General features: G+C 37.9%; 1 protein-coding gene across 3 annotated transcripts; it reads right to left on the minus strand.

Moving 5' to 3' along the window:
- Positions 1-32,344: 32,344 nt before the first annotated feature.
- On the minus strand, positions 32,345-98,990 carry pcdh17 (protocadherin 17). Of its 3 annotated transcripts, none has more exons than XM_017404426.3 (5): positions 98,199-98,980; positions 94,633-97,427; positions 72,829-72,887; positions 72,382-72,554; positions 32,345-38,442 (listed from the first exon to the last, which is right to left on the minus strand). In XM_017404426.3, the coding sequence occupies exons 2-5, from the start codon at positions 97,126-97,128 to the stop codon at positions 37,745-37,747; spliced, it is 3,426 nt and encodes a 1,141-aa protein (XP_017259915.1). In that variant the 5' UTR covers positions 97,129-97,427; positions 98,199-98,980; the 3' UTR covers positions 32,345-37,744. The 3 variants fall into 3 exon arrangements, with proteins under 3 accessions (XP_017259915.1, XP_017259908.1, XP_017259922.1); XM_017404419.3 differs by having other exon boundaries at positions 98,127-98,980; XM_017404433.3 differs by lacking the exon at positions 32,345-38,442 and adding an exon at positions 52,969-53,166 and having other exon boundaries at positions 98,127-98,990.
- Positions 98,991-144,179: the final 45,189 nt, after the last annotated feature.

The raw sequence follows: 144,179 nt of genomic DNA on the forward strand, positions 1-144,179 counted from the left end.
TTCCAAGAAAAAAGCCTTTGTATTTATTTTAATTTATGTACTAATTCTGACCTGGATTTTGATTCTGCTTCAGTGTGGATAAACAAATGTAAACAAGCTGTAGTTAGTAACCTTGTATTCTAAGGCAGAACCCACAAGTATACAGGTATTTTATAAAACAGCATCTTTAAGCAAGGATGTGCTTCACTAAAATAAGATTTTTGTGTCCTTGTTATAGCCATTTTGGTCAAACCTCAAAATGATGTGCTTTCACATGAAGTACTGTAAGATCTCACAAAATGTGTTTGTGCTTGGAGTATATTATGAGGATGACTATAAGCTACATTTTTGTATTGGCTAAAGTCAGTTAGCTGTGGCAGCCATCTTGAATTAGGTTGACTCCAAATGTTAATGAGTTGTTAAGGAGTTGAGATATTTTCCTAATGCTACAGACAAACAAACACAGCATTATCATCCATCTTTGCTTTTTAGCAATCAGGTGATTTTTTTATACACTGGATATGTATATGCCTGGAGATCTGAGCTACAAGTTGAGGCCTTCAAAGATTTCAGCTGAAAACTATGAGCTCAAATCCACTCAGTGGATTTCTAGTTGGTGCATATTTATTAAAAGGATTTAAAGAAGCATTTTTAACATGATGTGAATAGAAAAACCAAAAAGGGCAGCAAATGTTTGCACCTTTTAACAGTTCACCAAAACGTCCATATTTCTTGTGTGCACATCAAAAAGCTGCAAAAGGAGTTTGTAAAAATCTTCACCTCAGAGTTTAGAGTTTAAAGCGAACAAAAACCCTGCTTGCATGTGAACAAAATGCCACAACTCACAGAAAAGCGGAGTACTGGAAAACATTTAACCTGTAAATAAAGAAGGAAGCCTGCTGTGGTATGGTCCCACATACTGACGTACAGAATTCAAGAGTGCAATGATTGCCCCAACCAGATGGCAACACTGAGCCAGTGATAATTGTTCTAACAATAGTTCTGTGATCAAACCTGTTGTGATTAAGCCCAAGACACAGATGTTTGGCTGCAGCATTTGCTAACAAGTCTAATGTCTTGATTACAGGGTTGTCATTATTTTTTATGTAACAAACCCCTCAACAAAAGGTCCGTGTAGAAAAAAGACTTAAGGAGAAATTGAAAATAAAAGAAATCTTTAACAGAAGGCTCTAAATTTGTAGCATAATATGCAGTAAAACAAAAGCCTTTTTAACATCTGTAGGGGTAAAGTAAAACTGTCATCATTTTGGTCTCAGTCATAGAAAACTCAGATTTTCTAAATATTTCTCAGTTCACTTAAAAACTCAACTGTTCAGAAATGTCTGTTTTTGACAAGCAGGGCCTTTTTGAAATGTTTTAGAGGCTCTGCTGTATCTCTTGAAGCAATATTCCACAGAGATCCATCCTTTCTTGTCATTGAATGACAACAGTTAAAATTTTAATTTCAGTAAAGCAATGTCAGAGATAGAAACCATGTCAGAACATTTTACTTTCCGTCTTCCTCTACAACAAATGGTTGCAAGTGGTATTTTTGTGTACAAGTGTTCTGGTGCTGTCATAGGAAATTAAAATGTAGCCTCAGAGCATGGGGATGAGTAGGAAGTCCTGTTTGATGTTTCTCTTTCAAGAAGAAAAGCAATTGTGTGTTATACAGTGATGTGAATAAATATATTTAAACAGTCATCAGTGATACATTTAAACTCCATGCTGATCTCAGATATGAAACAATACAAGACTATTTATATATAAATAAATTTCCATCTCGCCCTATTTTTGTTCCACATGTTCCACTTTTACTTTAAGCTTGTGTCCTCTTCCAGAGGCCTGGGAGCTTCAGGGTTCAGTATCTTAGCAGTTCTTAGGACTGCGCTCTTCTGGACAGAGATCTCGGAGGTAGTTCCTGGAATCTGCTGGAGCCACTCTTCCAGTTTGGGGGTCACAGCACCGAGTGCTCCGATGACCACTGATCCCACTGAGGCCTTGACTTTCCACAACTCCTCTATTTCCTCTTTCAGGCCTTTGGTATTTCTCCAAGGCCTGAAATATAAACTAAATCTATAATATGAGGTAAACATGAGGAGCACAAGATAAGATAAACATGACAACGGACCATGGAGTAGATGGAGGAAATGAGCAGGTTTTAAAAGCAGAGGGTAATTAGGGGAAGTGGGCACAGGTGAGTGATTACAACTACGAGCAGGTGGAGATGGGAGTGGCAGGTAAACAAGTGACGACAGAGGAAAAGTAAATAATATCAGGAAACAAAGACACAAGGAACAAAGATTGAGCAAAGCCCAGACTAAACAAAAAGGCAACTAAATAACAAAATAAAAGAAACAAAAAACCCAAAATGAACTCGAAGAACAACCCAAAACAAACCCAAATCTTGACAAACTGACCAAAAGTGGCTACAACTCAGTTAATTTAATAGATATTGAGCTAAAATTTGATGTTGTAGTAGCTGAGAGTCAATCACAAAATGTTCTTTGAGCAAGACATCTGGCAACATCATGGAATACCAACAGGCCTTTATTCTTTGTGAGACTGGGATGAATATATTGTGCATAACGCAGACTGCATTTGTCAGATAAATAAGGCAGGTGGTTTTGATTACAGGGCTAACTGGCTGCTAGCAGCTAGTGGAACAGATTTCTGCTGACTGCCTCCATCTACCAAACACCTGTGAAGAAAGTTGTCCAGAGTCTTTATTACTGTATGTATGTATTAGATTAAATTGTGTTTAGCTCTGAGTTTTGTTTTAAAACCTTTTCAGCGCATAAAGCTGAATTTTTTATGTAATTTTTAGTGGCATCCAATTTACAGCACTACTTTACAAGTGCCTGTGTTTGAAGAAAGACACATCAAAAAGACAGATGGAAACATTTTCAGCGACTGCAGCTCAGCAGGGTACAGCTTGAGCACTGGTAAAATCAGACAAAAATAAGCTTTAATGTTTTATTACATTATTGGCGCACAAAGTTGAAGAACTTCAGTAATGGTCCACCCCAACAGCTCCTTATATTCCTTATAAAAGTAAAGGACAATTTTTTATAGGACAGTACAATGAATGTAGGCCAGTTTCAAGTAAAAGATCAGATCTCTGAAGTATTGCCAATAACTGATGAGTTTCCCTCCTTATATCAATCTTACTAAAATCTTTGTATCTAATTTTAATGTTTTGGTATTGAGAACTACCCTATAGATTCATTGTTAAAAGCAGAACCGCATAATTAGGATAGGAGTGGAAGAAATAAAAACGTAACCTAATAAAAATTGGCAATAAAACATTTCCAAGCTTCTATCATAATTGCATGTTTTATATTAATGTGTGAATATTCAGTATATTCTTCTTCTAGGTTTAATTCCAAAGTTTGAGCTTTGTTTTGCTTTCTTCATGGTCCATCCTTGGCATTGGCGGGAGATCAATACAACATGCTTTTCTCCTCACGTGGTGTTCGGAAATCACGTTGGGCTGGAGTGATGAATGGCAGAAGAACAGGCGTAGCAGTGGAGAAAAATGAGCTGGACTGGGAACAGCAGGGCAACCAGGTTAATGATGCTGATCGTGATTATTTGCAGGTATGAATGGTTGGAGGTTAATCGTTTAGGAGCAGAGCTTGAATGACAGAAGAGGAGAAATAGCAGTAATCAAATTGGAAATGTTTGCTCCACAAAACCTCTGCTGTGGAACGACAAGATGAAGGCAGAGCAAATAATACAGTGGTCCACTCTTCTTTTGGTAGGAAAACATTCATTTTAGGAACAAATACTCAGTATTATTGACAGTTATTTTATATAGTTCTGTATATAGTTATTTTATATTAAACGAAGAAATTAAAATTTGCTTGGTATGGTGTAAATTGTTGATTGACAAATTAAGGTTTACATCACCTATGTTTTTGAAAAAAGTCAAATACACAAGATAAACAGCAATCTTCACTTCACTAATGACATTCGGTGACTTAATAATTAGATTATTTTTAATTTTTATGCCACACTGAGGCTCTAAATTGCAAATTATAGAACAACAACATAAACGTAAATAAATCTTGGTTACTTTTTGTGAATTTTGAGAACTTTTTAATGTATTTTTGGTGTGACAAGTGAAGGGAAACACTGTTAAACAATGTCCCAACCCCTAATAAAATCTGCTAACACAAGTTTACAACTGTTTTGGAATGAAAATAGAAGATTAGGCTTGCTAATATTATAATTAGTTAAACTGTAACTTAAGTTATGAAAGGTTAGCATTTACTCTTGGAAAAGACTAATTAGGAAACTGAAGGAAAAATTGAAAAATGCAAAGCAGACCAAGTCAAGATACACGAATTGCATCATGCTTAACAATATAAAGACTTCAACATGCAACAGTATGCGAACAAAGGGGAAACAAAGTGATTCAACACTGTTGTAAAAAGCTCCAATCTGTATCCTCCGATTGCCCGGACTGGTATGAAGAGAGCCATGAAAATGGGATTGTGATATGCTGTTGTTGCAATGCTACTATTTCAAGTAAGCTATCTAGCCTGAGCATTAACAAGTTGGCTAAATGCTATATTTTGTATGTTAGCATTGATTTTTCTTCTCTTTTTTTGCAAGAAACAGCAGGAGCTTCTACACAGCTCAATTTAAACATAATTTATGGAAATTTGATTTCTTACCACATTTATTGTTTGTTCTCCTTCCTCTGACCTTATTGCAGCACTTCAAGTTATAAAACCCAGAGGAAGATGTTTCTCATGCTAACGTACACCATGTGACTGAGACATGTTTTTTGTTTGTTGTGCTGTTTATTAGATAAACAACAATTATTTTTAGCCAGCCAAAACATTCCGTGCTGTTATAATTATTTTGATGTTTTCATGTGTATATAAATGTTTTGTACACACTGATTGTAAGTTGTAAACTGAATATCAGTTAATGTTGGTTTGTCGTAGAGTAGAACAGGAATGTTGACACATTTAATTTGATTCATTTAAAGACGTTTCTTTTAGATTTTAATTTTGTAATCCATTTGTCTTTATTAAACCACTTATTCACAAGTGCATGCTGCACTTTTGGGGAGTAAAATAAAAATCAACTTCCAGTTTTATTCCCGAGTTTGAGCCTCCTCCTTCCACCACTTGGCCAAATCCTACACTTCCCCTGGCTGCAACTTAAAATCTGATTAATTGATCATGCTGCCTTTCCAGATGTAAGTTCTCATCTGTTTTAATGGTCAGGGCCATTAAATGGGTTACAGAATACATTAGAGACTTCATACAAAACTTAACTTTTTTTCTCCCAATAAAGAATTACTTCATGTTTAGGTGCTCCAACAGAAAACACAGAAACAAGCTTGTGTTATATCACTGTATTTTTGACCAGAAAGTTATGGATTATTTTCATTATTATAGAAACTGTTGAAATAAAACCATAAAAACGTATTATATTCTTAGTTCTACTCAGGACCGTCACTGAATAACTTAGAAGCCCAACTGATTTGTCTCTGTTCATTTTTCTTATTTTTTCGTACTTCATTTAAAGGATCCAGAGTCAACCACCTCTTCTTCGCCCTAGTAATTCAAACCACATTTATGTCCCATTTTACCTCATCTTGCCTTGAAAGTGCAAATAAAGAAACAACTTAATGTGTAGTCTTTGGGAAAGTAGTTGAAATATTTGTATTCTCCGGTCAGTAGAGATATATATGTATATGTACGCACATTCACATAGCAGTACTCTTTACACTAACATGTTAGACACGTTGTGCTCAGTCGCCTGACTGGACCAAAGCAGATTACCCTAGGCTCTGACAAGAGGAGATACATATATGTCTTTAAGACACACTTGAGAGCCCCAGAAAGCAGCTGATATAGATTTATTGGCTCGGTTTAAATTGCATCTACACGCACATCTAGACCCAGATGTCTGTGTGATGCAATCAGCAGCCAAGCACTGGGAATACTGCAACAAGGAGAATGAGTGGGTACAGTTCCAGAAGGGTAAACTCTGAGATTAAAGTCGATGGTAAATTTGTGTATCCATAAAAATGTGTGTAAGACTGCACACTCTTGCATTTTTAGCTTTGACAAGACTCAAGATCTGTTTTAAACTCTGAGAGTAAAGACCTGTTTAGAAGGAGTTGAAGGGGTACTGATATTAATTCTTTATAAGGCAGCACTTTCACACCTTGCGTTTATAGTGTTCAATCCAAAATGGAGCAAGCAACAGCAGTAAATGTAGAGTGATTGGAGAAAAAATAATAAATGACAAGAAAACTGGAGACTGAGTGTATGCAAGGACACAGATATGTACAGGATACACACCCACTCAGACATAAAAGCATCAAATATGATGATGGACTATTACCTGGACAAACATGTGTGCACTTCCTATCATACCGCTGTGAATCACATGATAATAGAGCCACCTCTTAGGTTTATTTTACAGCAGAGTTCATAATTTGTGCTGCAAAGCATCAAAAATCAGCAGAAGGTTGCCTTAGCTACATCCTAATTTATATGAATACCGTGATTTGTCCCAAGTAATGCAGATGCTTCATTCTGCAGCATTGAAATGATTGTAATTTAATAATTATGACAAGGTTCCTTTTTCATGAAACAGACATTTAATCACTGTAACAAAAGGCATGATTTTCCTGCCACTCGCCTGTCATTGGCATTGAAGCACACAGCATGAGTCTCGAGCTAATCAATGAAGTGACCTCCCACAGAGCTGTTTATGTCTTACACATCTGACACATAATCAATGAGAAAAAGTGGAATTATGAACTTGAACCAATCACATGTTTCATTCAGTCAATTCTAACATAAGCTGCACGACTGAGCACCGCACTAATGGATAGGAAAATGAATAAGGAACGAAAAGGCAACATGCAGCGTACAGATGAAAGGGTTAAGAGCAGTTGGCTGCACATGTTGATGTTTTGTAAATGCCGCAGAAGATAAAAAGGGACTCAGTGAATACAGAGGTGATGCATACTGTAAATTCTTATCAGATGACAAAAAACTGTTCAAGGTTTGTTCTGAAAACTTGAATGTTTGCAATTCTGTTGATGTCAAACATACCAAGCGCCCTCAATCTGTTCACCCCCCAGTTTTTAAATGTCTCAGATTCCAGCCACATTATGCTTTGGAATGATGAGCTGGAGGACACCAGATCCATAAATGAACCAACCCACAGCTCACAGGTTCCAAGGAGTCTCCAGCTGGTTTCATTTTCCAACAAATAGGAACTGTTTTCTGGCACGAAGTGGATCAACACAGTGACAAGCATGTGGTTTGACTGCTGTGGCTGGGTTGAACAACAAACACAACTTCCTATTAATTACAGAACTTTAGAACTTGAAATCACATGCAGAGATATTTTTTACCTTTGTATAAAATACAACAATCATCATATTAATTGTCTGTCCAAAATATACAGTAATTTTAGATATTAATTTCACTGCATATATATCCTATTATATTTCATATACGTGTTCGGTTCTTACAAATTCATACATGCTCACAGCACCTATCAACTGAAACACATTCCCACAGCTAGTAATAAATGTTCTGGACAATGAAATTCAATTTTTATTTTCCCCGTTTTGCATTTTTGCTTGTCACTGATCAAGACAATTTTTAGTGCGTACTGCGCATGCATCTAATAACTAAATCGCTAAAAAAATATATCATGCATGCAAGCCTCTGTTTTCCTCCTGAAATTCCAAATAGATTTAGTTCTGAAAGCATGAGCTCCCCAAACAGAAAAACATCATCTGTGCACCCACTGGCAGGTCGAGCCTGGAACAATAATCAGAGTTAACAAGTATTCTCGTTAATTTCAGCGCAGGTTGCTTTGAAACACTACATCCTTCAAAGGACCTGAGATGTTTCAGAACTGTACTCAGACAGGGTCACAAGTGTAAAAAAAAACCTTCATAAAATAAGGAATTGCCTTGTTTGAATTTGCAGTTATCCTCAGAATCCTGAGTCTCTGCTGCTCTGAATAATTTGTGAAGGCGGGGACGGACAGATTGTGTCTGCATTGGTTCCAGACGCAGAGGGACAGTTTTCCACTGAGCAAGATTAGGATGAGCACATAATCAGTGGGCGTGGCTGGAGTTGACATCAGCCTCAACCTATAATTCACCTATTTTCATTCCTAATAAAAGCAGGACAGCAGACAGGCTCCTCTGAAGACATTTTTCTCAGTAAAGGCTGATAAATCCTGACTGAATATACTCCAACTTAATTAATGAGCCTGTTAGTGACACGTTTGCTTGTTGTGTTTAAATGACCCAAGGTAAGGCCTCTGCTAATGCATAAAAAAAACTGTTCATTGGCATTAAAAGGCACTACACGCGCTACTACAATAGCCAACTGAACATGCAATCCATCATCACACAAAAATGTGACAGAAAAAAGTTTGAGAATAAAAAGGTTTTGCCGCTGCATGAGACAAAACCACAGTTAAGTTCTTGGAAAACTATAGATTAAAAATGGCATTAATGAGTTTTTACTTCTTGTTTATACAATTAAAAGTATTTACTGCATTGTAAAATCAAACAGAAAAAAGGTTATCCTGAACTAAATCAAATGTCGCAGTTTGAAAAGGTTTACTCCAGGAGTTTCCAGACATATTAATATACTGTAGGTCCACACTTAATGCAAACAAAGCACTTGTAGAAGCTCGAGTCATATATTTGATCTACGTTAGGCTGGCCGTCGACTGTAAGTAAACAAATATGGCAAATCAGACAAGGGTAGAATTTCAGGGGAGACATTTAGATGGAGATATGGGTGAATGTGCTGCTGTACGCAAAAGAAAACAGAAGGGTTGATTAAGACAACTATCAAGAATAAATATTGGGAATGAAGCAGGGCGGTGAAGCGCCGTAAGGACAGAGCTTGACATTCAAACACAAATGCATTTTTCAAAACTACTGTTAGACCTGTAAGTTTAATGTTTAATCTATTTCGAGTCAAGTCAGTTGTTTTTGTAGGTAAACAAAAGCACATGGTTCAGTCTCAAATTCTGCTTACAAATTTTTAATTTACGGTCAAATTATTATTGATCTGAGAAAAATATTGTGCAGATTTTGTTTATTACTGTATGATTTTTTTTTTTGTTCAATCATCATATCTTTGCAACGAGTACCTTTAGAAATAGCTACAAAAGATGCTTATTGTTAAAGTATGAAATACAGTAATTTGTTCTGTCAGTTCAGGGTCATGTCTGTATCAAATTGGTAAAATAAATTGAAAAAAAAATAGTATCATAAAATGCAATCAACAAAATAGCTACATAAGTGTTATAAGTACTATAAAATGTCATCAGCCTTCAGATCCTACACAAAATTAATTACATTGAGAAAATGACTGTATTTTCCATGATTATAATTGTTTTAAATTCTAAGAGATCATTGTACTGATTAGTGGTATAAGATATCCTCCACACACATTATTTCCAAATTAAAGGAGCTGCTGTCGATTAGTAGCACTCGTCCAATCTCTTTATTCACATCTCAACAATGTCCTTGATGTCAAACAATCCAAATAATTTTTGTGTTAATATTTGCCACTGGTTCATGTGTTTAAGAACTCCAGTGCAGAACAAAAACAGTTTTTTTTATGCCGCTGTAATGTGGAAAATAGTGCTTATACTAGTTTAAGATTTATAAGCCTTAATTATAACAAACCATTCTTTGAAATCAGCTGTCATTTTGTTTTGACATCAAACAAACTCAGTAAGTTGAATCTGTTCTTCTCACCATAGTATCATCATTTTGTGAACTTAAACATCATAATGCATGTGGCAAAATTCAAACTCTTTAGCTTTTTATTATTTTAGTAACTATCCATCTCCTAGGCAGCAAGCTTCTGACAATAAGTCAGTAAATCTTAAGCCAACAACCATAAAAACAGTTTCAGCATACACCAGTAAGTACCCGAAAGGTCTACTTTTTATTAATGCTTTTGAACTTTTGGTGTCTAAGACTGAAGGTTATTTTTGCCCACAAATATTTAAGGTTTTCATAGAAATCAAATAGTTTTCATTGCTGACACAATAGAGATAAACATTTTCCTAAAATGCTTATTTAAGGGCTATTAAATGGTTATTAAAAAGGGACAGAAAAAGATTGAAAGTTTGCCAAGACTATCTGTTTTTAGGAAGAGAAAAGTTTCCACATGGATTCAGCCTAATGTTTTGTTTACATTGAATGCATACCCGCATTTCAGATTTGCATTTCAATTTATCTGTAAAACTACTGAAATAAACTATTTTAAAGTGCACCGTCCAATATAGCCTATAACCTTTTTTAAGTTTGATATCATAGTTTGAAATGACTACCTTTAAACTTTAATGAATAAAGTAAAATTTGTTAGGGATGTGAGTTGGAATGCGTTGGAGCTTTTACTGGTCGAGAAGACAATGTCATAAAGAATAAAAGTGTTTTAACCCATTTAATGAGAGAGTGTCCTGGAGTGTCTTAATATTTAAGATTGAGCTTATCTCCTTCAAAGAGCACCTCAGCTGAACTTACACTGAAGCCAGAAGGAGCTTTTACACAGTCTTTGTTTGTAACAAATAATTTAATGTCCATTAGGAGTGTTTTCTGTATGATTGACGATGAAGCTAACAGACTTTTAGAAAGTCAGTCTGAATATGGTTATGGTTCGTAACTGGAAAAAAGGTGGAATGCTCCATCTGGGTCTGGTATGAGTCTCTGCCTCAACCAAAGGAGTTTATGTGATGGTAGGATGGAGCAGGATTGGATTACCAAATGAGGGCATTGCTTTGGTCTGTCATGGTGAAGAAAGGGTTGAGTTGAAAGGGAAGTCTCTTGATTTACTGGTTCAACCTTGTTTCAACTCTCACCTGTGGTCATGACCAAAGGAAGAAGATCCCGAATACAAGCAGGGAAATTAGCTTTCTCTGCAGGATGGCAGACTCAGCAATAGAGATGAGGCAAACGAGGAGTCGCTGCTCCTCTGTATCAAAAAGAGTCAGCTGAGGTGGTTCGGGTCTTCCTCTGGCCTGGGAATGCTTTGTGATCCCCCAAGAGGAGATAGAAAGTGTTGCTGGGGAGAGGAATGTCTGGGTTTCCCTCCTGGATCTGTCACCTCTACAACCCATAGATAAGTGGCAAAACATGGACAATTGGAAGACAACTCTAAAATAAAATATTACTTTAAAACACAGGACGGTATAAAACATACTGATTCAATCCTGTCGGAGTGCCGGTGTTACGGGCAGGCTCGCCTCCCCTCCTCCTCCCCACTCTAACTAATGAAAAGCTGTAAATGAGGAGGTTTGGACAGTGTTTATCTATGTAGCTTTGTGGGGGCCAAGGTGCCCTCACACACAGCAGTGTCTAACGAAGGCGACTGCTGGGCATAATGCTTCACATATCAGCTGCCTCTCACATATGGCCGTCCTCGTCTGGCCCTGGTTCCTGCCCCATCTGCCTCCCCACCTCTGTCGCCGAAGTTTGTTTTTCCAACCAGCGATTGGCTGCCGCTGGGCCCTTATTGTGTTGCCACATCTCTCCCAGAGCCAGACTTTGTGCTTCCATGCCCTCTTTTCGACAGTCATGTGCACATAATAAGTCTGCTCTTCTACATTCAGTACAAGCCCAGCCACCTCACTATCTGCATAACCTTTCTCCTCACGCCTCCCCTGAATCAATGTCCTCATCCTGCCAGGCCTGGCGCAGGGTCACATCTGGAACAGAGAACTGCTGCTGCTCCACACCAGCCCTCCTCTCTTTCTGTTTGCAGATGGCCTGTTGATTTGAAGTTCTCTACTGTACAGTGTTGGCGTGAGGCGGGTGGGTAATGTAGAGAGAAGCCTATCGAGGGCTGAAACATTTAAACAGTTTTTTTCTAATAACAGATGGAAGGATTATTAAATATTTCACACTTTATATTTAAACCAAAGTAATCATGTCATTTGTGATCATGGAAACTGGCCATTGCTTGGCAAGGCCAAACAAACACACAGAAGATTCAAACAAGCCCGGGTTAAGATGAACTGGGCTGAAGAAGCCGAGTATGACCTATTTGATCAGAGGGTGGTGGTAAACCTTATTTATGTATCTTATGTTGCATTTTTCAAAGGTGGAGATTTACTGCTTTGCATTTTCAAATGTGCATTGTGCTCTTTTCTTATTACACTGCTCTGTTCTAAAGCAGCTACTGTTAGATTAAATGTTTTTGTGTGAAAAAGACAAAGGGCCTTTTCACCTGACATCAATCAATTTCTATGTTACTTTGCTTTTAGTATTGATTGCAAAATGTGCATTAAAGGCCTAGCTTTTCTTCAAGGAATTCTTCGAAAAACAAGAGTTTTAAACTAAAATAATCTTATCTTAAGAAATGATGGAACTATGGGAGTTTTGGTTAAATCTCAAAAATCACAATATCTATAATCTCATACAATATTGTGAGATGTTATGGTCAAAATTGACTTTGTTATTGCCATTTTTGTGTTGACAAATGTCGGTTACCTGTGGTGTCTATCTTGGATTGACTCAAAGAGTTAATCAGTTGTAAATTTACAACCAATAATTACTTTATGAGAGTTTCAGTAAACTCTGTCCCGTTGTTCATGAGAAATTTTACCAACAGTCAAACAGAGTTCACTCCTACAGTTAATGGTAACATTTGAAACAAAGAAACAAAGATTTCAACCAATCCTTACAGATTTTAGAATATCTAAAACTGACTGAATTATACCCACTTTTGTGTTTTCTATAGTCAGTTGGCTGTGGTTGCCGTTTTGAATTGGGTTGGCTCCAAAGGTAAGTAGGTTGTAGAACTCCATCCACTGATTATTTCCTGAAAGATTCGGTAAAATCCGTCCAGTGGTTCATGAGATATTTTGTTAACAGACAGACAGAGTTGACCTCAAAGAGTTAATGGTAAAATTTAAAACAAAAAACTCAGAATACGTGTTGAGCATTAGTTTCAACAGAATATATTATATTATTATAATATAATAATAATAATAACAGCTTCACACCAAATTTTAGGTCAGTATTTGTAAAATTGATTGAGTTGCAGCTATTTTTGTCTTTTTTACAGCCACATGGTTGCGGCAACCATCTTGAATCGGTTGACTCCAAACGTTATTCAGTTATAGATTTATATCTAATGATTACTTTGTGTGATCAGAATATTACAATTTTCCAGTTGTTCATGAGATATCTTAGTAACAGACACACACGCAGACATGGGTAAAATCATTATTGCTCCACCTTCACCTTTCAGTGGTGAATAATAATTAAGTTTTAAATGTAAACATGCAATTGTTGTATTCTTATATTATCTCTGCAGTAAAGTGTAGTGGGAGACATGTCATCAAATTATCTTGAGGCTTTTTCTCAGGTGTCTGTTATCTTGTTTTACATTTATTCTGTGTTGAACTTATGTAAATACTATTCTGTTATTTTTGTTATTCTTGCCTTGCTGTTACAACAGCCTGAGGCTGATATTTTCCAACCAATTAATGTATGTGCAGAGGAGTCTTTGAACAGCCGTGAGAAGCTCTTACTTGAGAAAGGTGTTTACACCTGTGAGGTAGTTGGTTTTCAAAGAAAGAAAATAAAAGTTCCAAATAGGCTGAATTTTATTAGTTTTGTGCTTCTTTGATAAGAAATTCAAACAAGCAATGATGAAAAGTTGTTTAATTTAAAATATCTGTTTCTCTCAGACAGGTATTCTAAATTATTTAATTTTTTTTAACTATTAGCTAACACAAAAAATAGCTATGAATCACTCAGGTTTACAGCTATTGAGCTAAACTTTAATGTGGTAGCAGAAAGTCATTCAAAACACACTCTGAGCATGACATTTGTCTATATGTATGTATGTGTGTGTGTGTGGGTGTGGGTGTGGATGTGGATGTTGATGGGGGAGGTCCGCTCCAAAATGTACCTGCACCATATGCTGCTTTACTCCATCCATTGCCAAAACCCCATTACTTTGAAACGTTTTTGCCCAAGAGTTTGGCAAATGCTTCTTGTCAACATCAACAACTCATCTAAAGCCAGAGAAAAGAAAGTAATGCCAAACAATGATTTCCTAATTGTGGCCAGTTTTCTCATCAGTTTGGCTAAAATAACATAAAACGTCTTAGTTTATTTTCACCTAAAAGAACCGAACGGTTTAAAAAAAAAGACATGATCTCAACACCAAGTTAAAACTCTTAAAACTGAACATATTTGGCTCTGAATAATTAACAAAAACTGGACAAAGCAGCTTTTTTCTGTGTTAGGTGCAGACCTAGAACATAAATTGATCTAAATGTAACTTTGATAAAAGAAAAAATGTTTCACATTTTGAAGTCTGCTAGAAAATAGATCTGCTAGACTGATAATTGATCTTTTTATAAACCATACGGTGGTAGGATATGAGGATATGATGCATGCTGTCATGCAATTTGAGATTTTATATATATATATATATATATATATATTAATGTGACTGTGCCAGCTGCTATGATTTCTCCAAGAGCTTTAAAACATTCTTCAGTTACTATTTAAGTTCTGTGTTATAAAGTGCCTTTTTTAACATAATTAGAATATAAAAACACTGAGAAGGTTCATCAACAGAGAAAAACCAACAGATTTACAGGTCAGAATGTTTTTTATGATGTAAAATTAATGTGTGACAAAACTAAATGTACCTTTGTAACAAAAATCTATACATAGATAGTTGCAATGCAGACACTTCAAACATATATATATATACCGTATAATTGATTTTTCTACACATTTTTAAAATAACAAGGCCAGTTTGCATAGATTTATGCAAGAAGAAAGTGAAAAAAGTTCAAGTACCTACCTCCAAACAGGAAAGCACAGGGGGTGCAGTGCAATATTAATAGAGTTGAAAACAAAACATGCCTAATGAAGGAAAATGTTGCTTAAATGAAACACGCTTCTGTGATTGCATTAAGTCTTTGCAACTTGATTTGTCTGCTCGCAGCTTTTTACACACTTTTAAATCCCAACAGTTGGTTTGGTGTAAAATTATTTTTGTCTGAAATCATATTTGGCAATTTTCTCCTAACAGCTGCTTCCTCTCACTGCTCTCTGCAGCACCGGTCTTTCTATATTCACCTCAATGATTATTACATGATTATTTTGAACCATTCAAATTTTAATTTTCCCGTCCTTTCTGATGGCAAGCCTCACTACAACTTGATGCTGTCCTGTCTGGAGAGCCTCTTAGCGTTCTTCCTTGGAGGTGTTGTAAGACCTCGGGGAGCTTTTTACATTCATCCATTTTCTACACTCACTTTATTTTTATTAGAAACACGAGGAGCTAAAATAAAAGAAAGAGCACACTTAAAGGCCCCAGGTGAGTTTCAAACAGGGAATATTCTTGCTGTGATGCAACCGTGCTAACCACCCCACCATCATGCCCCCTGGGCTTTTCACAAAGTGCAAATAGACTACGATTATGTGACAGTTAGATTGCACACAAGTGGACTAAACTGAAAAAAAAATCTATTTTCAACGGGTGGCTTCAGACCACAGTTTAGGGCTTCGAAGTAAAAGGGTGAACCTGTTCATATTTTCTGTTGTTTTCAGTGGCAGTTCTAAAGGGGGGCTGCCGCTGGAAAAAATATCTTATATCCACCCCAGTTGTCACCCTATTTATAGGTTAGTTAAAATATTATATGACATTTTGCACAGTGTTGAAAATCAAGGACATCTCCACAAAACTTCAGTCCCAATCCTAAGTCACTGATTTAGAATTTGCACACAAACCTCTTGAATTTCAAAATGCCCAGAAACCTGGAAATGTCACCAGGAGAAACTTTTAAAGACCTCCCAATCAACAAAGTGTCAATACAACTGTTTGATGAAAACAACTTACCTGGAATCTGAAGAAAAACAAATTTGTTCACAAATAGTAGTAAGTTAAGTGTTTTGGTTTTTGTAGTCAAAGACAAATAACCTGAATAGATGAATTTAGATCCAAGGTAAAACTTTTCCTGCAACAAAGAAACCCTATAAATATTTGGATGTCATGATTGGCCAACTGTTGTCAGGGAAAATCAACTGGTCTGCAAAAAGATAAAGGATATATTGTCATTTCTTTGACGCCTAAGGTCTTTAGGAACAATTAAAGAAGTTTGTGTGTTTTTCAGTCCTATAAAACCACATTGTATAAAAGTCTGCTCATTGCTAAGAAATTAAAATTGTTTCATCTAATTGAAATTTCCTTCAAGATTGGAAACCAAGCAAAAAATCTTTATGAGTCTTTCTAGTGTAATAACATGTTGAGATTGCCTAAAAATATCACCTCAGACCAAAACTATATCCTAAACCATAACTTACAAGGCTTGGCAAAACCATACTCAGAACAGGCAAAGGTTTATGATGTTTATTGTAGCTATAGAGCTTGCAGGAACACTAGTTCTCAGGACGGGACCCTCAGGATGGAATGGAGGGAGCCTCGGAGAAGGTAAGACCACCGAGGGACATGAGTGGGGAAAGGCTAGGTCTTTCAGGAGTGGGTGTAGGCCAGTGGGAGAGTCCGGGGACAGGCGAGAGGTCAGAGGTAAACAGCCAAAACCAGAAGGGTACGAACCAGTAGGCATTGTCCAGAAAGGGGAAGCGAGGTCGGTTACCAGTGAGCTGAGTCCGAGAAAGTGTCCGGCAAGGAGCAGGCGAGGATCGAGGGTCGTGGCACAGGCAAGGGTTCATGAACGAGGCAGGCATAGACTGTGAGAGAACGCTGGACATTTACTTGGCAAAAACCTTTCAATAATCTGGCACTGGATGACTGTGGGGAATAGGTTTAAGTAGTGACATAAACAGGTGGAGATGATGATGTTGATTACAGTGGCATGAGGTCCGGGGGCGTGGAAACTTACTGGGACTGTGGCAAGGGAGCAGGAGTAGCAGGACCAGTGGAGCTACAACAATAACTAGAGATTGTTAGCATCCAGCTGAAGGTACAGGATTCCACAGTTTAAAAAGATTAAACTAAAAAAAGGTTTTTGTTTGTCAGTCCTGAAACTAAACATGGAACATTAATAAAGTTTGAACTCCATCATCTGCTCATCTTTTAATGTGTGAGTCTCTTTGTTTGTTTGTTTGTTTATGGTATTTGAGAAGGATTTTTGGGTGATTGTATATGTTGTAGGTTATGATTGTTGTGTTTAATGTTTGATGTTTTTTTCTCTGTGTTTAGTTTGTCTTTTTGGAAATAAAGTTGTTGTGATGCATTATATTGTTGTATTATTGTGTTAGTACAATCTGCAAATATCACAAAATATATATTTTAAAATTGCAGGTTTTGAGGACAAAAAAAGGGAAAACAAAAACTCTTTTGAAAGCTATTGAAGAAATCTAAAATAGATGATTCAGTGAGTCTTCGTAGCATAATGTCAGTTTTGGTCATGCACTAATGATGTTATTAAAATATCTTTTTTTCAGTTTTTTCTCATTTGGATTGCCAGTTGCCTTTGAGCACAGAAGCAGGAGATAAGTGCTCCTCAGTCTCAGTCGCCCTACAGATGAGGGGCTGTATCTCCTTACTCAAACCAGCTGCTTATTTAATGGAATCCACTGACAGAGATGTCATGTTTGTGGGCACGTTCCCGACCGGCCACAGCCTTGTGGTATGTGACATTATCATGCTATAAAAAAGAGGGATGGACTCTTCATTCTAGTTAAGGAATGCACCAGCATGGCGGTGAAAGCAGAACCCTGCATGGCTGTGGAGTCACCTTGAGTCATGGTCTGTCATGGAAACAACAAGAATTTGTAGGATTTTAAATATATATATAACTGGTCTCCTTATTTCTTAGACCTTTGGGGTAAAAACGGCCCTGTTCCAACTTTTTAACACGTGTCATATTCAGAATTACTTTATTTTTTTATAAAAGTGGTACAATATTTTAGTTTAAGTACTTGATATGTTTTCTTTGTCCCATTGTGAATAAATTATTGATTTATGAAGTTTGCAAATCTGTTTTTATTTACATTTTGCACAACATGCCAACTTTTTCAGAATTGGGGATGCAAAATGTTCTATAGGTTTAGAATATTTTCCGATTGAAGATGTTTAGGTGTGCTGCTGCGTAGCGTTTGCGCTACTTCTGCTGAATTTTTTGAAGCTGATCAAATCCTTTTTTTTTTTGCAGTATGTGAAACGACAGTCAGTTTACAGTATGTTGGTGAAATAATACTGAAAAACAGTGGTGGTAAAACAACCCAAGGACAGACCTCAGGCTGGATTCCTCAGGCATAAGCTCATAAACAGTTTGTAGAATAAAAAAGAAGCCAAGAGAAACATGTTGTTTAAATTAGTTTAATTATCAGCTGGTAAATGTAAAGGAGACACTGTTAAAATGTAGTAATTCGAAGAAGTTCCAGTAATAAACAAGACAGTTTGAAAAGATGCTGCAGTGGAAAAATGAAACAGCAACAGAAAGAACAGAGACAAATAAAAAAAATCTAATTAGAGCAAATGAGATGACAAGTCAGTGCAAATGAATAGATATGTATTTGTGTATTTCAGTGTTAGTTGACATCAGCGGCAGAAATCTAACTTTACTCAGCATCCAGCCTCTAAACAAACTGAAACATATTTTCGAAACAAGCTTTGCTGGTTCGAGAAAAGTGTTTACACTTGACTTCAGGGGTAGTTAGAGAAACAGCATCCTTACTGAGTATTTTTCAGATCCCGTCTGACTAGAAAAATCTAAGTGAACACAACCCTTTTTCAAAGAAAGAAACCCAAAAAAGACTCGCCATCAGAGTGCGGTTCAGCACGGCACCAAACCATCAGCGGTTTCAGGGCTGCTGCGCAGTTAGCCAGAGAGAAAAGGCCAAAATGACTGAGCTAAAGTGAGAGTGCAAAACCCTGAGTGGGTGTTAGACTCTTTAGCTTTTAGATGCCTGTTTTAGCTATTACAAGAACCCATCCAGTTAAGTCAACATCAGAAAATCTGATAAAAATAAGAAAAAAGGACCCTTCTTGAATAACAAGCTGTAACAATGAAAGCATATTTTGTTATTCACAAGATCACCTTGCTTCTTTCTTTCTTGTATTATAGTAAGAATGAAAGAGGATGTGAACTGACTGCTGATTTGCCTTCATTTTGCATTTTGAAAGTCACAGCGATTTCTGTTATTACGGCTCTGTCAGGCTGATGGAGGCGGGATTGATGGGGCCGCTGAGCTTTTGCAGAACACGCGAACAAGAATAGAGGTTACACTCTTTTTCTCATCAACACCTATGACACAGCGATGAGTGGATGCTTGTAGTTTTGACTGACAACTAAATGTGAAGGCTTGCCAGATACTTATATTTGGATAAGAGGCGGCATGTGACTCTAATTTCTGAAAAAAAAAAAATACATTGCAATTCATGGAGCATAGCGAGTTTTAGGGTCGCGGAAGGGGAGAGAGATGGAGAGAAAGATAGAGAACAAAGCAACACAAGATGACTGAAAAGTTGGCAAAAGAGTTTCAGGATTAGACAGGCTGAGACAAATAGTAATGATGAGAGGGAAAAATAGGAAGGGAGGACAACCTTTTGGCATCAGTAGTTTAATGCATCTTTATCAGTTTACTATAGTGTTTAATCTTCCTTACTTTGCACACGAGAAAGAAAATGTCTAGACAGAAGCAAACAAAAACATAACCGGGAAAAGGGAGGACAGAAAAACACTCAGACTTTAGATAACCAATTGACCTCGAGCAAAAGAAAAGGTGAAACAAACAGGTGCCAGAAAATGTTTTTTTTTTTTTCTTTTTTTAAGATCTGAGAAGTGATGACTGGCACAGCGGTGAGCAAACCGGATTGGGAAGATTGGAGTTTTGTGGCACAAAGACTGGATAGATACAGGTTAACATCAAAATATTTTTTTTTTCCATCTTACAGGGAAAAGAGAAAACATCCAATCAACAACTGTGGACATAATTTACAGTAATTTCTACATCTGTTCTTGGCCTTGTTGGTCAGAAAAAGTTGTTGCCAATTTTATAGAGGGGCCAAAGTACCACGGCTTATTTCGATGTCATGTTGTTTGTCTGTTCCAGCATCTGTTCTTGGACAAAACAGCGAGAAAGTGAGAAACAAGAATTAGGACTTGTGAAGCCGACGGGTTGATTATCCGCCCTTTCGCTTTCCCCATCCCTCCAATTTGTTTACATGGTGGGTTTGGGATGACCCCTGTGATTGTGGTACAGTGAGCGGTAAGACCACTTAATCCAACGAAAGAGGCAGAGGTTACACCAAAAGGCAAGACAACATATGGCCAACATGATCCTGTCGCACATCTCGCCTCCCGTTAATCTCCTTGCCTCTCTCTCAGTCGAGTTTCAGTCCTTTTGCATGGGCGCCTCTATCAACTGTGCCTTCTAAAGCCGACTTCAGCGGGTAGTTTATATAACTCCACAGCCCTCCTTCATCACAACAGACCACCAGCTGTCACAGTAGACATCCTTCCAGCCAACACACTGAGAGGAGAAGAGTTCAGTCCAACAGAGCTGCTCGGGTACATCTGCAACACATCAAGCCCTCCTAGGAAGCAGGAAGCAGGAGCAAAGGGAGCTTTCCCTCTCTCCCATGGCTCACACTGTGCAAAGATAGTTATTATCAGCAGAAGGAGGTGAGGGAGCACCTTGTGAGGCAACGAGGTGTCGAATGAATGCATCTCTTTCTTTCATTTCTTTCTTCTTGTTCTTTGTGTCTACCCTTGCTATGCTCCTCTATTCACCTTTCCTCTCCTAATGCCTCCTGCACTGCTCCCATTGCACATGGCTGACACCAACATAGGTAATTCTGACTAATGTGACAAATAAACTCTTCTAATCTCAACAAAGCGGCTGCTGCTTTCTCCTGTGCATTCATCTGTGTTAAATCAAAGGTTTTATGCAAATGCAGGGTTTTTATGAAGCACTTTTCATCCAAGTAACCAGCTACATCAGGTTGTAAGCCGGACAGGTTTGAATTTAGCATGTAAACAAGTGTCAGGTTTCATGCTGAAATGGAAAATTCCCCAACATTTGCCTGTCAAGATGAGAACTTGTTTTCTTGTAACGAAGAAACATCTACTGCAGAGAGGTTTAAGTTTTTTAATCAGGTGCATGATTCACCTTCTTTGCTATTAAAACTGTGACCTTAAACAGCTTAGCACAACATCACAACTTCCTCCATACAGCCTTAGTGTATATGCAAATCTTTGTGCTGTCAGCTGCACAAACTAGATAAATTGTACCTGGAAAGGCTGAAACTTCACACATAAAGATGTCAGATTTGTAGGGCTGTGCAGTCTGATCAGTCACACTCTAATTTTTATCTCTAAAAGTTTCACACATCCTATTTTTCCATTTCAGCATCTCATGCTTGCGGGGAAGTACATTACTGTGTTTTGCATTGGCATGGCAGTAAAAGCATTTAAACATTAACAACAATACATCACAATATATGGGACCTGTCAGGCTGTAGGCTTTGTGTTTGGCTGGGAAGCACGTTGCCAAAGCACAGCTGTCTTGTAAGTGAAGTCAGGTTCAGTGCAGCAGAAAGACAAAGCGTCACTCTGCAGTATTTATGAACAGTTTTTAGGGGGTGGTGCTGAGTGCTCTCCTTTGTACTCACCAGCAAACATATCCTGGCCTACATAACCTCAGTGTGACAACAAGCAGTTGTCTGTTGAGTGCAGTCTGCTCCCCAAGGGAAAATTCTTGTAGTTGGTTTAATGTGCCAAAAAAAAAAAAATCATTGACATACAGGTGCACAATAAAGGCTACAACCAATATCAGTTTACCCTCATTACAAATAAAGATAATTTCTACCTTTTAAATCTAACCATGCAAATATTTAGGGTTGTATGTGCCAAGCTTGGAGATCTCTGCCAGTGAGAATTCTGTTGCCAACACATTACGGGGCAGGTCTGTTGAATGTTGTTGTGCCCAAAGCATTGAGAGTTGCCCCTAAAAAATTTAACAACAGTTGGGCTTCACAGACAGGGTGGATTATTTTAGGTTGCAGGGTGCGTCAATGTGTGTGATTCTGATATAATTGTATGTCTGTCTGCACAGTAACTTCATTGACATGCTGATGTTTACCATAAAACCGTAAAATTAGGAGAAATTGGGTTAAAGGAATACTGCAGTTTTTTGCACGTATGACATTTTGCAGGATTTTTTTTTTTTTAAATTGGTTTACTGTTTTAATTTTCATTGGTATCAAAGCCCCCCTGGTCCTGAATGATGCCATCAGGAATGGATGTGGTCTACATACCACACAGGCCTCGCAGTACCACGCCAGATGCAGCTTTGCCACCCGTGGCACCATCTCAACCTTTGAAATTTAACGGTTCATGTACATCGGGGCTGAACCATCTGGCTCTTTAAAGAGGTTTTGCATGTCAAAATGACTTTGGAGGTGATAAATGTATAATCTGATTAGTGCAAAACATGCAGTGTTTTTCCATGTATATTTTATGATGTTTGATCAATTTTTTAGTGTGTCATTTTGTTGTTATGTGGTCATAACTTGTGTCCTTTTTAAATAAGCTTTAGTTCTTCCAGAATCATATACTGCAGGGACATTTTTTGGCACGAATAATTTCCTTCATATTCTCAGACATCAGTTGCAGTGAGTTGTTAGTAAGACCAGTTTTACCCATGGATTTATTAGCAGCAGCATCAGAGTTTGTATTGTTGTTTTTGCCTCCTTTGTGTTATAAATCTACCTGCTTGTGGTGGTTATGGGCTTTATGGGATAGATCACTTTTGTGGAATTGTTGGAGACAATATGCTTTGGAAACAGACTCAGAATAACAATTCGCTCTTATTGTTCTGGTTTCTCATTTTTAATGAATTTACATGCCTGTCTTTTGTTGATGAAATATTGATGCGTCTCAGTAGCTAATATGTAAAAGGCAACTTGTGAAAATTGTGAAGAAAATAAATCAATAGTTTTTGTCAATAGCGGAATCAGTTGAGCAGTTTATCGGTCAGTAAATTGATGCAGCAGTCAGTTAAGATTTACACATGAATTACAGACACAAAATAAGTCATTTGACTGGAATAAATTGCCTTCCATGTTGAGTGAGACACCTCATTGTAAACTGGTGGCAGGTACATCGTGTTACACGGTGGATCTGAGACGGCAAGTCACCGTCCTTCTGCCACTCAATGGACACTTGAAAGCAGGGAGTTCAGATGTGCAGTGGGCCGTGATCTGAGCTGTAATACTAGCTCAGCTGTGCAGCACATACACAGTTACTCACTCACGTCACGCGCCGATTGTCTGGGTGGTCCGGAGGAAGAGGAAGACAAAGAGAGGCAGAAAGGGAGCTGTATACCTGCAGAATGAAACATTAGAAGGGCATCTCTAATGTTTTCCATTAAGGTAAAGGAGATGTGATGGCAGGGATGTTTGACCAGATAAGAACAGAAGAAGACATAAATGGAAATGTACCGCTGTTTTTTATTTTTTCCTGAATAACCTCGGGCTAGTATGATTTAACTGTGACTTCAAATGCTTATCTTGAGGCAGTGCTTTCAGTGTGAGGTTTGTTTACAACATAAAGATGCATTACTGCCCAAATACAGGCAAAGTATGTGCAGTGAATAATGCATAATGTGTGCCATATCTTGATTTAACGTATACAACTGCAGAATTTTGTCGTGGCACCTCAAACAAAGAAGATGGAACATTGTTGAGCTGAAAAGAAGAACTCTTAAAGGTAATTTCCAAACAGTTGGTTAAGTAAATGCCAGATAACATTCAAACAAATCAAACACCCAAACCGGGGAATCTTTGTGGGATGTGGCGCACATCTCTGGGGAGTGTCTGTTATTTACACCCTCTTATCCCTCCTCGGTTGGTGCCATGTGGAAGCATCACATTCTCACTTTGTTGTAGATCAGCTTTAGACTGCTTTAACTGTCAGCTGCAGCCCTTTAAATCCCTTGAGGCCCACTTTATTTGCCATTGCCATTAGTAGAGGAGAAGACCTCTGTTCGGGACACTACTGTTTTTTTTATCACAACCCTTTTTGTCTTGTTGAGTCATATGATTGTTCAATAGAACAGAATTCCTTTTCACTTGCATTTTATTTGATAGGTTTGCTGGATAGTTGGGGGTGGGTTTAGATCACTAAAAGATGGTTGAACCATATGCAGGTAAGCTGTCAGAAGCTTTAATCGCCTTTGTGAGCCGTGTCTCCAAGTTCAAAGAGGGGCTGACGTCCTCACATGATTCCCATTACTGAGTTCATACTGGAGATCCAAAAACTCTCAAAACAAAGGGAAGAAGGCAGGGGCTCAGAGCTTTGATCTGCTATAAGTTGCCATTGTTTCACATACTATATCATGCAAAAGCCAGCATTTAGACCACAACAAAGTCTTTGAAAAGGTGCCAGCTGACAGTCTTTTGTTGTTTTTTACTGGTCAACTTAATTTTAGTACCAAAGTCTTCAGTCATCAAAGTCTTCTGGTTAGAAACATTCATCATCCAAGTGGACTCTCTTAGAGCATCCCAAAACTTTTTTTTTGGTCATAAATATTATATATACTGCTGCTTGTTTCAATATAGCCAACCATTTTTACAGCATCGGTATCAGCAAATCGTTTAAATCAAACCCACTAATAGATGTTCAGGTAGAAATCTTTCTGTTAACAGCATAAGGTGCATTAATTTACCACAGTGAACACAAGCTCCATGAAAGCAGAAGCACTGTTGATGCTGATGAGAAATACCAGACAGCCATCACCCCAGCACTAAATCACATAATTGCTTGGAAATGTCATTTGTGTTTTTATTATTAAAAAGTAAGCAAATGTGGTAGATAAAAAAGCAAAAGCTATTATGATAAATGTAATAATTTGTTACACTAATTTATTTTTCCCTATCACTGATTTATCATGCAGCTAAAAAGTAATTGGTGAGTGTGAAGGTACAAGTCTGTACGTGTCCCTGTTGCACCTCTCTGTATATAAATATAACTCAGAATATATCTCAATGAACACTGTCAAAATTACATTGTGGTAAAGCTTTTTTAATAATGGCATGGCTAATTGATATTAAAGCAATGGATCAATGGTGCGACTCTACCAAAGCACAACAGCTTTAGTAGTAAGAACTTTGTCCCCAAAGTCATATTCTGTTACTGTAATATTGACCTTCCTGTTCCCTCCTCCCATTCGGTCAAAAGCACATCCTGTTGTTATTGTCCATTAAGCTATCTGTCTTTTCTTTCATCCAGTACATCCTTTCTGTGCTGGCCTTTGTGGTAAGTTAATAACAAGCTTTAAACTGCAAAATCCCTTGTTGTTTTTGTTGTTAAAAAATAATGTATTTATTGTATTTGGGAAACAATTCTTACAGAGCCACACTTTCACAATATACAAATAATATTAAATATGTTAAACATGTTTGTGTGGACTTTGCATGTTTTCTTTGTGCAGGCATCGATTTTCTCCAGGTACTTCCATTTTCTCCCATAGTCAAAAATCATGCATGTGAGGTTATTTGACATCTCGAAATCGTCACTAAGTCTGAATGAGAGAGTGAATGATTGCCTGTCTTGTTTGTCTCTATGTGGCCTGTGATAGACTTATTTATTCTTAGCAGTTCTTTTACTTGCATTTAACTGGAGATTCCCTCTTATATTCCCATTTAATTGTTTTCTCAGAGATTCTACGCTTGTCTGATAACACTTCGCTTATTTACCTGTGCAAACTAAAGCCAGCCTAATGTAGGCCAGTTATTTGACTCAAGCTTCCACGTGGTTTTTGGTGGATTTAGCTGAGTGCTTTGTTTACATTGAGTGTGTACCTGCATTTCTGAATTGCACATCTTGAAAACTACTGGAGTAAACTCTATCAAACTGCACCATTTGATCTAGTTTAGGCTACCTGTTTTATATTTGAGTTCATACCCAGCAGTGCGTACCTTTAAAGTCCCAGCTAATGAGAGTGTAAATAAATACAAAAGATACAACCACCAAGGAAATATTCCAAATAAAGCAGCAGATAATATACTCAGTACACCAAAAGTAAAAAAATAAAAACAAAATAGTTGAATTAAATAGTTCTAAAAGTCTAGGTGGCATTTGGTGAAAGGTCCCCTTAGCACTCAAGTGTCTTACACACAAGACATTGGATATTTATGAATTGATCCGACAGTGTCACTCAGTCCTGCACTTTGCCAGGGGCACTAATCCATGTGATGGAATTCATATGTCTACTTCATATTAAGTTTCCTGTGCTGCTTATTGACCTTTTCATCCAGTATTTTCCCCCTACTGATGTGAACTGGTCCCTTCACAGAAGCTGTCTGGAGCCATTATTTGGTTGCTTTCGATTTAGCTTCAGGTGAAAAACACTTGAACATTTACCACAAAAGGTAAAAAGGGCTTAAACGTAAAAGAAAACTGGCAGTCTGGGACACGGTTTGCAGCTACAAGTTTCTTGCATCTTTAAAAAGGCTAACTTCTTTTCAAACTATCCATATTTTTTTTTCTTCTGGTTTGTTTATTCATTTTTCATTCATTCATTCATTTTTATTCATTTTTAATTGAACTGTACCTCAGATGATGGGAGGCGACACCAGACGGGTACATTTTCACAGTTACATTTATAGGTAATCTGTCAAATGTAACAAGATACTTTAAAAATCACACACTTTATGGTTTGCCTCAGTGTCATAAATTATATATTTGTCCATGATGACAAAAAATAGGAAAATAGTTTTGAAAAGAGCATAAAGTGTTTTTTTTTTGTTTGATGAAAGTGATTCTGTTAAAAACTCATTAAAGCTTTGTTGCCATAGTTACAAACTGTAGTCAGTTTAGATTCTTCCATTTTATTTACATAAATATTACTTAAAAAAATAAAAAGATAAAATAAAACTGATTGTTATTTTGAGGATCTGTGAGTTGAAAAAAAGTCTATTTTTTAAGCTAAAGTGAAAAGTAGAAGGATAATTTCAGTCAAATTTATTAAAAAAAATTAATTTCTATCTTTTTTGTGAGAGTTTATGAAAGGAATATGAACATTTAATATTTTACCTGTTGTAGATGCAGATCTTTGAATAGCTTCAGTTTCGATAAATAGAATAATTCTGACCAGACTGATGAGCTAACAGCTGGTCCATGCAAAGTGTGTGTTACTGCTGCCTTAAAAAAATTATAAAGGCTCATGTGAAAGCTATTTTATAAGTCTTTGCATGTAAATTTTACATAAAATGGTAAAACTATTATATTCCTGCTGAAAGTACTCTAGACAGAACTGGAAGAGCTACAGTTAACTACAGCTACTATTTGTGCTTGCAAAAACCTTTAGAATTCTATGTAAAGGATGTACGTCAAAGAGTTATCTACAACAGGTAAAACATTAACTGTTCATGTTCTTTCCACTGAACCCCACTTCACTCACTTTAACAACAGCATGATCAACCTTATTATGACAATAAATACAGCACTTCTGTTTCTTTTTTATCATAAATACAAACCTTTTCAAACCCTAACTAAAGCATTTTAGCCTGGATGCTGACTGCAGTCTGAATTATGAGTGTCCTGCAGTCTGCACACCCTCCATTCAGCCCAACCACTGGTGGCAGACTCTAATGCAGGTCAATTACGTGTTTGGAAAAGCCTAATTCAAAAAGCAGTTTAGTTAAATTGGAACATAATTTCCAGGAGACAGAGTTTCGTTGCGATACTTACATTCATATTTCCAGTAGATTTCACGTCTCTTTTATGCAGCTTTACACAGACCAGCTCCTGTCACAGTCGTACAGCAGGTATTCTAATTTGCAGTACCTTCCTGCACACTATCACAAATGAAAGGAGGATCCTTGTCCTTTAACAATAGAGTATGATGAATACCTTCCCCTCTTTATGTCGAAATGATCTTCTCTCCATTTGCCCTTTTAGCCAGCTCTATACAGAACACTACTTGATTAAATCCCATCAGCGCAGCTATTTGGATCAAGGACTTTGATTAAAATGCTTAAATATGATTTTCCTACATACCGTTAAGCTTAAATCTGTTTTTCAGTATGCTTGAGACTAAACAACCAAAATGAGGGTAGACTAAGTTGTTTATACTCCAAAACTTCAAGCAAAATTTTGTTTTTCATTAATAAACATGCATACTGTATGCAACGTTGTCATCATAATTACATCAGTTTCTGCTTCGTGTATTCATTGGACTAATGCTCTGAAATGCAAAGTGCAGACAGTATTGGTCACATTGTGCATCTGCGGCTGCTACCTACCATACAGCTCACCACATCATGAATATTTTACACTTTCCTGCAGTTTCCCTAATGAGTTGTGTGATCTATAAAGTTCTTGATTGGAGGTGAAGGACACGCACAAGAAGACAGGCCCTTATTTGCTTGAAGGTATGCTGCGGGTTTCTAAAAACTTTGACCGCCGGCCATAACGAGTCAGCCATGCATAAACCCCCGCTGCAGTCCTAGAAGTGGTGTTTTTATGTGAGAGTGCCTCGGCTATCTTTTTAATTAATATCTGCCTCGAGGCGACTAGTTAGATACAAACAGAAAAAAACCCTCTGGTGCATACCAATAGTCTGTAAAGCTAGCAAGGAGTAAAACATTCTCTCTGTGGTCAAAATAAAAATTAATTTGATGGGGTCTTCTTCAAAAAATAAATTATTCCATGAATAATTTGTCCTGATGTAGTTGAATGAGTTCCTTTGGCTCGGAATTTTTGTACACAAAACGTAATAACTTTACTGTTGCAATCAATTTCAGGGTTATTAAGCAGATTTCAATGCAAATCAGATGGGACAAATACATGTTACATATCACTATGAAATAACAGTTTTTCTTATTTTATATTAATCTCATAAGCACTTACAGGTTTAGGAGAGTGTTTAGAGAGAAAGTAGTCTGAGAAATTATTACGTTAACCATTTAAAATCTGAATATTGTGTCGAATCACAAAAGGAAACAACTATATGTACTTCTAACTAAGCAGAGATGATTAAATAGTTCCCATATGTACTTCCAATGCAAATATGTATCATTATCTTCCATTATGTGCCATTCTGTTACATTAATAAAGTAATTAAAAACCTACTTTAAAGCACCAGCCAGTGCTAAAAGTCTGCCTATCTTTACTGTCAAGAAAGATTTCAGGAAGGTCACACTTCCACTACATTTAAATGTTGAACATCTACCATTTAATAGGCAGAAATTAAGCATTTAAAAAGCCAGATTTGACTGGGGAAATGGGAAGCATATAGTCTATCACTCAATGACTTGAACACTCAAAGCTACATGTTGAAAAGGCTTCAAATTGGCTTCTGAAAGTAAATCTAGCTATGGGGTAGAATGTAAAATCTTATCTGAAAAGCATAAGTGCACATAATTTCAAATGCCAATTTATTTGTCTCTGAGCAATCTGACAGAAAAAAAAAGAAAAAGAGCAATCTTTTGAGGCAAATTTATAAACTAATGTGATTAATGGAGTATCAGTTGCTCAAATCAGTGTGCGTGTGTGTGTGTGTGCGCACGTGCGCATGCACTGGTTGGAAGTGTTTGCCTATGCATGTTTAATTGCAACAGAAAATAATTTGTTATTTCAAAAGAGAGAAAAATCAACAATGCAGTCCTGTGTCACAAACCTATATGGACCATGCAGATGCTTGACAGTAGAAAAATACAACTCCAATTCTGAAAATGCTAAGATGTTAAATAAAATGTAAATACCAACAAAATGCAATCATTTCCAAATATCTAAACTCACATTCTATTCACAATGGAACATAATAAACATCAAATATTAAAAGTATAATTTTTTTAATGACAAGAACACATCTCAGAAAAGTTGGGACAAGTGCAACAAAAGGCTGTAAAAGTAAGCGGCACAGATAAGAAATAACTGGAAGGGCACTTTGTGACAGATTAGGTTAACTGGCAACAGGTGAATAATGAGACAGCATATAAAAAGGAGCATTTTAGAGAGACTGAATCTCTTAGGAATAAAAATGGGTGGAGGTTCACCAGCCTGAATGTCTAAAATTAGTGGAACAGTTGCAGATTTTAGAACAAATGCTCCCCATTTTGCAAAGTACCCAATAAAGAAGACCCAGAACTGTTAAACCGAGTCCACTTGCTTTATAACGGTGCTGTTAATGATCAGAGGAGGGCATGGAGATGGAGTTATTCAGCAGTCAACAATCACATCGGCCATTTTGATAGTGTTTAACTCCAGGTTATTTTCTGTACACCACACTGTCAACTCTAAAACACAGTTCTTGTAGTCTCAGCATCGTTGGTGGTGAGGGCCAGAATTGTGGCGTCATCAGCATATTTCATGAGTGTACAGAAGGGAAGCTGAAGCAAACATCAATGGTGTACAGAGTGAACAGATATGGAGGGAGTACACATCACTGTGGTGCTTCCGTGTTGATGATGATGGGGACAGACAGGTGAGTACCACACCTTACCTGTTGAGAAACTCTGTAATCAGTTTGCAGATGAGGGACCTGAAGTTGCTGCAGTTTAGTCTGCAGATGAAATGGGATGATCATATTGAAGCCCAAACAGTCTAAAAAAGAGATAAGCACTGCAGTTCTTCTTGTTCATGTACTCCTGAAGATAATAAAGGCTGAGATTTATTGTGTCATTCACAGAATGATTTCATCTGTAAGTGAACTGTAAAGGGTCCATCTGATGGTCAGTGGTGATTCTGAGGAAGAACAAAATCAGCTTTTCAAAGCACTTCATGGCTACCAAGAGAAGGAGAACAGGTTGGTAGTCATTTTTAAACTTTCTTTGGCACCACTACAATGACTACTCTTTTCCAGCACCGGGAGACATGATGATATATCCCAAAGAACACAGGAGCTAACTGCGCCCGACAAAACTTCAGAACAGCTGGCGATACTCCATCAGAACCTGCATTAAGTTTGCAGAATATCTTCTCAACAGCTTGAGGTGGCTTATCCGGAAAGGGAAGAGAGACAGGAGGCGGAGGGGGCATAGGCGGAAGGAGGAGATGAGAGGTGTAGTAGAGGAGGAGTCTGGACTGCTACCAGTAGAGATTAGTATTTGACCATGACCTTGGCTGAGTATTGAAGGAGTGGGGATGGTGGAGAGAAGCAGAGAGGATGGGCATTCAAAGAGAAAAGGGTTATCAGACTTGTCAAACCTGTTATAGAACTGATTTAGCTTGACTGTGAGGTTAGGGGGAGGGGCGACAAAGGTCTGTTTGCCTTTGTTGATCAAAATCTTGAGACCCCTCCAAACCTCTGGAGTATCTGGAGGCTGGAGATGTCTCCATCCTAGCTCCAAACTCCTGCTTTGCTGATCTGATGGCCTTCTTTAGTTGTTGTCCTGTGAGCCTGTAAGAGTCCATGTCATCCTCCTTGTGAGCCTACTCTTTAAGTTTCCTCTTCTCTCAACTGTTTGGAGAACCAGGACTCAGGGTTTGCAAATTTAAAGACACTCTTTGTGGGTACACATGTCTGTTCATTGACCACAATGGACACATAGTTGTCCCAGCAGACGTCAGGGTCCCAAAAACAACTTCAGTCAATTGTGTCCCTAATGTACTGCAGCTAATCCTTTGCCTCTAGAATCTACATTTTCAGTACTTTTCTCACTGGTTTGGCCAACCTGAGCTGTTGTCTGTATGAAGCAGTGATCAGAGTCTCCCAGGGGGGCAGAGGGGATGGTGCGATAGGACTTTCATATATTTGAGTTGAAGTGATCTAGCGTTTTCCGTGACGACCGGCACAGTTCACCAGCTGTGTATATTCAGGTAATTCCTGTGTTATTGCAGTTATTGAAGTTGCCCATAACTATTATTACACAGTGTGATGTTTTGTTTTCTATATGTAGAATCTGTTCAGCCAGTAAACTCTGTGCTTGACGTGGGGATGCTTGGGGTAGGATGTACACTCCCGCTTAAATCACTACAGAATTCTCTCAGAGAGTAGAAGGGTCCACATTCCACCATAACAGATTCTAGTCACTCTGAACATGATTTTTGCAACACTGTTCTGTCGTTACACCAGTTAATGTTGATGTAAAAACCCAGCCCTCACCCTCTCTCATCTTTGCAGACCATTGCTGCCATAAAATTCAAATTCAAAATTGCCTTATTCCTTTTGAATATAATTGTATAATTTCTTATAGTTAACATTTGATGTGTTTACAATGTTCCATTAAGAATATGGGTTTATGAGATTTCCAAACCACTGCACAACTTTTTTGAAATTGGGGTTGCAGTATTGAGTGTGCGAAGCCAACTCTTGGTTGAAGTGGATTTATATCAGAACCATGACTAAGCGTTCCTCAAACAACTCAGTCAAGAATACGAGAAAACACCATCAGTTATTTCCTTTTTATTTCATCTTTTGATGTTTTTTTTAAATCTTCAGATAGATCACAATGAACACAGCCTTTAGACAATAGCAGTTGAAATAATCCATACAAAAAAAAAAAGTTTCTGGTCTTTTCACCAGCTGCCCATGGTAGGGTGGAGCCCTATGCTGTCAGTGTGGGCCCGGGGAAGGGAAGGGGGGGGACAACACTGACATCACTGGGTGCTTGTTTTAATCAACCAAAAAAACGCATATTGTCCATATACATGTGTGGGTTTGTGAAGCAGTGACTGTCTGAGTCTGTGTGAGTAATAGACCAGAGGTGGTTAGCCACATTCAACAAGGCCCTTTGCTAATCACTTGGTAAAGCCAAAAAAAAAAAAAATATCACACTCCAGGCTTGAGTAATGCACTGCCAACAGTGTATGATGCCAGTGTGTAATTAGACAATAATGAGAGACCTCACATTATGCTCAATCTCTTAACTTCTGAGGCCAAACTATGTGTTGGCCGAACAGTAGCCTCTGCTCTATTAAACAGCAAATAGCCTGAGAGAAAAGGGGCCATGGCTTCAGAGAATTCCTTCCATTGACTGGGCCCAGCTCGTTTCCTTACCCTCAGTTTGTGAGCGTGCAGACAGTAGCCAGGCCCAGGGAACGCCATTAGAGGGGACAGTACTTTGAACTGTGACAGTGATGGTTTGTGGCAGCCAGGATCGGAGCAAAAACAATGAATTCTGAAATGACCTCTGCACTCTGCTTTAAGTAATGACAAAAAAAAACAGAGAGAGAGAAGCCACAGCAATGGAGGGTTCATTTGAGGTGTAATTAAATTTATAGGTGACAGATTGAGAAGAAAAAAGAAATGCTTTTTGTCAAAGAATGAAAGCATGAAGGGGAATAAAGCCTCTGCGCACATGCACACACACAGAGCATAGCAGAGAGGGCCTATTTTAGCATGAAGACTGAGCAAAATGAGATAAAATAAAATAAAATCCATGAAGACAAATATGGAAGAGCCACATTTGTCTTGGTAATGTTTTGCCCTCTCTTTCAGCCTTTATTTTATTTTCGGAGGTTATGAATTTACATGAAAGGCAGTGTGTTGCTTAAATGCATTGGTGTTTTTCTGAGTGTGTGCAGCAGCATTTCTGTCAGGATCAAAGCTGCAGTGCACACTTTGTGCAGCATATTTTACCTGTTTGTGTGATGTGAATGTGAAACCTTGCTTGAATCATCCAGATATTTTAGATAAAACAAAGCAAAAAAGAAAAAATCTCATTTAAGAAAGAAGCACAAATATTTTCCACTCCGTCAAAGCCTCTAAGCACTGTCTAAAAACAGCCTCTGCATTCTCCCAGAAAAAAAGCGCAAATCTAAACCAAATACTTTCCAGATGAAAGAGAGGAGAAAAAGCAACAGTTACTTTTCCCCTCAGAGGAGAGAAAATAAAAAGCTGAAGTGATGAGATGTAAGCAAATGAATGGCAAAAATGCAAAAAAAAAAATAGTCAAAAAGATATAAAACGAAAGGCGGATAAAATCTCCAAACATACAGCGCAAGTCAAAAGGAAGTAAATACAGAAATACTTGACTGTGATATGACTGCAGAACAAAATGAGTTATATTTGCAGTTTAAATTCTAGTTTAGTTTATTTAGGAGCCACATGAACACAAGTCACTGTTCCCTCTCATGGCTGCAGGTTACTTACAACCCCAATAATAAAAACATTGGGACAGACTGTAAAATGTAAATAAAACGGAATGCAAAGATTTCTAAATCTCATAAACCCATATTTTTTTATTCACAATGAAATATGGTAAACAAATTAAATCCTGAACCTATGAAAATGTACCTTTTTTGGAAAAAGTAATGTAATTTTGAATTTGATGTCAGCAACACATCTCAGAGAAGTTGTTCCAGGTCCATGTTTGACTCATGAAGCATTCACTCTTTTTTTAACCACAGTCTGTAAACATCTAGGACCTGAGGAGACCACCTGCTGAAGGTTTTGGAATGAATCTTGTCCCACATTTGTCTGCTGTAGGATTCTAACAGTCCTGGTCTTTTTTGCTGGAATTTTAATTATTTTTTTGCTAGACAGTTTTTGCATTTATGATGCCTTTCCAAATGTGTAAGATACCTCTGCCAAAAGCACAAATGCACCCATATACCATCAGAGAAGCAAGCTTTTGAACTAAGATTTGATAACAGGCTGGATGGTCCCCCTGCTTTTTAGTACAGAAGATGTTGTGTTTGTGGTTTCCAACATTCTTCTGACCTCAGAACAGTTCTCCTCTTTGGTCCAGAGAAGACGGCAGCGTTTCTGGATGGTGTTCCCATCTGGCTTCTTCTTTGCCTGATAGAGCTTTAAGCAGCATTTGTGGACGGCACGCTGAACTGTGTTTACAGATGATGATCTGTGGAAGTGTTCCTGAACCCATGCAGTGATGTCCAGGGGCCCCTGAGGGCCAAAAGATCATCACCCAATATTGCCTTTCAGTCTCGTCCTTTCAGCTCAGAGATTTCTCCAGATTCTTGAAATACTTTGATGACATTATGAACTGTAGATTATGGGATATTCTTCCCAATTTTTGTTGAAGAACATAATTCTGAAATTGTGCCACTAATTTTTAGACCTCAGCCCATTTTTACTTCAGGGAGGTTCAGCCTCCAAAATGCTCCTTTTATATCTAATCCTCTTACTGACCTGTTGCCAATTAACCTAATTCGTTCCAAAGCTCCTCCAGCTGTTTCTTATTTGTGCCGCTTATTTTTTTTTACAGCTTTTTGTTGCACTTGTCCCAACTTTTTTAAGCTTCATAAATTCAAAATTACTTTTTTTTTCCCCTTCACAGAAATTGTACAATTTATTAGTTTCAACACTTGATGTGTGTATTACATTCCATTGTGAATAAAATATGGGTAGATGAGATTTGCAAATAAATGCATTCTGTTTTTAACATTTTCCACAACATCCCAGCTTTTTCGGATTTGGGGTTTGTAGATTTGGTGATTGTGGTCACATTTTTCAAAACACATCAAGCAGCCTACTGTTCGATGTTTTTTGTATTTATTTTTTCACCACCAGGGATTATTAGAAAAAACACCCCTGCTATTATTTCATAGAGTGGCTGAAATGTGCCAGAATTTTAAAAAATAAATTGTTTGTTTTTTTTTTTTTTTCAATATAAATCCTGAATGCAAAGACACCTGGTTTTATAAACCTTGTCTCTTACCAGCTAAGACATTAAACCCAAAGTAACTTTGAAGAGAATTCCAGATGTCAAGTTGCACTGCAACATATGAGAAGTGAAACATGTTGAGAAGGAGTACATACATAAACAACACTGACTGCTGCAAAAGAACCTCTTTTGGTCCTTTGTAGAAAATGCACATTCTGGTGGACCAGGGCTTCAGAAGCAGTCACAAAGCTCCACAGATATAACAAGCTCTCTGCAGAGACGGTAAGGCAGTTTCATGATCACCAAGGAAACCACTCCACTTTCCATATGGCAGGTTTCTATTCTTTTCTGTTTTATATTTTTTCCTTTTTTGGAAATAGAAACATAATGAACAGAAAATATGCAGACTAGTTATTGTTAAAGAAAATAGCTGCCTTATAAAAATTTGCTCAGTAAAAATAGTCAAACTGTTTCTTTTTTTTTTTTCTTGTGGTTGTTGCTTTTTGTTGTTGGTTTGATTTCTATTATTTTAGATCAGCTGGCTTATTTAAGCTTTTAACAGTTATTGTATGTGATCCAGCTGGATCTCAGGGTAAAAAGAGGCGACATCTTGAAAAGCACTGAAGCCAGCCTGCAAAGATGCTGAACAGAGATGGAAGGGGAAAAAAAACCAAAACACCCAAGATAAACCCAAACTAAAGCAAACTCACAGAGTTCGACAGCTACTAAGGCAACTTTTGCCAAATACAATATAAGCCCATGTATATTGCAACACAACAATATATTAATTTAATAAAATACACAATATAGCTTTTGTACACATAACAATTTGGCTCAAATGCACAGAAATTGCAGAAAAATGAATAAAAAATATGTCAGTTTTTGATGTAAACACATCTAAATTGGATACATATACACATATAATGATATTATGTATAGTGATAATGTGAAGGGACATTTTCTTGTTTATTTATATTTTTGGATATTTGTCTTCAGAACAATGGCAGTGTCCTTTGCAGTTCTTTACTTTTTGATATCCCGCAGCTAACCTTCACTACAGGACACTCTGGTAAAATGCCTCATTTCCTAGTTTTTTTTCTTATAAAATGTATAAATATCTGTTGATATTTGGGCACTATACATGGACTCATGATTCATACATACAGTCATCTATATTAATCATATAGATATTATCTTTTCACAGTTGAGGAAAAATGTCCCTTTTTATACAACTTTTGATTGCCTTAAGGCATAGTCACACACATGAAAATTCACTGTACACAAGGGACTAAAAGCTGATGATGTACATGTAGAAGACAATTCCACAGATGGATAGTTGTGTGTAAGCGTTTTTGTGTTTGATGTGTGTGTGTGTGTGTCGTGTGGCATCAGTGCATGTAAATATGTATGGGCAACGTGTAGTGCACGTGTGTAACATCGGTGTGTGCAACTACACTGCTCAGCAACATGAACATTTAAATAGAGGTGTGAGACAGACACAGCTTACACATGTAGTTACATATGACAGGTGAAACATGGTTACACTGTTAATAATTCTCCTTCAGAAGAGGACTGAAGCAACTCCAGGTCCATAACAACACACCCCCTGATAAAATCTCCACTGGGACAGGTCTGGTCCATCGCACACTACACCTATAGTATATTTAATTCAAAAAAGATAAGGTTTATTGTGTATTTCGGCCTTTGCTGTCCTGAACAGATTAGCCTTTGTTTCTCTTTTTCCGCATCGATTGTCATGTCTGACCATAAATAGTCCTTTTTTTGTTCACTTTCGATGTCCAACACATGGAACAGAAATCCACCTACACACACAAAGATATGTAGGTTTTCACGAGAGACCATGAACAACACACATATGAGCTGGTGGGCACTTAGATAAGAGCTTGCGAGGTGCTAGAGGCAGAGACCCCTGCAGTTTGCTTAACAAAATGTCTATAAATTCAGAAAAAGTCACAAGTCAGTTCTTTTATGTTGGTAGTGGTTTCAGCTCCAAAGCTGGTGCTGCATGTCTGACATATTAAATGTTCGTTCAGTGTTGGTACTTTTCTACAACAAATACAGTGAAAACACCCCCTATCATAGGAGCCAGTTAACATTTGAAATTTGTTTTGGTGACAGTTTTGGCATGATAGTTCTCAGAAAAGCAAAAAGCAAAAAGCCTCCTGCTTTTCTTTATTTCCTTCTGTTTGCAGTCCTTTGTGTTACTTTCTGAGAGTGCCAGTGGCCTCACTTTCTCTGCAATCCTGCAATAGTTTGTCGATGTCTCTCACCACCTGGTCAGCGTCCATTCCATCGCGACTCGAGTCTGGCTCCACCTGCTCCAGGACACACTCCATTTCACCTGCTGCCTCCTGACTGATCCTGGACCGGGCCTCCGCGAGAACCTTGGCCACTGGGTCTGAGGGAGGCAAAGGTGGATAGACCCCTTGGTCTCTGCTTTGTTTGGTTGGTGACAGATACTGACCGTCAGGAGGGCCATAGTGGCCGGAGCAGCTGGCCAGAGGAGGTTTGCCTTCAGCCCCGTCTGCTGGACCTTTGACCGAAGAGCAGGGAGGGATTGTGGAGCAGCCCTTGGTAGGACTGCTTGAGGCTGAGGGCACCTCTTGGAGCAGTGGGCTGAGGGCACGTTTTGCTTTCAAGTAGGGCTTGACGTTGGCAACCAGGATGGTGTGATCGCGCCTCTCTTTGCCAAAAGTACAGAACGTTTTCTTGCCGTTGGGATTGACAGTCTCATAAGTCTCTGTCTCAGGTACCGTCTCCATCCCGGCGGGTACAAACATATTGTTGCGGTAGTCTATGCCCTCCGCCTGGTTTCCACCAGCAGGGAACTGAGGCATCCAGCAGCGGTCAGAATGACCCAGTACTCTGCACTCCTCTGTACAATTCACACAATCCTCATCTGCAGACAGAAACAAAAGGGAAGGGGTGGATGGAGAAGAAAGTAATATTAACCACAGTAGAGTGCCTGAAACACAGTAAAACCACACAGTGAAGGGAAAATTAAATAATCCTGCTATTATAAAGCTGAAGTGAACTGGAGACAGAGTTGGAGGCTTAAGTTAGAGAAGTAGTGCAAAGGATGCCCCATTCGTAGCACACATAGAAACACATGCACTCAAGCACACAGCTTTCCAAGGGGACTGGGGGACACCTGCTTGCATTTTCCAAAGCTCTGATCAAGAGGATGGCAGAGCATACAGAAAGATGGGATGGGAGTGGGAAAAAAACAACAACGGTTGAGGTTTGGCAAAGGCATAGTGCCGTTATCATAAATTCATGTCAGTGGGCTTTGAAGCCCTCCCTAGATAGAGAGGCTGTGCCAAATGGCTTGTGCTTCTTCCCAGTGTGTTTGTGCCTGTTTATTTGTGCGTGCCTTGCTGTTGCCTCGCATGTGCATACGTGTGTATAAAAGTGTGTGTTCTCCTCTTTCATCTCTATTCAGAAGGATGCACACTCTAGCTGATTATGGGAGCGCTCGCGCCTGTGTCAAACGGATCCAGAACTTGGTTAAAAAAAATAAAGATAAAATAGAAATGAGAGATTTCTCTTCTCACTCCTCTTTGGAAGTGAAGTAAGAAATTGTGGGCCAAAAAAGAAAAAAACATCTGTTGTCTGCTGGATATAAAAGAGACAAGCTTCTTACAGACACTATGAAATTACTACAATTAGGTTCTCATTTCTCATTTACACAGTAAACCGTCAGTTATTTATTTTTTAACATATAGGAAATTACTTATTGTTTTTATGTTATATGACTGGTTAAAGGTTTGTTGTGAGTTAGGTTCTAACCTAGGGGTCCCCAAATGGTGGACTTCGGTTTGCATCTGGACCAAATGAAGAGCTACCAACAACCAAGATCAGTTATTAAATTTTACTTGTGCACTTTTTCTCCTATTTATAGAAATTTGTTTTTTTTGCGGCACAGCTTTCAGAGACATTACAGCAGCCGAGAAGTCAATCAGCATTGAGTTAAGATGCTGAGAAAACAATGCCTGGTTGAGGGAAATCAAGATTGTCACTAAAAGATAAAAGTTAAAAGGAAACTAGAAGTTTTTATATTCATTCTTACTGCTGGGAGTTTAAAGCCTGTTTGTCTCATATGTTCAGAGTCGATAGTGATTATTAAAGTCTAGATTTCAATTATTTAAATTCAAAGTATTAAATTTCTCTCTCTTTTTTACTGACTCTCACCTTTACAGTCAACATAAAAATTGTTAATGCAAAGGATCTTAAGAGTGCATAACATAAATTATCACCTGTTTTTTTACCTTTTAGCATTTAAAATAAAATAAAGAGCTTTTGAAATGTATGACAAAATACAGTGTTTGCTTTTACAAAAACAAATAAAATGTTGTGTTTCCTTTTGTCTCATTTTACATGTACACAACACAAATAAAGCCTTGTGTAAATATAATTTTTTTTACAAATACTGTATATATTTGCACAAACATATATTCTGGACCTTTGCTTGAGAAACATTTTTTAAGTGTATTTCTTTGAATTTTATTGAAGACCACTGATCTAAGCCAATGGTTCCCAAAGGTGGGGTCGAGACCCCTCTATGGATCACAAAACATAAAGTTTTGCATCTTGAGATGATTTCCAGGAATACAATCAATTGTAATGGTTGTATGCTTTAACCAAAGACAAATGAGGTCAGAAGCTTAAATGTTCTGGAACCACTAATCTAACCCTGAAAATCTTCTCGGAAACACATCCATATGTCTCTGCTATCATCATTACATCTTGTTGCCACCTTTTTTGCCTCTCTTTTCTAAATGCTGATGATGAATTGTCTTTTTTTTTTTCACCCGAATGCAGCTAAAGCCCATTTGAAATCACATTTTGAAAAAGCTGAAGTTGGGATTTGGAGGAACTCTGTGAACACTAAACTTCAAACTGTTGTCTGCAACTTTGCTAATTAGAGACGTGCACCTCTTCTTCAATTAATCTCAACTAAATGCAGAAGGATAATATCACTGTTAGGGGCTGTAAAGCTGCCCCATCAGTTCCATTATGCAATGCACGGAGCTCTACAGCACAGTGAGAGTGCTGCTTTAAAGACCACAAACCTGGGACTAATACAATCTTTCGTTGATGCGAATGAGCAAGCAGAGTGGATGTGCTTGAGTGCACTTGGCCTGGCTGTCTTTGCCATGTTGTGGGTCAGCAGCCTAGATTCCTGAGAGACTGCCCTCCTAAGCTGTAGAGATGAGCTTAACACTTCACAAATGTTTGAAGAAGCCAAAAAGCGCCGGCAAGGAGAACCTGACATTTCCCGTGTCAAGGCAGTCATCTGAAGAGGAAATAAGGTGAGCTGGAGAGGGGAGGCTGGACCAATATAAAATGGACTACATTTAAATGGTGTGAGGGTGAGTGAATGCATCTCCACACACTGAAAGACATTTGTGTGTTTGTACAAAAGTGATCTGATATTTAAGTAAGAAAATATAAGCAACACGTCAAAGCATGGAGATAGATGATTTACTCGAAAGATCGCGCATAACAAAATACAGACCTGAATACAATATCAACCCAGAGCACACTATTACAGTAATCCATCACTGAGGTTCAAAATACAAAACCGACAGCTAACAATGCATACCGGTTGACAAGCATCGCCTTTCTCACACACACACACACATGGCTAGCACGTTTCCACACACAAACAATTAACTTTGCCCCTGCAACGTCTTCATGCTCTCAGAGGTGATTGTCCGTTCACCATATTAAAGCATAAATAATCCATGCAGACATATTTCTCTCTATTTAGTTGGAAGAAACCTCTGATAGATTATTCATGTCTCTGCTGCACGTACAACCTTGAGGCTTTCTCCTCATATCTATGGCTAACAATATGACATATGAGAGCAGGGGTGACATTCATCTCCCTCTCTCTCTCTTGCTTCTTCACCAAGGCTCCACTGGCTCTCTGGGATGGGCAGCAAAGGCCTCCACCAAGGACATATTTGCCTATGATGATTTAGCTATTGGTGACATGCTTTGTTTCTTGTTCTCTGGTTTCTCTGCTCTGCATATAATGTAAAATAATTTACAATAATAGATAAACTAAAACAGGCAATCATTTGTCAAAACCTGATCCACCTCTCTGTCAATGATCTTGTTTAGTGCAATAATAAATCTGAAAAATTATCTCCAGAACGCTTTCAAATTCACAGCAAAAAGATACGAAATAGAACTCCTTGACTGTCTAAGTATCATTATTTTAAAGTTTAGAATTTTCTTTTGAAAACAGCTAATATAAAATTGTTAAAGGCTAAGTCTTTTGGTCATTTCTCGTTCTCCCCTCTCACACAGAGCCCATCCACTGTCTGGGTAATAAACCGTAAAAACAACACTGTGCATTTGCAAAGAACTCACTCGTGCTGTTCATCTCTGTCTGCCACTGACTGTACCGAGTAACAGCAGAGAGGTGTTTCGCTACATTTATCACAGTGGGGCTTTTTTCTGAAAATGGGGTCTGAAAATACAAAGCCGCTAAGTTGGCAACAACGAGGGGAAGTGAAGCGTGGCGTTCGCCGTCGTGAGAGGGACTTCAATCAGATAAACCAAACTGGTAAATAGCATCAGTGTTTTATTGAAGCTGTATTACTGTGTTGTTTTTAAAGATAGCTTAATTCGGAACATCTCATATATTGATTTTATGCTTTACCTTTCATTGTTTGTTCATTCTAAACTGCAAAATGTTAAAAATGTGTCCTTAAGCTTTAAGCCCCAGAACAACTTTAAAAATGACACCGCATCTTGAAACAACAACAGATACAAGAAACACAAAGAAATCAGCGTATGGTAGGTGGTATCTCACCCGGCTGTGAGAATTTGGTGAATAGCATTCATGAGGGAGTCTCCTGTATGAGATATTCTCCAGAATGTTTTGCGACTTTCACAAGGTTTTTAACTTCCTCATGTGAATGGCAACCCCGTTGCTTAAGTTCAGAACATGTTTAAAAACATCAACAACCACTTTTCTTTCAAAATAGTCACAGAATCTCTAAAGTAATTTCCAACCTGTCGCAAGAGCCCTAGAGCAGTATTTTGCCACCTGCGCCTCTACTTTAACAGAAAAATCATGCCGATGAGAAATAATAATAATTGAAAAACTGGTCCTATGTTCATTTCAACAGTATACTAAAAGGTATTAAATCCTGAATGTGGGAGTGGCTGCCAAGGTGGGTACAAAGCAAGCTCAGGTAAGCAACAAAATAATGTTCATGGCCAGGAATGCAGTTTTGCAAGCCGTGCACACAAAAATGAGCTGTGAATTTCAACAACTGGCACTTTAAAATGCAACTGCATCGACCAATGATCCCTTGGTCATAAACATTCAGAGTTCAAAGAGACCACAACTGAAATTCATGTATCTTCTCATAAGTTTCCTGCAATTTTGAGATTTTTTTTCACCATCAGTCACAGCTCAGTGAGATACTACCTTAAGCTTTTTTTTTTAAAAGTGTCACTAAAACTTTGAAAGGCCTGATCAGAAATCCTGAACTGCTGATGCCTCTACCTTCACAGCTCTTCTGAAGACACTTGACCTGGATCTCTGATTGAAACTAAATATTACACCTCTGGTGTCAACAAAAAGGTTTAATTAAGCTCCATACATTTCTTGGCGCTTGTGGATGCTAAGAAATTACAGCTCTCTTACTACCTTAGGAAGGGTTAATTACCTTGTTTTAGGGCAGATTTTCAGGACTGAACCATACATTACAAGAATAGCTCTGCAGATCGTAGTTTATGCTAAAAGGATATTACACTTTTAAATTATTTTTATATATTTTTTTAATTGCTTGGCTTTTTGCTGTATACATTATGCATAACCTGAATGGGTAATTTTCATGACAAATTTCCATTTCTCAGGTGACTACAGCATCAAAAACCTATTGTATGGCTAATGTCATAACAGCGGAGGGTGGCAGAGAGTAGAATGGCATCTATTGTGCATTGAAACTGCACATGTATTTATATGGATGCATAATTATGACCATGCTCATAAATTCATCTCATGTCCACCAATAAATAGCATCAAAACAACAGACACAACAAAACACTCTACCAGGGAGCTTTACAATTCATCTGTTCTCAGTAAGATGATGGACTTGATCTCAGGGGACTAAAGCAATGAACATTTGTTCCATGTTTATGATGGACTTAAAAAAAAAAAAACCAACAGTACTGGTGTCTTATATCTCAACCTGTTCTAACAACCTTTAAAAAGGCACCAAGCAAACACAAATCAAAAAGAAAACACAGCTTAAAAATTAAAGCTGGGGACACATTTGCAAACCTGAACTCATAATGCTTATTAATAAACATTTTCTCACCATCAAAAGACAGCACATGAAAAATCTTTATCCACCATCTCAGCAAATGCTTTTTACCAAAAAATAATTTACAAAATAACAATTTGTGACTGATCGAGTGACCACATGATTTCAAGTTTGACAGGTCAAGAAAGCCTAACGCAGACTAACAGCCAACAGCTGGTCATATTTATGAAAATTACACGCTGTTTATTTTCCTCCCGTTTCTGATTCCAAGAGGTGAAGGTCTCTGGTATCTGTGAATGTAAACGTGCTCTTGTGTATCAGTGTGTGTCATAAAGCATGGTGTGATTTCCCTAAACAGCTTTTTTCTTTCCCCCCAGACGCCTGCCCCCCCTGGCCCTACAAGCCCATCCCTCCTCGCTTTATTACCCAGGCCTGTGATTAATGTCCCCCTGTCACACGCTGTGGTTCCCGAGGTGGAAGGGATGAACACATGACAGAGCTGTTCTCACCCGCTAATGCTAGCAAACTGAGCAGCGAGCAAAGAGGTGGAGATGTAATATGTTTCATAAGTTTAAAAAAACGAGAAAAAAAAGGTTGCAAACAGTGGTCCTGAATCAATCATTACTATCAGGCACACCCGGGACGTCATTAGACAGCTCCGTGAGCTACTAAAGTCAACTTTGAGACTGGAGAATGATCTCAGATAACGGGAGTGTGTTTCTGCATGCTGAGGTTGTGTTGTGGTGAACATCCCCCAACCACCCGAGGTGGACAGGAGGAGTGGCAGCTGACGAATTGAGCGGGGCATCTGTGACAAACCATGACTGCACCTGTTCACCTGAGGGAGCTCACAGTGTGTGTTTGTGTGTGTGAGCATTATTGTACTTTTAATCTCTGCACCTACTGCTACCCAGCCCAGCTGAACCAGACCCCCATCCCACCCCACCCCATCCCCACTCCTCCAAACATCCTTCTAAGCCAATCAGGTTAACTAAATATTTGAACTGCACAGATGAGAGACTCTCCAGTCTGGCTGAGCCTAATGTTTAACAAATATCTTCTGACATTTTAGGCGGACACTCTTCCGCCTAAACTTTTAGTATTGGTGAAATAAATGAGAATCAAAAATCTCATATTATGGTTAACCAAGGGTTTTAAAATATTATATCCAAAGGTCCAAACCAAATTTCTAAAAAAGGTCAAAGGTCTGGAACAGCTAGGGATAAGCAAATGATTTTATTAAAATTTGCTTACTGCTCAGAACTAAAAGAAACAGTACTGTTTGTCTTAAATTGTTGTTTTTTGTTTTTTGTTTTTTTTTGTGAACCTAAGCTATTTTAACTTTTGACAGTAAAGTGCATTGTAGTAAACACTGTAATAAACAAAATAAATAAACTGAATCTGAAGGCAACAAAAAACAAAAAAGAAAACAAAATAGAACTTTTGCCTTCGAAGAGGTGCCTAATCTTTGGCACAACAGACCCAGTAACTAACTTAAATATTAATCTGTCAGGTGGCCATGATATGAGCTTATTATATCCATTGCAGATAATACTGATTGTCACCAATAATTTGGTGACAACACAAAATGTATATTTCTGTGTTGCCTCATGCTATCTTTATTATCTTTGTCCTTTTAGATAACACCATGATGATGTGACGTTACACCTCCTCTGCTGCTTCAGTTTCTGATAATGACCCCAACAGAGGCCAACGATGCAAATCTGCTTCAAGGCTAACCCACTATTCATCATACAGCACAGGGCAAAGTGACTCGAACAGCTTGTGGATTTAACAGAAGTAACTTTCATTGGTGTTACTGCAGCCTACAATGCACATTTACTGCTAAAAGTCCCATGCATTGTCTTTATCTGTCTGTGCACACTCTTACAGGAGCCCCACCACTGAACACTAGCACAGTAGTAAATATACACTTCATTTTATTTAAATGGAATCCAATATAACATAAGATGGGTCTGGACCAGAGTATGGACTTTGAAAGTAGATGTGCTAAACTTTAAATATATTCAGTGACACACACACATACATAAAAGCAAACAAACAAAAATGTCTTAAATTTGTGGTGATTATTTCACTAGTTTTAAACTAAATTAAGCATTATTTTGAGTTACTTTATTGTCACGTAGAAAGAACATAATAGTTGTTCTCAGTTGAGTTGCACAGTGATGAAGCTGTTCTGGGAAAATCGACTGCTCTCTGCAGTTGGCTGGTCTGCTTTGCCAACATGATTTCAAGAGCTTGCAGTTCAATGATATTTCCATGAAACTACTGTTTGAAGCACTCATTGTAGTTTTTCCTGCAGAACCTGCACTTATTATAGGCTACTGCTCTCCTTGAAACCTGAAAATCAACAGTAAATTAAAGCTGATGTGATTTAAAACAGTAGTTCAGAATAAACTGTAGTTTTAAATACGCTTTTGTTCTCCATCATTATCTATATTCATGTTGATTTGACATATGTGGCATCCGATTCCACAGTCGAAAACAAATACAAACCACTAGTTAGTGTCCAAAAATAAATTTAAATCTCTGCTGCAAGCGTGGATCTGAGATGAGAGAGTGAGTTTGAATTGTTATGTTGAGTAGGTGGCTTAGTAGAATGAAAAAGGATACTTCTCTCTAGTGTAAGAGATTTTATCACAGTTTGAGGCAGGAGTATACCGACGTGTAGCAGGAAATGTTTGGCAGCAGCGGTGAGAAGAACCGTTGGCTGGCAACGCACGATCTGAATCAAGGACACATATCTTAGGATCAAACGTGTCCTCTCTTTAGGCTTTCCCCCCACCAGCTAACTTCAGGACCGGATGTCAGCTAATGCTTGGCTAAGTTGCTCAAAGAATACCCTGAGAAGAAAGTGTTTATGCAGATGAGGGGAGAGGATAAAAAAAAAAAAAAAACACCCCGGAGAAGCAGAAGCTCATATTCAAACAAAAACAAACACACAAAGCCCAATCAATGATGAGCAAGCATGGCTGTGTGCTGTGGGTGGAAGGCGGGGTCTCGGACTTGTAGAGATGAGGGACATCTGGGCAACCAGGCTGATGTTCTCAAACAGCACTTTCCAGTTTGCTCAAGGCATTAACAGGAAACTTTAAAACGCACAAACTGGTCCTTAAAAAGACACATTTATTTGAAAATAAACTGATTACATAAGAACTTGTGCCTTCGGTTGTATGTGTTTGACCATATGTGTCTGAAATGTCTGAATTCATAGTGGACAGTTTTAATTTATTATTATTTAAACTTTATTTTCAAAGGTTGCGTTTCGGCTGTCCACACTAGAACACAATTTCAAAATTTTCTCACTCAGGGACATGGGTTAGGAGCTCCTAAAATGCTAAACATTTTGCATATCTACTAAATGCTATTCCCATGTGGATAGAGCCTAAATGTTAGTAAAGGTCAACCTGGAGACAATGGTGGGAAAAGATCTCATTGCTTTTCTCTTATCTGCTGGCAATCTGACGTGAAACTCTACAAACAGGTTAAACAGAAATGGACAGCCATGAGAACCATTCCAGGGCCAAAAACTGCTGAGTGGAGGCAAACCTATGTTTAACATTAACCACATTTGTGATGTGTAACAACATTCCCACTGCTGTTTGAGCAACTTATTCTGTCAACTTAAGTGGTTTTCTCTGAGGTGTGTTTTCATCATGAAACTTGGGAAAAAAAAAAAACACTGAAGAAAAATAACCACAAAAAAAAAACCTTTTTTAGTGCGTAGAGCAGCTCTGAGTCTTCACCGTTGACAGCAGTAAGAAGCACTCAATAAATATTGCAAGGTCAGTCAAGGAAGATCCTTGCTTCAGCCAATCAAAATACCTGAACTGCTTTTCCAACCTGTGACTTAAGACCTTCTATACTTCACATTTCCTCTAGGTATAGATCGCTCCTTCTTTCACCTCAAAGTGTTTTAATGTTGGAGCATTTGCAGGAGAGCAGCCACAGGCAAGCTATTAGATATAGATGTCTGAGAAAAACAAGCCCTTACATCATTCCTGCTGTGATCAGGCTGTTTATAGCTAGCAAGCACTTAAAAGCTTTAACACTGAAGAAAAAATAATTACCCGTAGTTTAGCTCTATATACATCTATTACTCTATAAATATATCATGTTTTTGACACACCACTATGAAAGCAAACAAAACAGTAGCTTTTTGGCAAGTCTCTTCAGCTCTGTTCACAGACCCAAAAAAATGAAGCATACAAAGAACCAAGTAAGACAAGGATGAGGCTCGGTTCTGTTCTGGCGCTGCTTTGCTGCATCTGGCTCAGGGTGTCTTGAATCTGTGCAGGGGAGACTGAAATCTCAAGACTATCAAGGCAATCTGGAGTGAAATGTGCTGCCCAGTGTCAGAAAACTTGGTCTCAGTCACAGGTCATGTGTCCTCCATCAAGATAATGACCCAAAACACACAACTAAAAAGCATACTGTGAAATGGCTTTCTATGAGTGCAGACCTAAATCATGTTGAAAATATGTGGAAGGAGTTGACAAACCATTCAAACCTGAGACAAAATACCTGTGGGCAGGGGCAGAAGTCTCCTGCAGACTTACAGAGATTTCTTGATTGCAGCGATCGTCTCAAAAGGTTGTGCAACAAATTATTCCGTTAAGTACTATCCTTTTCGCCAAGGCCAGTTTTTTAGCTTCTTTTTAAAAATATTCCCACTGAACCAATTCAAAAGGAATGACTGATTTTCATTAGTTGAATTTTAGTTGCTATTATTATTATGTTTGTCAGTTTCAAGTTATTTCAGTGACTACTCTGTTTTTTTCCGTAATGAAAGGGCACAAACAAATTTATTCCTCTCTTTATATATATATATATATATATATATATATATATATATACACTAAAGATAAAGATCAGTTTCCAAGTTACAGAAGCTATTGTTCATCAGTTACAGTATATGCAAAATATAGCAAAACCCTGGACAAAATGCAACCATGGTACAACCCATAAAAATATTAGGTTTTTGCATAATAAAGCTTTAAAGATTTTCTTTTTCCAAAACAAGACTGCAGATATTTCATTTGTTCCAAGTCTCATGGTGAACTTGTTTCTGTCTTTTCATGTAATCCCACATTGACGTAATGAGACCAGAGCTTTGTAGGGTCCATGGCATCTGTTGCAGGCTTCCTTGCTCTTCCCATTGCTGAAGACTGATCTGTGTGAGTGTGGCACTGATCAGGGTCATTGTATGGCACAGACTTATTTTGGGACCAATTAAATGTCTGCCTAATGGTGTTGCACAGTGGTTATGAATTTAGCCATATAAAGTAACTACAGTTAAACACTGCTTCAAATACAGCAGTTTTGCACTAAGTAAAACATCTTTAATTTTTCCACAAGAGAGAACTTTTGTAAAGAATTTGATTAAATAGTGAAAATATCTGGTAGAAAAGGTGAACTAACAAGTCTGCTGCACAACATCCTACTTAAGAAGGATTTAGTTGTTGCTTTGTGAGACAGACATGATAGCAAAAAGGAACAAAGACAGAAAGTCACAGGTCAATAGCATCTTGCTACTTTTACCTGCAGAGACATGAAGGGTTGCACAAAGGGTGGCGAGGAAACAAGAGCAAGACTTATTAGAAGATGAGGCGAGAAGCGTGGTGAATTGGTGGCTAATCCTCCGTTTCCTCTAAGCCTGTGTAATTAGGACATGGGGGATTGCACCATAACAGGGGATGCTTCTGGACTGGCTTGTTTTTTTCCTTGCTTTTGTTTATTATTTCCCCCTTTAGCCTAGGTTTGTGGCACTTTGTCATCTAAATATAGTACACTTGTGTGTTTCCTGTCCTTATTGTGTGTACATCACAGCTTGTTCACTCATAAGCAACACAAACAGACGCAGCATGCCCGCACCACATTTTACTTCCACTCACTACTATTTACTGCTTACAGATGTGAGAAGGCACTCTTTTTTTTTTTTTTGCTGCTGTGGCCGCTGCATGACATTATTAGATTATGTTTGGTCATATTTGTGGAAATCCGATGGGCTGTTTCCCTCCAACAACACACAAACAAACAAACACATTGCGTTTGAAAGATGCTGAGGTGCCTTAGGAGAAAGAGAGTTCACATCATGTCTGAGACATTAGATCAGAGAACAGGGAGGCTGATCAGCATCCTTCTACCAGTTAATAGCCTTTATCTACATCTTTCCCACAGTAGATGGCAAAGAAAGTTGCCTTGGCCCATTTAGAAAGACAGTGAAATAAAGAAAGCACAAGAAATAAAGTGAGAAAGAGAAGAAAACAGGAATTGGGCAGAGAATTAAAAAAATATTAATAGTAAGCCGAGAGAATCTATGACTCACAAGCTTATTACAGAAATCCTGTTTCTATCCAAGAAGAAAACAGGTTTAAACACCCTATTAAAGACAGAATGAAGGGGGAAACCTATTGTTGCTAATTCAGAAATGGTCGTTGTTTGAAGTGCCTCACTCAACTAAATTTTTACATTTTAACTATGCTACTATAATGATGCCATTTTCATCACCCTGGAACAGAGGGTGCTGTAATTTTATTTTTTAAGACTGATTTTAGCCTTTATAACTAGACTAACTGGACTAAAGCAACGGGGAGAGTAGTGAGCAAGGAGAAAGTGAAGCTTCATGGGTACAACCCATAAAAAAAATAAGATTCGCCATACATTCAATACTGTCACGTTTGCTGAATTAAATTACTCTTTTATTGCCTCCCTTTCTTTGTTTGTTGCTCTGTTTTCAACAAATGGATTTGAGCAACTTAGGGTCTCATGGCTTTGTGCAAGTACTCATTCCCATGTGTGCTGCTTTAGCAGGATTAGGGAAAGTGCTTCTGATTCTCTCCTTCAACAGACCCCTCACTGCACTACAAGGCAGGCACATATATCAGAAGAGTATTGAATGGTCACAATTTGCAAAGGTTTTAGAAAGCAGCATTTACAAGCACACTATTATAGATATAGCTCTTTATAGTTTTTCTATAGTTGTGTACAGATGAGCATTTGAGAACCAATACGAACCTTGATGTTTAAGGTGGTCTCTCACTGAGATGCAACTCGTGGGAGACTAATTGTTGATTCAAGATTGGGAGAAAATATGTAAAACTTTTTGTTTCAGTCTCACTGAATTGTGAGTGTTTGCGACCAATTGACCAATGAGCTGTGGTTGAATTTCGAGACATCAATTTTTGTAAATCATAGCCCGTTTTGTGTGCACGGCTTGCAAAATTGCGTTTCTGGACGTGAACATTATTTTGTTTGCCACCTGGGCTCATTTTGTTCCCACCTCAGCAGCCACCCCCACATTCACATTTTAATCTGCTGGAGTAAACCTTTAAAATGAAGATAGGCAGATTTGGAGCAGTTTTTCAATTATTATTTATTGTCAGAGTAGTTTCTAGGTCTGGGAATTTGTCTCAGATGTTCTCTGTCAGAGGAGAGCTCTTGTGCAAGTGCCAAAATGAAGCCTTAGTGGTCTTAAGATGGGTTGAAGATGCCAACAGTGACTTTGTGACTATTTTAAGAAAAAAGTTGTTGAACCAATATTTTCTGAACATGTTCAAAACTCAAACAACAGAGATACACGCATCTGTGGCTCATGAGGAAGTTAAGAGCCCCACAAACGTCAGGAGACTCCTTCATGAATGATGTTTGCCAACTAGTTGCAGATCAGTAAGAAGCCAAAGACACTTTAACATGTAAAGGGAGTAAGGATTGAATCTCTGAACTTTTTGGTGCATGATGGTCACTCACTGATCCACAGTTGTGACAAATTGCCAATGCATAAATATTAGGATTAAACTATCTTGACCATTTTGAAGCTGAACCAAGCTCAGCTCTGAGAGAAAAGCGATAATGGAGAACTAGGAAAGTTTTATATGCCTAATGCAGGTTCGACAGATTGGCGTCACCACATTCATCTTAGCAGCTGTTTTAAAAGTGGAAACTGAGTTGATAAGGTAGGCAGGGGGATATGTGCTGACAAGCTTGTCAGCACGTATCAATGCAATCCAAAATGGCTAAAAAATAAACAAATTACTTATTGCCAGAGCTCTTCTACAGATCTATAACTTGACATGACACAAAATACACATTTTAAAGTATTTGAATTTTATACTGCAGAAAAGCCTTACCTCAGTTTAATTGCTTATGCTAAAATCCTTGTCTAAATATTATTGAACGATAAGATGCAAGCCACTTATTTACTGTGCTACTTATTTATATTCAGATTCCGTTTTGCAGAGTGGAATACCAACAGAAATGTTATTTCCCAGTGTCATTTGTGAGTTTCTGCTGTGTTCTTCTCATGCATTAATTCAGTTCAACTAACAACCTCTGCAGGCATATTTGTAATTTAAGCACGTAGTCGATATGATACAAATCAGATGTTTTCAAATGGCCTAACCAGAAAGACTTAAGCCTTTGTGCAAATGTTTTCAACATATTTTTTTTTCCATTTTGATTCAACAGAACTTTAAAAAGCAAGGCATTTTCACTGTAAGCAGTATGTGGAATTGCTACTCGTAGGGAAAATTTAGAATTAAATAGTGTTTACATTTATTAATTAAGTAAATAAATGTTTTGGCTAAACATTTTACTATATTAATTCACTTCCCGGTTATTAATTTGTAGTACATTTTAAATTACATTTATACTTGACATATGCCAGAAGAGAAGGTGAGGAGAATGTGGGTTTATCGCAATTAATATCATCATTTTATAATAACATAGCACATTGCAAGTTTATCTATAGTGCAGCTTTAATATTTAAAAAATAAACTTTACAATGTGTTGGAAAAGGAAACTGATGTGAGCACCTCTGCAGTTGCATATCATGCAGCATACCACTGCAACACTCTAAATTCATCCGTTAGAACATGTACTCATGAGACTAATAAGTGCAATGAGAAAAAATGTACACTTTAGCATGAAGGCATTTGATCAATTGTGCCAATGAACAGCAGTGTAACTCCCCTAAGGATATTGGCGGGTGTTGAACAGAGGCTAAGTGGAAAGGTGGAGTGAGGTGGGTTGAGTCGATGGTGTTGGCTTGCTCAGCCCTGGGGCCTAACACACTTAAAGAGCTAACTGACACACTTTGGATGTATTAGCCACGGTGAGCTCTGCCAACCTTTCCTCCATTTCTGCTGCAACACCTCCTTCTGCCATTGCTGTCTTTCTGCTCCTACAATCTCCCTTCCATGCAAAAACTAAAGGACATGCCTTGTGTTTCACCAGCATTGCTTTAGCATTGACGTTCCTCTGTGTCCCAGCCAAATTGGTGTTTGCCGTCTAGACACTGGTTGCCTTTGTCTCTGTATGGATAAATATACACACACACAATAACACTATCACTCATCTGTTTATAAGCATGATTAGATTAAAAGAAACTGACTGTAATGCAATAACAGTTTATTAGTATACCCGTCAGGGAGGATAATAATTTCAAATAGAAATGCATTTTCCATCTCACTATCTAATTTGTACTTTCTTTGCCTCTCCATCCTCTTTACTCCTGAGACTGGTGAGTTATGAGCAAAGGGCTTTAAAATAGACTGGGTTCAACTCCAGGGTCCGCCAATAAAACATAAACAAGTATAAATATAAGGCAATAGGCACACTTTAGCTTGTGAGACAGAAAACCCAAAGGCTAGAGGACCCTAGCTCTCTGTGACAAATGTATGCATTGAATTTGAAGGTGAGAAAAACAACTCTCCTCAATCCACACTGCCCCATTCTATTCAGCGGTTTAAGATTAGGGTCAAAGATTAGAAGGCTTACACAAGATAAGAATGGGATTAAAAGGGCTCAGAGATGTAAAATTACAGATCAGAAAACTGGCGAAAAAACACACCTGAATTGTAAACAAACTCATAACACGTCAGCCACCTGTCCTGCTGGACAGCACCAACATCACGGCGGGGGGACAAAACAATGCGTTCTTGACGAGAAAAAGGAAAGCGAAGCTGCATCCAATATTCCAGTGAGGGATTCGGCACACATCAAAGGCTGCTTCTGCAGTATGTCTGTTAGATTTGGGATTAATGGACTCCAAAGGGGCCTGGACACACACACACACACTCACACACACAAACACATACACACAAAATCCACCACAACTCTGCCTGATAAGATTCACAACCCAGCTAGCAAAGCACCGCAGTGCAGAATGACTATCTATCCTAGTAACTCTCCACAGTGGGCTTTCTACTGCAGTATGATACACTGTAACAACAAGTTATACGTCAGCGAAGGCAGTCGGAGTAAATTCTTAACATTCCAGTAAATTTAGGACAACAATGCTTTAGCTTTTCGGGTAATTTGAGGGCAAGATTTCCATGAATGCAGTGCAGGTTTTTCCAGTCACGTTTATTTGATGGCTTGGACAAGGTTTTGATTTTGCTCGTCGAATTGCAAAGCACATACCGAAACACACAAGCTCGCCTTCATGCACACATGCACACACAACCGTAAGTTCCCTCCAAGCTCCAATGAGTTCATGCAAATTACAAATATGCAAATACGGGTGGGAAGGCTCAGCTGTTCTGTGATGCGTTTTGAAGAAAACACAACAAAAAAAGAGGGAAACACACTATGAATCTATTTCCTTTAATCTCTGCAGACAGAGGGACAGCCTAATCCCAACTCTGACTGCCTTTCCACCCCAGTGCCCAGATTCTTCACATTCTGCCACCCCCTTCTTGCCTCCCCTGCCCTCCGAGTTAAAACCACAGGTGCAGGAAAATGCAAACCACTGGGTGGAAAATGCTCGTTGACAGCATTCTGGTGTGTTTGCGATTGGTCAGTGAACAATAAGGGAGTTTCCTGAACCACTTGTCATGCAGATGAAACAGCTGGACACCAACACCAGACACAGATCAGGGTGGGAAGAGATCATGTGGAACAACAGGGAACTTAAGAATAAAATGAGATTGAGCAAAGCTTAAGCTCACTGTCATTTCGCAAACTGTGAGTGACAGAGGAAAGAAAAACAAAAGAGCGCAAACAAGTCGCAGTTATTTAGCAGGAATTTTGTTTTGGACATGTTTCTTACTACAGATGCTTTTCATAAAACAGGTTGAGGACTAAATGAAATAACTACATATTGTAAACTAATACCACTGACTTTACACCATATTAACTAGTTGGCCACTTTTTTTTTTTTACTTAATACACAACACTTACAGCTCATTCAATTAAACAAAAAAAGCTGAACCCACCAAACAACAAACACAGTCAATTCATATTTTCAGTCAAATGACTTAAAGAGAAAGTTCAGTCAACTTTGAAGTGATGTTCAGTCTCAAGGTTATCAACAAACAGGACCTTATCAGCCATGATAGAGCATGGAAAATTAAGAAAGATGCAAAAATCTTCGTTCAGACTAGGCTAATTGCTAGCCAGACAAGTATTAAATTATTTTGGATGTTTTTTTAAGTCTTATAAAACAACTTTTTTCTCAAAAACATCACATCAGGGGGAAAGAACACTTCATTTGCTAATAGTATACCTCTACTCTTTTGCATTTTACATTACATGCAGTACCAGGTACTGTAGTACTACCAGGTAAAAGTTTGAACACACCAACACATTTATGTTTTAGGGCTTATCCAAAATTTGACAAAAAATGAAAAAAGGTCTAGGTTTTCATTAAAAAATGCATGTCACCAGGCAACTTTTGTGCCAGTGGTTTAAACCAGGGCCTCGAGGGCTGCTGTCCTGGGAGTTTTAGGTTTTTCTGCTCCAACACACCTGATTCAAACAGTTTAATCATCTCCTCACCAAATCATCAAGTTCTCCAGGAGCATGGCAACAAGTCATCTATTTAAACCAGGTGTTTTAAAGCAAGAACACATCTAAAACATGCAGGAGAGCGGCCCCCGAGGAATGGAGTTTGACACCCATGGTTTAAACTAAGATAATGTTTATTGAAAATTAATTGAGTTTTAAAATTTCTGGTCAATGCAATATCTCTAGATATTGTGTGATCTGTAAGTACTTGATTTGGGGATGACTCTGTTACTAACGCATCAAATCTAAGTAGCTAAGTATCTGTAAAATTGAGTTATAGCCATTTTTGTGTTTGCTGAGGTCAGTATCTGTATAACCAGTAATTATTTTTGGAAGGTTTCATTAAAATTTGTCCAGTGGATCATGAGATATTTTGCTAAAAGAAAGACAGATAAACTCGTGCACATACAGGCAATAACAATAGATAAGCCTTGAAGACAAAAAGCAAAAATTCGCTGACATTTATCATATTCTCAAATTCTTAAACCTTTGACATCTACAACCTGCTGTTCTCTTTGCTGTTTAAGTGTGCGGCGTCATCATGACAGAGTCTAAAGATTTCTCTAAGGCCTTTGAAAAAAAAGACTGCAGATGTCAGGGGATTTAAAAAAAAACTGAATTATTTGAAATAAATCATTTCTATGTAAAGAGGATCATCTGCAAGTGGCATAGATTAGAAACAGTTCCCAATTTATGGACTCCTCAACAGGCAAAGCCAAAGTAAAGAGCCTTTTATTAAAAAAGAAGTTTCTAAGAATTCCATCCCAGATTCAGCACTTATCTCCTGATGTTAAAGATGACAGAAAGGAATAATAAACTCAAATAGCATGACAGAATGAATGAACAAACAAAACGATAGACAAAGACTTCAAACGTGAAAACCACGCCTCTTCTAATAATGTGTTCTTTTATCTTTTGCTGTAGAAGCAGACATTCGGTGCAGGTCACAGATGGTTTTCCAGGAGCAGAACCTCATGCCAAGCGTAAAGCATGGAGGAAATGTTCTGGTCTGAGGTTGCTTCACTGCCCCTGGGACTGGGCAGCTTGCAGTTACTGATCCAACTATGAGTTCTGCATCATATCAAAGAGTGCTAGAAGATAATGTGAGGCCATCTGGCCAAAAGTTGAAATTGAACTGGAAGTGGACCTTTCAAGAGGATAATGACTCCTTGCACACCAGCAAATCTACCAAGGAATGACTTAAAGAAGAGGAAATGCAGAGTTATGGAAAGGCCAGGTTACAGCCCAGATTTGAATCCCATTGAAATGTTGCATAAGTAGAAGCAGGTATACTGTTAAACAACTTCTAACTGAATGATTTTTAACAAGAAGATGGGGCAAAACTTTAGTAAGTTGTTGCCAACCTAGATGACAATCAGCTCATTAGATGTAAGGTTTACTGTTTTCTTAATCAAGAAATAGTGCTTATTTGGTCATAGAATGACAAGTACTTTTTCACCTTTATCTCCATCTGATTAGATATTATGCCAACTTTCCCCAAACATCACCCAACATCTTTTTTGTACTTTCACATGCATAGAAATTTGTTATATATTTATTCATTCATTACTGAAGGAGAAATACTCAGCTTAAATTTAAATTTAAATGAACTAATTTAAATACATTTTATCAGCTTAAAGCTGAAAACAGGAAGATGGTGGCAATTATGTGTTGTGATGTTGTAAAATGTTATAAATCCTGCGGTGGTTGCCTGGATATAGCTTCAGCAAGAGTCTATTTTCCATGTGCCTAAGTGTACTATTTCACAAGCTCATCCAGCTATTGTCTGCCTTTTCTCTTTTGAGCACCAACACTCAGACAAGTATATGCAAGCAAAAAACCACAGTCACAAGCACGCCCAGGCCTGCTTGCATCCACAGGATCACCCTGAGCAGTATTATAACAATCTAGGGAACTAGATTATCCTTAGGCTCTAAACTTCATCCTCTTTGATCCGTACTTGGGAGGGGATAAGAGGAGGCACAGGGGACCATTACCCAGATTTCCCACTTGCTAATCAAGGCAGATTTTGATCACCTTCAGGGACAGATGGACAACAGTTTTCAAAACATCCCCACAGAATGAGCACTAAGCCATTACGCAAACTTCTTCCAGGAACAAAAAGCCAAAAATGCTGCTAAGACCCCAAAACACTTTCAAGAATATCTATTTCTATCAAACATCTCAGTATTATGATGCATTTTATGGCATCAACTCGGGGTGTAACGAGACATTATTCCATGGAACGGAATGAGACAAAATAAAACAAGACAATGTTTTAACAATATTTTTAAGAAAAAGGTTTTTGCCACAAACCCAACTGACTGGCCTCTCTCCTGTCTGATTTCTCATGAGTCTTTTCAGACCTTTCAAATTCATTTTCACAAGTGGAAGAAAATAAAACCCTGATCTGCTCCTGATCTGCTATTTTTTAATATTCCATTGATTAAACTGCTGCCACATAAACAATTTAAAGTGGTGGAGACATTTTAAGTGATGATTTTATGAGACAGGGTTTATTTTTTAGTTCACAAAATATTTTTCAACTTGATGAGAAATCTCATGATGTTTTAGTCTTTAGTTTCACGCCATAATGCTATAAGATTTATTAATTATACAATAACACCACCTTGCAGTCATTCTATTTACTGAATGTGAAAAACAAGGCTGGATCAAACACGTAAAAACATGGGCAGGTTAATAAAATTAGTGTTTTGTTACAAAATCTACACATCTGCAATGCATCCATCTGCTTACTTGATAGTGGTCTAATTACAATAAAGTGTGAGAACCAAAAAAGAAAAAAAAAGGAGCCCAAATGCCCAGGCACATTAGATTCATCAGTCTCAGTTGTTTACACTACAAGCCCTTCAAATCTCCATAATAGATCTCTCGCTGTGGTTTGAGGTGGGATGGTGAGGTCAGCTGTTAATTGGCTTCTGGTAATTACAGATGCATCTTAAGCTTGCTGACATCGTCCACTGGGCTTTGCAGACCCTTGCAACTAATTCACTGCAGAAACAACTACAGTGTAAACTCTCATTATTGCAAACTGAAGCAGTGATGCCAAGTGATTTAAAGTCTAATCAAATGTTGGCATTTTTACAAAGCAACTGTAGCAAATTACAGCAAAGGGTTTATATTTTAATAAGTGACTCAGATATATTCGAATCAAATGGTTTTCCACACATTTGAGTTAAGATTACTCTGCATTTACCCTACTCTTCTTCCTTATGTAGTTCATTTGTGCCCATCATAAGCTCTTCTGTCCTTTCCCAGCAGCTATGGGTGTGTTTTCCCCCCTCTGTGGAGCTGCTTCTCACAGAAGGGAGGCAAAACAGGGACAATAGCAGCCACCCAATTAAAGCTGTGTTGGCCTCGCAATTCCTCAAGGTATTGCCATGTGACAGTTTAATTAACCAAGCCTGTTATCTTAATTTAGCAGGATCAAAAAGTAACAAACTGGGGTTATCGGGGAAAAACACTTCAAGTCGCCATTCTCACATATTCACGGAAACACACGTATGTACATGCGTTCAATCTCTCAAGCTTCAGTGTCACACATGAAACAGATATGTGAAATGAAATTCCTTCAGCTAGCATAGACTGGACTTTACTTCAGCTACTTTCCCACTGCATGCAGGTCTTAATGCTCAGTTCAGATGTTTTCCTTAGATCTGATTTTTTTTTGGCCTGGCTGTTCACATTATAATTTAAATGTGACCAAGACTCCAGTCTATGGTCCTGAAGTGACTCACATGTGCAGAAGAAGACGTGATGTCACACACAGCATACTGTGTTTACGGAAGTAAACATGGATGTTACGCATGTTAGCATGTGTGTATCAATTATACAGTTGCTGTGGAATCGGAGACAACAAAATTATTATTTGCCATGCTTGTTTTGTCCAATCTTTACATTTGATCTCGTCACTTCTCATCTACTCAGGGGCAGAATTACACTTTTAGTATTAGAGTTTAGTACTGCAAGTAAAAGACAGAAACAAACTCAAGTATTGATCCCATCACGCTAATATCAATATAATCCAACATCAATGTTAGTGTTAGATTCTTAGTGAACCAGTAATTGGCAAATCTAAAAAGTAAAGATATAAGACGAAGCAACTGGACTTCTATTTTGTAGTTACAGACGTGCCGTGTTCCAGGCTTTAAACTGCATGACGTCATTATCAATAAGATGATGATCCTGATTTCAATGACGTAAAAGTCAGATTAAACACGACACAATTGTTCAGACTGAGGTTGCTTTGAAATACACTGGATATGAATATGATTTAGTATCACTGATGTTAATTATCTGGGTCGGATTTGAAAAATATCAGATTTGTCAAGTTCAGACTGTCAATAAAAGAATCAGATATATGTTGCATATGGGCAAAAAAAAAAAGATTTGCGTTCGATAACTACAAAGCGCTATTTGTAGCACCAATGCTCCAGCAAATATTACATGTTATGTGTAAGAGTTGACATAATGACAGGCGTTTTGACAATGCATGTAGTGTACCCCCAAATGTGACTGGGCTGGCACATGTCTTAGCAGGGAATATGTTTACTTTGTGAGTGTTTTTTCTTTTAGATTTGCATTGGTGGCTTGATGACTGCTGGGTGCCAGACACCATGCTACTTAAGCCTATCACCCATGAAGCCTGCCTGCTGTCCCGCTCATCTCCATCTATCCATCCAAACACCCATGAGCTTTTCTTTCCACATCATTCCACTCTTTTCTCAAGATTTTATACTTTCAAACCACTTTTGAGGTTGGAGGCATTTCACACGTGTAAATCTCAGTGCTACCACTATCTATACTCTTTCAAATGTCTCCATTGTTTCTCTTCTGATCATCCCATCCACTGTCATCTGATAAGCCACATCCCCGTCTCTTTGTTTTAGTGTTTCCTCTTCTTCAAAAACTCCATTATCTATAGCACTGCAGGCAACGGATGAAAGGACATTACTAGTTATGGTTGAAGAAAGAAGAAGTCCTGATGCCTTGGACAGGCCGGGGCCATTTGTCTCTCTGGTTCCTGATGCAGCGTAACATGGGGAAACAACGCCTCGGGGCATCACAAATATATTCACTCACATCAGGCATGAAAACAACCCAGACAGAGAGGCCCTCCGATTGCGTCTTGGCAGTTGAAATTGTGCTAAATTTATTGTCTGGACAAATTTTTTTTAGCAGGCAGTTCATTTTCACATAATCAGAAGCTGAACAGTTTCTCCACTTTGTAACTGACTGCAAGGAATTGATGAAGCAATTTATCTTTTGGTGTTGCCATAATTGATAATGTTAAAGAGTTCAATATGGGATAACTCTGCACGTGATGCAATAAGTCCTACTCCTGGAATAAGCATGTCGTTACTCCAATATAAACTATACACACACACACACACACAGACACACATATATATATATACAGTTTTAATAAATTAATTTAATAGATAACACCTTTAGGCTGGTTTTACAATCCTACTGAGTGGAAATGAGTCTGCAGTCTCAAATGACATCATTATATATCGATTAAAACTGTAAAACTTTCTATGTGCTTCAATTGCTATCATACTTAAAAGGATAGATTTAATCAGATTAGCAATAACATTATAACCACCTAAGGCCTTGTCTGGACAGGAATGCTGTCTATCCACAGCTACTACAATATTATAAAATTAACTCTTAGGTAAGCTTGTGGAAATCTTGAAGTTGCATTATGTCTAAACATAAGTACTAAGTTCCAGTACGTCACTCCAAAAAATACAATCTGTACAGAAAGTCCAAATCTTTTTATATAAAGTGTTTGGAAGCTATAGTGTTTTATTAAATCCTAATGTTTTGAAGCAGTTTTATAAAATTAAGGCATAAATATCAAATTTTCCACGCAGTTTTATACGTATTTTAAAGTGATTCTACTCAACTGAGTTGGCTTCAGTATCTCATTTATCACTAGTTTGTGACTTTATCATGAACCTCTTACTCAGTAAATATACTTTTGTTTTTTTTATGCATGGGAAAATAACATTTGTTTCCCCTTTGGAGATTGTGTTACAGCTGCAGAGGCTGCAGTTTTACACAAGCCTTTTGGATTAAACAGCAAAAATAAAAATAAAAATTTGTCTTAATTCCACCTTCCCATTCTGTGCATGCACCAAGTATTTAACATTACCTGGGGGTATCACAACAGGTCACAGACTCTGACAGGTCACAGAGCTGCTGTAACACCAGTTGTACATTGAGCTGCAGAAAGGTTGATATTAAAAAGGTCTTTAATGAAATGCGAGGGAGTTGTCATTTCCATACGCACTGCAAATTTTGCACTCAGATGAAGAAAATCTAAACTCTGAAACATTTATTCACTCAGCCTATCTTTAAGTGTGACCATGGATTCTAAAAATTACAGAAATTTTACTAATGTCAAAATCTCTTCTAAGTTGCAACTGTTTATAAAACTCCTACGTAGCTTAAAAAATCAAAAAATTAAATAAAAGGCCATGAATAAAAGCACTTTCTGAGAAAAAGGGATGCAAAACTGTAATAAAGATGTAATAATTGTTTATCAATATGTTTTTGCTCAACTGATCATCTCCCAGAAACAGACCGAAAACAATGACTATTTGGATTAGATGCCTAGCAGTTTGGAGATGAGCAAAGCAAGTATCTGCAATAAGAATTAGGTGTTGTCATAAAATAAACAGATACTTTGATCAAATTTGAAAGTAAGCCACAAAAATGAGTGCCGAAAGAGATGAGAATGATTATGTTTATGAGCGAATAACAATAGGGAGGAAGTAAAAAAGGCTATCAAAGCATATGTAAAACAGCATGGTTAATGTCTAGAATTACATCTGACACACACACACACACTTATGTACAAATGCAAAAATGGCTGGCTGTCCATGGACAGAGGACAGATGGCTGCAGAGTGGCTCAGATCCAAGGAGTGACGATGTTCTGTATCATTATAATCTGCTCCGTAGTATCCTCCCTACCGCTGTGCAGGACAACATGTTTCACCCACTGAGAGCATGCACCAGAACAATTCCACTGCTGCTCTCCAACTCCTTCAGAGGTCCAATGACCTCTTGTGTTGTGATTGCTCCTTTTTCACTTTTGTCAAGATGAGGGAAAAATGGTCAATTCTCAGGTGGCAATTCAAAATTTCCTAGTGGTCTTTCTTTTTCCTATGCAGAAAATATCAAGCACTCCAAATGTTCAACCCCAGTTTTGAAAAAGTTGAGATGCTGTGTAAAACATAAATAAAACCCGCTGCTATGATTTTAAAATCTCATAAAAATATTGGAACCACGTCAAATGTTGAAACAATAATTTTGTCAATTGTTTTTAAAATAAGGTCATTATTACAGACACCATGTCGTTTGTACTAAAGAGGAAAGGGGTTATCTGTTGGTTTGGGGTGCAATAGTATCTTTATCTTGAGCAGCTGACACATCTGGAAAGGCACCATAAATGCATAACAGCATATACAGGCGTTAAAACAGCATCTGCTCCAATCAAGCAACAAACGCAGTAAAGACGACCCAGGGTTGTACAGCTAGACTCCTGCAGCAGACAAGAATGGGACAACATTCCCCCACAAAATCTCCGGCAACTGGTGTCTTCAGTTCCCAGACATTTACAGACTGTTGGTAAAAAATGAGTTGATTAGTTTATTATCATCGCATTCTGTTTTATTCATATTAGATATTATTCATATTAGATATAAGATGATTATTACAGATTATTACACAATCTCTCAACTTCTATGGAATCAGGGTTGTTTTTTTTTTAGTGCCATTCAAAAGCTGAAAACCTGCAGCACATTTTCTCCATTCTTTAAATCTATCACGAGAACATGTATTTTTAAAATATCTCCACAATAAAAGTTGTGATAATGTTCTAATTTTTGTTTGTGCTGGCTTCCCGATATTAACAAGGCTTTAGAGTGAGAGGTTAACGCCTGGAAAAACAGAGAAAAAAAAAACAAAAACAGGCTGCAGTGCCATGGGGCTCTGCCACACTAAGTTAATTAATTTCATTTGTAGCGCAGACACTACATCTATGAGGATGTTGATCATGTGATTACAAAGAGAACAGAGAGCAGAAACATGTCTATCATGATGATGACGATAATAAATACACCAGATTGTCTCTGCTCTCGCTCCTTAGAGAGAATAGAGAGAATCTATGTAGAAACAAGTTTTACAGGTTTTTTATTTTTCCATTTTTTACGAGAGAGTTATAACACAGCCTTTGTATGTTAATGTGGGGTACTAGTGTGTTTACAGCAAGCAAGCAAGCCAGTGAGCATGTATAAACTGCAAACACAAAATATGCAAACTAATCAAACCACCTTGGTTCACTTTCTGAGTTCTTGCACACAAATGAGGCATTAAAAACAAACACATTCAAATCTGCCCACTGGGTGAGGCCTCTGATAAGCACAATGGCAAAACGAGTTGGCAGCTAGAGAGCAGCTCAAGAAAGTGTGTTTATTATATGGAAATCTTCTCACTAAAAGGCTGACTGACAAAAAGAAAAATGAACAATAACACTGGGGTTTTACCGGACCTGACAGTGGATGAAGCTTTAACAATATGGTTGAAGAGTGATTACCTTTTAATCTTCATGACTCTGGACTAATCCTCATACTTAGCAGACGTGCATTTTCATTGGGCCCTGAGTACCGTTTCCACTGCGTTATAATGGCTTTATGTGTTTCTTTTTCTCTTTTTTGTGTAAAATGAGTGACTACACACTTAGAATAATACCCTGTCATGTTCTTATTAACACAAGTATGGTGTAAGGACTGAGGATTGCATTTCTGTAAGCATTTAGGGTCAGCATCTCTTCAAGATGTAGAGGAAATGTATTTCCAGTGGGATATTATACAGAATTGTTGTGATCGCCCATGACAGAATGCAAAAGCAGAGCAATAATGTTTTTGTTGTGTCTGTGTGTGTTTGTACAGTTAGCAAAATAACTTATGAATCACTGAACAAATTTAGAAGTAGCTGAGCATTTTCCCCAACACATGTTCTGAATGCAACACATTGCTTAAAACTTTGGCATTAACTGTTAAAGTTAACCCTGTTTGTTAGCAAAATACCTCAAAAAGCACAAGAAGATTTCAATGAAAGTCACAGAAAGTATTCACTTGATGCACATCTACAACTTGTTAACTTTTGGAGTCAACCTAATTGAAGATCACCACCACAGCTAGGCCTTTATTTAATCACATGCTGTTGAAAGGTTATCAGGTCACCTAGAAAGAAGTAAGACACGTTCTTATTCACAGCTCCTATAAACATGTTGTAATTATTCACTACGACTACCAGGGTAAAGGGATAATGTCACAGATTTTACAGCCCAAGTGGTAAGAGTCAAAGATATCCATCAATCCTCTCAAACACCCTCGTGCTACAGTGTTGGAGATCGGCTACACTAGCTGGATGAGGATTGAGGGTGATCCACCGTGCAGGGGAGCAGGGGAGGTTTAGAGGTAGAAATCACACCCAGCAGCCGGATCAACCTGAAATTACATCCACCGAGCACAACGAGAAGGACATGGAAATGGACATTACTCCTCGTGAACCAAAGTCATAACAATAGAGTTTATTAAAACTTTGTGTGGTAAAGAAAATAGAATAATCCCTTTAAATCTTCTATAATGAGAGGGAAGAAATCCTCAGACTGTGATAGTTCCCCTCCCCTCACCCCACAAGATTTTAGGCTTTCCACAGGATTCCACGAGCTTAGCCGCAAATCGCCTCACTGCTGTGCGATACTGCCACATCCTCTAAGAACGGGGTGAGACACACGATTGGGCGCATGTGTACGGGCACAAAAACACTCACAAATCTTATTTGACTTTGACTGATGCATCCTGGCAGACTCCATGGATTGTTGATGGTTTTTATATTCCCCACCAGGAAAGTAAGTTGGTGATGTTGCAATGAATCAGGCTATCAGCCCGACCAGGGACAGGCCATGGAGCGCCGGAGAGATGAGGGGCAGAAAAAAAATGAAAAGTCTCAGAGACAAATCCTCTTTCTGCCCAATGGCTCGCGCAAATGGTAAGAAGACGCATGAGCATCTGGCTGCTGTTTCTAATCTACTCCCCGGACTTTTAGAAGAATTCTTATGTGGCTTCATATTAAATCACAACACTTTATAAGGACTCACTAAAACCAATCCTAAATTTTGCATTAATAATTGCTGATGAAAAGTGCTAACAGGCAAAACAGGAGCCAATCAAGTCGTGCTCATGTTGGAACGAGAAAGCTGACTGGAATGACGCACTTCCATATCTCTGTTGGAACAACGGATGTAAACACACCCTGATGGCCTAAATTAATCATGTTTAAACAGACGGATGTGATGGCATCACATGAAACCATGACTCCTCCATATGCTACCTGTTTAGAGTAATGTTTGAAAACTGACTAATTACAGTGCTCTCTGATGGAGCTTTTCTCCTAGCAGCTGTTTGTCTATTAACCTGCGGAACAATCATGATAAAATGTGAAGTATGCAACAATAACACTGCCCACTCTTTAACGGAGATCAAAAACTCAAAGATTTTGCTTTTTAGGATTGAAAAACTTGCTGTCTACTGTAGCATATAGGTCAGCTTGTTGTATTTTTATTTAAAATTTTGTCAAATTAAGATATTGTTTTTTATTGCGCTCATGTATACAGTGTTGCAATAAAACCTCTTGAGCAAATATCAAAAAGATATGAAAGATTTAAATTTGACATACGATAGTGTCACATATATAGCATAAAATGATCAAAAGTATGAAAGATGTATCAATAGTAATAAGAAACCGGAACTTTTTTTATTATAAACCATCATAGCAGCAGCAACTGGTGCTTTTCAGCTTTTCATCGGATGGGTAAATGTCAAAAAGTCAGCTTTTCTGTCCACATGATATGACTGAGTCACATTCTGGCTCTATCACAACTCCACTTTGGATTCAAAGCTCACTGAAAATGCTTCAGAAGACGTGTCTTCAAGCAGCCTGTCAGATTCAGCATTGCTTTGTTCATTTGTTGTCTTTTTTGGAATTTGCTTGAAAATTGTCCGAACTGTTCTTTTTATTCTCCCAGCCTCTCAGCTTGCTTATATTTTCTAGACTGAACTGATTTTTTTTTTTTTATTAAAACCACAATTTATCTACAAAAAAGGAACCCAGAGAAAACAAATTAGAAAAAATAAGAAGTCACCCATCTCCAAACCGTTTCTGACACATCTCAAATGCAGCAACTGCCATTATATATGCAAATGCATAAGTAGACCATGATGACTGGTGAGCTGTAATGAAAGCAGTTTCTATTTCTATCCAACCATTAATGCAATTCTAAACCCAAACAAGTTAAAATTATATACACATGCAGTTTTAACTGCAGCCACTACTGCTACTAATAAGTCCTAAGTGCACCATTTGGATGAAGAGGGCACATGCCAATAAATAAAAAAGACACATGAAATGATGATTAGGAAGCTTTTTTCATACCAGTTTAGCAGCATTCAAAAAGCAGATGTAGCTACACACTAAGGAAAAAAATAATCTTTCCATGAAATATGAATGAGTTCAGCGGAGTGCACTTTTCAAAAGTCTGATAAAGCTTTATTGAAGACCACAGTGAGTAGGATAGATGTTGCTATGGCTATAAGTGTGAAAAGGGCATCTGATCTGACTTCTGACCAGTCAATTAATCTTGCAACTGCAATTCTTTTTTAATCAAAAGTTCACCTATGATTCAAAATTAATTGCTCTGAATACAAAGACAAAGAAAAAAAAAAGAGTGATACAGTGAGATGTATGAATGGTAAAAGTGATGCTAGAGTCTGCCACAAGGGAAAATGAGTTAATATTTACAATGGAATAGAGTCTGAACATTTAGTTTGTTTAGTTTCAGAGTGAACTAAAGATACAATGTATTATTAAATAATTATAAAGACTTAATATCCTCATAATTTTCCAGATGAAGATGTGTTGTGTCCTCCTTTGGCTCGAAAATGTCATAATGAAATAATATGAACTCTCCTTTTAAACTGTATTGTTCCTGTTATTTTGTGATACTTTAATGAGCTTAAAGGCAAATGATAAAATTAGAAATAGTAAATTGTAAATGGACCTAAAAAAAATCATTCACTTTTTTACACACAAATGTCTGTTCTTATGAAGTACTTAAAAGACAAAATCTTTTTTTTTGTCAGAATGAAATTCATGCTTGATATTATAGTGCATAAATAACAGTTCATACAGTTAGATATTATCCCTGTCCATACAGGAATGCTGGCTTTCTAAAATGAACTTTATTTCTTATAAACACAGGACCAGTTCTACAAATGTTTTTATTCGCACAAACACAGTAAAATGACCCAAATGCTGTAGTAAATATGCCAGGCCTGTGTGTGGCGCTGTAATGCTGCCATGATAATAAACAAGAAACAGTACAAAAGAGGAACAAATGCTACAAACTGTAAACACCACAAAAAGAATTTTGTTTTTGCCACCCTCATCGTTTTCTTGTAGAATTTTATGTCACATTACGTACCGTTGAAGTGAGACTCTGAAATCAATGTTTTCAAAAGGTTGCATTTAGGCTGTCCACACAAAAATGCAGCAGTGATGTTTAAGAATTTTATCACTCTAAACCCCATTTTAAAAAAATAACGTTTCGGGGCTCCTAAGTTGTCATTTCCGTGTGGACACAAGACTGAAACAGTATATAAAGAGGCACACTGTATCAAAAGGTTCAACAAATCATCTTCAGCTTTAAGCTAAACTTCCACTGGTCTATTAAACAAAAAGCTAAATTGAAGACTAAATAGTTGATTCAGAAACATCTCTTTAAAGTTGCATATTTATTATACAATTAAAACCTCAGGTCCATCCTCAGCACCATAAATTTCATAAACTGACAGAGAAAGTGGTCATTGTTTAAATGTATGGTTTCACAAGTACAAACTAAATATGATGCCATTCTTATTTTTTATTTATGAGCTTCACACTGTACATGACCACATGCTCATTTACATCACTGTTAGGATGTATTTGCGTGTGTGAGAACAATTGACCAAGTATGACGTTTCTCTTATTTAAGCTGGTGGAAAAATGTGCGGGTGGGAATTTCTCTAACCGAGCCATAAATAACAGAGAAAACTCAATTTCATCACCTTCTACCGTGCTGTCATAGGAACACATCTCATGCTGTCTCCTCACAGTATCCACACTGTCCTTGTAGTATCACATTATCCTCCCACTCCCAACCCCACACCCACCCCCTCCTCTGCTCCACTCATCCCTGCCTTTTCTAAGACAAAGCAGGAGGCGGTTTGATTATCATAATCCAGTTGCAGGTAATTAGGAGAGGTCAGGTGGTACACTCGAAAGGTGTTCGTCCCACTCCATGCTCTCCCTGCATCGGTTCTCTCTCCCCCTCCATTTGCTCGGACAGCCCTATCAGTGGGTAACATCTCCCTACACCACTGCCGCCTGTCTGTTCGTGATTGTGACTGTGGCAGTCATCTCCACAGAGGCGAGCGATGTGCTGCCAGCCTCTCCGGCTGAGCCAGACGAGACCGTATTAATGTCTGCTGCAGGCGTGTTGGAGCATCAATTAATCGCTGTTTAAAACTGGCAAAAAATGCATTTGATATACTTAAGCTTAATTAATACATTGCTACTAATTTTGCAAGGCTAATTAATCAATTTGTGGGTGATCTGTGGTGCTAAGATATTCAGATTCTGTTGTCTGGAAGGGAACCATACTAAACTACGTTCTTTAGTGGAGTGAGTTCTTTTAACTAAACCAATTGTTGGAGGAGAGCACAAATCCAGGAGGTTTAGAGAAAGATAAATATTACGGAAGGATAATAAAAACTAAAATAATAATAAAGAAAAACACACACTAGTGTATACACAGTAAGTTGCAACTTAGTGACTCTGAAGCTAAGAACTGAGACTGAAGCGAGGATTGATTGGGACTTGAACTACATGCTTTGTGCACTTGTAGTTCTGTTTATACCAAAGCAGTGAAAGAGGCCACAGTGTTCTGGCAGGGAAGCAAAGAGAGCTACAGAGTAATTGGGAAAGCGTTGCTTAGAGGGACAGAGAGGACTTAAGATAGGATAAAAAAGGAAAGGTGGGGGGAAGGGGTGGTGGTGGTAAAGCAAGACCTGTGAACTAGATGCTAAGTGCTGAGATGTAAAGCAAATAAGCCTGTAAGAAAACAACTCCAGGGACATTGACCAGTGACAAGCCTTCTTTGCTGTTCTCTCCTGGGAGTGTTTCCATGGACAGTATTCAGTCCACGTGCACACACAGGCAGCGCTATCCAAACATGGCTAAACGTAGACCAGTGCTTCTGCCATTATTATTGTAGTTTCCTCTGGACGGCTGAGAACTTTCTCCAACTTTATGAAGAAAAAAGTGAAGGCCTTGTTTGTGGCCCTGACAGATTTGTACCTAAGATAGTTTAGACTCTTGGCCCCCTTGCTGAATTTACTAAATCTTCTGAAAGGAATCTTGGTGTAACTTTAGATTTAGATTTTACGTTGGATGCTCGTGTCAATTTTCTGGTTTGCTCTAGTCTTTAATCATCTACGTAACATAGCTAAGTTAACTTCAATTGCGTCACGCTCTGAATTTGAGATTGCAATTCATGCATTTATTTAGTCACGTATGAATTAGTTCAACTCTTTGCTCACCTGCCTTATCAAAGCCTCTTTGGATCGTCTGCAGATTGTTCAGAATGCCTCTGCAAGGCTTCTTACCACATACCCCAAGTATTCATCTGTTACACTTTTGCTATTTCAGTTGCACAGCTTCCTATCAATTTTAGAGTCCACTGTAAGATTCTGGTTTTGACTTTTAGACCTGTACATAGTCAAGGACCAGCATATATGATAGAACTTCTGCCTCCACACATTCCCAGCAGGTCTCCGAGGTTGAGTGAACAGGGCCAGCTTGTTTTGTTGTTAAGCACTTTGTGACATTTATCTTGAACGGTGCTATATAAACACAATTTTGCTTACTTACTCTGATGTTGTTTTTTTTCCAGACCTCATTTATTGGTCATAATACGACTTATTTTTACCTAAACATGAATGAGTCAGCTCAGCCAAAGCAGCGAGGTGACGAAACTCTTGAGAGTATCAGCCAAAAAGCACTGATCTTACGACTCATCTTTAACAGCAGGAGGGGAAAAAACAGCAGACAAATTGTAACTTGAGTGACAGAAGATCACATCATAAATTGTTTCCTCAAGTAAAATCCAATCTCAGGCCTCTGAGCATTTAACTGGTATTTTTGCAAGGTAATAAAGATGCACTGGTACATTGCCAGAATAATGTTCACCAAGCCATCATTGCTACTTTTGCAACGTGTCTTGGCCTACTGCCCCTGTCCTCCCCCACAGCTGAGTGAAACCCTTATGTTATTGGCTAAACACAGCCAGCTGTAGTCAGTTAACTGTCTAATCTCACATCAGTCGATTTCCCCAAACAAGGAGAGGTAGAAAAGTGGAGCAACAGTCATAGAGCAAAGGAAAAAAAAAAAGATTATACTCTCACTGAGCACCATCACCTCTGGACTTGTGTGTGTGTGTCTGTGTGTGGACATTTTTTTTTTGTTTAAGACCTAAATGATAATGCTAGAGGACCACACAGAAAAGTGGTTGTTGTACGGGGCAGTTTTTACCAACTGCTTGCTGCCCGACACACTTGTAAATCCTTTTGTTGTGTGTTTTGTGTGTATAAACGTGAACCTTTTGGTCCCTCATGGACAATTAAATGTGAACATTTCCAAAATGAGAAACATATGGAGCTTTTTAATTGGCTAATTTTTCTTACAAACGTGTGTGGCTTTTTTCATTCTAAAAACCAATGAAAAGGAAAAAAAATTGCTATCTAGTCAGACATGCATATTGCAGCACAGAGTGTTGCACACATTTTCATTGTCCTTCCGTACGGAGTAAAACATCCCTTCTGTTCCCTGGATTAATAGCACCATTACTGAGAATCCATGTTCAGTATACAAGATCATTCTTCAGGATCCTGTCAGTGAGATACGTACTTCTTAGAGTAGATATTTTAGTAAATTTGTGTTTCTCTTGGAACATCTATTATGCTAAGCAGGTAATGGTGCACATCAAAGCGCATCTCCGGTTAAAGCTACGCTAAGAAGTTTACCACGCCTCGCTCCAGACTTTCTTTCCTGCCCTAACCCTACACTTTGTCACGTGAGGTTGCTGGGGGTGACTGCAACAACTCATATCTGGGGAGTTATTGTTCTACACATGTCCTGTGTAATCTGCCCGACCCACAGTGCTAAGAATAATTATTCATATTTAATCACCAAACTACAAGGCTACATCGTCTGCCGCTCGCTAAGTCATTTTCCATGTTCCATTATCAAAGTTTCAGAGACGGGTGCTCAGGGAAGGGGGACTAAATGGAGAAGCAGAAGTAGTTGGGCTTATAAAAACATAATGGGCTTGTCTGCTTTGATAAACTGAAGACGTGTATCGAATGCACATGCAGTAACCCCCCCCAACACACACCCACATTACATTCACTTTAAATGAGAAAAGTGCAAAGAACAAAGTATGAGTATTAGTTCAAACTCAAAGTTGCAAGGCAAATCTGAAAAATTAAATTATTAACACAAATGATCATTTGGTCCAAGACTGTTTTGTTCCCAGGAAGGGCTCACCTTGCTCCAAAGGTGGCGGTTTCACACCTGAAGCCTTTAACTTCAGAGCTTCTTTTGCAGACATATCACAACAGGAGCCTTTGTTTGTGTCCTGGTCGCTGTCAGCCTGGTCGCTGTCGCCATGACCGCTGTCCCTGAGACTCGCTCGCTCTGGGTCTTTGAAAGTTGAACTACTGCATAAAAGAAACCAAACAAACAATAAACTTCTACAAATAAATACATGCAGACTCCTGTGTATTATATTAGACTTTTTGTAATAAAGAAAATAAATTTTGTGACTCCTTTTAGCTGTAATTGAAATGTACACACTCTTTTTTTCTTGCCTTCATTACTTAGTAAATACACATTAAGAACAGTTACTGTTCTTATAGAACTGTGCAGACACTGTTGGAAAATAAACACCAAAGATCCGACATGTGGTTATTGGTTATAGATTCCAACTCTTACCTTTGAACAAACTGTTGTCTGCTGCCCATATAATTAGGCTCAGTGGGGAAATTGTCCGTCTGTGGAGGAGGAATAAGAAAGTATGCAGTAAGCCTTACAGAAACCACGCCTGTTGTAAAAAACAAGAATTCCTAGTGACATGTGATTAACTGTGCAGAACAATGAGGCAGAGGACAGGTTAGAAAAACAAACATAAAAAAGTGCAAGCTCCATATTGCCAAAATTTGAGCAGTTTGCAAACCATATAAAAACAGGCTAATTAGTCATTGGAGAATAAACCACAAAGTTAAACATCAGGTCTAGCAGACATCAGATAATCAATGACTCTAAGGACAACGTCTTGATGAGAATAGAAAACTCTGCGATCGCCATGGCTACACATCTATTAACTAGATTACAGTACAATTTGTACAGAAATTAAAATGCAATAGGCTCCCTGTTCCTGTTTGAAACTGCTAACACTCTGAAAGTCAACACCTTCTTTCCCATTTCCACGCAAACAAACAAATTGTATTGTGAGGAACTGGAGCTTGTGTGAGTTGATCCGTGTGGTGTTCATTCGATACGGGCAACATGATCATGCACAGGAGGCTTTGCCTTACATAGGTCAATGGGTAAATAAAAAATGCAAGAATACTTGTTTAAACATGGATTCATGAAGAATTCATGCTTGCAATGAACCTTAAATATTCCGTACAGCTACATTAAGAAGCATAAATAGCACAAACATAAAATCCTCAAGACTGTACGCATTTCCACCTTAAAGACTGGATCAATCACACTGGCTGTGAAGCACTGTATCTTTCTTTCAATCTATCTCACTCCCTTAGTAATTATCCCAATGTACAGTGTACTGGGGCTTTAAATCATGTTCAAAGAGTTAAAAGGTCACAAAGATTTTAGTGTGTTTACTGGCATTTGCAAAAATACAAGTCCATTACCAGAAAAAGTTGGGTTGTCACACAAGATGTAAATCAAAAAATGCAACAATCTCAAACTTTATTTGGAAAAAAAGAGCTTACATGAACACTATACATAAACCATGTTTTCGGTTCAGATTATAACAGGAATATAATCAATGTCCCTGTTGCGTCGAGGCAGGAATGATTGAAACAAATGTCTTAAAGAGAAACTGCTCTCATGCTGCTGTGGCTGTATTCATCACAACCACACAAATAATTACACAATGTCGTGCACAACTCTCTGTCTTGAATTCAGAGCAGTAAAATGTCATGTTTGGTGAGTAATGTGTTGTTGTGCCAGGCTTTTTCACATGCACAGCTTGACTCACAGTCGATAGAGTATTTCAATGTCATCCATGCACTGCAGTGGCTCAGTATGAAAAAGGGTGCATGAAGGTCAGACAGGCCACCTCAGTACTTTGACCTTCCATGCTTTTGCTAACACCTTTATCTCAACCTAAACACTTTATTCCACTTTAGCCTTCACCAATATTAAAAGAAAACACCCACGGAATATATCAAAGGCAGGAATCTGATCGTAAAAGTAAGAAAAGGAGGAATGTTTGAAATTGTTTGGCAATGAAATGATAACAGATGCTGAAAAGAGATTTTGAAAAGAGAAAAAAAAATGATGAAGAAGGGGAGATGGAATCTTTTTACTGATGTGCCCCAGCTGTACTTTTATGACCAGGGAACCAACCTTGGACAGACTTTTCAATCAACTCTGCTCTATTAGAACTGAATGTGATCACAAGGAAAGGGCATTAAAAGAAAATGGTTTTCTGATTGTTACCTTGCCTAATCTAATTTCTGCACCTGTATACAGCTTATTTTTTTACTACTGACTATAAAATAACGTGAAGTAGAAGAGTTCAACCTCACAGAAGTTAATTGTATAAGTTGCCATGTTAGTGTTAAATGGAAATGCAAAACCTCACACAGTGTTCGTCACACCTAAAGTATTTCTTACCAAAAGGAAAAAAAAAAAACAGCGTCACAGTTAAAGTAGCATGCCTTTCACCCCACAGAAGCCAATAAAAAACACATTAGACCACTTCATGAAAACCTCTTTCCTGCCAATTAAGAGTTCAGGCTGATCTTAAGCCTCCATCTCTTCCTGTCTGACTATACTGCCCAGCCCTTCCACAACAATGGGCCACTTTCCAATTAATGGGTCGATAACGGGCTGCATGAACTGCTCTGTATGGTCAGAGCCCACAATAAATACAGGATAATTTGAGGGAGGGTGATAAACTGTAACCCTGCAGTGCATAAATTCATTTAGAATCCTAAGTAAAGTCTATGATGCGAAGTGGAACCTTTTGAAGTTAAATGAACTAACTTGACCGAAATCAAAATGATCAAAACTTGTTTAAAAATCTTCCTGGCTTGTTGACTGAAAACATAAACCTTTAATCTCGAAATTCTGTCATTTCGCTTTGCGTAGGTATCAGCAAACACTCCTTTGTTGGGAGTGTGGATATATCTTCCAAAAGGCGTGTTGCTGAAGTGCAGTAACTGATGTGTTGTATCTACTTCATGAAGCAAGGCCACAAAGGTCACAGAGGCACTGAATACAGTGAGGCTGAGTAAGTGTAAAAAGCTGCACTCTATTCTGTATTCCCATTGAGGCCTTAAGACTGACCGCTCAGACAGCAGGCCGATTGAGACAAATGGGGTGGGAATATTGGTGTGCTATTCTACTCTCAGGGTATGTTGGTAGATTCTGGGGCACTGTTCATTTCTTTGTGCTTATATTTGTGGATCACTTTCTTTGTATCTGTGTGTCTTACGTAGCAATGGTGAACAAGGACACGCTGCAGCTTCTGTTTCACACACCACTGATGGTTCTCTTTTATTTAGAAAAACAAGTCTCCCTCCATCTCCCCCTTCACCTATTCTGATTGGTATGATGCATGCATTTCTCCTTTACTGGCTTCCAGAAAACTCACTTAATTTTGTTTGTATGGTTGTAAGTGCATGTATTTCCTGAAATCAGTTTGTGTGAGCATTCCTTAATAGACCATTTCCCTTGGCAGCAATCCAAAGAGATATAGACCTTAGTGTGTTAAATTTGAAAAACTATTTTTTTTATTGTGCATTGGTGTGTGAGACAAGAAAGGTGTAGAAAGCTCCAAAAGTAGATCAGCAACAGACGGGGGGGGTCTAAACAAAGAGAAACAGGGTACAGGAAGAAGAATGAACATTGGTGAGAGAATGAGAAAGCTAGAACTAAATGATAACAAAAAGTGGCAAGAGGGTAAAGTGAGAGGATGATAAAAGACATAAGACAAAGGGGTGGAGAAACACGACAATCATAGGATGACATTGTTTATCTGATGGCTAAGGAGCGATTGTAAGTGATCAGATTTAATTAGCATTGAAACATCTTCCTGGAGATAAGAGACTATCAGATCAATGGATTTAAGTGAATTTAAAGCCAATACAATACCTGTAGGGATGCACCAATATAAATACCAGTATCAGTGTGGATGTATTTGTACTCTTACAAATGTTTTGACAACACAGTACCAATTCTGCTTTAGGGCAGCATGACGTTCACCTGTCACTTGAACAATCAGGTGATAGAGGAGGAGCTTTTTTTGTTGTTGTTTTTTTTTTGAGGCGCCTGATCCACACGCCTTATGATGGTGGTGACACAACATAAACTGTTTTGCTAACCGCAAACATCAGAAACAAAATCTGTGGAGGTATTTCAAAGTGACCGAGCAGCAGAAGATGGCCTGGGAATATACATATCTGAGCTTGAGTTTTACAAATCTTGCTGCTCGGTCTCTGGCAAGGGGATGAAGGCCTCCATCATCATCATTCTTGAAGTGAGAAAGGACATCACTGAAAAGCATGAGAGCAGTGTAGGAGTTATTGACCCGGGAAAACCATCCAGCAACAACTCGGCAAGTCAACAGTGAGCCAGTCCGGCAGCCACCATCAATACATACCAGTCTGAGTAACAGGAACGAATTGGGGAGAGTGAATTAGGCCAAAACTGACTGTAATTATCAGAGTCTTCCATCAGGGGTCATTGATGAGCCTGAAAATATGCTTAACGAGCTGCTTAATAAGTAGCAGCTGCTGATACGGTCTTCGAAGAAAGAGTTTAGCTAATGATAGGTTAAAGCTTCAAAACAGTGACTTTTCTGCAATCTCTCCACATGGATGTTCCTAAAGTAATTATATTTTTTATGCTGGACAGTTGTAATACAGGAAAAAAAATCTGTTTGTTGGTGTGCTGCACATAGAATTATGTGTTTTTCTTTTCCAATTAAGACCCACCACTACTGTGTTATTAACATGCCTCCCTCCTTGTACCATGTTAAAAATGATGAAGTCGATCCAAGTAAAACTGTCATCTTATACTTGTGCGGAAAGCAGCTTAAATGTTCATTCAATCATAAAATCAACACCCTCAGTCGCCACCAGATTCACTGAAAACAGAATGTGTAGGAAAGGGGGCTTCAGATTCAGAGACTGGTTGTTGAGAAGATACTTGTCTGAGTCAGCAACTGAGGGAGTCAAATTGCCAACGGCCTTTCAGATGCTTCCTGTTCTTAGGAAGACACTACTGTATTTAAAAGCAAATCTTACTATGTTGCCATTATGCATCTATTATAGCATCTTTGGTCAGTGAAAATTAAGTTTAAGTGGGAGCAACAAAGGCAAAAAATAAAAGGTGTCCTTATGTCATTATTTAAAAAATAAACATATAGTAATTGCTTAATTCATGATAAAATTCCTAATATTTGTGTTTGCACCAAACAACCTGTGCAATGTTCTCTTTGATATTCTCTGCTGGTTTCAATTGTTACATATCAGCAACACTCAAACAACCTGGAGCACATTTCCGAGGTGCCTCGGAAAGCAGCGTTGCTGACAAAGGTCCAAAATAGCACTTAAACTGGTATCTCCCAAGTGTAAACAAGAGCAGCAACGTAAATGACACGAGGCATAGCTAAAATCCAAGCATGCATGCTCAGCAAACCTTTGAGTACAGTTAAGAAAGCACCTGGTCTGCTGGGTTATTCAACAGATATTTTCTAAAAATAAATATTGGTCTGGATGCACTGTAAACCCAGAAAAAAATCATAGCCTGTCCATTTTGTAAAGACATTTATACCAAACTTAATAATTTAAAAACAATTTATGTGGTTTTCTTTTGAAGTCTTAATGAGAACACATCGAAAAGTATTCTTGCCGTGTTACTGACTTCATTATTTTTCTTCTTATATTCAATATGAAACAACCAAGTACTTAGGGTCCACTGTCCAGGAAAACATGGATTGTGGTAAAGAGATAAAGAAGAAAGTTCAGGCGAGATGGAGTGGATGGAGAAAAGTTTTCAAAATAATTTGTGACAAAAGGCTGGCAGCAAAGGTCAAAATAAAGGTTTACAAGCAGCTATGTTGTTTGGTTTGGAGACAAAAAGACAGGAGACAGAACAGGAAGTGTCAGAGCTGAAGATGTTGAGGTTCTCCTTGGGAGGGACGAGGATGGACAGGATTAGGAATGAGGTCATCAGAGGTCCAGCACAGGTTGAAGGACTGGGAGATAAAGTTAGAGAGGACAGACTGAGATGGTTTGCACATGTGCAGAGGAGGTACAGAAGAATGTTAGAGAGACAGAGGACATATATGGATGCAGTTAGAGAGGACATGGAGGTAGTTGGAGTGAGGACAGAGGACACAGAAGACAATACAAGACAGAAGAGTTAGACGGAGGAGGAGGACTCGCTGTGGCGACGCCTGAAAAGGGAACAGATGAAAGAAAATCAATCACTAAATCTGTGATCATAAGAAATGAATGTAATTTATATTTTCAACAGGTGGGACATTTGGCATTATAAAAAAAAAAAAAAAAATCACATTATCCTAAAATGTGAGTAGAGCAAAATAAATAAATAAATAAATAAAATTGGGAAATTACTGTAAGTGCATTTATAAAATATTATTGAAGACTATTGAAAAATGTTGATTATTTGTCCCGAGTCATTTACAGAATGGTTTCAACGGTTTCTCATCTGGTCACCATTTTTAATCTTTGTCAACTCGACTTCAGGACAACAAATGTTATTCAGTTCAAGCTGAATAAAAACGGCATGTTAATTATATGTTAGTGTTGCAGCTGTTTATATCTTTATCTAGATATAGATAACTATCAGTCTTTTTGTAAACTTACTAATTCCCCGGTTATACTCTGAACACCAAATAATCACACAAGATCTGTGTGAAAAAACTTTGCCACTAATTATTAGAATCAACTCTGTCTGTTTGTTAGCAAAATATCTCATGAACCAGTGGACAGATTTCAACAAAACTCTGAGAGTAATCATTGGCTAGATCTAAACTGAGTAACTCTTGGATATTCATTTCTTCCAGAAAATGCTGTAGGTCTTTAATATTTTAAAGTGTTGGAGAATTCAATCAAACTCAAAAATCTTAATCAGCATCTCATAATTCAAAGAAATCAAGATTTTTCCTTGTGCACATGTGATTGTTCATTTGTTAAAAATGGGACATTTTGTTCATTAAATTTGGTTAAGTAGCACTCCGAAGACTTAAAAAAAAAAAAAAAAAAAACGCATAAAGAGCATGACTGTGTCTTTGCTTGTGCGCCATCACAGATTCAATATTCAAAATTAATATGCAACTGATTTCAATGACCACAAAGTGTCATTAAAAGTCCCTATTAGCAGTCTAAAGGACAACATTAAGTAATCTTAGTGGAACAAATTTATTACAATGTGTCTAAAAGGGGAAATACTTCAACTGAAATACAAACAAATTTTTAAAAAAGGAGGAAGATACAAAAGTCGGCTTGTTTTTCTAACTACACTCTTACTTCAAGACTAAATCAATACCAGGTGAAAAGAAAGACAGCCAGTGTGGTTACTGATAATCTAATATTCCATTTGAAGAAGAGCTTGAGCAAGTACGGATATAATATTCTCTTCTGTCTCCAGATGACTGCTTTGGTCTCATCTCTGAGGTAGTTTTCTGCACAACTCCGATGCCAGCATTTGCCTTTAACAGTAACAGCCATGAGAGTCCATCAGTTTTAAGAGCTTTGTTTGTAAAGCACATTCATCCACTGGTAATGTTTTTCATTTAATCTTGAGACTGAATTATTTTTAAAGAACACTTCAACAGACACACTCAGCTTGAGTCTGAGATGGTCAACAAAGCATTTCTCAAATTTGTCTTCAGCTCATCATTATCATCTTGAGAAACGACTCACACAGGACAAAATGCAAACCTCCGGAGATGGTGTATACAGTTGAATTCACACATTTATTCCATACAAATGGCCCTCTAATGCAGGTGCTGGAGAAGTAACAGCCTGGCCTATTTTATACTGCATGAAAATTAAATGAGGTAAACTGAATCCTGTCTCACAAAATGGCTCAGAAGCCTTGATGCAATAAGCATATATTAAAACAAAATAATGCAACTAATTGCAAAAACTTATATGAAAAGGGGTTAAAAATGGATTTTTATATATAATTGATTTATTAATAGGATGATTAAGCAGCTATTGAATGAATCATCCTTACTAAAAATAGCATTACCCATAAATCAAAATGATGACCAGCATCCCCTTGGGTAAAGATTACAATAAGCTGCCACATTGAAAACCCACAGATGATGCACTGCATGCATGGCAAACTGTCAACGTCTCTTTTTGCAAAGTGGAAGCAAATAAAACCATTTTGGTTGTGACACATGTTGTATGAAAGTGAATAAATCAAGTTTAAGAAGAGCCCTTCAGCAAAAATTCATGCATTAGCTTTGCAATGGAATAAAAGATGTTTTTCACAAGTAACCAGATTTTAAAGCACTGATTTGTTTATAGCTAAGTCCTTTTGAGATACAGGACATTCTATTTCATTAATAAAATGGCAACTGTGCAAGCTGGCTTCATTTCTAAATGAGTACCTCAGTAACAGTGCTGGGAAGAGAGGTAGTATCTCACTGGGCTCCAACTGTTGTAGACTAGTTGATGACTCAAAATTGTGAGAAAAAAGGCAACATTTTTGTAGCAGTACCTATGAATTCTAAGTGTTTGTGACCAAACAACTAGCAAGCCATACAGTTGTTTGTTGAGTGAGAAATATTGTGCTAAACCAGAGCTCATTGTCATGTGCACAACTTGCAAAACTGCATTCTTGGTTTTGGTTTTTTCACATTATTTTGTTGCCTGCTTTATACACACCTTGGCAGCTGCCCCGACATTACTGATTTAATCTACTGCAGTACACTTTAGAAGTGAAGATAGGCAGATTTAGACCAATTTTTAATCAATATTATTTGTCACTAGTGTCTCAAAATGCAGCTCCAGCATACCTGAGACTGGTTAGAGAAATCCGTGACAAAATTAAGCTGGGTGCAAGATATGTTCAAAATGCCTCCGCAAACTCAGAGAAAATTTGTTGCACAAATGTTTTGAACATGTTTAAACTCCAGTGTGTTTGCAACTCGATTGAGGAAACTGAGAACCTTCGCAAACGTTTCAAAACATTTTTTGGAGATTTAAGCAGAAATGCTGTTTGCCAACAAGGTGCCAACAGTCGCAGATGAGCCAGTTTTTTGAGAGCCAACTCTTTTTTGGCGAGTTGAGCCATATTATCCAGATCTCAGAAAAGAACTGTAATTCCCATCACTACTGGGTTGCTTCCTTTTTTTTCCAAAAAAAAAAAACAACATTACAGCAGATTTAGGTAAGATGTGGCACAACTGACTCCTTTTCGAGGTGAAGGAGCAGCAGCTCTACTCCAAGCTGCCCCCCGGATGATGGAGCTCCTCACCTTATCTCTAAAGCTGAACTCACACTATGAAGGAAGCTCATTTCAGCAGCTTGGATTCAGTATCTCATTGTTTTGGTCATGATTGAAACCTCATGAAACGTAGATGGACCAGTAAATCCATAGTTTTGCCTTTCGACTCAACTCTTTCATTACCACGACCGATCGAAGTAATGCCCTCATTGCTGAAGACGAGGCCCCGATCCGTCGATTCATCTCCAACTCCATCCTACCATCACTAATAAACAAGACTTGAACTCGTCCACATGAGGCAGAGACTCAATTGCGACCAGGAGGGAGCATTCCACCCATTTCCAGTTGAGACCCATGGCCTCAGACTTAGAGGACCTGACTCTCATCCCAACCGCTTCACACTCAGCTGCGAACCTTCTCCGCATACGCTGAAGGCCATGGCCTGAAAACGCCAACAGAACCACATCATCCACTGAAAGCAGAGATTCAGAGATGACAGAAATGTTTTAAATGCATTCATCAAGGCAGTTTCAGATTCCTGCATATAAGCTGTAACCATGTTGTATTTTCAGAATGTAATACAGATGAAAAGCTTTCAACATCATAAACCTCATTCCTCATTTTGTCATTTTTTTCCTCTGTCTGTACTAAAAACAGCACCACTCACTAAACCAAAGAGTTCTTTTCAAGCATATAAATCTTTTTTTAAGTGTTTTAAGCCAATGATTTACATTTTAAACAAAAGCATCAAGTTAATTCTCTGATTTCTGATTTACATAAAAAAAATCAAGTCTTGAGGATAGAAAATTGCAAAAATGCACAGCCTCACAAGCTGCTGTACATTTGTCTTTAGGCGAGCAGGCTGTGGGATCACCAAAACGACATGTGAGTGGGATATTCAAGCAGAAAAATTAATTCCAGTTTCATCTGGGTGGCATTGGCACAATTCATAGCCTAACAAGCTGCAAACTAAATTCAAATTGAGTGAATTCATATGACTGACCCTGGGGTTTTGGAGCAGAGTGAGAAGTCATAATCCTCTTCTACCAGACCGGGGAATTGGTGTCTACATGTGTGAGGGGAATCTGTACACGCTTGTGTATGAGCGTGCGAGTGTGGGTGTGCGCACACTTCTATTATTCATGTTGTGGGGACAAAAATCTGTTTACACAGTCTTATTGTGAGAGCCCGACATTCTCTGGGAACAAAAAGTAAGTAAACAAAATCGAAATGATTATATTTTAGGGTGAGGAGTTCTTTAAAGGACAGGCCAAGGGCAGCTTTAGGTTAAGAGTAAGGTGCAGGTTAAGATTAGACCTCTGATGTTTTGAGTTGGGGTAGGTTTTGTGCACGTGCTTGTTTATCTGTGCCTCAATGAAAAAAAACACTTAATATTTAATAAGCCAACTGAATCATCTAAAATGATTTTAATGTATTTTGTGATTGGATTTAAATGCAAAATTACACTTTACACAACATTTATTTTCACAGTGCACATGTATATTTTATTGCATACACTTGCAATAGGAACGTACTGATGACTGAGATTAGACTTAAAGAGTACAGAAAATTGAAAAAAAGCTAAATCTGAAAAAATGAAAAGAAGAAATAAGTTCGACTGGAAGACTGTGTGACCCCCATCAGAGAAATAAAAATAAACACTATGTTGAAAAGGGCAAAAAGCATTCCTTACTTAGTTTTTTTTTTTTGCAGAGCCCTTGTTACCTTTGTTATTTTCTTCTATAATATTACTTCTGCATGTCTTAGGTTCTTGCTAACATCACCGCCTATGACTTTTCACAACACTGCCAACAATCTTGCAGCTAAATGAATATTAACTTACATCTTACATCAAAAAACTTTTTTTTTCTGCTTCTAAGGAGGAATGACACGACACGGCATGTTTGTACTCCTATCAGCAGAATACACATCAGTGGCAGTTTAGCCCCAAGAGTAATAGATAAATGTGGCTTTTAGCATAGATATTTATTCATTATTACACAAAGTACGAACACAGCAGTTTGCCTTGGCACTAAAATAACATTACTGTTTTCCCTCACTATTCAAGACAGTTTGAATAGACAGAATTTATCATATCATTTCAGTGGCTTACAGCTGGAACTATATACAGATGGAAATACATTTTTTTGTACACTTTCTTTAAAGAAAGCAAAACCCACATGGGTGGCTGAAATGAAAATCAGAAATTTCCTTAGAATTTTGGTTTAACAGAATTATAGAAGAAAAAAAATAAAACTGGCCTTGACAGAAAGCATGGTACCCTTATATTTTGTTGCACAACTTTTTGAGGCAATCACTGCAATCAAGTGATTTTTGTATCCTTCTCTGAGTCCTCTGCACCTGTCCACAGGTATTCTGGCCCACTCCTTGTGGACAAACTGCTCCAGCTGTTTCAGGTTTGAAGGGTTCCTTCTCCAGATGTTTCAGCAACTTTCACAGATGTTCAATAGGATTTAGATCACAGCTCAGAAGGTCACTTCAGAACAGTCGAGTGTTTGGTTCTGATCCATTCTTGGGTGTTTTTAGCTGTGCGTTTTGGCTCATCTCGTTGAAGGACCCATGACCTGCAACTGAGACTGAGGTTTCTGACACTGGGCAGTATCGTTTTTTTTCTTTATACGTTTCATTTTTGGCTCTGTGAATACAGAGCTAATGGGACTTGTCGCCAAAAAGCTCCAGTTTTGTCTCATCTGTCCAAAGGACATTCTTCCAGAAGCTTTGTGGCTTGTCAGTATGAATTTTGGCAAATTCCAGTCTAGATTTTTATAATTTGGTGTCCTCCTTGGTCATCTTCCAGTAAGTCCAATTTGGCTCAAATGGCAGTGTGTGATCTGAGATTGATGTTCCTTGACTTTGGAGTTCCCCTCTAATCTCTTTGGAAGTTGTTCTAGGCTCTATGGTCAACAATCATATTATCAATCTCCTCAGTTTGTCATCTGTTTTCTTCTTGCAGCCACATCCAGGGAGGTTATCTTTTGAAAAATCTGCACAGCTGTAGTCATAGGAACATCCAGCTATTGTCTTATAGCGTTTATCTTTAACATGCTGCTCAATCATTATCTTTCGAAGTTCCTGAGACAACTCTGTCTTCAGCTTTCTGTACTCCGTGTTCAGTGTGGTAAACGTCATGATACCATCAGGATACAATCGTTTTTGTCAATGCCAGTTTCATTATTTGGCATTTTGAAATAATTCTGTTGAACCACAATTTGAAAGAAATGCCTGATTTTTAATTATTATTATTACTTTTGTTGGTAAGAGCATACACAGGAACTTTCTCCTTCAAAATACATTCTGCTTAGTGAAATATTTGCTTGTTCTCCTTCTGAGAGTTAGTTCAGAAGACTAAAACCACTTCAATATCTGAAACCCTTGGCAAAAAACAAGACTTTGCCCCTCAGAAAGTTGAAGGTAATCCTTTTAACTACAAATTAAAAAAATTTAAACCCACGCATATTGTTTGCAAAGTAGTTGAAGTTTAATTTTATTTCTTAAAAATAATTTCTTACTACCAGCAGGTATTAATCTTAGAACATGTGGGGTGAACCAGAGAAAGGTTTTGTACAAGTCTTCATGCTAAACTAAGCTAAGTTTACCCAACTACTGCATGGAGACTCATACTGGCATTTTAAATTTGACAGAAATGTTTAAAGTAGCTGCCATATTTTCACCTATAGAGGAATGCAATTTTGAAATAACACACTCAACATTTCACTGTCAGCATGTTAGGTTTTTCAGCTATAAGTGGTGTGTTTGAAGTTAATCTGATCAAACTAAACCAAAAAAAGAAAAAAAAGGTTTATTTGACTTACCTAACATCTATGCAAGTTTCTAAATTAATAGATGTTGGGTAAGTAAAAAAAAACAAATGCTCCAGAGACCAAAATCATTTTTGCAACAGGCTGTGATCATCTGTACTTCTGCTAAGATGGTGTTTTATCATGTGGCTTTTAACATGTGGCTTAATTCTGACCGACTTTCTTTTGGTGACAGCTCTAAGAGACTTTACATTGTTACATAGAACAACTGGTTTGGGAACATAGTTGGCATTATGTTTCCTTTCCAAGGTCGTAATGAATCGCAAACTATTTCTTTCCCATCTTCATTAGGGACACAAAGATATTTGTATAATAAAGTATTTAAAAAAAAGAGACAAAATCGTATTCATGTCAGCTCCAGGGGTTATAGCAAATGACTGCCAAAGTACTCATTTTACTTTTCTAATTATATTTTATACAATCAAAATGAGGCAATGATGGAAACTTTAGTAATTTTGGTTTCAGTAAAAATAGTAATTATTATGCAAAATTAAGTTTTGAGAAAAAAGGACTGATTCCTTTGTTTTTCTTTATTGTTTCGCCTTTCAGAAGATGGGGGTTTAAACAAGTAATTAAAATCTACCAAGTAAAATTCACATTATAAAAGAAACTAGAGCACAAGAGGCACCAAGAGACATCTGTATCTTTCAGTGTTTAGATTAATATCTAAATAAGCACGTTGTGAGCTGGTATTTGACTTAAGGATACATTAATTCCATTGTCAAAATTATATTATTAGATACCCTTATTTAATACATTTATCATTTGTTTCTCAAAATAACAAGGGTTTCACAACAAATAGTACATAAATTATGGGCTTCTCTGTGAGTTAACAAAACAAAAGCTAAGAGCCTGTGAAGAAGAAACATTTAAAAACATAATTATTCCATTTGAATTGATTTTGGAGGAGTGAACCACACTGGATGAAAGGGTTTTTAGATATTTCCCCAAAGCCTAGTACCAAGGGCAGATGCAGATAAAACAAAATGAACACACAAATACAGGCGAAGACTGTGTCTAATATAAACACATGCGCAGGTGCACATACACACACCTGGGCTCTACTTTTCTGTCCCTCTTTGAACAAGAAGCACAAAGCAGATTGACCATATTTCATGTCAAGGTGACTTATTATTAGTATATGTCTCAGGTCAATGTGGGTGAGGAATCTTACCAAAGGATGAGCCAGTAAAAGAAGGAATGAAAGAGAGGAAGGAAACACCTGGGTAAAAGCTGACAAACCAGGCTTTAGGCTAATGCTCTATTGTCAAAGTGTTGAACGCCGGTTCCTCTCAGTCTCTTTTAAGTGTCTCTATGGTGCATTAAGGATCTGTCAGAGCAGCTTTAGCATTAATCAGCTAGCCCACAGAAGAAACAATCACACATAATCTCAGCCTGTAAATCCTGCTGACCTTCTCTTCAAATGCATAGATAAACTCCACTTCAAACCTCAATCTTTCAAAGACACACACAGAGAAAAAGACGCAGTGTTGTTGGTTGTTTTCTCCCCACTCTCCCTCCTTTACAGTCCATCTGATTGGTTCTTCCCACAGCAGCATCCATGTCTGTCCACCTCCGAGCACATCGACTCAGCATGTCAACATGACCTCATACAGGAGAGGAAAGGAAAGGAGAAAAAAAAAAACATAAAAAAACAAGAGGAAAGTGTAAAAAGTTCCATCCATCATCTCAGCAGCATTGAGAGTGTATAAATAGCAAGATCTGTTCAAAGTTATCACTGAGCCAACTCTTCCATCGTGGTACTTCATTTATTAGGACTTTGTGCAGATCAATACAGCAGACATATACACCCTGTACTGTTGACAAGATAATCTCATCATTATGAATTTGGCTTGGGTCATCAGGAACATGAGCAATTGCAACGCTTATCTGAGATGACAAGAGCTGAGAGAAAGAAAGGGAGCCCTAAGAAGGAGAGCAAAATACCGGAAGGGCTCTTGATCTTTTTTTCTTATTTATTTATTTTTTTAACTTAACAATGCTCGGAGCACAAGATAATGAAGAACAGTATTTCAGTACCAAACAGAGCAAAAATCAATAAGAAACGAAGCAAACTGGCAATTGATCTGAATGCTAAAGGACCCAAAAAGAGTTCTCTCTAAGACATAAACCCAGCAAGGGGCCAATTGAGTACATCTCTGCAGCACAATGGACAAAGATGAGACTGGTCAAACATACCATTTCCAATATGCCATTAGTACTCAGCATTGTCACTGCTACCACTAAGAACAGACTCAGTCAGCATTTGACAGTAAATCTTGTGTGCCCACCACTTAGTGGGCCTTTTGTTTAGGCAATAACATCGGAGAGTGCCAAAGCACTCACCTCTGTTGCCACAAACACATAACAGCCACTGCAAAACACAGTAGCTGTCAATTCTCCTCAGACACACTCAGGGCTTTAGACATGGGGGTCAGATTTCAAACTGTGCCACAGATATAGGCAGCAACAGACGAGATGGTGGGATCACTTCCATCAGACTCTCTCATGCTCACCATGCACAAACTACAATAGGATTACACACAAACTGCAAAGAAAATCAGATTTTTTTATTTGTAACCTGACAGTAATGTACTCCAGTGATTGTGTGAGAGAGAAGTCATTTTATAACAGCTTGTTTTGACATGTAGTTAGGTGAAATTATAGCAAATGAGATGGTATGCATGATATATGCCTCCAAACAATTAATCACATTACTGATGAAGCTGAAGAAGTGCTGAACTGTAAAAGGCAAGGACAAGGAGAGAGAGAGATTTGGGCAGAGGGGGGATAAATCATTTCTCTTATACTAATGAGATAGAAGGTGAGAACAGATTCACATAACTCATTCTTTGAGCTACGTGTTGTTTCTACAGCACATGCCTAGGGGGCACGGTGAAAGAAGATGTGGCAGAAATAAAAGCTCTCTCAGGTTGGACCGGTGCCAAAACACAGCAGAGCGAGCTCTACTTTGTTTGACTTTGAGAGTGTTTGATTTACAGCAAGGAGACCCAGCTGCTGGCAGTTCAAAGAATACATCATCGTGCCTTGTACACCTAGGCGACCTTTTGTGTGCCATGCATTTGGCTGCACATTAATGTGTGGTCATTCCTATCTATATCAATCTTACGCTTCATTTAAGGCACCCTGCATCTTAAAACGTTAAGTCTAAAGACCCCAGGTGGGATCTCAAGCCCTCAGGGGACAGGCAGCCCTGACAGCGAAGACCATTCCAATCTGAGGAAACCAGCAAGACTCGTGCTTCAGACCGCAGCTGGTGGTAGCACAGGTGCAAGTTTCTGTGTGCACATATGCACACATGGAAATACACGTAGACGCATGGCAGCTGAATCATAGATTCCTTCACTGTGAAGGTTATGTTTTGTTCACTTGTTTTTACAGGCTCTGTTAATGAAAGGTTGGCTCCCTGCTCCTGGCTTGTTCTGAGCACAATGCCAGCAGCACCAAGGTAACTGGTAGCATGCAGATCTCTTCTGTCACAAATCTTCTTCTTCTACCAAGAAATATCTCACATTGAACGGGGTTCATATAAAAAATACATTAAAGAAGGAGGGTTTTCAGAAACAAAATGCACAGATCTGTCTTGTGTAGATGTGCATCTGAAGTGTTAACAGAAATATGGGCAACTGGCATTATCAACAGGGTCAAGAAAACAAGACACACTGTCAGACAAAACAACAGCCACAAACTAAATAAAGACAGAAAATGACAGTCACCTAAAGTATCAGCAAATGTGCTCTCAGTACCAAGAACAGGAAAGTAATTAGTAAGTCATGTAAGACTTGCTTGTCTACAGAAAGCACACCGATTAAACCAACAGTGAATGCTACTCAACAGAAAGAAATATTTTGAAACTTGGGCATCGTTGAATCAGACATAAGAGTGCTGATCAACCACTTCCACACTGAGGCATACACAAACATAATAATATGAGTATCTACTGACAAGCTGCACTCTTACTATCATGCCCATGTCATCTCCAATTGGCTGTTTTCTACTGAGCCAAGAAAATTAGTTAATATGTCCGGTCAATCTGGCCATCGTGAAGGTCAACTTGTGTTCTCATTTCCTGTCTCCTTCTCTGTGCTTGCAAAAAATAAAACTCCTTTGTTGCTCTTCATTGCCGGGCTGGGAGGTCTGTTAATCTAATGAAATTATGCAGCTCTGCTAAGTGCTGTGTCCATATGGAGAATGATGTCTAAAAAAGATATCTAAAGGGTAACCAATAAGACCAATTCATGCCCGTCTACAGTTTGACGAAGGTGAAGTTTGCGTTAAGTTATAAGGGGAAATTTTGAGTAGTGGCGAGCGTAGTCTTGAGGCAACATATCAAATATTTATCAGGGTTACTTGGATTTTTTGAAAAGTTGCAATAAATAAAACATTCATTTCCACACTGTGCCTGCAATTCTCAAGCAAAGTTTCTGAATAATCATAATGTCTGTATATGTAATAAACTATTAATCACAGATCTGTGAGGCTAAAAACTCAGTACTGCTGTTGAATATTTTTAATAAAACACTGGCCAAAAAAAAGCATTTCAAATGAGTGGGAAGCTAAAAGACATCGGTGCTGTGTGTTGCAATCAGATCTAATTTTTTTGGTCAAGTTCTTGACAGTAGAAATGGATAAGCTGTTTAAGGGGTTACTTACTACAGCCTTTTCTACTTGTCTCCATGCTGTCTCCAGACAAACACCAAAAAATGATCAAATTTTGCTCATATCAGATCCAGCACCCAGCATTCAGCCATCCTCTGTTCCTGTTCATAAATATTTAGCTAACAACCTCAAATGTTTACTGTGATTTCTTTTGGTTTCCATCTGATTTGTTAAAGCTTATAATTTATTAATGAAAGAGGATGCAAATATAGCTTATGCTAACCTTTAGTCTGCTGCTACAGCTTTAAAACACTGTGACGTGTATATTTATATTTATAAAGGAAAACTAGAACTTCTTTTTAAAGCTCAAATAAAACACCAGTGATGGCAGCAAATAATAAATATGCTTCATCCAAATTTCTGTTTTCTGGTTAAACAGAGATAAAACAATTTACTGTTATTCCCTGGAGCAACACTCTGTGGTCCGTCTGTACTTCCTCTCAGTTGTATCTATCACGTCAGCTTTTTGCAGAGGGGGGTGGAGAGACATAAAAGTGCTTATTAATAATTTAGAATTTCATCGTGTTGTGTTATGTACAGTAGGGGCAGGTTTATTTGAAGAAATGTGAAAACACACCCCAAGGCAGGATAATATTTCTTTATGTACTGGTGAGCTCAAAACAAATCTGGCTTCGTGACTCAGAAGGCACTAATGTACACAAATTACAGCTGCTTCTTCAACCATGCCTCGTTATTTTGAGTAACTGTTTAAGCGGAACATCAAAATCTTGTCTGCAAGCAGGTTTTAATATGAACATGTTTACTAAACTTGTTCCATACGAAGTTTCAGACAAAAACAGTTACTCAAAGATGAAACCAAATAAAGAGCACTTTTTTATTTATTGGCTCAGTGGCCACTGAAGTGTGGGAGCAATTTCAATACAATACTCAGGCTTGGATAAGACTTTTATTTTTTTCTTAGGTAGAAACCTTAAAAACAGACCAACATGTGCATCTTTGTATTTGTTTGCACAAGTGTGAGTGTGTATGTGTGTGTTTCTCAGAGGAAGGGTGTTTCAAGGTTCGGACAAACGCAAGATTGTCACGCTCATAAAAGAGAGGGGCTCTGTCACGGAGCCTGCCAGCTAAAGGCTTAAATCACATGCCTGGAATACACAATGACTTAACGCCCACACACACACACAATCTCCCCAAATTATGCAGAATAAGACCATCCCTCGAAGCATCCATTCTCAACATCTGCTCTAGCTAAAATGTTGGCATGCATATTCTCATCCTAAACAGATGAAAAGAGGGAGAAATCCCCTATAAGGTAAACACTCTGCTTAACTGATCGCAGTCACACTTTTGAGCAGCTTTTTCCCCAACAAACTTTCTCTTTATTGAATAAGATTGTGTTCATCAGTGAATATAAAAATAAATAAAAAGTTACAGAATCTAAGTTTATTTTAAATTGTTATGATGTTTCCTCTGATTGCTATGTGGTACTCTCAGAGAACTGTAAATATTATAGATTCAGTGTCATTGTGAATTCTGTGATTGTCAATCAAAACTGCTGAATTAAAATACTGTCAGACAGGCTGTTCCAGAAAATCATTCTACATTTTATGTCTAACATTTCTCATTAGAGCAGTTTTAAAAAACAAAAAACAAAATGACAAGTGACATTGTCAGTCCAGCACAGACCGGAGCCCCTTTTTTTACTGCCAGTCTCCTGTGAATGTCACCCCACACAAGGCAGAATGCCGCCACCTAAAGGCAGATTTTATAGTCTCTTAGACACTCCTTTGTCACTGAACCACTTTCACCTTTAAGGCAAAGGCATTCTCCCACAAAATGAATTCTCTTTAAAATGTAGAGATAACTAGAACTTGAAATAAATTTACGCAATACAAAAATTTGTAAAGACTTTAGTATCTCAAATTTAGGCTAATGTAAAATTTATGGCACCCTTTAAAGTCAGTTTTTGACAATGGAGAAGAAACAGAGGGGGATTTATGAACCAACTAGTCAGCTACAAAGACATCTGAATCATGTTAGGCATAGGTTACCTCTGTGGAGCAAAATTAATGAAGTTTTTTTTATTCTGAACACTGAGGAACTTTGCTACAGATTGGCTTGCATATTGATTCCTCACTGAGTAATTCCCTTCAACGCCTTAAGCGGAATTAGGCATCATTACATATCATTCATCTCCTCATCACAGGAATAATGATACTAAGCTCTCCCTCACTGGGCAGGGTCCTGGCATGGTGGCGACAATGATAAGGCCAGCAGAGTTCGGCTGATTTGTTTATATCACTCCCCTCTCCAAGCTAAAGACCAAGCTCAGCCAATCTTCCAGTGCACCGCTATAAAACATCATTAGAGGAAACCAGCTGGACAGAGAAAGACTACAAGTTGAAGACAGCTACAGTTGCACCACACAGACCAAGACAGCAGCACAAAGGTGCCCTTGTGAAACCGACTGAGCAAACTGAGCTGATGATATGTTCCCCCACTTTATCCATCTATTTATTTATTTTTCCGATTTAGCCTCAGCACTGTGGCAACTGTAGTGACAGATGGGCTGAGAGGCTTTGGGATCGATGGAAGGGGAATTCTGTCTTTGTTTCCTGACATTTTTCCCATATACACTCTCCTGACTCAGGTTACTTACTGTCCACACAAATGGAGAGAATAGGATGGAGTAGGGAGGAGGGAGAAAAGTGATATGTTTCTGTGCAGCTTCTGAAGAAACTTAATGCCTCAGGCCATGTCCCTTAACACAGGTTCCTATTGAATAATAAAGCAGCCATGCGTGCTTGACGCTTTGAGGGGACACTCTGTAAATAAGACATTATGGAATGTGTTGATACCACTTGTTTTTTTTTTTGTTTGTTTTGTCTGTTTGTTTTTAAGGCACAAAACCAAGGGTGCCCATAAATTGGTGTGTGACAGCCTAACAGAGTCCAATACATCTTCACGGGATTAGCAGAGAAACTGCCTGTGAAACGGACCAGCAATTATTCTGTCTTTCATGTTAGGAGCGCTTAACAGTCTTTGTGCTGACCCCTGCCCCATGCAGCTGGTTCATAATAGAAGCAAGCCAAAGAACGAAGTGAAAACAACAGGCATTTGCCTTCCCCCCTGATGGGAATCTATCACATCTGATCACATTCACTTCGAATAAAACTGACCAGGTATAAAAAGACTGTTAACCCGTGACACTAATGGGTAAAGTCAATCAGGGTGTAACCTAAAAAAGTTATCTAACACGGTTGAGTCAGGTCCTCTGGATGATTACTTCTTACATGACTTACTTCTAAGTAATCGTCCAGAGGACCTGACTCAACCTTGTTAGATTTTTCTACCTGGATTATTGAGCATGCATCAGGACATTTTGAAAAAGTTAGGTTTAAAATTGGACCTGATTACTTATGTTTTGTTGGTAGATTTAGATGATATTTGTTGTGAATTGGTGCTATGTAATAACACTGAATTGATTTCAACTTCACAGTTTAAGGTCATAAACAGAAAATAACAATAATACAAGTCACTCACTCTATTTATTATTTCTATAAAATGAAACTGGGAGCATTAAAAGTTCTGTCATCTCAAGGCCCTTTATATGTTAAGGTCACAGCCTTACAAAATCATCGAAGAAAATTGATAATTTAATTTTCAGTAAGCACCTGGTGACCATGAAGGGAAAAAAAATCCATTTTAATAAGAAACAGGATGAACAGCTTTTTGCTTCGAATGGAACAACAGGAAAGCATCAGAACAATAGTTAACACTGCTCTGACTGCCCATTATCGTTAGTGTTATATAGCACTGTCTTAAGCAGAGTTTAATCCTTGTCTGCCACGACAGACTTTTAATGGGCTTAAGGCCAAAGACTCAGAAGTTATCACGTTAGAGGCTTATGCACCCGAGTACTTTGCACAAAGACGTATAAAGTAGCCGTGAAAATAAGTACAATCTCCTAATCTCTAGGAATTAAACTCCAGAAGAAAAAAAAAAATCAAAGATGTAGAATTGATGGCATACCAAATACACACCAGGCAATGCTTGAATTGAGATAAGTCTAAGGAAATGTTGATTTAAATGTAATAATAGTTACTAAAATTAAACAAAAAAAACACCTAGTTGTTGTAACATTTCTATCAAAACGTTGGGTAATTTAAAACAGTTTTAGTATCAAACAGATTGCCTAATATCATCTGTTAATTAATCAACAACAGGGCTGCATCTTATTTTTACAATATTGGAATGACAATTGAGCAAAAAAATACTGCAAAGAAGCTGATTTGAAAAATCTGTTGTTACATATTTAAGGCACAAAAGATGTGTGTCATTGGCTCTGTTCTACGAGAACACCAGAATGGCTGCTTAATCCTTCTAATGCTCACCCCTCCCCTACTCCGTCTTCTCTCAGTGTTCCTGGGTCGCTCTGCCACCGTCTGTCCTTGTCATCTTTTTCTTTCATTTTACAAAACAAGGGGCAAATGCTGATGTGGGAAATGGGAGCTTTGTGAGGGTGGTGATGGAAAAAACTGGAGTGGAGGAGAAAAAATGCAATTTCTCTTACCTGTATGATGGACATGCGGTTAGTAGGTGTGTCTGTAGTGCTGGTGACTGGGCCTGTGAAGCTGGTGTGGCATCCCACGTGGCTTTGGGGCACGCTGAGGTTATTGGCAGTGGGCTTGAGGTACATGACCTCTGACCTTGGTGAGCTGAGTGGCAGGCGTGTCTGATAGTCAAAGTACATAGGAGAGGTGGCCAGTGAAGGGCTGCTTACCACATTCATCACATTCATGGCATCCCGCTCCTCCACTTCGCTCTGCACCAGCATGATGTCGTTCTTGTTAATCTTCTTCTTCTTGCCTTTCCCCAGCTGAGGGTGCGAGTACTCTGCAATGCGACAATTATAAGTTCGGATCTCTTTGTTTTCCCGCTTGCACTTGATCGCTATGGTCACCATGGCAGCCAGAAGCATGATAGATATGATGCTTAGAGTAACAATAAGAGGCAGCGACATGTCCCAGTTTTGATTGTCTTTCATGTGTGGGAGTCCATCAGGAGGACGCCCATTGGAGGCCTTGACGATGAGGCGGGCAGCAGCAGTTAGAGTTGGCTTGCCATGGTCGGAAACGCGAATGATCAGCTCCACAATGGGACTCACATCATCCCAGAATGGGTGGGCTGTTCTGACTTCCCCAGTTTCTGGATCAATCTCAAAGAGATGTTCCTCGTTGCCATCAGAAATCTCATACGTGAGCCTCCCACTGTCACCATAGTCATTATCCACCGCCCTCACAGTGGTGACAATATAGCCAACACCTACATTTCGTGGAACATGGATTTCAGCTGTGTCATTCTGGAGAAGTGGTAAGACTATGACAGGAATGTTGTCGTTGACATCCAGAACACTAATGCGTACTGTAGCGTTGCTCTCCAAGTGTGGAGATCCTGCATCCTTAGCAAGAACTTTGAAGTCAAAATACTTTATTTGTTCATAGTTGAAAGATCTGACAGCATAGATGGCACCATTAGCTGCATTTACATTAACATAGGTGTTGACATCGCCCCCACTCACATTGGAGTTAATTATGCTGTAGTACACAGTGCCATTCTGGCCAAGATCTGGGTCATGTGCCAAAACTGAGCCTAGGTACTCCCCAGGGATGTTGTTCTCAGGGATCTGAAGAAGGTAGATCGACTTAGTGAAGCGAGGAACATTGTCATTCTCATCAAGAATCTTGACTGTGAAGGATTTTGTGGAGTTCAGGGGAGGAATGCCATTGTCTTTGGCTACAATGGTGACATTGTACTCATCCTGAACTTCCCTGTCCAGGGGCCTATCTGTCACCACTGTGTAGAAGTTATCATAGTTTTCCTCAAGTTTAAAGGGGACATTACCCAGCACTCTGCATTGAAGCTGCCCATTCCTGCCTGAATCCTTGTCGGTGACACGAACCAGAGCAATGACAGTGCCTGGGGGTGCTGCTTCACTGATGGCTCCCTGTCTCACAGACACAAAGCCTATAGATGGCCAGTTATCATTCCTGTCAAGCACTTTAACAGTGACTTTACAATGGCCTGGGATTGGATTGGGACCTAGATCCTTAGCCTGGACGTCAATCTCAATAACTGGGCTCTCTTCATAGTCAATTTCACCCTGAATCTTTATCACCCCTGTTCTTGAGTCTATAGAGAACAACTCACGAATTCTCTCTGGAGCATAACCACTAAAAGAGTAGACCACCTGACCATTGTTTCCCTCATCAGGATCTGTGGCATTTAAATCAATCAAGACTTTTCCAGGAGGAGAATTTTCAGGGATTTCTACAACATATGATGGCTGATCAAACACTGGGCTGTTGTCATTGGAATCAATAACTTTAACATTTATCTGCATGGTCCCTGATCTAGGATATTCTCCACCATCAGTGGCCGACAAAATAAGGGTGTGATGGCTTCGTTCTTCTCGGTCCAGTGGTCGTTGAATAACTAATTCTGGAAATTTGGTCCCGTCCCCTCTGGATTTTACCTCTAAAGAAAACAGATTGTAGTCATCCCGTGTTATCTGATAGGTTTTCAGGCCATTTTCCCCTGCATCAGGGTCATGTGCACTGGTCAAGGGAAACCGTGTCCCTGGCACTGCATTTTCAGAAATGTCAATATCAATCTGATCTGAAGGAAAAATAGGTGAGTTGTCGTTAATGTCCTGAATGTCTATTTTTATCATACATATCTCCTTGTCATTGGCAAACACCTCCATGGAGAGCTGGCACTTGGGGTTTCTTTTACACAATGTTTCTCTGTCAATGCGCTGCTTTGTGTACAGAAGTCCGCTTTGAGGGTCCACGTCGATGAGATGCGGGGCCGAGTTCTCCAGCACTCTGAAGTTGGCTTTCTTACCCTGCCCTCCCTGCCCAGTCTGTTCGAGTCCAAGCCTGGCATCTTTGGCAATGTTCCCAATAACTGTTCCTGGACCCTGCTCCTCCGGGACAGAGTAATTCAAGTTTTTCAATGTCAGGGCTTGAGCCCACAAGAGGAGGAAGAAGAAAATAGAAAGATGCATCTCCACTGACTAAAAGTTGCTCAAATCTGTGCAGTGGTTCCGCTTTCTATGACCTGTTGATATTTTGTTCTGATTTGGTATTTCTGTTATTACGGATCAGATAAAGAGTCCTGTTCATCATGTGACGCCTTGACATTTGTCTTTTGTAGATTGTCTTTGCCGTGTTGCTTCCTCTCCGAGCAATCTGTGGTAGTGAAAGTCTAATTTATATTCAGCTGAGCACCCAGACTCATCTGAACAATAATCGAGAGATCCAGACTCCAAACAGAATAATCATTGCAAGTGTTCACTCATACCACCTAAAGAAAAAGAAAAAGAGGAAGGGGAAAAATGCAAATGTTATATAGAAATCAATTAGTGAATTGAGCAAAAAAAAAAAAAACATTAAAAAGAACTCAAGACACTGTGCCAGAAAGAAATCAGATCCAGTGCCAAGCCAAAAATGAAACGCGGCTCATGTGTAATTCATCTGCACAATTATGAGGAAAGCTTGTCAATTAGTTAACCTTGGAAAGACAGATACACGGGCAAACAATGATTCTCCCAGCAGCTTACTGTGTCCATGAATACAAGATTCTGAGCACAGGTTTTATTCCGTCTCTGGCGTGTGTGTGGTGCACTAACCTGACCCTATAAAGCGATCATGTCCCATACACCTTAAAGATTGAAACTGTAACTGAGCAACTTTAATAATGAGGCGTAAAACCTAAGCAAGGCCTATTGTGGTGACTATTTGAATAAGTAAGAATAAAAATGAGCCTCTTACACGCATTAACAAATCCACATAATCCGGATATTTCAAATGAGCCTTGTGAAAAACTCAGAAATGAGCTGCCAACCTCTCAGCACAGCCGTGTAATTCTCTCCACTGATGCTCTCCCAAACGCTGCTTGGAAGAAGCTGTTGCATCGAAATAACGTGCAACAGACAGAGCTTCAGGTGGACGATTTATTTCCAAACAGAAGGTTTATAAAGAACAACAAACACTATTATCTTACCAAGAGAAACTGCTTCATTAGTTGAAAAACAGTCATTTCCAGCCCGGTTTTAGTGGGAGTTTGATTTCTCACCGTGGGTTCCACCCGTATCCTCCTTCTCCTCCGACGCACACGCGCTCTACAGCGCAGCGCAGTGAAAATAAAAAAAAAGAAAAAAAAGAAAAGTGCTCCAAAGTCTGACTGTAATGTCAATGAGCTGAAGTCCTCTCCGCTGTCTGATTAGGATGCAGCGGCTCGCCTTCTGCCTGCAGTGAGTCACCGCTCCTCAACGATGGAAAACTGTTAGAATTAGGTGAAGAAAGATGAAAAAAAAATCCAATGTGTGGAAAAAGGTATATCCAAAGCGGATATTGAAAGGACAATCAGTGTTTTTTCTCCCTTCTCCCGAGACAGGACAGAGTTACTGATTTCCGCTGTGGCATTTTGTCCTTGTGCGTCCCCCGTCAAAGAGTCCAAACAGAGACAGACAGCTGCCGTTAAGGTGAGCAACAATGCCGCATTCTGGAAGAAGTCTCCCTGTTGCTGACAGGAGCAATAAAATAAAAACAAAAAGATAAAAAGGTTTTTTTTTCCCCCTCTAACTACACAAGCAGAGTGATTAGTTCCTATTTCCAGCACGTCGCGCAGCCCTGAGCAGCCGGAGCGCCTCCTCTCTCTGCCTGGACTCCGGACACCGCATGGCGCATTAAACATTGTCGCTACTCCTGTGGCAGCCAATGGGTTTGAAGAGGTGGGGAGAGGAGGAGGGCTTCGCAGAGCTGCTGTGGGTGCAGACTACAAATGATTGGTGGGTCCGAGTTCACCGGTGGTGGAGCTGGCTTTTTTCAAAAATCACACTTCATTGTTGTTGGAGCTGTTCTGAAGGAAACGGTGCGTCTGAGCGCCTCGGTCACCAACGGACGTGGAGGGGCCAGGACAGGCTGGTTTGAAAAGAAAAAAAACATTTACGTTACAACTCAATAATTAATTCACTTAACTGAAAGTAGGAGCCCCCGCCTCTTATTTTGAAGGTCATTTAAAGGCCCATTTGAATCAAAACAACTTTGAATCCGGTAAAAATGAATAACCTGGCATTCCTTGAAAGAACGCTTTTTGCCTTTCTTGTCAGAGTTTTTAAACTTAGATCCTCGTATAATGAGAAATAGTAGTTAAAGTGATTGTGGTCAAACCTTGAAAATAACATTTCGAGAGAACGCATGTGGCATCTTTCAGTTAGTGCTCAGAGAATGGGTTTTAAATGACTCTCAGCTACAACCACCCCAGGATTTAGGCGGATATCTGTAAAACTGACAGAGTTAGAGCCATATTTGTGTTGTTCAAGGTTGAATAGCTGTGGTAGCCATCTTTAGTCTAGTTTACCCCAAAATATAATGAGTTGTAAATGTACATCCAATCATTACTTTCTGAGAGTTTTAATAAAATCTGTAGAGTGGTTTATGAGATATTTTGCTGACAAATTGACAGGATTGATTCCAGGTGTTATTAGTAAAGTTTTAAATAAAGATCTCATGTGATCTGTTACAGCTTGGAGGCTGTGTTGGAGAAAACTGTAGGCTGCCACCGCACCCAAATTTACCTCAATTTTGTTAAAACTGACCGAATTGGAGCCATTTTTGTGTTTGCCAAGGTTGACATCTTAAATCAGATTAACTGCAAAAGTTAATTTGATAACATCCTGTGATTACTTTCTGAGTTTTTTTATTATTATTAAAATCTGTCCAGTGTTTCATGAGGTATTTTGCTAATGAACACACACACACACACACACACACACAGGCAAAAACATTATCGCTCACCGTTAGCCTTTTGTTGGTGAGCAATAATGAAACAAACAGACATGTTTTTTTGTTGTGGGCACAGCCTCCTCTTCATCCACATAAATATATCATGTAGAAGTTTGGAGGCGTTTCCTGGAACAATCACAAAATAAGTTTTCATAAGTTTTAAATACGAAGTAAAACTTGTGAAAAAGGTATTTGTAGACATGATGGAATTGGTAGTGTAGTTATACAAAACATGGCTTCATAAATGAACACAGTGATACCTGAAGAACGTTATGTAGAGGCTCAGGTAGACATTAACTCAAGTTGAAGTTCACACGTTCTCTTCACAGCAGGAGATTCTCGATTGGGAAGGTGAGCTCACAACAGAAACGTCTCCTGAGAGGTGCAGTGGGAGAACACACAGCAAGCAGGATATGATGGGAAATAAATATGCTGCAGGAACTGCAGTCCTGGATTTGTATTGAAAACAACCGACACAGATCCCAAATTGGCTGCTTTTGTGCTGATTTCCTTAAAAGTCAAATATATTTGCAAACAAGTGGAACTCAACACAGATGTCAAAACCAATCTGAAAAGCAACCAATAAACGAAGCTTGTTGGAAAAATGCTTGGCCGGGTAAACTTCTGTTTTTACACCTGACCCAAACTGTCATTTTCCACATTATTCTGTCGGTTTGGTAGTTGGAAAGTTTCAGAGCAAAAGTAAAGAATGTTTAATTCCTCAAGTTTTTTTGTTTTTTTAACTTTTTTAAGATTAGACTTGTTTGGTTCAAAATGTTTTTTAAAGAATGCCGTAACTATTTTTGGCCAAATATAATATTAGGCTGACATGACAGGTAAATAAACTTGTAGTTTTAAATTATTTCTTCCTTCCTTCCATCTTTAAAACGCAAGCTTCAATTAAAGGCCTAGCATTCCTTGAAAGAAAGCATATCACTCAACGATTTTGTGAGATGCATGCTTGGGGAATGTGTTGCTAATAACACATCAAACTTAGTTCAACATCTGTAAATGTGACAAAGTCATAGCCATAGATGTATAACATCTACTCAGGCCTTAACTTTCAAGTTCAACATGGATGCTGCAGCTAATATACCTTTACCAACACAACAATGACTATTACTCTGAGGTCAGGTTTATGTGGTCATTGCTGAGGGTCATTCCCAACACATACTTGGAGCATTAATACATCTGACAAGATGTGGCTGTGGTGGATGGCTTCAGTGCCCATCTTGAATTAAAACTCTGTCAAGAAAGGTCGTGGGTCGTATGTGTTCCTTCAATGAATGCTAGGCCTTTAATTGTAACATAATTTATAGCAGCAGCATTTTTTAAAAGCCTATTTATGGCTGTTATTGGGTGAGAACTAAGACCTTCACACAGATGGTTCTGTTTAGTCATTTGTAGATGTACATTCAATCATTACTTTCTGAGACTTCATGAGATATTTTGCTAACAATCAGACATATTTGATTGTAATAGTTCATGGCAAAGTTTCAAGCAAAGATGTTGCTCATAATACTCAGAGTGTTGGGAATGACACTCAGCTGCTACCATGCTCATTTTGGCTCCATATATGTAAAAGTGTCTGAGTTACAGCCAGTTTTGTGTTTGTTAAGGTTGCTTAGCTGTGGTGGCCATCTTGAATAGAGTTGACTGTTAAAAAACAGATCTTGTGCAATCTCTTAACAGTCAGAGGATAGGTTGGATATAACTCTCAGCTTAAGGTCACTCCAAACTTTAGCTCATTAGCTGTAAAATCGACTGTGTCATAGCCATTTTTGTGTTTGCTAAGGTGGCTTATCTGTGGAGGCCATTTTGAATGTGGTTGACTCCAACAGTAAAACAGTTGTGGATGTACATTTTATGGCTACTTTCCGAGAGTTTCATGAAAATCCATCCAGGGGTTCATGAGATTTTTTTGTTAACATGCCAGAAACAAACAGACGTGCAAAAACATTATTGCCCTTTTGTCTTTGGTGGCGGGCGATAAAGAGGAAATTAGTACCTTTTAATCATTCCTTTATAACAGACATTACAATTACAAAATTATTTGTTTATGTTAATAAAAAATTGAAAGTGTAGATAATTACATATCCAGATGTATGGCGCTTGCCTGTTGCTTCACCACAGAGCTGGATTTTCGGAGTTCAGTGAAACCTTTGCTTTGGTGTTACTATTTCAACATGTCAGCGTTGTTCAGCATAATCATCTATAAACATGGGTCTCAACCTCTCTGACTTTCCCACTGACCTTTCCCTCTGACAGCAGCGAATGACAAAAGTGTCAGATTCGTTCAGTCGGATGGCGACCAAAGCTCATTATCAAACAGCAGGTTTGATGTACTAATGTCAAGATGTTGATAACTGATGAAGGTAAATGTCACATCACTGTCTCTATCTGTACTATGTCTGTGTGTGTCTGTGTGTGTATATACGTGTTCAGCCGAGCTGCATATTTTTGAGAATCACAAAGCCCAAAATGAACAGCTAACTAGCAACAAGCCAAATGTTTCTTTCTTTATGTGTATTTTCCAAGTATGTTGAACCTTGCGAGTAATTTGAAAATTATTCATTCTGTTCTTCAATGAAGCTGAATTAGCCATTGTCCTTAGGACCACATTGTTCCCTGCACCATTTTTCATAATTTGCCGGAGTAACATGTTTGCCTTTTTTTTCCCTTCCTCTTCTTTTTAACTATGAAATGCGCTGAGCTTAAACAATGCCTGGAAAATCACCTGCCTTGATGAAATGTCACCAGTGCTTCCAGAGATAAAGCCAGCCATTAGCTGCTTTCTTCATTAGCCCAATTAAATGGCCCTCAGGAAATGCACTGACAGAAAGTGCATTTGGAATGGGCTGCTGCTGAACAGCTGCATTAAAACCCTATTTCGTAAATTAAATTTCAATCTAATGGCAATGGCCTTTCTTTAGGTGGTAATAAGAGAGAGGAGGCCCATTCCTGCCTTCACTATTTAACCCATTTCTGAATTTGCCTTTCCTCTCTTCCTTCCGTCTAGATTTCACTTCTACTTCCCCCAGCCACCACAGAAGATATTTATGCCACAAGGGTGACGCTAGAGTGGTTTTTTCTTCCTTTTTAAAGGGGAAAAAATGAAAAAGATAAAAAGATCAGAGTCAAATTGTACATATGGAGACAATTTTCAGTAACAAACTGTCACCTTCTTCACAGTAGCTTTTATACTTGACAGTGGATTTCCTCCTACATACAGTTTTATCAATAAGCATCTGTTCTTCTCAGTGTTGTTCACTTTTTTTGCAATCTTACTAGCGGAGAAGGTGTTGCCCCACATATTTAATTTTACGCTGCTTTTCAGCAGCATTATCTTCTTTGAACGTCCAATAAAGCCTGTTGCTGGGTGAGAACTAAGACCTGCAGGCAGATTTTTTTTTTAACAAAATTAGCCTCTTTCATTCTTATAAATAAGATAAGTTAAATCCCACAAATATAATGCCAACCCAGTCTCACAGCAAAACATAACTGGTCTGCAACATAAATAATATTGTAATCTCACAAGAAAATTGCACAAAAACAGTTTTTTTATAACCTTCCTAATGAGTCACATGTTTGGTTCTGCTACATGATGAAGGCAGAAGTGCAGGTCGACACTCTTCACCAGAAGAGCTTGTTAGAAGGAAGGAAGCAATGAAGAAAAGCAAATGTCTGCAGACTTTCATGCAAAACATTACTGCACACTGCTTTCCACAGTCATCCCACTTCCACTTGGTATTCCTCAATTTTCTACTTCATTGTCACTTGTGAATAAACAGGAATATGAGTTAAAAGTAGATGATTAAGGTTTAGAATGAATATGCATGGTAAATTCATGATTCAGAAAACTTAATTTCTCATGGTTATAAATAGATAATGCTTCCTGTCATGTTATTTTGAACCTGGTTAAAATAAAACAGACTAGACGTGTGTTCATCATGCCACAATTTTTAAACACTGATTGCAACATTTTAGAGATGTGCAGAAATTCTTCTGTTTCACATTTTGTGATGAGTCTGCTGGCAGCATGGCTGTACAGTGGTTAGACCTGTCACCTCCTAGAAAGAAGATTGCAGGATTGCCTCCTAGTTTGTGTGGAGTTCGGTCTCAGTTTGTACATGTGGGTTTCCTCCAGTTACTCCGGTTTCCTCCCACAGACCAAAAACATGCATGTTAGATTAATTGGTAACTCTAAATTGTCCCTGGGTGTGTGGTTGCTTGACTCTGTGGTCTTATGATGGACTTGGACCTGTCCAGGGTTTTTCTTGCCTCTCTGCTGGGAACAGGCTCCCCACGACCTGGAAGAGAAGCAGATAAAGAAAAAGGAAGGATGGAAAGTCTGCTCTAAGCTATCGAACCAAATTGTTTGGATACAAGTTATTCAAGTATTCTGAATATCACCCAAAACACATTTCAATGAGTAAATCTCCAGAAATTTACTAATAAAAGTTGTATTTTCTTATAATCTAATTGTAGACTACAGAATAAATTTAAATAAAACTATAATAGAATAAAACAAGACATAAGAAACCTATAACATTAAATTCTGTTTGATATTCACAAATTTACTCCAAGGAGGTTTTGTTTTCAGTAGTGTTGGTTTGCGTGTTTGTTGATCTGTTCACAAGATTACTTAAAAACTAACGAACAGCTTTTGATGAAATTTTCAAGATTTGTTGGGGTTATCACAAGAAACAATTGATTAGATTTTGGTGGTGATCCACATCGAACTGTCTTTTTTTATGATGGTATAGCCTTGGTGTATCAGTTAATGCAAAGTGTTGTTTAGGCACATTTTAAGATAAAATTGAGCCACTTAAAAAAGGTAAAATTCTATCACTAAGACCCCCTCCATACTGGATGACAACACCACCAAAATCACCCAGAACATGGATGGTCTTTGCAGAGTCTTGGCGAGGTTAAATAAATAGTTTGCTCCCTGTTACACAAGAGAGGGCTATGATGATTTTGAGATTGCACAAAACTTTCAGAGGAAGGTTGTGGTGGTCCGTCATTGTGGGAGAAGATGGTGGCAGTACGTTTATGACATATGGGTCGTGAACACAGGCATGGCTTGGTCATTGAGAATTTAAAGCAGGATTGGCCACTCTGGCCTCATGCCTATCCATGATCATAACAAGGTTATGGAAACAGCTAGTGCAGATGTGATTCCTGATATCCAACCCTAGTCCTGGTTTGAATGAATGGGTGATTAACAGCCTTCTGCAGAACCTGAAGACATGCTGAAGAGGTACGTCAACCATTGAATCAGGTGTGTTGAAGCAGGGAAAGAACAAGAACATGCAGGGTAGTGGCCCTCGAGGACCAGGATTGGACACCCCTGTTGTAGCGCACAGCTGCATTCTGACAGAATCCAAGAGCTGTGCCAGGGTGAGGCCTAGACCACGGAGTGATCTTGGGCATACATGATAGCATCAGTGTGGGAATATTCTCCTGATGTCTAGATCATGGTGAGAAAGCAGAAGAGCATCTCAGGAATGCAGAAAACAGCAGTAAAATTCCTATTTGGTGAGTACTAAGAGAGTAGTACTGAAGGAGGTATTCCAAATTTGTTGCAGTTCAGCCACATTTAATGTATGTCATCAAGAGTGGAGAGAGCGGTCATCATCAAATGTGAAGAGGGCATTAAGAAAATGAATCATGAATCTAGCAATGTAGACAGCATCAAAGGTTTTAGGTTTGCTTGTGCTGTTCACATTGAAAGCAACAAAAGACATGTAAAGAACAAAAAAAACTAAATGTGCAAAAACTTACAGTCTCACTTTTGTCATTTGAACCAACAGTTTATTTAAGACACTAAAGCTGAACTGTGCCCAAACACGTTTAAACAGTCAGGTCAGGAGGAGAGTTGGGATGCCAAGTCAGACGTCAATGCATTGATCCGTTCGGAAAGACTCCCAGTGCTGCTTTAACCCATTTATCAACAGTTTGCACCATGGGAATCTATCTATCAGCAGTACAGAGTATGTTCAGCAGCACAATAGATCCCTGTCCTGGTGTGGCACATGCCAACAAGCTTCAAGGATAGTAACAGTTTATTAAAACAGGCTGATAGACATAATGCTGCCTCAAATGTGTGGTGCATTGTGTATGTGTCAGTTTGTGTCTAATATATGTGTCAGTACACCATCTAAAACTGTCCAAAGTGTCAATATGTTGATTTTTAATTTATCTCACAGAGGCTGTGAGTGATGAATGCTTTTTTTCCCGGAGTTTATGAAAAGGATTTGTTTAAACACAATCCTTATCTTTCTTTTCATATTTGTTTTCCTGTAAATATTTTTTGTCAACCAAATGTTCAGTTTGCACATTCCAAGAAACAGATCAATGCTGCTTTTTGTGGCAGATTCTGCCTCCCCATTGAGAAAGCTTTTATATATTGTGTGAGATATTTAAACTTTGATAAGTTGGTGTGAAATAAAACAAAACAAAAAAAACAAGAATAATTACTCAGATGTGGTTTCTGACAAGCAGATAGCATCCAAAAAGACTTTCTTTTAAAAGCTTTAAATGAAAAGTTGTGTGTGATGCACATAATATTGCCCTTGGATTGTTTTTAGTGGAATAATGTTTTTCTCCTCTGACAGAACACGAAAGAGATATTAATTGTAATTATCCCCCACAGTTTCTTTGCTGCGTGTCTCGCTCACAAAGATTTTAATCACATTCGGTCAGCTGAGACTGGACACAATATTGGTTCGGCAATGCGAGGCTTGCCCATGCTTTTACCGACGGAATGATTTTTATTCACCCTGAGGTGCAAATAATTACTTCTCCTCGCAGAGCCGGGCACCATGCTGAGACAAGGAGATGAGGCCAACTGAGCTTTTTGGCATGGGCCTGCATTTAAACACTATCCTATCATCAAATGATACACCAACACACACTTAACCAGGAAAATTAGACCATCTAGCATCTCCTTTTCCAGCGACAATTTCAAAACCCAGCAAAGAATGAAAACTGGATGGGCTGACACAAATACACCCCCCACACAAAATAATAACACAAATTAAAGCAACAAATAGATCTTTAATATAGAGCATGAAGGGATTATCAAAGTGACTTAGGAGCCCCATGAGAAGCAGCACACAGACAATAGCTTTTTCTTAACTCTTCTCAGCAGGATATTCCGATTTTTTATTTATTTTCTATCAGGATTACAACTTAATACTCTAAGCTCTGTTAGACATTAAGACAAATGCAACTTCAAAAAAGAAACTAACATTTCAGACGACTGAAATTTTTAAGGTCCAGTTAACAGAAGCATCTTGTCATGAATGTGTTCAGTTGTTTAAAGAAGATAACACTATGTTAAATAGTGCATGTTTATCATTGTTATCACCCACTGTCGAAGGTGGTAATGATTTTGTTTATGTGTGTTTGTTAGTCTGTAGTGTTAGCAAAATATCTCACGAAAAATGAGATAAATTTTAATGAACCTTTCAGAAAGTAATTAGTGGATTATACGTTATATTATAATTATTATACGTCTACAACTGATTAACATTTGGAGTTAACCTGATTCAAGATGGCCACCAAAATTAAACAGCCTTAGCAAATACAAAAAATGACAATAACTCAGCCAATTTTACAGACATTGAGGTAAAATTTAGAGTGGTAGTAGCTGAGAGTCATCTTCAACACATTCTTTTTCATCATAAAATGATTTTAGTTTAAAGCTCTGGCATGAAAGGTGGCGGGTGATATGCATTCTTTTTAATTTTATGTCTTAACTAATCAAAAACTGTTTGTATGTGTGTTTATTGTTAGGCTCCCATTTTTTCTGTGGTGTTTGAAGGAAGAAAAGCCACAGTGAAACAGTGTGGAGCTCAAATTACTTTGAAATTGCTTTGATGCTGTGTATAATAAGAAAGAAGGTGACAGCAAAACAATTTAAAGTATTTGTTTCATCACTTTGTAATATCTTAGCCGCTAACAAGAACAGCAGAGAAACCAAAGTGATGACCAAAGTGTTAAGAAAACTTTTTATAAACAATTTATAGCAAAGCAAACCAAAATTACTGAACTATGGAAGACCTTTAGGAAGCAGACTCAGGAGCAGTGGTGTGGTGTTCTACAATAATACACTCACATCTGCAGAAAATAACCTTCATAGACAAGTGTTAGGAACAAAAGTAGCTTTCGTCACAAAATACAAAGCAAGATTTTTACTAAAACTATTTTCAAAACAGTTTCTCTGTGAAGCGCTACCTTATCGTGATGGAGGATGTTTGTGTTCCTGAATGATTCTGGGAGCTATGCTGTCGGGGGCAATTGTCTCAGTAGAGACTCCAACTGGGGAAAACTCACCTAGGACCAAGGCAGATTGGTCCTAGGTGACAGGCCAGACAAGGAGAGGTTCAAAAAGACTTGTATGGACAAAAGACAGCAAGAAACTCGTTGGCTGCAGGCCTCACCTGGATGGATGGATGGGTTTGCTGGGAACACCTGGCAGAAGAGCCCATCAGAAAGCTCTCCACCTTACACCTCCGGTAGAAGTTCAACTGCATCATGGATGGATGGATGGATGGATGGATGGATGGATGGATGGATGGATGGATGGATGGATGGATGGATGGATGGATGGATGGATGGATGGATGGATGGATGGATGGATGGATGGATGGATGGATGGATGGATGGATGGATGGATATTCTGAAATAAAATGATGCCTTTTGAAAACAGTTCCCATATAAAAATGATGTTAATAATTAAATGTTTTGGCTTCAATGAGTTTAAAAAAAAATGTCTCAAGAAAAATGGGCAGAATTTCATGAAAGGAACACCTCCATTTCAGCATGAAGCTGGATCAATCACTTTCATCACAGAAGTTGCAGCCAGTCGCAGGAAAATGTCGCCAGTGAAATAAAACTAAATAACCACAAATTTTGAAAATGAAAATCACATACTTTGCAAAATTAATAGCAGAAGATCAAAAGACGACGCAAAAATAACGATCTAAACACATCTGAAAACTAACCCACAATGGACTGTCTCAAGAGGGGGAAAGCTAAAGAAAAGCTGAAGGTTTTTCCAAAGCTTTAATAGTCTGCCCAATCGAACCATCGTTAGAAGTCTGTAAACAGAAATATAAAATGATAGAAAAAAAAGCAGGGTACGCAGCTCAAAATTTAATAGAAGTTAAAGAATTTTTGCTGGATGATTGGCTAAAAACATATCCCCAAGGTATTTTAAAGTTGATTTCAGCAGCATTCACAACTGATTAAGTCCAAAGGGAGTATCAATAAATGCAGGGAACTTCTGATTCAGATTCTCTTTTCTTCCCTACAAGTAGCCATAAGAGAAAAAAAGAATATATTACAATATATATATATTTATCAAAAAAATACATTTTGACCAGAATTTTTATTTATTTATTTATTTATTTATTTTTAAACAGCCGTGCCTGCAGGTAAAGTCTATTCAAAGCTGAAATGATAAAAAGTTTAACAAAGCTTGCTGTAATGCTAATAAAACTCATAAACCTTATTTATCAGGTGACTGGCATCATGTCTTCTAAATCTGAAACCTTCTGCTATGTTCATAATGTCTCAGAAAAACTCAAAAATAAATACTCTACAATATGTGACTATATTAAGTTATGTTAGTAAATTGTGGAGGATGATTGTGTTGTTGAAGAGAAAGAAACTTTTTTTTCCCCAAACATAATTGAGTTTTCACCACATCGTAAAGCAGCTTAAGCTCCATTATTTGTACAACAGACAATAGTCTCAGATTCATGATTTAATACTTTAATAAACCTGCTTATTGCAAATAACTGAACATAATAAAATGAGAGACAAAGAAGCTCTTTCACACATTAAAATGCAAAACAAAATGTCTGTTAAAGCTGCAATAACGCTCTGAAATTTACACTAAAAATCATAAAATGCTATCATTAAAATTTGTAATAATATTGACTCTTACAGTACTTTCAGTGAGATGACTATAGAAAATTATATTAAATGGCACAGAATATCATACTGTACAAGCACATGTCCAGACCCGGTTCAGTGTTTTATTCGCTCTGTTCCTTCAAAGGACAAAAATAAGAACATGGACTACTTTACATTAAAAATAGGCCAAAGTGATTTTCTACAGAGGCGATAGAATCACATGGGTCACTGCATTATTTCTGGAAATTCAAAAGGAACAAGTGTTGCAGGTCTGTTAAAAATTACCAACCAATTTTATGTCGTTGACCCAGTGGACCATCTATATTTGTCTTGCACTAAGTTTATTTTATGTGGAAAAGGAGGATTTAGTTCCTCTTATGGTTTCCCCATTTTATCTCACTTTAACTGGACTTCATCACCTCTGTTTGCTGTTAGGGTTTGCTGCAGAGGGGCTGTAATGAAAAACTGGTACTAAAAAGTGTGAACACATAACCTCAGTCTGGGCTTCTCTGCACTCCTGTCTGTTTTCAGATTGATTTTAAGATTTTACAGATATTTTTTTAAAGTTTCAAATGGCCTCGACTCATATGTATGTGATCTCTTCAACATCTATACTCCAGGAAGGGCACCCAGGTCTTACCAACCAGCTTCCCTGAGATGTTTGGATTTGGCTTTTGCAGTTGCTGCTCCAAATCTAATCTATGGAACATGATACCTGTTCATACACACTAAAACTGCTGGGTTAACCCACTTTGTAACCCAGCACCGGGTCAAACTTGAACTGAACCAACCCTGGGTAACTTTAACTTAGCAGGGTTAGGTTATCAATTTGATCTCGCAAACGGAGTTCAGTTTTCTGCCCAAAATGGGGGTAAAATGAAGAGTTAGCGATACTAAAAGGTTGAGTTAAAAAGACAGACTTATAATCTTGTTTATTAGATAATTAAAACTTGGTTTGGTGCTATCTAGCTGGCACTAACTGCTATCAGTGTCAGCTGGTTAACACTAACTAATGCTATTTAAAATAAAAACTCACTCTCTAGTGGTGTCCAATCTGCAGGTTTTAGATGTTTTCCTGCTCTTCAGCAGGTCTTTAAGTTTTGCAGAAGCCTTTTAATCACTCAGTCATTCAAATCAGGTGTGTCAAAGCAGAAAAACTACTAAAATATGCAGGACAGAGGCCCTCCAGGGCCTGGATTGGACACCACTGGTCTCGAACAAACTAATGCTATTAAAACTAAGCAGGTTAAATATCTTCTTACACATTGTTTTTGACATCTATTCTTTAGTACTTATTACAATTTAAAGCAGAGGTCTGGTGCATAATTCATAGCGCATGTCTTTGTATTTTATTGCTTTTTATTGTTGCTCTTTACCTTTTTGTTGTAAAGCACTTTGGTCAACTTCTGTTGTTTCTAATGATCGATAGAAATAAAACTGACACTGACATGTACGCCAGAGCTGAATTCACTGAGCCCAGCAAGGGACACTGGATGCAAAAAATTATAATTAGAATGCATTTTTGCAAGATCCCAAGTTTCTCTTGTGCGATCCCTCAAATGTTTTTAACTACAGTGCATGTGCCAAGGTAATTATCCCCAACAGAACTTGTGTCCCCTGTCTCGGAACGTGCACAAATCAGGAAATGTGGATTCAGATGACTACGTATTGATTTCAGCCAAGTAGACCTTAAAATAGTAATAAGTTTTAAATCACTGTGTGAGTGTTATTGTGCTGCACTGTGGCTCACAGCAGGAATAAACACTTCTCAACATAGTATTGCACGTTTCATTTCAACAAACCAAGGCCATCAGCTGAAAAACTGGGGCAATTGTATTTTTGTAAACTCGATTCATATAAACTTCAACAATGTTTAGCCTAATATCCCATGTTTTCAGCTAGTAAAATATGCATGTTCATTCCAACAAAGGAGAGAATTTTCCATCAATTTATATTTCCTTCAGATCATGATTAGTTACTCCTGTGATTCCAGAGGTGTTTGCTCTTTTTTTCCTGGCAGGCTGAGTCTTCTACTACTCTTCTACGCCCTCCCCCTTAAATACAAGTGTTTGAGTACAGAGTTCAGTATAATTGCAACAAAAGCAATAAAAGAATAGAAATCAATGTAAGTGCCGCTTTTGATTGTGTATTTTTTTTTCAGTATTAAGAAGTTAAACCTACTATACACTGCATATCAGCAACTATTCTATTTTTAAAGACAGCTAATTTAAAAAACAGGATTTAATGATTTATCTTTGGCGTTTTGCTCGACTTGGACTCAGTTGAACTAACACTGTTTTTCCTGTCTGAAACCATTTTGACTCTGTGAACTGTTTCAAACTCACACCATGTAGCTTAACATGCCTGTCTGTTTCTCTTTATCTCTCTCTCGCCGTCGTCGACAGCTACTTTCTTCATTCTCTCCATGCGCTACAGCAGCCACTCCTTCCCCCTTCTCCTTCCGTCTCTGTGACCTCCGTCTCAGTCACCCCGTAGTGAACAGGTGTATCTGTCTCTCTCCTGATGAGTATATTACTCTGAAGTGGCTCTGCAGTCCCCGCGGACCCCCTGCCTCCTAATACGCTTAGCCCTCACAGCTTATGTCAGCCGGAGTGGGTGGTCTGATAACGCTCCACTTGATCAAGCCATTCCCATCAGGGTCCATCTGGTCCGCAGTCACTTTAGTCCTCTCGGATGTCAGGGAGTAGAGACACAGACAGACAAACATCCATACAGAGTAACCTTCCCCTGATGGGAATGACACCGCAGTGTGGTTTCATTGTGACCAGCGTTGGGAACATTAATGCAGTCTTTATTTTATCAGTGGACCTATGTGTAGATTGATACAGAGTGACTCTGCCTGGGTTTCTGAACGCATCCTTATGCTGTTGTCCTTCAAAGAGCATTACATGACATTAAACCAGGTTAAATCAATAAATTACTGGTTACATTTAAAATAGCTATAGTTCAAAACATAATTCATTTTTTGTTACCACTCACTAATAATACCCTATTTATAAAAGATTTATTAACTCTATAGACAGTTTTATCATGCGTTTGTAAACAGTTTATAAAGGATTAATAACCATTTATAAAAAAAAAAAAACTTTTCTAACACTGAAGCAGGCTCACTATCTGGCAAGATCAACTACTGTACTTTATAAAGAAATGGCATTTTTTGCTAGTTTGGCATGCTTTTCTTTTACTAAATAACTATTTATTAAAACAAACTTTGTATCTACATGCAGGTAACTTACTGACAAATGTTTAATATTGAAATTTAAACTTCTGAAGAAATGAATAAAGGTACAGCACTTGATCTTGCCAAATGGTGATCCTGCTTTAATGTATGAACTGTTTTAAGCCTGTTTTATATAAAATACCGTGTGAAGTTTGCATGTTCTCTCTCTGCATGTGTGTGTTTCTCCGGGGACTGGCTTCCTCCCACAGACCATAAACATGCACGTCAGGTTAATTGATAAATCTAAACCGAGTGTAAATGGTTATCTGTCACATTTGTCTCTAAGGCTACGTTCACACTGCAGGTAAGTGTCCCAATGTCCGACATTTGTGACCCATATCTGATTTTTTTGAACATCTGAACATCCCAAATCCATTTTTTTTTTTCCACAAATCAGACCCAGTCCACTTTTCATATGTAGTCCTAAATCAAATACATATCTGATGTTTTTCAAAGCGACCTCTGTCTAAACTGTCATGTTCCATTTCATCCAGTTTTTACATCACTGAAGTGTGCCAGACGTCACATTTCTGGGCCAAAGTTGGCAGGAGGCGGCTAGATCAACTGTAAAGATTGGATGAAACAAGCATGACAGACACCATTGATGAGGCCAGTCAGTGGAAAGAAAGTAAAGTTTTAGACCTAATAAATATTTGGGGTGACAATTTTGTTCAAGCTAAACTTGAGTGGTCGTATCATGACGTCATGTCTTCTGCGCATGCAGGACTCAGTTCACACTGGAGTCTGATGGCAGTCGCATTTAAACAATAATGTGAAAACCATTAAAAGAAGAAGAAAAAATGCATGTGAATGTAGCCTATGTGGCACCATGATAGACTGGTGGCCTGTCTGTGGTGTTGTCCATGTTTGCCCCAATGACTGCAGGAAATAATTATAAAATGGATGAACGGGGATCTTTTTCATGTTCAAAGTTGGAGTTTTTCCAGCATGCACTGACGTTTCATTTTATTGAGCTCTCATCCAATTTAAAACTAAAAAAGGTGCGATTTAGATCTTTTAAAAAAACCATCTCTTTGTTAGCGGCAAAGTGGTGAAACAATGAGATTCTCCACAGACTTCAAGAAAACTGCAAATCTGGGTCATCATTTTTTTTTTTTTTNCCTAAGCAGCCACAATGTAGGTCTTTCAAAAAAACTTTTTAAATGAAAGAAATGCTGATTAAATATGCAGTGAAAAATATCCACTGCAGATTAAAAGTAAAACACACGGCTGACGCAGGAATCGGGATTAAATGTCACTAGATGCAATTACAAGCTCTTGAGGTTTAAATGTGGTCTCACTGGTGGAGTTCAGTGTTCTATTTTTACAGTAACAGGGAGATACGAGACTGTATCTTCTTTTCATTCATGATGTCACCCTCTATTGTTTCGTTCTCAGAGCCCAGTATATAAATAACAGCAAGATAATGCATGTACCGAGTGATCCACTGTGGCTCAACGTCGCAGTTCTGAAGAGCAGAGGCAAAACACGGGTTAATTTTTTTCTTTTTAAACATCCCATCATCCAAGAATGAACTACCCTCCATCCACCTCGAAACCCCCCCCCCCTGTCTTCTCCTGGCCAACGCCTGTTCCCCCCATTCCACACACCTTCCCACAAGTAAATATCAAAGGGTTCGAGAGCAAATCAAAGACTTCAAGCCATCCCTACAGAGCAGCGAGGTGCCTGTGCTCAGATGTGCATCACAATAAAGTGCAGCTCCTGATTTCCTCAGAACTGATGCAAGTCTTTGTAGGCTCACAAGGCCTTGAACTGTGCATCAGAATTGTGTTCATTAAGATCAGATGCACACAAAATGTTCTGACTCCATAAAAGACCATATCTTTGCCATCTTGTCACGAACTGTGGCGTTTACATTCAGCACATTTCAAACATAGTGGGATTTTCTATTCAGCAATCAGAGTTGCTTTGTGTTCTCATAGATAAAGTCAGATGACTCATAACTGATTGTTGTATTTTATTTGAATTATTCACTTCTATGTCTTCATTTAATTAATTCTTACGTGCAATAACACAATAAATAAATAAAATAAAAAATGTTGCACCTTTGTTTTAGCTCTAGGTTGTCCATGGCAACCACTTGCTGTGTTTTTTTCCTCTTTCTGTGTTGAAGATGCACAGCTCAAAGCCTGAAAAAGTCTTACTCTTTAGTTGCTGATATTATAGTTTTAACTTAATCTAAGACCTTTCAATTAATCATAATTAATTTATGTGTTTAACCCCCAGTGGCTCATATATCTTGTATAGAACTTTTTTCTAAAAAGAGGAACAGGGTGACAAACACATTAGCACCATCTAGTGGTGACTTCAGAAGAGCTTTTGTGCCCCAGTTCATTAACTCAAATGTATTCTGGGTAATTTATTTATTCGTTTAGCCCAGGTATCAGCAAACTGTGGCTCTAGGGCCACATGCGGCTTTTTGGTTCCTCTGCAGCGGCTCTTTGTAGCTTTGACCAAAAGGAACATGGAAATAATTTGACTGATTTTCATAACAATCACTATAAGTTTTCCAGTTCTTTTTTTTTGCAAATATTTGAATAATAGATTTAATACAAAGAGCAAAACACATAGATCAGATCATGCTAATAGTTTGTTAGCCTGTTTGCTGCTTTATTCATCCGTCCTGCAACCACACCGGGATCTTTCTCTCCAATCCAACAGAAAAATCAAGTTTTTAGATGCCTTTAAGACAAGTTGCTAAGAAGAAAAACAGAAAGTGCAATTTGGAAAACATCACCGTTTACGAGTCATTCAAATTGAGTTTTGCGAAATTAACTCAAGCCTATTTTATAATAATTAGAAACAAAAGCTTACCTTTAATCAACACCAATTAAAGCTGAAGTAAAATAAGTTTTGTCCAGTTTGTTGGATAATGAATTGTGACTAAGTTTTACATACACTTTGAAATAAAGCATGTAGTTAAAGTGGGATACTGTTTCTTCACAAATAAATAACTCAAAAAGACCTTCATAATTCAGTATTAATCTTTTTAAGGAGGTATAAGCTTTAAATGTTTTACACTTATTGTCTTTGTTCTAACATGTAAAAATACCAATAGATGTCAAAGTTTATAATTGGTTTTTAGATTTAAAATGTAATAAACAATAGGTTTTTTTTCCAATGTAGTCTTTATTTATGATTTAATGAGTTGTGGTATCTTTATTTTAAGCTTCCAGTACAGGGGTCCCTGGTGGACTGGAAGTGGCCCACGGGCCCCCACTTGATGATGTCAGTTCTAGCAGGTTTTGTGAGAGTGGACAACATTTATTTATCAAGCAAAGAAGAAACAGCTCTTTGGACTGCAAAGGTCTCAGACCCCTTGTTTAGATGAATGAACTATCTATCTGTCTATCTTGTTTACTTTCCAGAAAATAATGAAATTGCATACTCTAATTCACTGTAATTATGCATCGCAGATCAAGTACTCTAATTAAGAGAAATCTCAGACTGCAACTAATTAGCCAGATAACAATGATTAAAAAAAAAAAAAAAAAGAAAATTGAATGTCAACTAAATTATGAATTCACTTTCACTGTTCGTGCAATTATCTTCAAATGTGTCCTTAAAAATGTAAAATAAATAAATAACCCCCATTTTTTTCCCTGTTTGAAAGTGCCATAGCATCATGTTCACAAAACACATCAACCATTAGCCTGAGCATTTGGAGACGACTAATAAGTCTCGCTTATGAAAGTCACGAACCCTTTTCCGAGCCATAAAAGCATCGGCGCGAATATACAGCGCTTCTACATGTGACACATTCTCCTCCCGTGATTTGAGGTGGTTTTTGTAAAGTGTGTTAGTTATGATGATGCAGGTGATTGTTAAATTGAGAAAGTAATTCCATTTGAGAGGTTTATGCTATAGTTTGGTTGTGTATCTGTTAGAGCTTTGATGCAGCATAGGCTGAATTTCTGGGTTGTAATTATTCAATCAATCTGTGGCAGTCCAGGGCTCGTACTGATTGATACTGCATCTGACCTATAAGGACGTGTAGTCTAGACTACAAGATGGATTATATTATCTATAAAAACACATATCCTACATTTATGTGGATAGAAGTGTTCAGCTGCAGCAGTTTAGAAGGACACAGTGATGAAGCCTGAACAGGACGTTTTTCAGTCTTATGCAAATATAAAGAGCAACGATATAAATTATTCAAATTAAAACTTCAAATGCAGTTTTTCCAGTCACTAAAACTCGAACTTGGACTGTCTCTCATATTTTGGATGTTTTTTCTACACTTGATCAGTCTGGATGAATGCTGAACTCAAATCTGTCACAAATTGAATTTAAACCAGATTTTATTTGGTTATAACAATATAGACCACTTTGCCAACTCTGAAGACAAAAAAATAAGTTTTACCAAACTGTTAGAACGAGCAATTAAAGATTTGGCCGTAACAACTTCTCTTTCATGCCTTCGTAGTGGCGTCCAGGTCAATTTGGGGCCAAGAATTCCTTCATAATAAACGTATTTACAGAATTTTCAATCTTTTCTGAATTTAGTTTCTTTTGTTTCATTTTGTTCTGCTTGACTTCTTAGCCTCCTTGTTATTTTGCTTTTTTGCTTCCACCTTTGTCACACCTGGCCTTTGTTTGCTGATTACCACTCACCTGTTGTTCACTTGTTTGTTCCCTCACTACTTTGCTTTCTTGGCTTTTTCTGTTATTAGTTTTCCTGCTTCTGCAATGCTTTGAGTTCAGCTTTGCTGTGGTCAATAATTACGTAGGTAAATTATTTTTCACCTGCTGCTTTCTGGCTTCTTTTATCTGCATTTGGGTCCTTCACCTTCACTGCGTCCTGTGACACAGATGATAGAAGAATGCTTTATTTTCACTTTACTGTGAATTTAAGTTTGCTCTTTTTTACCCAATGACCAAGAGGAAAACATACAAAAAACTAAACGCAACAGTAAAATGCTTCGATTCTTGACTGAAACAAGGCATACACAATATTTAATTTGCACACCTTGAGCCTGGTTAAGCGCCAGAATAAATTGATGTGTAAAAGAATCCTTAAAACTGTTTTTGTGGAGGAATTGTATATTTAAATGTGTGTGTCCATTTGAGACATGTGAATTACCAGATTTGAGTTTGTGCACAGCCTTAATATGAGCAGTTAGACATAAATGTAAATTAACCAAAAATCTTTGAACAAATATGAGTTTGACTAAACCACTTGAATCCGGGCTACAGAAAAAGATTTAAAACTTTGAGTCACAGATTTATGAAGCAAATAATATTTGATCTGAAGGATCTTAACCTGCAAAGAAAAAAAAAAAAAAAAAATCTGTTTAGGTTTCCAATGTAATTTGCAAAAAATTATGACAGCCATTCTTTTTTCTTATTATTTAAGTCAATAAATTGTAATATGTAGAATAGTATTTTATAAGTAGAAGAGCCAATAAAACTTTAATAAAATAATTATCTCCCAAAAATATTATAGATGGCTCTACAGTTCCTAAAATAAAAAGTGAACGTTCTGTCTTTTTACTAAAACATTGACATCAAAGAAGTGCAGTAATTATTGCTTGCACCACTAGAGTGTAAAATATAATAGTAAAAAATAAATAAATAATCAGAGCACTTTGCCTGAGAAATGCTATATCCTTGACATTTAGACTGAGAAGATGTTTATTACAGCAGAAACAATTTTGTGAAGTTGACAAATTTATGTAATTTGGTTTTCTGGGTGCAATATTTTAACCTTCCTGCTTTCACGGGCTGCAATTCTAGGCTGGAAATTAAAATATTTACACTTAGGTTTATTTTATCCACATAATTTAGGACTAGCTTTTCTTTTCCTCTTAACATGACAGAATCATAAATATGTTAAAGAAAAACTGCACATATAAGACAAAGTTTTCTTTTAAAAATTAAATTACTTATACCTACTCACTGCTTTTAACTAAAAGCTTAAAATAAACACAAAGCTGATTATGTTTGGAAATATTTTAATTGGTTTTCTTTGAAACAAGGCAAAGAGAAGGTCAGATTTAGCTGGGAATCAAGTTTTGGCGCAAAACTAATTTGCTAATTAGCAAATCCTCCTGCCAGCCTCTGTAAAAGTGTTGGAGGGAGGGGAGGAAAATGTGCAGCATTCAGAATGTGCAGGAATCTGAACACAGGTTGGAATCTAGTAAAGGTATTTTTTCATGCCTTGCTGTGTAATGAAATAAACAAGCTTACAGCAAGATCACTTATCTAATTCTGGGATCTACTTGATTGGCTGGAAAAAAGTTATTTCAAATAAATTGGGGAAAGCTACAAACTCTTGAAAACTCTGCTCAACAATTCTGCACCTTATCTATTAATCCGATACTGTGTGGCACCTTGGTGGGTGTTATCCCTTCCCTCTCAGAGTGAGAAATATTAGGTGTGACATATGAGGAGGAGAACTTGTGTGTCGCACGGTCAGTGAGAGTTGAAAACCTCGGCGATGATGTTGTCAGAAGCTAACCAGCTTGTTAACAGCTGCAGGTAGTTTTATACGCCTGGGTTGAATCTGCTGCGGCATCATTTACGCTGAGTGCAAAGTTGCCTTTACTGCAGAGGAAATTAGCCACAAACGTTTTGGCAGTGGTTTGACATGTTTATATTTGCAAAACGCAGCAACTTATTCACAACTTTGCACAAATAATACAATTGTCGTGTCAAGCAAACATGCAACCTGCCTTGTTTGTTTTGAGACAACATCACCCTGTCAGTTCTCACAAAACACAGTGACACGATGTGTAAACGCAGATCTGCTGAGCTACAGCTGGAGGAGCGTTTTTGAAATGAACTAGGTTAATTGGCAACAGGTCAGCAAACAAACCATGTATAAAAAGCACATTTTAGAGTGGCTGAATCTCTCAGAAGTAACGACAGGCAGAGGTTCACCAATCTATGAGAAACGGCAACTAAAAATAGTGAAACAATTTCAGAATAATGTTCCTCAGTGCGTAATTGGAAGATTTTGAATATAGCATCATCTCCAGTTTATAATATCATCAAAAGATTAAGAAACTGGAGAAAAGGCTGAAAGTCAATATTGGATGCCTGTGATCTTGGGGCCCTCAGGGGCCACTGCATTTAAAGAACAGGACTGATTCTATTCTGGACATCACTGCATGGGCTCAGGATCACTTCCACAAATCACTGTCTGTAAACAGTTTGCAAATGCTCCATAAATCCTGGTTAAAAGCGCCGTCGTGAAAAGAAGAAGCCAAACGTGAGCTAGAGCTGATGATCAGAATACTCTCACTAAATCAGGACTCATGAGTCTGATGTCTGAATTAACCTGGATCCTACACATCCTCTGGCAGATTGCCATGAAATCTGCTAGTTAGCAGACTTGCTGTAAAAACAGCTAAATCCCCAGAAATGCTGCCTACTCAGGTGAGTTGGGTCTCTGATTCCAGTTAAACTCACCGGAAAAACAGAAATGTTGACATACATAAACTTACATTGTTAACATTTTGGCTAACTTATGATTGATTTGCACATTTTACATTTTTGTTCCATTTGTTTTCTTCCATGTTCTGTAAGTTTTGTTTGTTTATTGTTGTATAAAATTGTAAAATAAACACCTCTGATTGGTCCCGTAGTTTTTTGTTGGGATTTCTTTTTTGCAAAGTGAGGAGATGGTAGCGTGACAGAAAAAAAAAAACATGCCTCTCTGATGGTATGGGGGTGCATTAGTGCTTCAGGAATGGGCAGTTTACACAACTTGGGAGGCGCCGTTAATGCAGAAAGGCATCTACAAGTTTTACAACACATGGTCCTATTCAGATGACATGATTTTCATAGTAGGCTTGCATATTTCAGCAAGACAACATTAAACCACATATTGCATCCATTACAACGGCATGGCTTTGTAGAAAATGAGTCCAGATGCTGAACTGACCTGTCTGCAGTCCAGAACTGTCACCAACTGAAAACATTTGCCACATCAAAAAAAAAAAAAGAAAAAAAAAAGTGTCACAGAAGACTCAGTACTGTTGAACAGCTAGAATTATACATAAGACAAGTATGGGGCAACATTTCCCACCAAAAACTCCAGAAGCTGGTCTCCTCAGTTCCTAAACATTTAACTGCTGTTGGTAAAAGAAGAAGGGATGCTTCACAGCGGTAAACAACACTTTTTTGTCTTTGTTGAGATGGGTCGCTGCTACAAAATTCAGAATTAGAAAAAGGGTACAGTATTTTAGTTTTAACATTTGATAATGTGTGCTACAGAATGTTCTATTGGGAATAAAACATGGGTTTATAAGATTTGCAAATCATTGTATTCAGTTTTATTTACATTTTACACAATACCCTAACCTTCACAGATTGGGGTTGTATGTGAGTGTGTCTGTGTCTGTGTGTGTGTGTGTGTGTGTGTGTGTGTGTGTGTGTTGGGGGTCTACCACCATGCTTAACAGAAACACTACAGATGATGCAGAACATAAAGAAGCATCTGGCGTTTGATCAACCAAAAAGGGCACATGTCACTCCATTACTCACTGAACTTCACATGGCTACCCAAATGAAATTCAGTCAAGCTTGTCTACAGAATGGCTTCTGGGTCTGCAACCATTTATTTAAAGTCAATGATACACTTTTATTTCCCATGGTAAGGACTGTACTCTTCTTAGAAATGTCACTTAAAACTTCCATCTTCAAGCACCGGACAGACTTAAAACTGTCTCCATTTGTAGCCACACAATAGTGGAACAAATCTACTAAATACATCCTGTCTTGCCTTTCAGATTCTCTTAGAACACCGAAATTAATTTATTTCAGTATATACTGTATATAGTCACTGTAAGAAAAGGATGACAGCTCTAATCTAAATCCAGTTCATTTTCAGTGTAGTGCATTTAATGCAGTCCAAGTCTAAATTGGGAATTATAAAATATAAATTTATAAAAAGCTGTTCAAATCTGGGTTTACACTGTAAAATGTTTAGCAATCTTAGATAAAAGCTTTTGTCACGAAGAAAACTAAGAAAATGATTGGCCATGAGCTTGAATTTGCAGTCAGCGGTCTTTTGGTGTGAGATTCACTCACAGCTGATTCAACACAAGACCAAAAACAACCTACAACAAATATCAACCAGTGTCAGACATTTTCTGGGAAAGCCAAGTAGTATTAGGACCCGAGGCTGTTCCCCAGCTTATACTGTGGGTGCAAAACATCTCATGAAGCATGTAACATGTTGTGCCAGTTCAAAAAAAAAAAAAAAAAAAAAGCAAGCAATTGGACTCATGTAATTGAAGACTTTTTGCTTCTCATCTGGGGAGCTTTCTCATTTCAGAACTGGAGAGTGTTGCAGCTAAATGCAGATTAATCTCTCTCCCCTCCCACTGGAGAGTTGTTAGGGTAATTGTTTGCCTGGCTAACAAAAGAGATGCTTTGGTCAGAACCAAAGGAACCAGAGTGAGGATGGGCTACCATTTGCCATGACTGGCTGAGAGGGTTGAGAATACAGGAAAAAAAAGACACACAGAAGTACTGGGCTAGGAATACTTGCTAAGTTATTGACAGCTATTAAAGTATATACAAGCACGAAGAGTAAAGATAGTTGAGATAGTGTCAGGAGAGGTGGTCAGTACATCATGAGACATCCTCCAGCACCCTGAACCTACAGCAGCAGAACTAAAAGAATTGCTCAAGGAAATCCAAGCCAGCAATAACTATGGACTGTATCAAAAAGGAAAGTTTTACACCAAGTCTTGAAAGCAGAGAGTGTGTCTACCAAACCCATACTGGAAGTTTGTTTCACAGGAGAGGAGCCTGTTAACTGAAACCTCTGCTTCCCGTTCTTCTGTTAGATACTTCAGCAACAACAAGTCTGAGCGGAGAGCTCTATTAGGAAGATAGGAAATGTTCTCAATATGATGGTCCTTTGTCATTAACAGCTTAATATGTTGAGACAAAAATTATATTCTTATTTTATTCATCCATCTGTCTGTTTCTATGTACTTCTATAGGCCTACAGCATGTATCTACACAAAGAGCAATCCTAAAACAATAATTCCCCAGCTCTGAATCCAGTCAGACTACTTTAAACAAAATGTGTAACATTACTAAGTTTTGCTTTCTAGTTTTATTGTTATATTGGCATGCATGTACTTTTAAAAAATGTCTTTGTTTATAAACAATACAGATTTTTTTTAATAAAACAAATTACTGGAGACAAACGATGACAAAGCAACTCTGATAAAATGCAATTTACAATTAGATTATTTTGTGTTCAATGTTCTATTCAAAATGAAAACAATAGCACTGTTTTTTCTCATTTTCCCAACAATTTGTAAAACAAAGTGATAAAATGAAACAAAATAAAATCTCACCCCAGCTCGATTCTCTTAAGTTTCAAAGACTGACTTTAGAAAAATCCTAAAAACTGCTTCTGTTTTAAGCTGATCCTTCCCTCTGCTTATGGTCTGTCTGACTGACTGTTCCTTAGCAACATAAAATACACATTATCCCTCAGCAGCATCACTCCTTCACATTCCCAGCGCAGACTTCACAAACACACACACCTCTTCAGCGTCTTTTTCCGGGTCTCCCACTGAAGAGGCAGAAAATGAGGCCCCTCTTTGATGTTGAGGCATAATGCAAACAGCACCATTAACACTGTACACGACGGCGGTAATGGAAAACAAAGTCCAAAGAGGTGAAGAGGCACAGCCCTTAACTTTTCAATCCTTCTTTGCCTTTCCTAACACAACCACTTACAATCACTAGAGCTTCTCATTAAAGGGCACCTCCAATTAGAATGAGTCAGCAGCTCAGTCTCCGACTATAAAGCTTAGGTAATTTCAGTCCCACGCTGTACTCATTAAGTCTTCTTCTGTCTTTTCTCTATTCCCTTTAATATTTCTGACTAACAGGAGTAGAAGGCCTAAAACACAAACAATAAACAACACCAACAGTAGAAAGCTGGGTTGGGCCGTTGCCAGTAATTACAGAGTGTTTGTCTTTTGAACAGTACCAGAATAAATTCATTCAAAGATCATGAATTACAAACATGTCTTTGAGACATTAAATCCAGGACAACATTTAATTTTCTGCTTTTAAACTCAGACAAGACAAAGGTTGTGGTTTTTGGACCAGACCATCTGAAGAAGGAACGGCATTACCTTTGCCTCCAGGACTAACAAAGAACCTTGGTGTGAATTTTTGGACCAGAAAATGTTTAATCCCTACATTAAAATCTTACAAGGACAAATTTCTTCCACCTGAGGAGTATCACTAAAATTACCACTTATGGGCTGGACTATTGTAGTTCTGTATCTGGAACTACAGAACAAAACAACAAAACAACTCAAATTTATTAATTTTTAGTTGAAGACATTTTTTACCTGTCACATGCTCATCACATGATTATCAGGAGGTGAAGCGGTCATGGGACCCAAACAGCTGGAAAAACAAAATAGGCTCAGATGGACATCAGCTGCATCTTCTTTAATTTTGTGCACAGAGTAACAACACCAACAACATTCTACTGAACAATGAAAGACACACGACTTAAATAGAAGTGGAACTAAATTGGGAGAAACCATTGTAAGGGAAACCCAACTGCAAAATGATAACCAAACAAGAATATTTACAATAAATGAACAGCTAATAAAACGATACATTATGTACAAATCAAAATAAACAGAACAAACTTTAATTCAATCCCAACAACCACTCAAAACTCAACATAAAAACACCACAATGTGAAACAAAAACCCCTTCCATTCCCTGATGGTACAGTCCCAGAACCATTTACTGTGCACAAGCCCCCGGGGAAGGTTTTGCCTGTGCACACCTGCTGTGAGAGGTAAGTATTCACAACTAAAACTTATATTTTAACACTTTGCTGTAAATCTTCATTCTATGCAATTATAGTTTAAAACCAATTAAATCAAATGCTGAAAAATTAAATCTCCCTTTTTCACAGAAACCCAGATGAGGCCTGCTAAAGAAGCCACACCCTAAACAAACCCAAATACTATGCTTAACTGTTGTCTTTCATTACCCAATATAAATAAAAGATAAATGTAACAATGACCATTGTTACATTACCACAGAATAGAAGTCAAGTTGTTTTGTTTTTTAGCTTTTATTTTGAATTTACCATGTCCTGGATGACTGAGATTCTACACCAGCATATCTGGGTGTCCAAAGAGCTCCCTAAAAAGTCTTCCGTTGATCCAAAATGCTGCTGCCAGAGTTCTGATGAGAGATCAGATTTCTCCAGTTTTAGCTTCTCTCCACTGGCTCCCTGTCAAACTCAGAAAAGAATTTAAAATCTTACTTCTAACATACAAAGCTCTCAAGAATAAAGCTCCATCTTAAATTAAGGACTCATTGTTCCATATGTTCCTAACAGAGCACTTTGCTCTCAGACTGCAGGTTTACTTGTGATTCCTAAAGTTTCTAAAAGTAGAATGTGAGGCAGAGCTTTCGGTTTCTGTCCATGAGCCTGAAACCCTGTCTGCTTATAAGACTTTCCTTTTTGATCAATGCTATTATTAGGGTTTGCTTGGGTTTCTAGAGCTACCCCTTAATTATTCTGCTATAGGCTTAGACTGCTGCAGGACAAACTGACCACATTTCCTCACTCTGCTGCCTTCTTTAGTCTCTACTCTCCGTGTTTGTACATGCAATTATTGCCACCATTAACCTGTGTTTCTTTGTTTTTCTTCCCACAGTAGCTACACCTGGGCCAACCTTTCTGGGTTTCTTTTCTATCCTCTCAACCTCCAGCCTGTTGAGGCAGATAGCTACTTATCCAAGGTTTGTTCTTGTTAAAACGGAGTTGTTCCTTTCCACTGTCACCAAAATGATGTTCAAGATCGGATAATCTTTACTAATTGGCATTTCATAACTTTCTGAATGTCAGTGTATTGTATTAGATTAGGAATAATGACTGTAATTGGATTTGAATTTAGATCTCTTCAGGTTTGTTGTTGTTGTTTTGGTATCGTGCCCTGCATTGACTTTTGTTCTGAGTTGGCACTAAATAAATAAACTGAATGTAGTTGAATCGAAATTGGGTTAAAAACTTAATTTAAGGCCTTTTTGGTCAAAGCTGCCTTCCAGTTGAATCTGAGATACAGTAAATGTTTGAAGTCAGTAAAAGTTTGCACAGAACTTCAGATAACTGTTAAAGACAACACTGTAATTAATGAAAGTGTTATTGTCTGCAGCGACAGAAACAAACTGATGAGTATCAAGTTACCTAAAATTGTTCATCACAGTTTGATGCATAAATATTATACATGCAAATCAAATTAGATTTAAAAAATTAATCAATATTTCTAAATTAGTTGATTGATGCCACAAAACCACCAGGATGCTTCATTTCAGAAATATCCTAACCTGATTTTATTACCTCGAGCACCTCAGTCAGGAATTCAGATTAACCAAATAATTAAATTTAAATCTTTAGTCTTTTGAGCAAAAGGTTTTGCTGTTTTTTTTGATAATGTGCAAATCTTTATTATCTACCGCAATTTTTGAGGATCTAGTAAGCAAACAAGAGAAAATTGAACATATAAGCGCACAATTCTCAGCTCAAGCCAAATAACAATTAATATGTATGACAAGGATGAAAACTCGAAACCATGTTAAATGGGATCTTCAATGTGTTAATAGTTTCAAATGAGGGGCTAGGTGTTTGAATGCATTAATCCTTGTCTCACTGTTAAAAGCAAAAGTCTCTTTGGCTTATCTGAGCTCATAATGGATCACCTTTGCTTTAAAATAAATTTTGTATTGTTGGATTTTGTGCCTATGTTGTTTTGACATTCATTTTCTGGTAATTAATGTGACTTGGTGATAAATAATGGGCAGTTGTGGCTCTGGGGTTAGAGAAGTCGTACAATGAGAGAGTCGGAGGTTTGATTCCTGGCTGCAGTTACATGTTGAAGTGTCCCTGGGTGAGACACTGAACCCCTCATTGCCTCCGATGTGCCCCATCAGTGTATGAATGTGATTTAAAACACTGATTACACTCTATAGACTGATTTATAGTAGAATAGTGTAAGTATAGTGTCGGCTGCCCATCTAAGCTGAGCAAAGTGCTTTGAGTAACCTGGTTGGCCAGAAAGGTGCTATATAATATATTTATTTCTTACCAAGTATACTGAACTCAAGCTCATTTTATTTCATAACATTTTTACTGAACAAAACAATAAAAAGCACAAAGAAAATTTTAGGTAGCTATACATGATACAGCATGGAACGTATCCAGTATGTACTTTTAAAGTATAAGATACATACGTGGTCTGCACCTCAGCATCTTTTACACTTTAAAAGATTTAAGTTTCTTAAAAATGTTGCCATGATTCAGTCTATTTGAAAAAAAAATCTAAATTAAAAGCAGAATAAAAAAGAAATTGTGATTTTAAAAAAATGTTTGAAATAACCAATAAACTTCATAGACCATCTAAGCTGAGTACTTTGTTGTTTGATTGCCTAAACTTTACCTTTACGTAAGATTACATCTGCTAGAATAAACTAAATGTGATCCAGTAACCAACTTTCAGCAAAGTGAGGGAACAGTATTCAATAAATTTAAAATAATTGATGCCTCTGACTGGAATGGTGAAGTAGGACAGAATATGCTGCTAGTTGTTTTGCAGACAAGTACAATCAATCAGTTTTATTTCTTTTTGCTGAGGTAGTTGCTCTCAGTTTCAGAAACTCAATGTGAGATGATCTAGTCCCAGCCTTGCAGCCCTGAGCTCCCTAAACAAAATTTAGCAGGTGCGCTTGAGTGTTGTGTTCACACCAATTAGAACTGGGGTCAATAAATACCCACAGCCGCTGCTGAGTCATTTGTCGCAGGAGTAAATGCATACTAAGGCCTTTCATATTGACCATATTCTGCCCCTTCCACCTTTTGTCTCCCATTTCATCCAGAGCTGCATTTGTGCTTCCAGTTCAGTGCTTATATCATTTCCAACATAAATCAATGTGAAGAAAAATGAACAAAATTTAGGAACAATCAGCAGCTGCACAGCAATTTATCCGTACCCTAATCATTAGTTTTTAGTGACATAGTGGAGGATGTGGAAAAACAGCCCAATATTCACAAAACAAAAGAAACACTTTTAGTCAGTCAGAGGTAGTGTCTCTTTGTTTAGATGGCTCAGTAAAACAAAGTATCATAAGTACCTGCATAGTGGTAAAATTTATAAAGTTTTTTACTTTGAGGAAGATTTTATTTTTTAAAAGCTTACATACCGTGACCCAAGCCAGAGGCTGAGGGTCAAAAAGTAAGTAAAATAAAAATCTCTTTCTCTAGACACTGTTGCATCCCTTCAATGAACAAGCTGTGCTGCTCATGCTTTGGTAACAGTATTTGAAATGTAGATTTGGAAAAGGTACAAAGTTTACAGCACCAAGCAGAAATGAATGTATGATTACAAAATTGTGCAATGCAAAAATGCACTGGTTTTGCACAGACTAAGGTTAATAGCTCTAAAAATCCAAATGTTAATGGAAGTTAGTAGATTTTTTTTAAACAGTATGAAAGTGGGTTTACAGTGAGAAAGTCTAACCTGCTGAGAATTTGCCTAAAGGCTATCGAATGACTCATGAACCATGAGAAGCAAAATTCTCTGACATGATGAAACAAAGATTGAACTATTTAGCCAGTTCCCAGCAGCATGTGTGAAGGAAATCAGACGCTGAGGATCAGCTCATTAATATCACCCCTACAGTCAAACTTGGTGATGGCAGCAATAATGTGTTGGGATGGATCTCTGCAGCAGTAAGGAGGAGGAAAGTGAAGGCAAAAGGAATAGGTAAAATGAATGCATGTTGCATTCCCACAAACAATGCCCATATATATTATATATGTGTATATATATGCAAGAATGGCTTCCATCTTGGAGTAAAATATAAAGTGTGCAAAAGCAGTTTTAGCATTAAAAAGCAGACAAGTCCTAGAGACAGCATCAAGTCATTCTTCTCTTGGAGAACGAAGCCCAAGGAGATGTCTAGAGTGGAATCTTTGTCATTCTTTTATTGCTGATTTGTACCAGCTGGAAACTGTGGCTGGCTAATTTCTCAAGTATTTTAGGCTTTCTTTTATTAATAAAAGCAAGTTCAAATTTAGTTGTTCTCGGTCCAGAATTATCAAAAAGTTAGAGAAACTGACTACAATCGCTTCCACATTCAAAAGAAATTCAATTGGTGAGAAAGAATGCTGAAAATTTTGGTAATCTCAAAGAAAAACATTCTGTCATTGACACAAGGCTGAATTAACAATAGTGCTCTAATGCTCTAAAATGGCCTGGTGTGTTCAGCAGGCCTTCTTGCTCTGCCAGGAAAAAAGACATTTCTGAAATGTAGTTGAAATACAAAAACTAGTAATTATTTCAGTAATTGCAAGGATTACTTTTAAGGGGAGTTATAATATGTGTTCAGTCAATAACATGGAAAGTACAGTAATATAACATTTACTATCACAGCTACTTACTATGAAATAAAACAGCTGATGAATAATTTATACTTGGGATTAAAGAGACACTTTTCAGTCTTAAAAACAAGTCCATTTAAAAAAAAACATAAATAAATCAATTCTACCATTTAACCTAATGTAACCAATGTAATAGAGTTCCAACACTGTGCCATTTAAGGGATTTATAAAAGAAAAGTAGTTTTATGCAAAACATTTAAGACTTTCATATAAGCTGTCTTTCCTGTGACAAGCGAGAAAATTGTGTGGTTTTCTACAGCTACCTTACAAACAAAGGGCCTGACTCTGCAGGGGCAAAGTTGGTAACCCTGTCACATGCTGATTGGTTCAGATTCATTTGAAGGACAGGGCTCACCTCATCAGATATAAGTTCATGTTTGTGTGCATTCTGCTGAGTCTGAGTTGCATTCTAAGTAAACTTGATGCTCTCTTGGAGCCCCGGCAAACAGATTTGCATGCAACACTCACACTGGCCTCCCTATGTTCAACTTGACTGACAAGTACAAACAGGAAGTAATTTCTCCAATCCCCAAACAATGTATGAAGAGTTGCTTCAGTCTCCTCTGTGACTTTAGTGTCTTAATGTAGCCCACGGCACTCAGTGCCATCACTTAGAGTTTTAATTTCATGACAAAGATGACTATATTTTGATTCATATTCAGAAACTGAAGGGGCTCAGTTGCCACTTTACCCTATCTGGCTGAAGTGTCCTGAAAAACCAGACCCATTGGAGAACCAACACACTGACTTGCAGTCTTTTGCTGTTAAATGTTGTCTCCTGGCATTCATTAGGAGGATATTTTTACACATTAACACCCACCTCAAACATCAGTGTAGATGAACCAAAATCCATCCATCCATCCATTTTCTGTATCTGCTGTGACCTGGTCAAAGTCACAGGGGGGGGTTGGAGCCAATTCCAGCAGTCATTTGGCAAAAAGGAGGGGGTCCCCCTAGACAGGTTGTCCGACAATCACAGGGCCAACAACTGGGCATGCTCTCAACCAATATAGACAATTAATGCCAGTTTAGAATCAGCAATTAACCTAACATGCATGCTTTTGACCTCCAGGGGGGAACAGGGACACCCAGAGAAATTAACACACGTACGGGGGAACATGCAAACCCCACACCGAAGGACCCGCGCGCAGTTGAGATCCAAATTGGAGGCCTTTTTGCCGTTAGGCGACAGGGCGAACTGCCACTCTGTGGCGCAGCCCCAAGCACAACCCCTCTGGCAGTGGCAGAAGCTTCTCCAGCAAGACCATGTACCCCCCTTTGTACTTCAAAAAAGGCTCAGTAGTGGATCAGGAGTAATGAAAAAAAAGGAGAAGATGTTATTAACTTCAAATGTCTTAGATCCAACTCTCACGGTGCCAGAACAACTTTGAGTCTGGATCCAATAGGTCTGCTGCTAAGATTCAAATGTTCGGACCACAGGTGTCCTGCAGGTGTCCTGCAGGTGTCCTGGGTGCATGCTTCAGTGGGTTCAGTGTATCATAGATGTTCTGAAGGGGTACTTGAGGAATTTTAGACATGTTTTTAAACACTTATTAGTCGTTTGCAGTAAAAAAAAAAGGTCTAATAGAAAAAAACCTTTCTTGTCTAGACTACAGAAACAAATTAAAATTAGATTTATGACCATCTTTATATCAAGCTTTTTATGTAGCCCACAGAAACTAAATAAAAACACTTGTTTCCTATAAACAAATGCATTCTCAGATGAAGTTCTATGCATAAATCTTATTCTGTTTGAAAGTTTAGGGGACAAGTGGATCAAACTTCAGTAAAAATTAGTGAAAAAAATAAGAAAATGTTTAAAGAATAGATTAAAATTACAAATGAGAAGCACATAGTGGCTCCACTGGATGGTTATTTTTTCTCTCTTCATCATAAAGTGGCTTTTTGACCATCTGTTAATCTTGGACTTTCTAGGGCAGGAAAAAAAACCCAGTACCAGTAAAACACAAGTTATTCCAGATACTTTGATGTTTCCATCAAAAGGCAGCAGAAACTGAAAACTGAGTGTAGCAGCAACACCAGGGGCTTTAAATTCTTTTATACATGGCACGATCTTTGTTCTTCTTGGTGTATTTGCCAGACAGGAGAACCCATTGTTTTAATAAAATGGCCAGAAAACACACATACAGTGACAACAGCTGGTGCAGCTGCATTTTTAACTTTTTATTGTTAATGATTGATATCAGTGACAATAAAAATTACATTGTTTAGATAAGGCCAAATCACATGAAAGACAATATATATAAAAACAAATCCCTTCAATCATAAAAATAAAATATTGCTCAGATTGTTTTCAATCCACAGTATAAAAAGAAATGTTCAGAAATTATTTTAGTAATGCCACAAAATATTAATTCCACCTGTAACTGAGAAACAGGTTATGGACATTATTATTGAGAGAAAATTATGGGAAAAAGTTGTTTTTCTGTTCAAATCTTTTTATTTTTTCCCACAAGGAATGTTTTTTTAATCTGACTTAATTGTTTTATTAAAGAAGGTTTAACAGAAACAACTTTTTATAAGTATGTGAATGTATGACAGAACAGATTTAAAACATCTGTTTTTAAACTAAAATGCCAGCCAACCTACAGACTCGTGTGTCAGGTTTAGTGGAGAGGCAAACCCAGTGTGCAGACTCATGATGAGAGCTTAAAGATAAACTAATTTATTCTAAATAAAAAGAAAACCAGAAGCTGACGTCACAGCAAAACAAAACTAAACATTAACAAAGTCCAAGGTTACATAAAACATGAGGCAGGAGACCCGGACAGTGCATGAAAGCAACAAAAGACCAGTGAGTAAATGGAGGAGATGACCAGGTTTTAAAGACAGGAGGTGATTAGGAGAAGTGGGCACAGGTGAGATGATTACAAACTTGGGGCAGGTGAAGATGGGCGTGGCAGGCAGACAAGCGTTAAGCTGAGGACAAGAGAATAATGACAGGAACGCAAGGAGCAAAAACTGAACTAAGACAAGACCAAACATGAAAACAATCAAATAACAAAATAAAAGCAACAATAAACCCAAACTGAAGACAGGATAACCAGAAACACAAAACAACAATAACCCTAAATACAAAAAGAAACTAAAAAAAACCCCAAATCCTTACACTGAAAGGTAACATCCTAAATAAATCAAAACAAGTTATAATTAGCAATTTGTCTTATATAAACAGTTATGTATCTCACCTCAAATTAATTACAGTTAAATCCTATTCACGTGAAAAGAAAAAGCTCTTATAATTAATATTAAAGCCTAAAACAGTTAACTAGATTGTATGCATTGAGAAGTTTTCAACAAAGAAGTTAAATGATTAAGTTGTTCTTTTCTTATCTCACTTTCATATACATACTGTACACATGCTGAACTATAATTGCCTCATTAGCAGTACTTCATTCATCATAATTGCACCTTGCACCTTTAATATGGATCATTTGTGGATATTTTAGTCTTGCAAGGAATGTGTTTTACTGGTGTTTCTAGTTTATTTTTAACAATAAGTAAACCATTCAGCAAGTCTAATTAGGTGCCTCATTCTTTGTGCTTTTTAACAGAAAATGATTTTCAGAGCAACGGATTACGAGGAATGTGTGCTTCATAATTAAGTTCAGTGCACAAACCACTACAGTATATATATATGTGCTGGTAAGATAAATAAAAGCTTTGCCATATTTGCAATCTTCTCATATCAACACTAGGAATGCACTGATGCCTTATTATCAAGTACTTACATTTGAGCTGCCAATATGAGTCTGCTTTACTTTTGAAATACTTCCACATGACTGATATTGCTCCTCTTCTACCTCCTGCCTGCAAAACGTCACAGTGCCGTAAAGTACCACTGGGTACTGTAGTATCAGAACACTCCTACGGGTATGGATACACACATACAGTATTAGTACATCCCTAAATGGCACTTTGTTGAAACGCCCAGGATGGTGAAAGCATGTATTTGAAAGGAAATTATGGCAGAAAACCCTAAGTTCAGTGTTTCTGTGCCTAAACCTACACCAAACTCCTGATAAGAATAAAACTGAAAAGCATAAACAAAAACCATCCTCTCCGATGGGTGTTTAGGACAAGGGCATTTCGATTTCCTCATTAATTATCCAGATCTGAGATTTTGTGAGCAGTTAAGCTGCACTGATTTTAGAAACAGTAGTTCCTTCATGCATCAAGCCAGTGTGTCACAGAAGGGAAGCAAACAACACCCCAGGCTTTGCACCTGTTTAAAAGACAGTTTGGGGGCTAAATTTTAAATTATTGGTTTTACCTAAATCTACAGTAAACTAGCCCCTAAATGATTTGGACACCCTGATCCCTGAGTTTACTTATCAATGATTTGTTTACCAGAGAGCCTTCAGTTAAAGAGTGTAATGCACAAAAATCTTTGCATTCCTTTGTCTTTTATTTTTTATTTTTCCTCTTTTTTGTAAATTCACACTAAGGTGTTAGTGGTTTGTTAGTGCCATCAATTTTGCCATGCTGCTTTTGAGTAAAGAGTAGTCCATTTTTTTAACCAAATGGAGAGGAAACACTGACTCACAGCAAGTTTTTTTTTTATTTAAATGTCTCCTGGAATAATAGCTGTTTGCAGATATTCTAGTGGTGGACAGTAGAGTGCTGTGACAGCTTGCTGTTAGGTGTAAGTGCAAAATATTTTCCTTAATATTGTCATTTGGCTACATGTGCAGCTTTAATGACTCATCTAAATATTCTGTTTAAGCAAAAACAAAAGCAAATGTGTAAAAAAAAATACAAATTTGACTCTAGTTAAAAAGAAAAGTGACATTTATGTCGAGTCAGTTTTCTTTATGAACACTTTTATAAACAACAGTTGTTGACCAAAAAGCACCAGACACATAAAAGAGCAGATATAAAACTATAGAATAATAATAACAATAAAACAGACAACAAAAAAAGCACAATAAAAAAATAGTAATAAAAAGCGCAATAAGGGATGAAAAAGGTGATAAAAGGTACAACTTTTTGGTTTAAATGCCGAGGAATAAAATATTTTTAAGTGAGTTTTGAAAGTGTCTGCTGTTGATGATGTTCTCATTTGAAGGGACTGATCCAAACTTTAGGTGCTGCAAAAGCAAAAGATCTGTCTCCCATGTGTCTTAATCTGGTAGCATCTTCTCACCTGACCTCTGATCTTATAGACATACAGACTTTATATGATCTGAGATGCATTCAGGGATTTTTTAATTGATTTCTAAAATTAACAGGAGGCCAGATCTAATATGTTTCCAAAACAATAATTGAATCCGAACTTTAATTAAAAGCTCCAATTAAAATTAAAGTTTTTTGAATGTTTCCAAAGGCCTGAGGTCACCGCTGTGGTCAGATGGTCCAAAAAGCATTATAATCATATAAACACAGATTATATATGCCTGTCTGTGAAGGTGATAATTTATGTGTGTGTGAACATGGTTTTTGTGACCTTATTTAGACCTTTTCTGATATAATCACCTACCTTGTCAGGACAGGTAATCCTTATAGGGACCAAAGATGGGTTCTATTCCAGAAGAACCTCATTTTTGGTGTGAACTGAGTTTAGATTAGGCTCCAGAAATGAATGGAAGTCAATACAATGTCTCAACAAGGAGACAAATATGTGTGTGTGTGTGTTTGTTTCAACCATGCAATAAATAATGATCTTCATTTTTGCAGAAACAAAAAACAAACATTTTTATGCCAACTGAGCTAAATAGATTTAAATTAATATAATGGCAATTTAATGATGATAATTCTGCTATAATTAGTAGAAGCCTGGAGGTTAATTAAAACAGCTATAAATAACAGCAGTCAAAAGTTTGTAATTTTAATGAATGAGTTTGCTAACACTTCAGTAAAATTATTATTTTTTAAATAAATATACTGTCAAAAAATTCCACTGATCAGCTGATCTTAAATACAACAGACTACTTTAACATTAAATAAGAGGCTGTATGTAAATAAGGGTTTCAAACTTTGATTTTACTGGGTGCTGTTGTTTAATGGAAAATGGGGCAGGGATGTAAAAAGTACAAAGTTGCACCGTAGTTCGTTTCACTTGCACACCAAAAAACAGAATTTCCCTGAAAATCAGCTTCTTGTACATTTTTCAACACTTAAATCCATAACAGATAAAATAGAGATAGAAAATGAAAGGCTTGCTTTTGAAGAAAAAAAAGATTTGCTGCTATTAAATTTTGTTTTACCAACAAAATGGTATCAGAAGCTAAAACCAGCAAAACAGTAGCTAAAAGCTACCGTAAAGCAAGTATTTTATAAAGTTCACAAAGCTTTCTCAAGGATTTGGAGTGTTTTCCTTTCATTTCAATGGGAAAATTTGTAAATAAAGTGAAATATTTTTAAAAAATTAAAAGTTACAAAAAATAAAAGTTGTAGCTGTAATTTCCCAAATGATCTGAGCATTTTCATATCAACGGTTAAAACAGCTGAAAGTATGCTAAATGAGTTAGTCCAANATATATATATATATATATATATATATATATATATATATATATATATATATATATTTATAACAGGAAAACAGTGTGAATGCCGAGTCAGCATTTACTCTATGAGAGATAAAACCTGACATAAATATGTTTTATATTAAGAGAGTTCTTGAGCAGTGTTGGGTTTGAAATATTCTTTTGACTGAGAACATATATAAACACCACAAACCCCCTCCACCCCCTTCTCAAAATAATCTACTGAGCCTGTGCATGACATGAATAGCAACATTGTACAAGGTGCCTATATTAAACAGCTTGTTACCCAGTCAAAACAATTAGGACTGTGTATTACACAAGTCGTATCCAGGCAACTGCATTTGACAATCCGTAAATAAAGAGAGACAGGAAGGGGACCCGTAAACGCTGCCATAACTGATTTTTTTTTTTAAATCCAACTTTGTGGCTGTCAGTACACTTATTTAATTTGCATCAGTGTTGTCTGCAGTACTGTGAGGATGCGGTAACTTTGTGATGAGACGATTTGTCGAAGTTCCAAGCAGAGCCACCGCTGAGAGTCCGACCCACAGGCTGTTCATGCAGCCACACAGCGCTACAGGGACTCGCTACAGAAGATAATTTTGACACTAGCTCCAAGGCTTTTAGCTGCAGTTATTAAGTATTTCCAAAACATGGAAGTATTTGTGCATGTCCTCCTTCTCCCTAACCCTTCAATGCCATGCATGCTCCTGTGTGCACATGCAACTATACAGACAAATGAACAAACACATAAGCTCATACTGACACTAAATACCATTGGCTTCCTCTCTGATGGGGAATGTGCCCTTGACAATAAAGTGCAATTAGTCTGCATACTTTACACACCACTTGCATTTTGCTGCTTGGCTGAAAGTTTGAAAACCACACCGACCTGCTTATGAATTATCATTTGATTTATTTTACAGAAATTATTTGGTAGCTGACATGGGAAAACACTGCATGGTATGGGAAGTAACTACATCAATCATTTGATTCATTTACTTAAGAGTTTCCAATATCAGTGATCCGTAAATCTACAGATGTGGACAAATTTGTTTGTACCCTTTTGTCAAAAAAAGAAAAACCTACAATGTTCACTGGAATAACTTGAAATTGACTAAAGTAATAATGAGAAAAACAATTACTTTGAAAACTAATTAAACTGGCCTTGACATAAAGGATGGTACCTTTAACTAAATATTTTGTTGTACAACATTTTCAGTCAATCAAACAAATTCTGTACCCCTCTCTGAGACTTCTGCACCTGTCCACAGGTATTTTGGTCCGCTCCTCATGAGCACACTGCTCCAGCTGTTTCAGGTTTGAAGGTTCCTTCTCCAGATGTTTCAGCTCCTTCCACAGATGTTTAACAGGATTTAGAGCAGGGCTCAGAAGGCCACTTCAGAACGGTCCAAAGTTTTGTTCTGAGACAATCTTGGCTTTTTTTTTCGCTGTGTTTTGTGTCGTTATTCTGTTGGAGGACCCATGACCCGACTCACTCTAAGCACCACATTTTGCTCTAGAAAGCCTTCATAGTCTTGAGATTTCACAAGACACCCTGTGCCAGATACAGCAAAGCAGCTCCAGAACAGAACCGAGCCTCCTCCAAGTTTCACTGTAGGTACAGAATTATTTTGTTTGGCAAAAAAAACTGATTGATTACAAAATTGAAGACCCCTGTGACATATCTTAGTTTAACTTATCCCTTTGGTTGAATTAATTTCAATCTTTTCTAGGGATAACATCCTTTTTGTCAAGGCCAATTTGATTTCTTTCTTCTTTTAAATCATTGCAAAATTCAAAAGCAATGACTGATTTTTATTAGATGATTTTGTAATACATTTTTTATTATTATTATTTGTCAGGTTTGAGTTTTTCAGTGACCTCTGTCTTTTTTCTTTAACAAGAGGGTACAAAGAAATTTCTCCACATCTCTACACAACATTTAGTCCTTCAGGCTAAAAAAACATCTGCTCAGCATGAACAATTTATCTAACATGATAACACAAATGGATGGCAAACTCATGAAATGGAAGAAGAGATGCATGCTAAACAACATTATTTGGTCATTATTTAGATTATTCTTGTGTTCTCACCTTTACCAAAGGGTTAAAATAGATTAGATTTATATTAGGAGGTTAATGGACAATGTCTTTATTGCCAGGCTAAATGAAAACACATTAGAAATGACACCCACAGATGTAATGGTGCAAAAGCACTCAACATGTGTATAGAAACATAGGAGCAAATATACTCGCGCGCACGCCACTTTAAGATCCACATCGTTAGCCACAGCAGTGGCAGCTTAGGATGAGTTGTCACCCACTCTGCTGCCTCCACCTTGCTACACTCAAGGCTGCGAGGCCAGAAATGGCGAGAGCAGTAATGCACTATGCTAACAGCTAAGCAGAACATAAGGTGACATTGACACAGTCATCGCACCGGCTCCGGTTCTGCCCGTGACGTCAGTGTCCTTCGAGAGGCGGCACATGGGACACGGGCAAGCTAAATCATGTGACTGGCCATCCCTGTCTCCATTTGTCAGCAGCTCAGCTATAACGCACCTACCTGTGTGTTGACACATGATGCGTTCCACATGTACCTTTTAGAGTGGTGAGGCGCAGGCTGACAGAGATAAAAAAAAAAGGATCTGTTTTGCTGGATACAGAGGGAGTTTTGTGGTTTTATGTTATCATTTATGCCTGCCGACAAACGTGGTGTGATTATGTTTTTGCTTGTGTCTGTGTTCACTTTGTCTGTACCATTTTGAAAATATCCTATCTATCCTATATGGATAGATCTGAATGAAACTCAGTAAAAGTAATTAATGGATGAGCATCTACAACTGATTAACTTTTGGAGTATGTCTCATTCAATATGGCTGCCACAGCTAAGCAACCTTGGCAAACAGGAAAATGGGTATGACTCAGCTAATTTTACAGATGTTGAGCTCAGATTTTCTGTGGAAGTAGTTAAGACTCATCCCCAATATATACCCTAAGAGCTAACTGATCAAACCATTAACTATTATGGTCAACTCTGTCTGTTTGTTAGCAAAATATCTCAAAACACTGGATAGATTTTAATAAAACTTTCAAAAAAAGTAGATTCAAGATGGCTGCCACAACCAGCTGACTTATGGAAAACAAAAATCTCCTAGAAATCAGCCATTTTTACAGATATTAAGCTGATATTTGGTGCGGTAGTAGCAGAGAGTCATCTCTAAAACAAGCTCTGAGAACTACACATTGTTCCAGTTCTTTCACCCAAAACTTTTGTTTTAAAGTTTGATGTTTGTTTGTTTTTTAGCAAAATATTTCATGAACTACTGCACCAATTTTAATGAATCTCTTAGCAATTAACTGTTGGATGTACATCGACAACTGAATCAATTTTAGAGCTACCTGAATTCAAGATAGTTGCAACAACTAATCTACCTTTGCCGACACAGAAATGGTTACAACTTACCCTAATTTACATTATTGAGGTAACATTTATGTGGTAGTAGCTGAGAGTCATCTTGAACACACCGTAAACATTAACACATCTCGTAAAATGTGTTAATGCTTATGTTGAACTGAAAAACTTTCATGAATGGCTGTGGTGAATATGCATCCCTTCAAGGAATGCTAGGCCTTTAATTCATGGAGTCTCCATAAAACGTGCAGATATAAAGTTAGACAACATTTAAAGCACACAGTTATAAAGGTTGTCTATGATCTGAAATCTGAAGGGAAAAGACATGGAAAAAAGAGAAGTGAGGAGAAAGAATTCTTAAGTAAAAAGCCGGAGTAATAACATTAAAAAGATCTAAAGGACAAGAAAAGGACAGAGAAGAAGAAATATGTTAGACAAAGATTGTTAAAGACTTACAGTCTGGAGTGAAGTGCAGTGATAAAGAAAGTGTCTAATCAATAGTAGTGTCTATAAAAAGGTTAATAGGAAGCATAAGCAAGGACAGAAAAAGGTAAATGAGAAGACGGCACACCTGCAGTTTATATTGCAGTTTCTCTCCTCAGAATTAGTGTTTTTAACTCAACACAATATAATACTTTGGCATGCAATGTACAAAAACAAACAAAAAAAAATCATTAAATGAAGCAAGAATAAAATCAGGAGGCATTATTTTTAAAATGTATACAATTATTTCCTCATTCAGCTCAATTCATTGGAAACTGCTGAATTGCGCATTATTCCAGCATTTCTCAGTTTTCACCTGAAACTGTTTGAGTCAAATACAATGTCAAAGCTAATTGAGTTGCAAAGCCACTTTCACAAGCATTTGCAATTGGGGGTGAAGGCTGAGCTGCTACATGCTTGTCAATAAACCTGCATTAAAATGAACACATCATAATTACTGTCTCTATTATCCTTCAAGATCTAGGACAGAGGGGCCCATTCGTAATTGGCTGACTAACTGCCCCATATGGCCACGGACAATAGGAATAATTGTCCTTGTCTGTGGGGCTGACATGTAAACAGAGCCATATCACACTTTGTAACTAAAACAATCACTTTCAAGGTGCTCTCAAACAACATTTTCCTATTGGCAATTATTGGCTCAGTACACACAGAACGGTGCAAACATCATTAACAAAGTGCTGCATTGTAGAAACAACACAGCATGTTTATAGATTTACTCCAGCTAAGACGGGTTTAATAATTTAAATAAAACCAGGCTCTCTGGATTCGTTCTGTTTAACAGTGGAACAGAATGCAAGAAGCGTCATTTTATAATTTCACAGACAGCTTCAAAAATCATTATATACTAAGGCCCCGTCCATACGGGAACACTGTCTTTCCAAAAGGATCTTGTTCCTTGCAAACACAGCACTGTTTCTAGAAATGTTTTCTTCCAGAAAAAAACAAAACAAAAACTGATCTAAACACTGCAGGCCTGTACGTAAAGTTGTGACACTGCCACAAAATTATACTAGAAACAGGAAAAAAGACATGGAGCAGATGCTGCAAACTGTAAACACAAGAAACAGAAGACAAGAATGGTGAACACTACTTTGCTTTGATTGGTGCATTTTGTTGTAAATAAATATGGGTAGGTTACATTAAAGTTTTCCCCCTTTTACACCGGCTCTAAAGGTCCCGGCTCCACTCTACTCGGCTTGCTTTGCGAGCGTTTACATCTGCATTTTTTCGAGGCCGACCCTGCTTTTTTGGTTCCTGCTTCGGAGTAGTGCCAGTCGGGCCAGCCCTGCTTTGTGGGTGGCGCAAGCTTAGCTCCTGTTCATTGGTCGTGGGTGTGGTCAGATGCAAGCATAAAGAGCGAAGGTAGGAATAGAAACAACAGCGTTAGCTTACCCTGCATCGTTTATGCCAACTGTCCCCCAGCTGAAGGCCTGTAAAGCCTGAAATCTCCGGCGGATAACAGCTGTCCTACTCCACGCAACAATGGCGGCGTCAAGAGCATTTCTTCCACTGCGGCTCTCTTCCTGAAGTCTCAGGAGAATCCCCATAAGTTTAAAAAACAGCAACAACACAGGGCCATAGCGTTGTCCATAGCGCTTTCGTTGTTTACACAACTTCCGCTAAGTTTCGGTAGCGCCCCCCCCCAGGCTTTCCTCTGTTACCGACCAAACTGGCCGGTGTGAACGTGATGCATTCTTTATCGAGCTGAGCCAAGTAGAGTGGAGTAGAGCCGGACTTCTGAAATAGAGCCCATGTAAAAGAGGCATTTGTGGACTGTGGCTCTAAAATCGAACAAGTTGTAAGTACTGAAGTAAGAAGCCCTGGTCTTTTCAATTTAATGTTTGTTTCTTTTTCTGCAATGTTTACTGAAGTATTGTTGACATTTCAATAAAGTGATGAAAACCCCTTTTTGACCTTAGATTATTTGATGTAATAATGAGAGTTTTTTTTCTATTCATGGCAGTTTAATTGTTCATCAGCCTTGTCTGCTCATTGAAGTAATAAAGTAATAAAAGGTTTTGCTGTAGTTGAACAACTTGCATCTGCAACACAAACACAAGCATGTAATTTCTTATTATTGGGGTAGTAGGGGAGGCAGGAGGACAGACATGGTTTTGCAAAGGTTGTGTTCATAGATTTTAGCACTTTCGAGCCCAGTTTAAAAAAAAAAACATTTAAGGGCTCCTAATATGCTGTTTCCATGTAAACACAAGGCTGAAACAATAAAAAAAAAAACTTGCCACTCCTTTGTGGACAGAGCCTAGTTGTTGTTTGGACAGTTCAAAAACAAATTATGTAAAAAAAAATATCAATAAGACTCACTCGTCTCACGCTTTTGACAAACAACCAAAAAAGTGAACTCTTTCAGATGTGGCATTCAACCATAATCTTGCCGCGTGTGTAAGCTGCTCAAGCAGATCTGATTTATTCACCGTCTTAACTTCGCTAGTGGTTGTGGCTTAGTTTCGACACTCCTGTTGCCACACGCACAAAAAAAGAAAGGGATTAGGAGACTAATGCTTTTAGAACAAAGCGCGGCGGCCGGGCTGCTGTGAGCTTTGACACAATGCCGCTTTAAATCTGCAGAAATGAAGAGCTTACAGAGGTAAAGATGTAGTAATTCTCTCATCTCTTAAAGGACTTAGCAGTCCTCATGACGAAGGGGGAAAATGAAACTTTGATTAATAGTTTGGATAGGGCTATGCATAGATGTAGATAACATCTTCCTAATCTCTTCTTCTAATGTGTTACTCCCCCCACTCTTTCGTCCACTTGTGCGCATGAAAAGGCACGATGGATTGACGGATGTTCGAACAAAGATTGTTTTGGAAGCCAGCTGTGAAGCAGGGGCTGATGCCCTGAACATGTTACATACTCAGATCAGACCCCAGCGCTTGCCAAAAAAAAAGTAGTTCAATCCCTGATCTTCTCTTGCTTCTAAAAAAGATTAGAGTTTCTTGATATTGACTGTTCCTTCCTTTCTTTACTTCAAATACAATCTTACTTTAAAGTTTTATCTCCAGCCATTGACCTTTTAGCCGGAGATTTAACTTGTTTCTGTAATTTATTATCCTTTCAGTGACCTAGCTTGAGTGTTTTTTTAAACATAAATATAAAAAAACTTTGCTAAATATTCCTTCAACTTCAGAAAGCTTTAGATAATCTTTTGATACAATCAAGCAAAAGGGAAAATGACATTTCCAAATATAGTTTTCCTTCAAGCAGAAGAATTTGTAAGAATTTCTGAGCCTACAAAAAAAAAAAGTGCTATAATTGTGTCACACAAGAACAGGCAAAAGATTTTTAGTTGCATGGTTTTATGTTTATTGTTATAACATTTTGAGGAAAATAAACCACAACAAATAGTTAAAACAGTTTCTTTCTTTGTGCTGCTTTGTTAAGCTTTTGGTCAGAACTGTAGCCAGAATGACTCGTCAATAACTGCACTTCTTTTTGTTTTGTTTTTTTATTATTTTTCACCATAACAGCACCTGCCACTCGCTGTTCTTTTTGTTTTTATTTTTAGATCTCTGGCACTATTGAGGAAAAGTATCAAAGGGAACTCAGGTAAATGCTTTTTTGAGACAGAATTTGGGTAATTTTCAAATTAATTGGGCAACTTAAGCCCAACAACTACATGTAAACACTTTAATTACTTCGTATTTGCAGTTAAATAAGTTAGTTCTTCTGGTTTGTTTTGCTGCAGGTGTGTGATCTCTAGTCCATTTTTAATCATGTGACACTGACTTGAACAGATTTTTTTCAACATTGTGAGAGGTGATTATAATTTGTTTGAAGAAAAGGCAGAGGAGGTGTGTGTGTGTGTGTGGGGAGGATGCAATAAGATGGAAGCCCATCAGCTGAGTGATAATCTAATTACTGCTCCAGACTAAGATGAAGATGATGCCAGGTAACAAAACACACATCTTTACAGGATTTTAATTGTGCTGTAAAAGCTTCACAAGTGATTTAGGCCTTGAAAGAAATATGAATTTTGACGCAGGTGTATTAGTTATCGCAGCAGATAAATGGGGTGTGTTGCGTAACTCGCAGCAAACCGTCCTCTAAATAAACCAAGAGGCTCTTGAAAAAGTGGAGACAAACTGAGTGACATTTGAAATAAAAACATTTTTTAAAAAGTTGTTGAAAGTGGTGATGGATGTGTTGGGTGCCGCTTCCTTTTTTCTG

This window comes from Kryptolebias marmoratus, linkage group LG15 (genome assembly GCF_001649575.2).
Source record: "Kryptolebias marmoratus isolate JLee-2015 linkage group LG15, ASM164957v2, whole genome shotgun sequence".
Classification (NCBI taxonomy): Eukaryota; Metazoa; Chordata; class Actinopteri; order Cyprinodontiformes; family Rivulidae; genus Kryptolebias; species Kryptolebias marmoratus.

Excerpts from the sequence above, each read along its gene's own strand:
- pcdh17 (XM_017404426.3), bottom strand. The coding sequence starts at position 97,128 with ATGCATCTTTCTATTTTCTTCTTCCTCCTCTTGTGGGCTCAAGCCCTG. Across the intron at positions 72,888-94,632 it reads ACCGCATGTCCATCATACAG|ACGGACAATTTCCCCACTGA; the intron begins GTAAGAGAAATT and ends CCTCCTCCACAG. Across the intron at positions 72,555-72,828 it reads AGACAACAGTTTGTTCAAAG|TAGTTCAACTTTCAAAGACC; the intron begins GTAAGAGTTGGA and ends TCTTTTATGCAG.